General features: G+C 40.2%; 4 protein-coding genes, 1 long non-coding RNA gene and 2 other non-coding genes across 8 annotated transcripts; 4 read left to right on the top strand and 3 right to left on the bottom strand.

Moving 5' to 3' along the window:
• Nucleotides 1-3327: 3327 nt before the first annotated feature.
• Nucleotides 3328-25896, top strand: rhcgb (Rh family, C glycoprotein b). Its single transcript, XM_034176818.1, is given in 13 exon segments — nt 3328-3654; nt 13187-13379; nt 15851-15947; nt 15949-15972; nt 15974-16003; nt 18471-18618; nt 18712-18878; nt 19000-19137; nt 19906-20042; nt 20161-20285; nt 20408-20481; nt 22010-22077; nt 25200-25896. Coding segments are annotated over 13 exon segments (1458 nt in total). The 5' UTR covers nt 3328-3431; the 3' UTR covers nt 25234-25896.
• Nucleotides 25897-39964: 14068 nt separating this feature from the next.
• LOC117515979 lies at nt 39965-47554 on the bottom strand. The gene is made up of 3 exons (XR_004562272.1): nt 47355-47554; nt 45321-45656; nt 39965-40011 (listed from the first exon to the last, which is right to left on the bottom strand). It is a non-coding gene; the product is annotated as an uncharacterized LOC117515979 (long non-coding RNA).
• A 19784-nt stretch (nt 47555-67338) lies between these two features.
• Nucleotides 67339-67411, bottom strand: trnar-ucg. The gene has a single exon. It is a non-coding gene; the product is annotated as a tRNA-Arg (tRNA).
• A 145-nt stretch (nt 67412-67556) lies between these two features.
• On the top strand, nt 67557-88293 carry polg (polymerase (DNA directed), gamma). Its single transcript, XM_034176817.1, has 23 exons — nt 67557-67652; nt 68736-69327; nt 69732-69927; nt 70089-70256; nt 70730-70876; nt 71005-71084; nt 71201-71383; nt 72506-72648; nt 72789-72912; nt 74511-74735; nt 74823-74940; nt 78125-78205; nt 78462-78575; nt 78660-78820; nt 79122-79175; nt 80492-80609; nt 80734-80869; nt 80959-81205; nt 83177-83299; nt 85628-85796; nt 86239-86447; nt 86530-86690; nt 87075-88293. Exons 2-23 carry the CDS (start codon nt 68762-68764, stop codon nt 87137-87139), a joined length of 3588 nt encoding a protein of 1195 aa, XP_034032708.1. The 5' UTR covers nt 67557-67652; nt 68736-68761; the 3' UTR covers nt 87140-88293.
• fanci (FA complementation group I) lies at nt 87172-120553 on the bottom strand. Of its 2 annotated transcripts, none has more exons than XM_034176814.1 (37): nt 120280-120553; nt 120086-120158; nt 118898-119028; nt 114737-114890; nt 114560-114617; nt 114302-114343; nt 114019-114142; nt 113860-113945; nt 113630-113762; nt 111883-111960; nt 108833-108969; nt 108359-108539; nt 108180-108267; nt 107948-108078; nt 107789-107859; nt 107596-107710; nt 107391-107513; nt 103987-104055; nt 103792-103893; nt 103300-103485; nt 102263-102384; nt 102007-102168; nt 99590-99769; nt 98937-99103; nt 98751-98818; nt 96301-96417; nt 96065-96116; nt 94223-94350; nt 92857-92922; nt 92661-92754; nt 92358-92542; nt 92209-92265; nt 92054-92113; nt 89176-89247; nt 88918-89013; nt 88445-88546; nt 87172-87305 (listed from the first exon to the last, which is right to left on the bottom strand). In XM_034176814.1, the coding sequence occupies exons 1-37, from the start codon at nt 120370-120372 to the stop codon at nt 87243-87245; spliced, it is 3966 nt and encodes a 1321-aa protein (XP_034032705.1). In that variant the 5' UTR covers nt 120373-120553; the 3' UTR covers nt 87172-87242. The 2 variants fall into 2 exon arrangements, with proteins under 2 accessions (XP_034032705.1, XP_034032707.1); XM_034176816.1 differs by having other exon boundaries at nt 94223-94347.
• Nucleotides 120554-121909: 1356 nt separating this feature from the next.
• On the top strand, nt 121910-121982 carry trnar-acg. Its single transcript has one exon. It is a non-coding gene; the product is annotated as a tRNA-Arg (tRNA).
• Nucleotides 121983-124465: 2483 nt separating this feature from the next.
• Nucleotides 124466-142225, top strand: fbxo31 (F-box protein 31). Its single transcript, XM_034176813.1, is given in 12 exon segments — nt 124466-124948; nt 131311-131382; nt 132093-132169; nt 133567-133734; nt 133823-133897; nt 137075-137184; nt 137352-137509; nt 138001-138080; nt 138083-138213; nt 138254-138314; nt 138316-138358; nt 140592-142225. Coding segments are annotated over 12 exon segments (1572 nt in total). The 5' UTR covers nt 124466-124575; the 3' UTR covers nt 140816-142225.
• Nucleotides 142226-142762: the final 537 nt, after the last annotated feature.

Genomic DNA, 142762 nt, shown 5'->3' with positions numbered 1-142762 from the left:
CTGCCAGAGTTGCCTCTCCAAGGCAGCAGTGGTCAGCCAAGCGGCAAGAATCACCAGCGAGCTCCGTACTCACTAATGAAGTCAAGACCGTGTAGGGATTTATATGCTCAGCCTTCTAACCTGCTCATTTCTGAATCATGTACTGATCAAGCAAGATATTTACAGTGGTGGTGTGTTCCCTGGAGAAACCGTATTCATAGCACGGCCATTTTAACCTGTGATGCACTGAGTATGGTTGAAAATTAGCAATACGAATTCTGACAGACTTTGTTCCTGCTGGGCCAGTAGGGGAGACCGGTGTTGACCTGACCTCCTGTTAATTTTGCACAAAACACTGAGGTGTGGAGATATTTTATAATTCTTGTGGGTCAGTGTAATTTTTTTGTGGGTTTTGTGTTAAAAGCTTGCAGATTATTTGGAAATCAAACACTTTCTAAAAAGCCAATGATTCAGTCTGTTTTTAGCAGCCTGGAGTAAATATTGTTAAAAATTTCAAATATGTAGTTCTTTATGTATGATGTTAAATCTTTTTACACAGAGTTGTAAAAAGTGTGTGTGTGTGTGTGTGTTTGAAATTTGAAGTTACAAAACATTTGCATGTACAGGCTTTGTTGCCATCTGCTGATGATTGGAATTGAAATTAGTTGAAGGAAATGTTAAAACCCTTTGCTACAAAATTGTTCACAGTTTATAAAACAGTTGAACATAAGTTAACAGTGGTTTTAAAATATAGAGTTTGATCATAAAACTAGAAATTGGAACATTATTTTCTGGAGTAAAAATCACACCTTTTTTCTATATTAGCAGCTTTTTAATTTTGGATTTTTGTGCATTGTTGTAATGTACCTTATATTCATTGGCATTCATTCTTTTATTATTAGCTTATTTTGTTTAGTGCTTTGATTCCTGAGAATGTCCAGTGTAAATGGTTATTAGAATTATTATTAATAATAATAAATGTGATTTTTTTTCCACACCAGAGTACTTATAAGTTGCAGGACCTCCCAATCAGGTTAAAAAAAAACCCAAACACACAACAACAACAACAAAAAACCCTTCAGAAAATTAAGGGTAACAATTTGTGTGGACCTTTCTGAGTAGAATGGAGGTAAAATAAAGATGTCAAAATAACTAACTCAAATGAAATAATTTGGCTACCTAATGACATCAGAATCATTTAAGTTGGTTCAACTGAATTAACCTCGTAGAGAACAAAGCAAATCAAGTATAATAAATCACTTAACTAAAAGTGTTGTTAAACCTGAGTTAGTCTGAAGATAAAAGTCTTCTGATGTGCACTCAGTGGAGAGCCATGCACATTATTACCTTTAAGTTGAGCAGTGCTGTCTTTTTTTTTTTTTTTTTTTGGAGTGTATAGAACCTCCATCAGCATGTGACCCTGTTACAGCTGTAAGTCAGTCATTTAACACTTAGTGTTGTCCTTCATTCGACCACAGCCAACATGATGAGTAATACCAACAAGATGAAGAAGAGGGGTATGTCATTGTGTAGCACTGACAAAGCAGCAGACTGTGTTAGCTTGGATTGAAATACCCTGCAGATATTCTGAATATAACCTGAACAAAATTTACCCTGTAACATGTTATGTTCAAAGCATATGATCCTAGGGTTACTAACCTAGCCTGGAGTAGTCTGAGTTTACTGGTTCAGTGGGTGTGTCAAGTATAAACTTGGGCTCTCACCTCACAGAGGTCCAAACAAGGCGTTTAGACCTTAGTTTTGCTTATAGCAAGGTGGTTTCTACATACACAATCATGTAATCGTGGGACTTTGGGAAAGTTTAACATGAAACTAAACATATTTAACTGTAAAGGGAAAACTTGTTTTGTTTTTTGCATAATGTGAACAGCTGTCTGTTACCATGTTTTGTCTGCTTTTATTTAATTGTCAGAGGGGTAAAGATTAAATGATTGGATTTTTCTCTGTGTTAAGGTAGAATATGATTGTCATTGTGCAGGGAAGAGTTCATTAAACTTTTAGTGGTGATCTGGATTTGCCTCATCTATATATTAAAAGCCAAGTATGCGTGCGTGCGTGTGTATGGCTTCAATCATGGAGAAACGGGGGAGAGCTGACATTTGCTGTTTGGTGTGCTTATGTATTTTGGGTCAAGGATGAACACCGTGAAAACGAAAAGTTGATTGGACTAATAGTTTTGGGAAATTGAGGATATTATGTAACAACAGTGAACAATAGACATTGATAATCAAAATTTCTAGACTCACACTATTCTCACAGGGTGTAGTAAATTATCATCTGTATATTAAAAGCCAATTGGCCTCTGTGTACGTGTTTGTGTGCTTGTAACTTCGATCACAGAGAAACTGGGGAGAGCTGACATTTGCCGTTTGGTATGCTGATGTATTTGGGATCAAGGATGAATGCCATGAAAGCGTAAAGTTGATAGGATTAATATTTTTGGAGAAATTAGGGATAATACCTCACAACAGTGAACAATGGACATTGGTATCACCATTAATCAGTCCATGGTAACCACACAAGCTCGGAACAAAGGAAATATCTCAACCTTGCCAGTTGTAAAACATGACATCAACTTAATGTCCCAAATATTAAATCCAATTATTTGCAAAACATATTTTAATTTCCTGCACTTTCAGGTAATCATCATAGAAACTTTGCATTATTATTACCACCGTTGAAAAATGTCAGCTACCTATTTTCTAAACACTACCCAATCTAGAGCCTGTAGATCCCCATGGGCAACGCACTAGTCAGTTACATAAGAGTAAAGAGAATCTTAATTTCGATACAACGGTGCAAAACTAGACTTGAAGCAAAACTTGAACTTTGTTTTTACCTTGACCACTGTAATTGGTTGCATGAGTCAAACCACTTGCGTAGCTTTCCCATGCCTCTCGGGGCCCAGCAGCAGAGATGCACATTATTTACAGTTAGTGCATCACATGATCATCAGCCGTGCACACACAGGAGATAAGAACATACACCTTTAGACAAAAGAAAAAATTACATATTCCTCCTTATTGTAGAGGATGTGCATGACTACAGCTTTTACAAGCACACTACTGTTCAAATGTTTGGAAGAAAGAGAGTCCTTGTATTTTGATATTAAAATTCCATATTGAAAATGTGTTTTTTATTCATAATATATCAATATCTTTCCACAACTTCAATTTCAATATGAACATCTTATAGTCCTGCTCAAGGTATTCAACAATATATTTAAGTCTATTTATTCAAATATTTTTCTTCTCCCAGATAGAGAGCGTCAGAGAGGAGGAGGCGTGTCCATGTATTTAAACTCCTCTTCAGTCAGCCTCACTTTCAGATGCTCAGAGAACTTATAGAATATCAGTTTTGCAGACGATAGCTTGTTTTACTATTTATCAGGGTTCACATCTTAAAAGGCCATAAAGGAACTAGAATCTACAATGGGCTGCGTTCAAAGCTTCAGGCAATTTTGTGACCGTACAAAAAATACTAATGTTCGTTTTAGTCTTCCGGCAGTGTGTTTCGTGTGGCAAATGGCCATGATTATCTTATTTGGGATTTTTATTCGTTATAACGAAGAATCGAATACACACTGGATAGTGGTTAGAAAATCTCACAACATATCAAGTGACATTGAGAATGATTTTTACTTCAGATATCCAAGTAAGTTGTGACACTTGATTTTTTCTTATCATCTCTTACATTCTGTTATTTTCCAGACATTTAAATTTAGATGATTTTTTTACTTTATAATTCAAAAATAATGTGGGTGTCTGTGTGTATATTTGATTTTGCTTTATAATTTAGGAGTATTTGGTCATAAATTCATTATTGTCTACTTAAGTTCCTAAATTGACAAGTATATCTCAAATGTGCTGATTTGCCCATATTAATACTACATTGCTAACAAGGATCTGCCACACACAGGTGCATATTTCCCCGAGGTCTAGTTTCTCCTCAGGGTATTGTTTTCTCCCCCAGTTTAACAATACCTGGCATACCATCCCTTCTTTCTTTGGATGAGGAAAAGCACTTCTTCACTTTGTTCAGCATTTTTCCAGCATTTCCCATGTATGTAAACACTACCTACAGTATGTTTTGGGTATGGTTGAACTGTATAGCTGCAAAAAAGTCTAATGGTAAGACTTTCTGATATATGGTGGAATATCAGACCACAAATGACCTGAGACAATTCATTGTCTCTAGAAAGGTTTTACAATTTCATTTGTTGACAGTCTGACACTTTTTAAAGCCTTTGTGGTTTTAGTATATTGAAGGAGATGATGATTTATAAGGGAATCTAATGTTTAACCTTTTGTCCCCTATTGTGTGTCAGCAAGGCTCAGTGTTGTGTTGTAAATGATACCCTGGTGCACACCAGTTGTTCTCTGTCACAGATATTATCTGGCAAAAAAAAACATCTTGCTCTGCGGTCAATGCAAATTTGAATTTACACCAATCAGATTTTCTTTTTGAGGAATTACTGTGTACAGAAGTATGTGGACTTTACAAAAATTCATAACTGTTAAGTTGTTTTGTGCAGTTAATGTATATGAGTAAAGTTCAAGGAGAAGTGTTGATCTCAAATGTACTTTGTGTTATTAATGATATTTTAAAATAACTATACATGTACCTTATTGCTAATATCAGCTACATTTATTGAACACAATATTAACAACACAATATTAACAGTAATAAACAAATGTAAATTTACATTTGTAAGTAAGTTCGCTTACTTACTTTCAACTTTCCTGCCAATGAGTGTTTGTAACTCTATTTGGAATTGGAATGTGTTGGGAATCATTTTAGCTCTGCTGACCTGAATGCAGTATACAAAGAAAGCAAACAAAAATGGCAAAAACAATCAAAAGCCGATTTAAGTTTGAGTCTGTTTTTTCCAAGAGGACATCAGCCAAAGTGCATATAGACAAAACGGTGGACACAAAACATGTCAATAAAATAAGCACATGTTTTGAACATGTGTCGATTCATTAAAGATGTTTGTTATACAGGATAGTGTCTGAGTATCTCAAAGTCATCATAACCGCCCATGTTTAATTAGAAAGTGACAGTAAATATATTTTGTCCTTGAGCTGTTTTCACATGGGTTCCTCATATTCATCCCGTATGCCCTCATGTCACCATATGCTGACAATTTGTTATGATAGTACACTTGTCAACATGCTGAATCTCATCTGACACATCTGTTTACACAAAGGTAACCCTTGTGAATTCCGTATTCATTAAAAAGTTTTTACTTAATTCAGATTCCTACATTTTCAGTGAGAGGTTATGCTATAATGTAGAAATTACAAGTGTCTTTCTTTTTTGGGGGGGCGGGGGGGTGTTAGAATGTATGACCCCCTTCTGATTTCTGTCTTAACAATAAAATGAACACAATAGAAATCGTTTCACAGTTTGCTGTTTCTTTTGGCAATAGCATGTGTGTAATATTTACCTTTTCATTTAACAGTTGTACCACTAATACCTGCTCTTCTAAGAGGGGAAATGCCCAACATCCTTACACATACAGTATGTCCCCAGTCACCATTATTGTGAATAATCATTTTTAAAGATAGATTTTAACATATGTTCGGATATAAATGCCAATTGACCCAACTTTGGGTTATCGGGATATTTAAATTTTGACAGTTATAAATGAAGCTGTGACTGGTGATAAAGCAGATAAATGTTGCATGATGCCCGGTTTCTCCAGTCACAGCTACAGAAGCTTAAGTCTTCTTCACAGGTGTCATGGGTGTCTTCCCTCACTATTCTTGTTCTATAATGGTCACACAGTTTGTGAGAGCTGCCTACTTTAATCATATTTATCAATATAGTACCACACTCTTTCTATTTATTAATGACTGAGGAAAATGTACTCTAAGACATATTTAGTAACTTTGAAATGTTCTTGTGTTCATTCTCTGACTTGTCTCAAGAAAACTGGCTGTAAAAGTAAGTTACTGTCAATTTAACAAAGGGTATCAAAAATTACAAAATGAATAAATAAAATTGTGTCATACTGTAGTTTATATTTTTTACTTCATTCTATCTTCACTGCATTTTCTTCTTGTTGTTGTTCAATAATTTGACATAAACTGTCAGAAGTGCAGTCAATACTGACCAGAACTGTAACTGGCAAAATTTTGCCCTCCAAAAAAGATAATATGTTCTAAGAGCAGATGGCTGCTGTTAATAATCAGTTGTAAGTAGGTAGTAAAAAAAATATAATAAAATACATCTAATTTTAACTTATTATTGGGTTATAGCTAACTAGTGACCTAAGGCAATGTCCGGATGTCTTTGGTATTAGGTGTCTTCAAAGGATCCTTGGGTACCGCTGAAATGATTTTGTATCAAATGAATGGATATTAAGAGAGATACTAAGAAAGACTAGAATGAGGAGTATCACTTCCAGCGTCAGCTACAACATTTTGACCATGTGGCCCGTTTCTTGGTGCATAATCCAGTACACAGGTGCCTGAGTGTTGAAGACCCAAGTCGCTGAAGAAGGCCAAGGGACCACCCACGTTTCACCTGGCCTTGTTATTTTACAAATGTGGAAATGGACTAGATGTCTGCCTGGGTAATTGCCATCCAGTACCCAAGACGGTTCTGTGGAGCTGTGGATGCAGCAAACTGCAGCACCAGCGCATACTCCCTGACTTGACTTGATTAACAGCTGCGCTAGCTAACATAATCTTAAATTACTATTGTGTGAGAGCTTTATTAGCCAGTGTGACTTTTTCTGTTATTATTGTGCAAGAGCTGCGCTATCTTGCATAATACTTATGTCAATATTCTTCTTGTGGTCTACTGGCCTCTACTGGTGGTTGACTCTCACTGCGGTATTGTATCACTTCCTGTTCCGGAGCACAGCGGTGTTTTTCTGTATCTGTTTAATCTGCGCAGTTAGATTGATCTAGTTATCTAGATTACGATTTGTTTCACAGTGTAATCTTCACGTGCCTTAACTAAAGCACTCACTCTACTGAATCACCTCTAAATTATTTACACATTATTCATTTTGCGTGTTTTTAGGAATCCGCTAGCTTAGCGTAGCTACTAGCTCTTAGCCGGTTTAGCATGGCGGCTTCTCCTGTCTCTCCCGCACTTTTCTGCTCTGGGTGTGAAATGTTTAGTTATTCTTCGGCCTCCTTTAGCAGTAATGGTACTTGTAATAAGTGTAGCTTATTCGTAGCTTTGGAGGCCAGGCTGGGCGAATTGGAGACTCGGCTCCGCACCGTGGAAAATTCTACAGCTAGCCAGGCCCCTGTAGTCGGTGCGGACCAAGGTAGCTTAGCCGCCGTTAGTTTCCCTCTGGCAGATCCCGAGCAGCCGGGAAAGCAGGCCGACTGGGTGACTGTGAGGAGGAAGCGTAGTTCTAAACAGAAGCCCCGTGTACACCGCCAACCCGTTCACATCTCTAACCGTTTTTCCCCACTCGGCGACACACCCGCCGAGGATCAAACTCTGGTTATTGGCGACTCTGTTTTGAGAAATGTGAAGTTAGCGACACCAGCAACCATAGTCAATTGTCTTCCGGGGGCCAGAGCAGGCGACATTGAAGGAAATTTGAAACTGCTGGCTAAGGCTAAGCGTAAATTTGGTAAGATTGTAATTCACGTCGGCAGTAATGACACCCGGTTACGCCAATCGGAGGTCACTAAAATTAACATTAAATCGGTGTGTAACTTTGCAAAAACAATGTCGGACTCTGTAGTTTTCTCTGGGCCCCTCCCCAACCGGACCGGGAGTGACATGTTTAGCCGCATGTTCTCCTTGAATTGCTGGCTGTCGCTTCATAGATAATTGGCAAAGCTTCTGGGGAAAACCTGGTCTTGTTAGGAGAGACGGCATCCATCCCACTTTGGATGGAACAGCTCTCATTTCTAGAAATCTGGCCAATTTTCTTAAATCCTCCAAACTGTGACTATCCAGGGTTGGGACCAGGAAGCAGAGTTGTAGTCTTACACACCTCTCTGCAGCTTCTCTCCCCCTGCCATCCCCTCATTACCCCATCCCCGTAGAGACGGTGCCTGCTCCCAGACCACCAATAACCAGCAAAAATCTATTTAAGCATAAAAATTCAAAAAGAAAAAATAATATAGCACCTTCAACTGCACCACAGACTAAAACAGTTAAATGTGGTCTATTAAACATTAGGTCTCTCTCTTCTAAGTCCCTGTTGGTAAATGATATAATAATTGATCAACATATTGATTTATTCTGCCTTACAGAAACCTGGTTACAGCAGGATGAATATGTTAGTTTAAATGAGTCAACACCCCCGAGTCACACTAACTGTCAGAATGCTCGTAGCACGGGCCGGGGCGGAGGATTAGCAGCAATCTTCCATTCCAGCTTATTAATTAATCAGAAACCCAGACAGAGCTTTAATTCATTTGAAAACTTGACTCTTAGTCTTGTCCATCCAAATTGGAAGTCCCAAAAAACAGTTTTATTTGTTATTATCTATCGTCCACCTGGTCGTTACTGTGAGTTTCTCTGTGAATTTTCAGACCTTTTTGTCTGACTTAGTGCTTAGCTCAGATAAGATAATTATAGTGGGCGATTTTAACATCCACACAGATGCTGAGAATGACAGCCTCAACACTGCATTTAATCTATTATTAGACTCTATTGGCTTTGCTCAAAATGTAAATGAGTCCACCCACCACTTTAATCATATCTTAGATCTTGTTCTGACTTATGGTATGGAATAGAAGACTTAACAGTATTCCCTGAAAACTCCCTGCTGTCTGATCATTTCTTAATAACATTTACATTTACTCTGATGGACTACCCAGCAGTGGGGAATAAGTTTCATTACACTAGAAGTCTTTCAGAAAGCGCTGTAACTAGGTTTAAGGATATGATTCCTTCTTTATGTTCTCTAATTGCCATATACCAACACAGTGCAGAGTAGCTACCTAAACTCTGTAAGTGAGATAGAGTATCTCGTCAATAGTTTTACATCCTCATTGAAGACAACTTTGGATGCTGTAGCTCCTCTGAAAAAGAGAGCTTTAAATCAGAAGTGCCTGACTCCTCGGTATAACTCACAAACCTCGTAGCTTTAAAGCAGATAACCCGTAGTTGGAGAGGAAAATGGCGTCTCACTAATTTAGAAGATCTTCACTTAGCCTGGAAAAAAAGAGTCTGTTGCTCTATAAAAAAGCCCTCCGTAAAGCTAGGACATCGTTCTACTCATCACTAATTGAAGAAAATAAGAACAACCCCAGGTTTCTTTTCAGCACTGTAGCCAGGCTGACAAAGAGTCAGAGCTCTATTGAGCTGAGTATTCCATTAACTTTAACTAGTAATGACTTCATGACTTTCTTTGCTAACAAAATTTTAACTATTAGAGAAAAAAATTACTCATAACCACCCAAAGACGTATCGTTATCTTGGCTGCTTCAGTGATGCCGGTATTTGGTTAGACTCATTCTCCTCCGATTGTTCTGTCTGAGTTATTTTCATTAGTTACTTCATCCAAACCATCAACATGTTTATTAGACCCCATTCCTACCAGGCTGCTCAAGGAAAGCCCTACCATTATTTAATGCTTCGATCTTAAATATGATCAATCTATCTTTGTTAGTTGGCTATGTACCACAGGCTTTTAAGGTGGCAGTATTAAACCATTACTTAAAAAGCCATCACTTGACCCAGCTATCTTAGCTAATTATAGGCCAATCTCCAACCTTCCTTTTCTCTCAAAAATTCTTGAAAGGGTAGTTGTAAAACAGCTAACTGATCATCTGCAGAGGAATGGTCTATTTGAAGAGTTTCAGGTCAGGTTTTAGAATTCATCATAGTACAGAAACAGCATTAGTGAAGGTTACAAATGATCTTCTTATGGCCTCGGACAGTGGACTCATCTCTGTGCTTGTTCTGTTAGACCTCAGTGCTGCTTTTGATACTGTTGACCATAAAATTTTATTACAGAGATTAGAGCATGCCATAGGTATTAAAGGCACTGTGCTGCGGTGGTTTGAATCATATTTGTCTAATAGATTACAATTTGTTCATGTACATGGGGAATCTTCTTCACAGACTAGGGTTAATTATGGAGTTCCACAAGGTTCTGTGCTAGGACCAATTTTATTCACTTTATACATGCTTCCCTTAGGTAGTATTATTAGACGGTATTGCTTAAATTTTCCATTGTTACGCAGATGATACCCAGCTTTATCTATCCATGAAGCCAGAGGACACACACCAATTAGCTAAACTGCAGGATTGTCTTACAGACATAAAGACATGGATGACCTCTAATTTCCTGCTTTTAAACTCAGATAAAACTGAAGTTATTGTACTTGGCCCCACAAAACTTAGAAACATGGTGTCTAACCAGATCCTTACTCTGGATGGCATTGCCCTGGCCTCTAGTAATACTGTGAGAAATCTTGGAGTCATTTTGATCAGGATATGTCATTCAAAGCGCATATTAAACAAATATGTAGGACTGCTTTTTTGCATTTACGCAATATCTCTAAATCAGAAAGGTCTTGTCTCAGAGTGATGCTGAAAAACTAATTCATGCATTTATTTCCTCTAGGCTGGACTATTGTAATTCATTATTATCAGGTTGTCCTAAAAGTTCCCTAAAAAGCCTTCAGTTAATTCAAAATGCTGCAGCTAGAGTACTGACGGGGACTAGAAGGAGAGAGCATATCTCACCCATATTGGCCTCTCTTCATTGGCTTCCTGTTTAATTCTAGAATAGAATTTAAAATTCTTCTTCTTACTTATAAGGTTTTGAATAATCAGGTCCCATCTTATCTTAGGGACCTCGTAGTACCATATCACCCCAATAGAGCGCTTCGCTCTCAGACTGCAGGCTTACTTGTAGTTCCTAGGGTTTGTAAGAGTAGATTGGGAGGCAGAGCCTTCAGCTTTCAGGCTCCTCTCCTGTGGAACCAGTTCCCAATTCAGATCAGGGAGACAGACACCCTCTCTACTTTTAAGATTAGGCTTAAAACTTTCCTTTTTGCTAAAGCTTATAGTTAGGGCTGGATCGGGTGACCCTGAACCATCCCTTAGTTATGCTGCTATAGACGTAGACTGCTGGGGGGTTCCCATGATGCACTGTTTCTTTCTCTTTTTGGCTCTGTATGCACCACTCTGCATTTAATCATTAGTGATCGATCTCTGCTCCCCTCCACAGCATGTCTTTTTCCTGGTTCTCTCCCTCAGCCCCAACCAGTCCCAGCAGAAGACTGCCCCTCGCTGAGCCTGGTTCTGCTGGAGGTTTCTTCCTGTTAAAAGGGAGTTTTTCCTTCCCACTGTAGCCAAGTGCTTGCTCACAGGGGGTCGTTTTGACCGTTGGGGTTTTACATAATTATTGTATGGCCTTGCCTTACAATATAAAGCGCCTTGGGGCAACTGTTTGTTGTGATTTGGCGCTATATAAAAAAAAATTGATTGATTGATTGAATATTGGGTAAAAGCTGCGCTAGATAGCATATTTCCTGATAAGGTAACAGCTACGCTAGCAAGGCGGCTAGTGTGCCTAGACTGACACACTGGCAACATGACGAGTTGGAAAAAAAAAATTGTTCACGTGACTCATAATAGTGTTTGCTGTTAGTCTGTCTGCATGTAAATCCAGCTATTTTATATCTTTATTTGCTGAAAATGCCGGGTTGTTGTGCATTTGGAGGCACAAATAAACACAGCAAGGGCTTCAAGATGTACAGATTCCCTTCCGATCTGAACAGAAGAAAAATTTGGGAAAATAAAGTCAGTCGTGTGGGATGGAAGCCGACATCATCGTCAAAGCTTTGAGAGGTAAATTTATTGTTCAGTAAAACTCACCTAAACCGTCATCATGTAAACCGGATATTCACAGTCACCGGACAAAAAAAGTTCCACAGTTTTTGAATTGTTTTCCATCTAATGAATACCATATATAGCGGATTTTGTACAACGGATTTTCGCTCACATCAGATAAAATGTCCCGTATGATCGCAATGTATTTCCATTAAAAACCCAGAGCAGTCTGGACGTGCACAGTAGCAGAGAGGTACAAATTAAAGTTCAGCTCTGACACTCACCGATTTGAGGAAAGTGGGACCGGAGTCATTTCTGTGATTAAAAGTCCGACCGTTTCTTTTTTTCACACCATGCTCAGACTTGGACCCTCAGCCTGGATGTGCACCTGTTAAATCAGACGCAAAAGACTTTTCTGCTTTTACTCCTTCGTCTGCCATCATATTATAATTGTTTTTGCAGTGCGCACGCTGATTAAAATGGATCAGAAAAGCCCGCACATTTACAACACGAAGTCAGTAAAAGAGGAAATTGTTGAGATTACCTTTGACTTGGAGGTGATGACTGTAGAAAGAAAAGCTTGTTGAGGGTCAAATTAGTTCAGAATAAAGCATAATCCAGAGATGGAGAACTGCATGACACAGAGTTACAGAGCTGCAGAAGTGTAAATCAGGCTTTAAATTAATTAAATAAATCATCAAAAATGGTAAATTTATGTAAATTTGATAGCTTAACTATTTTTATATTTATTTTGATGGCACCTGTACCTGGATGTGTTGCTGTATGTGGTTAAATGATTTTTTTAAAATGTTGAAAGCATTAAAGGTTCATTCAGTAGTTCAGTGCAGTTGGAACCAAAATGGCACTATGTTTTGAGTTGACCCCACTCTCTCTCTCTAAAGACGGCCAAACTCCATTTCTGTTTCTCCATCTTCCTAACCAAATTATTTAAAGATTTTATTTTATTTTAAGGTGTATTGTGTAAGTCTTTGTAATCCAATATGAGTTGGCACTTATCAAATTAGTAGCTCAGTGTGTTTTTGCACAATTGCATCCTGTTTGAAGATGTTACAGCCACATTTATCAGTTTGCTTGTTTGATTATTTATTTGTGTGTTTAATCAAATGTGTAAAACTGTTCAGTGGTGCCACACTACAAATATTTGCAGCATAGTTGTCATAATCTAGTTTATTCATACTCATACCACTGACATTTCTAATTTAACTGTCTTGAATTATAGCAATGACCCCCCCCCTTCCCATGACCACCTGCACACATGCGCACACACACACACACACACACACAAACACACACACAAATACAAAATAATAAAATAAAATCTTTCAGTTTATTTTACTTTTGAGAGACATTGTCCCATTTCCAACAATCTCCTCTGTCTGTCTTTTCTCTGTAGGTTTTCAGGATGTTCATGTGATGATTTTTGTGGGTTTTGGGTTCCTGATGACCTTCCTCAAGCGGTATAGTTTTGGCGCTGTGGGTTTTAACTTCCTCATTGCTGCTTTTGGTATCCAGTGGGCGCTGTTAATGCAAGGCTGGTTCCACTCACTGGACTACACTGATGGAAAGATCAAAATTGGAGTTGAAAAGTAATTGTTTAGTTTTATTCATATGTTAAAACATAGCCAATCCCCCCCCCACCACCACCCTTTGTTATTTCAGTGATGTGCACACAAACTCAAAATTCTGTGTTATTGTAAATAAGGACAATGACAGTGAAGCGAAAAAAAAAAACATGATTTCTGCCTGCATAATCTTCCTTTAAAATGTCTGAGTTTAGATAGACAGAAGTGGAGAAACTTGTCTGACAGGCAGTGAGTCAACAGTGTTAGTTTTTAGTTAGTTTTTTAAACTAGCTTTCTGGGACAGAATGATAATACACATACATCTTGACCAGAACCCTCAAGAATTAATATATTTTGGGGTTTCTGAAATCAACACAGCCTCCAAATGGTACATACAGGGTGAAAAACATACACGCATCCACTTATATTATGAATTCAGTGATGCTAAAACTAACAAAATGTCAGCTTGCCGAGAACCTTTTATTGACCGTGACTGTCGACAGCTAGTAGTTTCTCTCTGCCTCAAATCAGAAAATGTTGGGATATCGAAAATGCAAAAGAAAAAAAGGGGCAGTGATTATTGATTTATATTTCATCACATACAGTATAAACCAAAAACATTTCTTACATTTTTTGTCTATTTGTTTTTTTTTTTCCAATTTAATTTCATTTCTTAAAATCCATCCATTCCTGCATTCAAAGCCTGCAGCACATTCCAAAAACAGTTGGGATGCTAAAGCATTTACCATTCTGTACAGTTTCCATTCCTTCTCACAACACTTAAAAGATGTTTTGTCATTGAAGATACCAGCAATGAAGTGTTCCAGGTGTTATTTTTGTCCCATTCTGCCTGCACACACATCATCAGGTGTAGAGTATTACAAGTTATCATTGTTGCATTTTGTTTCAAAATTCGCCACACATTCTGTATTGGGGACAAGTCAGGACTGCAGGTGGGCCAGTCCAGTACATGTCCTCTTCCTTCACAGCCATGTGTGCAAAATGTGGTTTTGCATTGTCTTGTTGAATAAAGCATGGACGTCCCTGGAAAAGATGCCATCTTGGAGGCAGCATATGTTACTCTAAAATCTCAGTCTACCTTTCTGCATTAATGTAGCCATCACAGAAGTGTAAACTGCATTTGCTAAGGGCACTGACACAACCCCATACCCTGACAGACTCTATTTCATTTATTTATTTATTTATTGTTTTGACTTGTTGCTGATAACAGTCTGGATGGTCCTTTGTCCATTTCTCCCAAAAAGATCTGGAATAATGATTTGTCTGAGCACAAGTATGTTTCCTCTGTATGATGGTCCAACCCAGATGCCTCAGAGCCAAGAGACGTCAACACCACTTCTGGACAAGGTTAACATAAGGTTTCTTTTTTGCACAGTAATTTGTTTTAGTGGTATTAGTGAATGTAACTCCATATTGTAGTGCTTTGACAAAGCTTTCCCAAAGTAATCCCTTGCCCATGTGGTTATATCAGTTATTGATGAATGACGGTTCTTGATGCAGTGTTGTCTGAGAGACAGTATTGGAATGGCTAACATACGTATAGTATAATGCGACGGTCCAAGGAGTTCAGTGCAGCCCTAAGAAAGAGGACTGTAGATTTAAACAAGGTAAGAATGTCTGTTGGAGGCATTTCTAAGCATGTGCAGATTCCAAGATGATCAGGTCAACCAACTGTATACAAGTACAGGTTATTAAGGCTGTTTTTGCTGCCAGTGGAACTGGTGCTTTCAACAAAGTGGATGGAATAATAACTACCTTGGAATTCTTCAACAAACCTCAAACCATTAAAACATTCATTCATATAACACGATGTGAGGCCAAATGCACATTAAAGCCGGCCAACCTTTAGCTTTTGGTATGGCTTCCCCAAAGTCCTAACCTCAACCACATCAAAAAACACCTGAACTTGTCTTAAAAGGCAAAATTACATTTGGGATGAATAAAGTATTTCTCTGTCTGTCTGTCTGCCTGTCTAGGAAATCAACAGACTGAAATGACAGTTGACAAATGCCAAAAGCTTGTTGATGGTATTTAGTTAAAGTTAAACTTGCTAAGGAATGTTTAGCCAAATATTAGGTGTGTTATATGTAAGTACATATGCATAGGTTTGAACTTTGTGTCTATGTTGTACAATCATTCTGCCCAGAAAATGTCAACCACAACTGTAGGCATCTTCATGGATATAGCAACTGTTTACATAATGTTTAGAAGGTAAACAGAAACTCTGAAGTGGAACAAAGTTCCCATCTGTATCAACACATCATAGATTTGTGTGACAGAAACAAGGAGAAGAACATGACTGTACATTTAGATTAGTTCTTCAAATAATTAAATGGATATTTTATGGTGCTCTTAGGCATACCTTAAGGCAAAATAAATCTAATATTTTATATTTTGCCAATACAGATGGTAAATGCACTGTAAATATTTCCCTATTTTGTATTTTAAATATTGTTTTTGTTCCATCCTCTTAGTCTGATCAATGCTGATTTCTGTGTGGCGGGCTGCTTAATTGCCTATGGGGCCGTTCTGGGTAAAGTCAGTCCAGTCCAGCTGATGGTTCTTACTCTCTCTTGGGGTGACATTGTTTGCTGTATGAATGATATATTATCCTGAGTCTCATACACGTAAGTTTGAACAAAGTCTTTATATATTTGCCTTAAATGTTTTGGTTGCAATCAACTCTACAATTGATTGCCATCTTCCATAATCCAGCTGTGGACTCATGGAAGTCATTAGGTTCTGTCCACTACCCACTGACTGTGGTCACATTTGTCCAACATGTCCACAGCCTGGAGAGGGCATGGCCAGCAGCTCCTTTCTGTTTAAGGGCGGTCTCCCATTACTCATTTGTGACCTCCAATTTCTGTCCCACTTTCAAAATGAAGGAAAGTTTTTCAATAAATATTTAATACTCTGTTTCAATTAAGCTGTTAAAATGAAAAAGAAAATTGACAAATTTTTCATGTTCTCAGCAGACAATAATTTTGGCCCACTCAAATTTATGATACTAGAAAATGAAAAAAAACAAACAAAAACCTAAAACTAAAGAGTGTCACTTAGTATTAGCTATTCTGATACATAATAAATGATGTGATACCACGAGAAGACTACATATACTTGCAAAAAAAAAAAAAAAAAAAAAAAGGATCAGAAACAAAACCAGTCAATGTGTTTTATCGACTTGGCACACAACTGGATCCCCCGAGGTGTCCTGTGGGGGGTATTACTGAGAGTATGGGGTACCGAGATTGCTGCAACACTTGATCCAGTCTCCATACAACCAAAGTGGGAGCTGTGGCCGCATTGTCGTCATCATGTCAGACCAGTGCTGGTGAAAATTTTAAGGTGCAGTCAGGGATTGGAGGGTGTTCAGTTTGTCGACCATAGAATTACATGTCTGCTCTTTGCAGATGATGTGGTTCTGTTTGCTCCATCAGACAGTAACCTCAGATGTGCACTGGACAGGTTTCAGGCTGAGTGTAAAGCAAACGGGATGAGGATCAGCACCTCCAAATCTGTCAGAAAAATGTGGATTGTCCCCAGTGGGTCAGGAGACAGTTATTGCCCCAAGTGGGGTCTGTTTATGGTCTGCTCCTTTCTCTGCCCCTGACCAAGGCAGTGTCTCTCCATCTGGAGCTGGTCCCTAGGCACCTGACTCTGGGTGCCCACTGTTCCTAGTGGTTGGATTGTGTCTAACTGTAATTAGGATGGGTTAAATGCAGAGGGCGTCCTGTCCAGGGTGTACCCCACATCACACCCTATGACTGCTGGGATAGGCTCCAGCCTCCCTGTGACCCTTCATTGGAGTAAGTGGTTGAAGAAGAGTGAGGAGTAAATACAGAAGACAAATTTCATTGTATGCATGTACAACAACAAATAAAGGAATTATCATAATTTTTAAGTGGAGGAGTTCAATTATCTCAGGGTCTTGTTCATGATGAGTGAAGGTAAGATGGAGCCTGAGATAAATAGATGGATTGATGATTTGTCTGAGGTCCTGTTAACGCTGTACTGAATCATTGTGGTGAAGAAACAGCTGAGCCAGAAGGCGAGGCTTTTGATTTACAATCTGATTTACATTCCAATCCTCAGCTATGTTCATGAACTTTGGAGAATAACTTAAAGAACAAGGTCGTGGATACAAGTGGTGGAAGTAAGGGTCCTTTGTTGGTTATCTGGGCTTACACTCAGGGACAGGATGAGAAGCTTGAATGTCAGAGAGGGAGTTGGAGTAAAGTCACTGCTCCTTCGCATGAAAAGGAGCCAGTTGAAGTATTTCAGGCATCTGGTGAGAATGGCCCCTAGTCATCTCCATAGGGATGTGGTTCAGGTATGTTCAATTGGGAAGAGGCCCCTAGGTAGACCCAAGACACGTTGAAGGGATTATATCTCCCAGCTGACTTGGCAACACTTCAGAATCCCCCAGGAAGAGAATTTGGCTGAGGGTAGGGAAGTGTGGGATGAGCTGCTTGGTCCACTGCCACCACGATCCGGACCTGGATAAGTGGCAGAAAATGAATGAATACATTAGAAATGAAATAGAAATCATGTGATTGCATGTGTAACTTTTTAATAACTATGTATCAAGCTCAAGCTAATAAGATGAACAAATAAACGTGGCACCAAAAAGAAAAATAACTGGTGCAACACAGGAATAAGTGCCAGAAAATTTAATAAGGTGCTGAAAGCAAAAAATGTTCAACGGGACTAACATTTCGATGTGAGAGTCACATCTTCCTCAGAGTCCACTTGGCACCATTTTTTAAAATATTACTTATTTTAAAAATATTATTAAATGCTATATTCTGGCAGCAATCCAGAATTATTATTATTTTTTTTTAGGTATCCATCCATTGATTTTTGCTTTATTTGAAACAGATGACACCAGAAAAAAAATGATTAGAGGGTTCCACTCCCACAGTGTATGTAACTCACAAAACACTTTTTGTGTGAAATTTTTAGAACCCCGATTTATTTATTTGGTGGGGGGGTGGATTTGGGGAAAAAAAATGGGTTGGTATGGTTGCTGAAACAACAAATTTGTTTATTTATTTGTTTGTTGGGCCCCGTGTTCATGTCCCTTTTGTGAAGGCAAGAGACGCTGGAGGCTCCATGGTGATCCACACATTTGGAGCTTATTATGGTCTTAGCGTTTCCTGGATGCTGTACCGGCCTAATCTGAACCAAAGCAGCCGTCTGCAGGGATCTGTCTACCACTCAGATGTGTTTGCTATGATTGGTGAGCCTGACTTTCATTAAGGAGTAATTAGTTTGGAGTAATTCTGAGGTACTCTGGAGGTTCACTGCTGATTCTTCTCTGTGTTCTGTGTAGGCACCCTCTTTCTGTGGATGTTCTGGCCCAGTTTCAATTCAGCCATCTGTGATCACGGAGACGGGCAGCACAGAGCGGCCATCAATACCTACCTGGCTTTGGCCGCCACTGTGCTCACCGCCGTGGCCATGTCAAGCTTCTTCCAGAAACATGGAAAACTGGAGATGGTAATGCTCACTTCTGCTGGTTTTTCGTCACGGTTATGAGGCTGTTGCATCTAATGCAGAGTGAACGCTCACACTGACACACGTGGTTTCTGTCCTGTGATTTTCTTCGCTGGTTTCCCAGGCTCACATTCAGAACGCCACACTTGCTGGTGGTGTTGCCGTGGGAACGGCGGCAGAGTTTATGCTGATGCCCTACGGGTCTCTGATTGTAGGATTCTGCTGTGGGATCATTTCCACACTGGGATATATCTACCTCACGGTAAGGGACTGTTCCTTTTTCCTCTGTGTTCTGCATGCTAAGCTTCTTTTTTTAGCTGAAACAGACAGGGGAAGTGAATTGGGCAGTGCAGTCTCTGAGGGCGGGCGCTAAAGGGGTCAGATATGACGCATATGATGTCATTTCTCTACTTCTGGGGACAAAAACACAGCATTTTCTCTGAGTTTTGGGGCAAATTACACACAAACAAAGTGCAAATGCAAAGAAAATGTGACGATGCAGTAGAAAGTGGACATGTGTTGCGGTTTGTTTGTGACCCAGAGTACAAACATGTCGAGGCAGTTTTGCAGGCGAGAGAACGTAGCTACTCTGGTTAGCTGTGTAGGCTAACACTTACCGACACAACGTCTCCCATTTGCTTTGTCTTCCCTTCTCCACTGGGAACCGAAAAAAACCACCGCTTTTCATGACTGATTCGGTGTTAACAGTCGAAAACAAAACAGTACACCATTTTTCCATGTGAAGTTATGCTGTGTATATATTGCACAACCGGAATGGCTTTCCCCATAAGTGGCCAAATCCCGCGATATCACGCATTGTTCAAATGAGACTGCACTGCTCTCTTACTTTAATTACCGGTATGTCGTTACAACGAGGACGCATAAATATCTGCGTGACGCGACATGACTGGGCCATGACCATGTGGACAGCTGACAGATGATGGATGGAGGTCAACCAAGTCAGCATAAACTAAGATCATAATACTGCTGCTTAGTAAGATCAGTTAATTCTGAACAATGTGACTCTTAGCCATTCATGGAGAAACACCTGAAGATCCAGGACACGTGTGGAATCCATAACCTCCACGGCATGCCAGGAGTCGTCGGTGGAATTGTGGGAGCCGTTACTGCTGCTGCTGCATCCGAGGCTGTTTATGGGAGTGAAGGGTGAGCACGTCTTATTCACGAAAGAAAAAGTAGATTAGCAAACATTTAAGGTAAGGAAACACATTTGTGACGTGTTGCGCTCAAACAATATTGTGCTCTCACCTTTATTTGTATTAAGGCTGATTAACACCTTCGACTTTGTGGGTGCTTTCAAAAACATGGTGCCCACTCGGCAGGGTGGGCACCAGGCTGCAGGCTTATGTGTGGCTATCTGCTTCGCCGTGGGTGGAGGCATCATCGTCGGTAAGAAATATATGAGAAAAACCACTGCTGGTTGGTTAAAGGTGCTTCTGTCACATCCAAATGAAAGTATCGGTGTGTTCATATGGACATGATACTAGACAGCTTGTTTGCAATTTACACAGGTTGTATTTTAAGATTACCTATCTGGGGAGATCCCGCTGATGACAACTGCTTTGACGATGAATCCTACTGGGAGGTAAGAGATATATGAGAATTTTTTTCTAAAGAAAAAAAAAAAGGAATATCAGTGGTACTAGTATCTTTCCTACGTATGTTTTCAGCCTCAATTTCTCACCACTGCCATTCTTTAACTGATCTAGTCATATAGTGCCCTAGCTTCAATACTGCCCATGACAAATTGCTGCTGCTGACATTTAAAGCTGCAGAGATCTACAGTATCAGTGCTGAACCTCTTCAGGTGGGTGGAGATGGTGTTTTGGCATTGTGAGGTCAGGTCAGTTATACGGCACCACGGCCATGTGGGACGCTTCCCTGAGCATGATCCAGCACACAGGCGCTTCACTGTTGAGGGCCCCAGCGACTGCAACAGGCAAAGGGGATGACCACGTATCATATGGCTGTGAAATATAGATGGCTACTCTCAGGGGGTGGGAATGGAGCAGTAGGTTGCCAATCAGGGCGCAGGGTGTTACATGTCTCACGGCAGTTTGTGGCAGCATTACGAAAAGTACATTAATCTATGGGTTTGTGACGGGCATGAAAATGGGGCGCTTTTCATAACAGGGGCACAAATTTGCATGAAATGTGGGGTGATGGGGAGGGTTATGGTTAGGGCAAGGTAGACACTTGTGCTATGGTTAGGATTATAAATAGCACAATAAAAACCGTGTCACAAGTATCGAACAATTTTCGTGACAGGGGCATGAAAAAAACCTGTGACACGGGGCTGGGTAATGTAGCACCAGTACATGCTTTGAGACCTGACCTGAGCAACACCTGAGCTGAGCAAGTTTTCTTGTATAGTGAAGATGAATTTATTTGTCTTCAGCGTTCTAGTTACTTTGGCGTGCTAGCATGATTAAAAATGGATTGCACCCCTTATCAAAGACCTCTGTCCAGACACTCAAACCTTGTGAAACTGCGAAATGGGAGAATGACAATCCAGAAAGAACAAAAGAGAACAGTGCCACCTACAGGACAGCAGCTTCTAGCCCATGTCGATTACTGTGTTATTTTGAACTGTTTTGCCTGGTTTTGCGCACATTTTTATGAGTGTCAGAAGAGCGACTGTTGTGTATTGTATAAGTAGATACTTCACATTTTCTTTCAAAAGCATATTGGCACATTTTATGTTTTACAAATTTTGTTGCCACGTTACTAAATAATCAATTCTCTATCTAGCCCCCACCAAGAATAAAAAAAATAAAAATTGGAGCCGCCACTGGACATTTCTGCTCATCTGCATGTAAAAAACACATCATAATTTGCTGAATATAATTTTTTATGCTATTATTATTTGTATTTTCTAATGTTCTGCACGACCTGACACAAGATTGACAAACACCCACGTTGTATTTTTACTGAATGACCTACCTACCTGTGTTTACACTTAAAACATTCACTCTTTCCATTTCCTGACATTCAAAAAACAAACAAACAAACAAACAAAAAAACAAATCATGCATACAGTGTTTGTTGGCTGTACACTGTTTTGGTGTTTTATAAAATCTGAGTCACAGCATTTCAATTCTGACTGTTTCCAGCTGCCTGAGGACGAGGAGAGCATCCCGCCAATCCTGCAGTACAACAACCACATGGTGCACAAAGATGTGTAGGTGTCCGAACACATGATGCAGTTGTGTGCCTTCACGGTGATGAAGGGTGGTGTGTTCGCTGCCCTCTTGGTGGCAGCAGATGCACAGTCTGTGTCGACCGCATGTGACTGCATTGCTGCCGTTTGTCGGATTGAGTTATGCACAACAGAATAGGCTGTCTTTCCCGTGTGTTTCCTGTTGCTCAGGGTCATGGCCGATGCGCATCCTGAGCCCTGAGACATACCCTGTAATGTTTGTTGATGTGGGTTTTTCCATCTGTCTGCACCAATCCCCAAAAGGGACATTTGAGTTGTGCAATAGATGTGTTTACCAGAAGCAATGACATTATAAAAACAGAATTTATTTAAGTTGTTAATTCTATGGGATTTTAAAAGATTAGAATAAATTGAAGAATATATTCAGTGCTATCTAACAAAAAGGCATTTGAAGAATTTAGCAAAGCCCACAGAAGGGTATGAATTTATCAAACCATAATGTTACACTTTTGATTTTTACCTGAGGCCATCAAATATGGCCATCGGGTATTGCGAAGGCTTTGCGTCCATCCGTCTGTGTTCAGCATACGAGAGTCCAGTCCTATTACTGCCAGAGTCTTCACATTCACAGGGAACATTCTTGGGACACAGACTTTGGACAAGCTCAAAGGCTCAAAGATGGTTAACCTTGACCTATTTCAAGAGATATTTCAAGACATTAAAATGTCACATTCTGTTTCAATCTGTTGCTTTTTTTTTTTTACATTTTTTTGAGTGGTGTGGTGACAGCCAATCAGAGCAGAGCTACTATAACGTCAGTGGCTGGTCTCTCCAAAACTGTTTCATTTTGTGTGTTTATATACATGTTTCTCATATATTATGTAAAAGCTAACGAGAAATGAACACTTCTAAAACTGAAAACACTGTTCTTTGGAACCTAATAACACCTCTGAACTTATTTACAAGGCGTTTTGTGGACGTTAGCGTGGTGACGTCACAGGCTGGTCTAGCTACCTGCAAAACTCCATTTTATTTGTGTGTAAATATAACCTTTCTCATATATTATGTAAAAGCTAGCAAGAAATAAACACTTCTAAAACTGAAAATGCTGTTTTTGGAACCTAATAACACCTCTGAACTTATTTCACAGACATTTTGCAAACATTAGCGCAGTGACATCACAAGCTGGTCTAGCTAGCTGTAAAACTCCTTTTCGTTTGTGTGTAAATATAACCTCTTTGTCATATATTATGTAAACGTTAGTGAGAAATAAGCACTTCTAAAACTGAAAATGCTGGTTTTATAACCTAATAACATCTCTGGAGTGATTTACAAGTTTCGCGGACATCAGCATGCATGCAAAATTCCGCTAACTCAAAGCTATCTTCTGCTCTTGTCAAAAGCTTATATACACGCAGACGCACACACCCCTGCAGACGCTGTTAAAACGTAAACGTTTATTATTTTGATTGATAGAGGGTCTTATTGAACATGTACAAATTTTACGTAAGACAATAGAATCTTAATAATTAAACAACTGCAAATTATAAAGAAGAGGACAATGCTCATACTGCCGGTATTTTACCAGTGCGTTATATTTAAAAATCTGAATACACTATTTCACAAATCTCGGTGGGGGTGGTGACCAAGTGGTTCGTGCTTTTGGCTTCAGTGTGGAAAGTTACCGGTTCAAACCCCTGCCACATTTCTCCATTTAATTTGGAGTTGTGTCAGGTGTAAAATTTGTGCCAAATCAACATGCAGATCAACCTTGGATCTGCTGTGGTGTCCCTGAGTGGAAAAAAACAAAAAAACAAAAAAACAAGGGAGCAGCTGAAGGGACTTGCTATTTCAAAAACCTAGGCCTGGGAAATTCAAGAAATTGACAATCAAGCTAATTTGAGGTTAAATTGTTGTACTTACAACCACACATATGTTGAAAGAGAAGTTGCTCAAATTCTTTCTTTTGAAAGGCCATAAATTAATGGAGGGCAGCAGTCCCAAACTGAATTACATTCAATTACATACACGCATTTCCAATTAAATATATTTAATTAAAAAATAACATTCTGAGTCTAACATACATCTTCAAACTAATAAATACTCCACTGTTTCTTTTTCTTAACAGTAATTGATTAATTTGCAGAGAATTTGTCATTAGTCACTATGGACCAAAATAACAGGAGTGCTGACTAAACATGGCTTGCAAGCCCTACGTTGGGCATCCCTGGTTGGACAAGAATCAAAAAGAAAATCCCTACCTCAGGGTTGTGTGGTAAAGTAACTGTTATTTGAGTTTTGTAATTGCTGTGAAATAATCTGAAAGTAACAATTTATTTCTCTGATTTAGTACATTTCTGTGCAGAAAAGATTTGACTCACACTGATAATCACGCCTGATTCTAATCGTCATTAACCCTGCATCCACTAACTATCCAGTAGGGGGCAGTCACGTCTATGGGATATTCCATAGCAAAACAATGCTGCTTTTTCGATTGACCTGGTTCGTCAAAGTTCAGATGTGAAAGAGTTTGTCCTCATATGTTTTATTCTTTACTTTGGTGACTTATAAGATGATAACTATATTAATAGTTATCATGTTAGCAAACTGAAGGGAGTTGACTCATTCATTAACCCATTTGTTCATTCGTTTTCACTCATTACATTTAAAAAGGGAGATAGCTTGGCTTTTCCAAAGCCTAAGAAGAAATATAAATAACTTGCATGACCACATTCACCTTTACAAATACACAGTTTCATAATTTAGGAGGCATGTGCAATTTAATCAGGGTTTTCCTATTTATTTCATTATTTATTGATCACTGACTACTTATCGATCACCTGTTTTTGTGTTGTCATGTAAAAACACCCACATTTATTATTATTATTTAAATGAGGCTTATAATTATTGATTAGTTGATCTCATCTAGTTGATCATTGATTAATAACTGATTATTTATTGAAATGTGAAACAAAAATGTAAAATTTGACTTTTGTTGGAACGAGAGTTTTTATTTTTATTATTTATTTCTTTTGACAGTTTATATGATATTTTCTGTGTTCCTGTTATGAAAAGGAAAGGGGAAAACAAACATTCAAAATCTGCAGTGGTTTCGGTGTTTGAATGTATTTTATTTTTTGCAGAGCGGAGTCCAACTTCAGCGTGGAACAGAGATGATACTTCTTTATGTGGAGAACACCAAGAATACCATATGGACCACGTCTTCTGCAATGGCTATGACTAATGGATGGAAATATTGTTTTCATGGTTCTCTTCCACTAGTCCAGTTATTTGTACATTTAATAAATATGCCAACAACTTGATTGAAGTCTGAACACTTTACTGCTTAAAATGTAAGTAACTGACATCGTCATTCTCTTCTGTTGGTTGTCTGTGTATTTATTTTTCAGTGTAAATCGGTAAATGTGATATTTTATTTTCAATAAACAGCTGTGTCCATACAGTTGGGGTTAATTATCTCACTTCAGTAAATTCAGCAAGCAGATTATTGCTTCAATAATCTATAACTTCAATTTGACAGACACAAATTGAGTCTCTTAAGAAAAAATGTAGTTTTAAGTTCTGAGTTTGGCATTAAAGTATTTGTTTGTGCTTGTTCTGACTTTCACTTTCAGGATTTTCAACACCTGCTTTCATATCTTAGGTTTTAAATTTTAAAATCTTGTCCATGTATTTGAAATAATTCTGTAATTGAAATATTGCATTAATTCAAATGTGTGTGTGTGTGTTTTTTTCTGTATGTTGTCATTTTAAAGCCATGCAAAGTTATTGGTTTGGGAGACGCTATGTGAAATGCAAATAAAAACAAAAATTATGCAAGGGGTGTATTTTCTTTAACTTGTACTTAATTAACACCAGTTAAATATGTGTGTGCGTGCATCCGTTCGTATGTGTGTGTATACTGATTACACAAATTTCAAAAAGATGATGGATGGCGCTTGATTTCCATTGTGTTAATTTTTTTTTTTTTAGGTCAAGTCTGAAGACATCATTAAAATCCCTAAATGCCACGCACCAATATTTATTTTATGTCATGTCTTCACATCTTTTTATGTTGCAGAGAAAAATAACAGAAAACTGATCACACTCCCACAGTTCAACCATGTACATAGTATTTTTTAAAAGCTTAAAAAAGCAGGGATGGCCAGTCATCACATGTCAAATTTTGTACTTGTTTCTTTCTTTCATTCTTTTTTAGACCACATCTAACATTTATGATATTGTGAATATCATAGATTTGTATATTTATTTTCTACTCACCCCCCCCCCCCCCCAAAAAAAAAACAACTTTAAATAGTAATTTTGAGAATGTAGTTTAAAAAGACTGGCCATGTTGACATTTTTATTCAATAAATATTGTACATGAGTTTTTTTATATATATATATATACGATTCTCTGTATGCTGGAAAACAATATGCTGCAGAGAAAAATAGATTAGAAAGACCCGCTAATAGCCCCATGAAGAGCCCCATCTCCAGAGGGATCAGCCTGAGGTGAAGGGTCACGCACTTACTGCTCTCCCGGGACACTTTGGTGTCCAAAGAAAGACACCAGCCTCATCATGTTGACCTCATCAAAGGGCAGGAAAAGACCAAGGTCAATAACAGGCCGGCGCACCGAATCGCTTCCTGTCGTGATAAACGACTGGACCATCAAAACCCTGACTCCCACAGAATATTTTCTGAGTCGGGTTTTGATGGCAGCTTTCACAGTGCAGATTTGCTTTCTGTGCTACAAACAGCCCATCTGGGCCTCATTTTCAGATGATAGCTGCAATTTACACCGAAGAAAGAGACTCATGTTGGGAGCACCGGTGATTCCCACACAAAAGTAGCGGCAAGGAATCCGCCTCCTGGTCCAGTCAGCATCCTGACAAAGGCGGGCTTAGCGCTGTTTTCTTTTGTCATCAGTGACGTGTTTGAGTAAAGGAGGTAATGGTGCCACAAGTGCTCCAATTAAAAGAAATGCAGCCGTGCTGGGAAAAAAAAAAATCCCCCCTGCCCTCAGTACCCGCTCCCCCTGACACACACACACACAGGGGCCCTTCTCGCCCTGTATACCTCCATTTTCCGCCCCCTCTTACTCATGTTTATTCATCAACCACTTCAAGGGAAAATGTAGAGGCCTGTTAATACAAAATCAGACTTTTTTTCTTTAATGATATGAGACCTTCACCTTGAAGGACGGGTGACCCGAGCCTCATGGCATCACCACACCCACATTTGTACCTTTAGTCTGACTGTGGCCTCATGTCCAGGAAAAATCCAAGGGTAAGCTGCAGAGAAGGTGTGACAGAGTGCTTGAGGATGTAAGCGGGGGCATAAAAAGGAGGAGGGACAGAGAGAGGACGAGGCCTCGCTTTCTCTGCTGATGACTGCTTGCCATCCGGGCTCAATCACTGCCTTTGATTGACAGGCTGAGCGGAAAAGAGGGTGGGAAAAGCAGGTTGAGAATGGAAGCTGCACAAAACGTACAGGGTCCAGTGATACTCATTAATGACAAAGAATGCAGTAGGATGATTTCTTTGCGTGCAGTTTTGGTGAATTGGGATTACTTTGTAATTGCAAAATTTTCAGACCTCTACTTGAGAGGTCGCGTGAGCAGCCGTAGAATTACACTTCTGCTTTTTGTGGTTTTGTTCTGTTCTTTTCATTATGTTGAATTCAGCCTGTTTGTGAGATCATTTGTTTTACATCTTTTAAAATGTTGCAAATTGGGACAAGCTCATACTACTCCCAACTCTGACCACCATTTCTGGAAGGGTGCTCTACACTTCCAGTTTTGAAACAAAGCTTCAACCCAAATGTCTCTGTTGTCCAGCAACCTTAAAAATAATTTTATATTGAAAGGTTTAAGATTAGTGTTAGATTAGGAGAACCATTAAAATTATGTTTTCATTTTGGAAATTAAAAAAAAAAATTACAGCCACTTCCAGACTGCAGCTTTGCGCTCTTCCAGAACTCTTGCTCAGTCGCAGAATTCCGATATGGTTCAAATCCACAGTATTTCTGATTTAAATACTCTGTGAAACATATCAAACCTGCACGAGCCTTAGAAGATAGCGCCAGTCAAATTCCTGCATTGCAAATCTTTTTTTCTTGACACAGTAATACTGTACAATGATCGCATATATTATTAGAGTGATTTTGGTACGACTGACCATGTTCTCTCTCTTCAATCTATATTCAGTTGAATACACCACAAAGATAGTTAATGTTCAAACTGATAAACCTTATTGTTTTTGTGCAAATATTTGCTCATTTTGAAATGGATGCCTGCAACGCGTTTCAAAAAAGCTGGGACAGTAGTATGTTTACTGCTGTGTTACATCACCTTTCCTTCTAACAATACTCAATAAGCATTTGGGAACTGAGGACACTAATTGTTGAAGCTTTGTAGGTGGAATTATTTCCCATTCTTGCTTGATATACGACTTTAGTTGTTCAACAGTCACCCATTTTCAATGGGCGACAGTTCTGGACTGCAGGCAGGCCATTCTAGAACCCGCACTCTTTTACCTCAAAGTCACGCTGTTGTAACACGTGCAGAATGTGGCTTGGCATTGTCTTTCTGAAATAAACAGGGACGTCCCTGAAAAAGACGTTGCTTGGATGGCAGCATGTGTTGCTCCAAAACCTGGATGTACCTTTCAGCATTGTTGGTGCCATCACAGATATGTAAGTTGTCCATGCCATGGCCACTAACCTAACACACCTCCATACCCTCACAGACGCTGGCTTTTGAACTTTGCGCTGGTAACAATCTGGATGGTTTTTGTCCTCTTTTGTCCAGAGGACACAATGTCCATGATTTCCAAAAACAATTTGAAATGTGGACTCATCAATCCACAGCACACTTTTCCAATTTGCGTCTGTCTATTTCAAATGAGCTCGGGCCCAGAGAAGGCGGCAGCGTTTCTGGATGTTGATGTATGGCTTTCGCTTTGCATGGTAGAGTTTTAACTTGCACTTGTAGATGTAGTGATGAACTGTGTTAACTGACAATGGTTTCTGAAGTGTTCCTGAGCCCACGCGGTAAGATCCTTTACACAATGATATTGGTTTTTAATGCAGTGCCGCCTGAGGGATCGATGGTCACGGGCATTCAATGTTGGTTTTCGGCCTTGCCACTTACGTGTACAAAGTTCTCCAGATTCTCTGTATCTTCTTCTTATATTATGGACTGTAGATGATGGAATCCCTAAATTCCTTGCAACTGAATGTTGAAAAACATTGTTCTTAAACTGGCTGGACTGTCTTTTCATGCAGTTGTTCACAAAGTGGTGATCCTCGCCCGATCTTTGCTTGTGAATGGCTGAACCTTTTGGGGATGCTCCTTTATACCCATCATGACACTCACTTGTTTCCAATTAATCTGTTCACCCGTGGAATGTTCCAAATAGGTGTTCTTTGAGCATTCATCAACTTTCCCAGTCTTTTGTTGCCCTGTCCCAACTTTTTTGAAATATGTTGCAGGCATCTATTTCAAAATGACCAATATTACACAAAAACAAGAAAGTTATCAGTCTGAACATTAAATATATTGTCTTTGTGGTGTATTCAATTGAATATAGGTTGAAGAGGATTTGCAAATCATTGTATTTTGTTTTTATTTACATTTTACACAATGTCCCAACTTTATTGGAATTGGGTTTGTATTTCCATTCCCAAAATTTGTGGAAAACAGGATTTATCTCATTTGACGTAATTCTCAAAGATGAGTGGAGCACTCAGAGGTTTGACTGCCAACAATGTTTTTACAACCGGTAACATCCAGTGCGGAAAAATGATATCCACACAAAACTGTCAAATCTTGCAGCTCCTTGAATGACAACTTGAGGCTGGTTCCAAAAGTGAGTCAGTTCCTGTAGAATTCCATGTTAAAATACCTAACTTTACAGCAGAAATAAACTAATATTTACAGCCTAGTATAAGAAATTTTTTTGGTCTTAGGTTGACAACTGTACAGGGGGTGAATTCTTACATAACTTGTTAGTTTAAGCTGTTTTACGCCAGAAATATATCAATAATTAGGAGCGTGGTCACTTTGAGTAACAGCTAGTGTGCTGGGTTGAGGGCCTAGCTTGCAGTTGTTGCTAGCAGCTGTAGACCCAATGGTGTTTGTCCTTTCTTAGCGTTTTATTACACATATCTGAGCTAGTATGGCTTGTTGTGCTATTATTTTTTATTAATGGTTCATCAGAGTTGCTGCTCCAGACTTTTTGTGGATAAATTTTAGTATTACTTCATTTGTATATTAGCACCATTAGCTAACAATATGTTGGTGACATTAGCTCCACTGTTACTCCACAGTTACTGAGGGCAATATTCCAGATTAATTTTTAACATCTGAAGCCAAGCCACCTGTTATGAAGACTAGAGCCCAGTCCGCTAAAAATATGCATTAATTAAACACCCAAACCAGGTTGTTTTCAGGTTGTTTAGTAACGATGATATCTACAGGTGATACTGACTGTTTGGGGAATGGCTGAGAAGTATATTCACAGATCTTTATTCCCTCTTACTTACAAAGAGAGCCATAAAAGCTTGTATTGAAACATCTGCAAGTCTATAAAACTGTTCATAAAATGTTCAAGCCTTTTCTCTGGTTCAGAATGAATCTGTTCACATTTTGTGCTGCTTCCCTTAAGGCTTGTATCTCAGTAGGGGTGTTTTGAAACTTTTTCCTCGCTGAGCACCACAAAGCATATTTCTCACCCTCAGTTTTTTCCTCGTCTTTTTAAACAGTGCTGACGAACTTCATAGTTCAGGCCTTCCTAGGTGCTCCCCCACACACACACCCACACCCCCCCAATTCTGGCCACGGTGACTGCTTAAGTGTCCCTGTCGGACCACAGCGGAGAGGAACAGCAGATTATCCATGATCCTATCTGCTCACCGCAAGCCCCTTCATACGCTCCGTTACACCAGCATTTAGGAGGAGGAGGGACGCCATTCAGGCCCATGATATGAATCCCAGACGTGCGGACAAGAACAGAGCTTTTACCTCGTTCACAGAAAAAGACCCTTTCTGGCACCCACTAATTCTGGTTGCTACGGGCTCCTGGGTTCAATGGTGAACTCCTGTTGTGAGGGGACAAAGCCTCTTAGTCATCTAGAGATCGTTGCTATGGGAGGCAGAATGTATGGGGAGGGACAGGCTGCCATTGACCGAGATGAAATGTCTCTCTTAAGGCGGGAGAGATGTGATGATTGACAGGTGGCTACACGCTCCGCTGCAGATCACCCTGGAGGTCTGCAGGCATTATATCGGTGACTCTGTGCATGTGTCTAGAACAGCAGTATGAGGCATGTCAATGACAGGTTATGGTGACAGGATGAGTAGAGGTCTGGTGGTACCATTTATCACCTGTAGGAGGAGCTCTTTCAGCTTCATTTTTGCATCGAAATGTGCAGAAATCTGCCGTCTTTGTTGTAAGCCAGCTGGTCTCCATCAGGACATCATTCACTGTCAATGTTTAAATAATGCAACTTGTGTGTGTTGGGGGGGAATTTCCATTTAGAAATTTTAAAGTTTCAAGGTTCTACTTCAATCAGGCCAGGGGTGGCCAAGTTCGGTCCTCAAGATCTACCTTCCTGAGACTCTTAAGTTGTCTCCCTGCAACAACACACCTGAATCCAATGAAAGATTCGTTAGCTGGCTTTTAATGAGCCTTTCATTGGATTCAGGTGTGTTGTTGCAGGGAGACAACTTAAGAGTCTCAGGAAGGTAGATCTTGAGGACTGAACTTAGCCACCCCTGAATCAGACCATCAAAGGAATTCTGAGACAATCCGGAAATTTTGGAACTCTGGAAACTGCAGTACCTTTGAAATGTATCTATTTATGTTTTTATTGTTTTATGACATAGAATGAAATTAAAATCAAATCAACATTGAATCTTTTTTTTCAATATCAAATTAACATCTTATTTTTTACATAATTACCGCAGCCAGTCTGTTCTGTCTCAGCCTGATCCCATCAGATCTCAGAAGCTAAGCAGTGTGGCATCTGGTTAGTACTGGGATGGGTGACCTCTTTGGAACACCAGTGGCTGTGTGTGTTTCTCCAGGTGAAACTGGAGTTGCGTCAGGAAGGGCATCCGGCGTAAAACTTGTGCCAACTGCCGATGCGGATCTGGCTGTATCCGCTGTGGCGACCCCAAACACAAAACGGGAGCAGCCGAATGGACAACAACATTTTAAAAAAAAAATTACCCTGAAAAATCCTACTTGTTTTTATTTAATTCCAAATTAAAATAATTTCTCCAACATGATGCGAAGTGAATAAAATCAAAAATGCTGAATTAGATTGAATACAGAAAGTACCCTTCAACCTTTTCAGCTCAGCTTTTAGATAAGTCAGGGGATTGATGTAAGTTGATACAGTACAAGTTATTTAAAGCTACAGTGTATAGGATTTAGGGGCGTTTATTAGAAGAAATTGAATATAGCATTCATAACCATCTGTTCATTAGTGTATAATTCTTACCTGCAATAACAAATTGATGTTTTCACAAATTTTGACTGAGCCCTTTATATCTACATGGGTGCGGACTTCCTCACCGAGGACATGTGCTACCGTTTTGGTACAGTAGCACATGGAAAAGCACTATATAAATGCAGTTCATTTACCATTTAATAAAATAAATGGATTTTCAAAATATTCATAGCAGGAAAGATCAGAAAAAGTTAAATTACCAACATTATATAGATGTACGTGAAAGAGGGGGATATGATTGGGGGTTTATAACATTTAAATAATATACAGTGCACCCAGAAAGTATTCACAGTGCTTCACTTTTTCCACATATTATGATACAGCCTTATTCCAAAATGGATGAAATTCTTTTTTTTTTTTTTTTTTTTTACACATGTTGCTTATTTTATACATGTTGTTTATCACAACAGAAGGTAAAGGAGCATGAATCCCCTTCTCCAAAGAAATAAAAATGTGAAGGGAAATAAAATCGGGACAGGCAACAGCATTGTGCAGTTTGCAACATTACCACTAGGTGACACTCAGTCTTACACACCGTAGCTTTAAATAATATTGAAATTATTTATTTTCTTTTTGAGGAAAAAGGAGAATAATGTTTTAAAAAGGAAGAAGACTGACTTTTCTAAAGTAAATGATAGCGTAAATACCAAAGGAGGTGAGTATTTTGTTGTACCCACTGTATGTCTGGAATTTGCTTTTAACATTGTGATATTTCAGATTTCAGAACTCCCCAGATGTTTGTAGATGCTGTTCCCCTCTGGGTCCACAGAGGTGAGTGGGGACAGACAGGGGACGACGAGGCCCCCAACCCCGTCCCCCCTCAGTGAGACGTCTGGGACTGTCTGAGTTTTGCACTCCCAGACAGGGAGCCGGTCCGCCCCCTCACATGAACCCCTAAACCCCTCCTTCATGCCCTTGACCTTGACTTTCTCTCATGGTGACCCTGTAGATAGTCTGGGGTCAAAGGTTAACACAGCCACCACACATCAGACACGGTTGGTGTCCCGTGTGTCCATGCAAAGTCTGAATACGAAATCAGCTTATAATCAGTCAGTTGGCATGTGTGTTTGAATTCCTGTAGACAGGAACCTAAAAAACAAAAAGACGTTGCTGGAAATTATTGTGAGAAGATGTGATGACTACGTTAAAAAACAACAGCAACAACAACAACAAACACTTTAAAAACGATGGCCTGTCTTGTTTTACCATCCAAGATTGTGGATTTATAATGAATTAAAAAACAATTTTATTGTCAATAATGGAGCAGTAGTTCTATTTTACCTTTCACCTTTGACTGCTGATTCACAGTGTCTTCAGCCAATCAAAGCAGAGCCACGAGCACTGTGACATCATGAGGCTGCAGCCTCACGTGGATTTTTGAAAAATACCGTCCCTCACATAGTGTGCTGCTCTGACCAGCCTCCCTCAGCCTGACTGCGAGCATGCGCACAGAGCTGACTGGGTCTCACTCATCTTTATTCTCTCATTGTCACGTGGTCTTAATCCTTTTGTCTTTGCATACATGCATTTCTGCTTCCTCACATCAGTCTTCTAAAGCTAACATTATTGAAGGGCATTTTGCTTGCAGTGTCTGCTGTGTGTCTGTGTGCACGTAAACCCAAACCTGCACTATGACGTGCAGCAACACAACTCCAGATGGATGGATGGAGCCCCGCAGCAGAGCGTTATCTCACACCGTGACTGCTGTCCATGCATGAACAGCAAGATGCAGATGTGCAAATTCAGGTACATGACAAATAAATCATGAATGATATATACGCACACATGTGCATCTGCGCGCGTGCACACACACACACACACACACACACACACACACACACACACACACACACGCACGAGCTGTCTCCAAAAGGGCCACTGTTTCATCTTATAGTGGCTGCAGACTGCAAAGTAACTTGTTTCTGCACCTGATCCACGTGTTGAATCTTTTAATCCTACATGCCAGTCTTCTTCAAGGGCTATAAGGTAGATATTGGTGTGCATAAAATGTGACATATATGATATAAATAAATAAAGTAATCTTAGTCCACTATTAGACAGAATAATTGTCAGGCACAAACCTTTTTATTCATGTGCCGATATTAGACTTTAATCTGCTGTCAGTCATTCACTCACATTTTAATGAGCCTTTTATCAGACGTGCTTTTCCCTGCATCACCTTGAAAATGTCACAGATTTTGTGGTTTGCACATCTGCATCTCATTCCAGGTTATTTTCATTTGAGCACTTTATGGAAACAAATTGAATCATTATTTTGCTTAAACCAGTGTATAACACAAATACTTTATTATACTTTAACAAACAGCTTGTCATGACACAAAGTGGCTTCATTGTCATTTGAGCATGTTCTCCCATATATTTGCTCATAGCACCATCAGTTATCTAACATTATTGTTATTTTAAAAAGTAAAATCAGCCCACATGCACACAACATTTTTGAATACTGACATTTACAATAAGACATTATTGTTGTTGCAGAGTTGAAACCTCATCTTCAAAAAATACTAACTTTACAACAGTTTAACAATTTAAATATGTCAGTGTAATTTTTCAACTCCATTTAGGAGGCACACTGCTGCATTGATATATATATATAGCTGCCCCCACAAAAAATATATATAAAATAATCTATATACATAAAATAACCTGATCACTGTATTGGATACACTGTGGTGACCCTGAACAAATGGGGCAGCCAAAGGAAAAACAACAATATTATTATTATTATTATTATTATTATTTGCGTTGTATAGCAACTTCGTATACCACTTTGTGCACACCTGATTGTGTCAGATCTCAAAAGTTAAGCAGAGGAGATTGTGGTTAGTACCTGGCTGGGAGAAACCTGCACATGTTCTTCCACATAGAACTGGAGCTGTTGTGTCAGGGAGGGCAACCACAATTAAAAAGCTTGCACCTTACTTTTTATTGTAATTTTGGTAAATCCTAGTGCAGATGTCTTGATCCACTGCGTTGACCACAAGCAACTTGCGAGAGCTGAAAGCAAATCAAAATATTATGATCACATAGAAATGACAAAATTTAACATCTGTAAAAGTTCGTCCACTGATGTAAGCTTAAGTGATGCACTGAAAAAACTGTGGAGTGAAATTAATTCAAAAGAAAGCTTGGCAACAATTTCCACACAGAAATTCTGAGTGAATTTAACAGGATGTTTTCTGTTGGTTTTGTTAATAAATGTGATAGTTGTGATTAGTAAAAACTACCTCAGACTAGTTCCAAATCTAATTTTAAATAAAGTATTTGCATGATTCTCATGTTCGAGCAGATTTTCCAGATAATGTGTAGTGATGCCTGATATTCACTTTCTAGTCCTTTTCATTGATCAAGGATGTTTCCTGTACAAAAACAGGATTTGAACCCTCATCTCTTCAGCTGGTGAGTAACTGGATCGTCCATCTCAGTTCCATTCACATTTTGTGTTCACTCCAAGAAATGTGAGTATAGCAGTAACATCAGTTTAGCCTTTTTCTAAATCCTCACTGGCTTCAGGTGTCTGTGGCTTAGACCCAGTTACCTGTGACTCGAAAGGTTGGTGGTTCAGTTCCCACTAACAAGAGACCCAAAACTCTTTGGGTGAGTGGATGTGAGGCATCACAGTGCTGTGATAAGATCGCAAACTCGGTTATTACATCTGTTTATTAGAAATGAAAAGTAGACAAGAGCATGTACCCAATTAAATTTACTGAGAATTTCTGAGTGGAAATTGTTACCAACACTTTTTTAAAGTAAATTTCACACTGTGGATTTTTATTTTTTTTTTTTTTTTTTAGTGTACAATGCTGTTCTGAGAGATTTTGAGCTTGACAGCATGCTGTAAAACCTTTAAGAATTACGCAAATAAATATGGAGGCTGTAAACTTTGATTCTGAAATCACCGTTAATACGTACAGGCACATTTTATCTTATTTTTTGTTAAACCACAAGAGAATCTTCACCTGTTCTGGGATCCATTTTGGTCAGGCGCTGTCCCTTCAGCACCACTTTTTTCTGCTGAAATCCAGTTTCAGATTTTAGCACGTCTCGTTAATTTGAGTTCATTTAAACACATTGCTGTATTTATATGTTGAATTTTCTTACATTTGAGCAACTTGCTTTTACAGTTGTTTCCAAATGCGGCAAATGATCCATTCTCCGGGACTCCTTTTGAATTAGAGTTCTGCTTTTCTTTCTTCTTTTTTTTCTTCCAAAAGAGTTTGGATTAAGCATCAGCTCCTTACAGGAGGAACCAATTGATTATAAAGAGATCCAGAGTCTTTGGAAAGACAAAGGCCCCCCTGTTGTTTTAGACCAGCTCTTCTAACTTCCCAAAGTGCAGGGGCCCACAGAAGGGCTGCGGACTGTGTGCCCGGCTGCAGACTGTGCCCTAGAAGGACGTGCAGGATACGTTAAATCAGCCTGATTAGAGGTTTCGGCGAGGCCGAGGCTCGGGTCCGACTGAAAGGCTGCCGGGCAGCTTGTGAGTGATACTATTCACATCCTGGGAGGAAGGTCAGTGTCGGAGAAGTTCACAGGCCCCATCTCCATTCTTATGCTAAAGCTCCATAGAATAATTCACCGGATAGAACGGCACAATCAGCTGTCACATCCAACTTTCCCTCCAAAAAATCTTTGTGTCCCACAACTACACTGTGAGAGGTTCTGTGTGTGTTTGTGGGAATCTTTGACTTTATTACTCTAAAAAAATACCTTTATTTATTTGTCCTGGCAAAATGTGATAATCACAGCTGACTGATGAGATTTATTTATTTGGCTTTTTCTTTTTAATTATTGTTTGTTCGTTTTTGCTGTGACAAGTCTGAATTCAGCTCTTATGTAAAACACGTTTTTCTGTCCTTCTCACAGTCCAGCACTCACTGGGGAATAAGAGGAAATAGACATTTAATTAGCGGCCCTTGACCTTTGGTTCAGGCTCAGATGGCTCCTGAACTCAGCATCACTCTGGCCCATTTATTGTCCTCTTGGGGACTGTCCAGATCATGACCTCTGACTCCTGCTGACCTGTAGCGAGTGCCGACAAGTGGCTGAGCAACAGAAAACACTGTTCAAAAACCAATATTTAACTTAATGGGTTCAGTGACAGGATGCAGAATCCATAAAGCAGGTTTAGGCAGAGAATAATATTGTGATGTGCACCCCCCCCCCCCCCCCCCATACATACACACATGCACGCATAAACATCTTTAATGATGAGAATCACACCAGCGTAACAGTTTTTAACATTTCAACCTTTGCAGAGGATGAGTTCACTAATTGGTTTCTGTTCAAGCAGACAGGGAACTAATCACTGAAATCAGCAGGTGTAGCGTTTGATTTGTGGAATTGTGGCTGAGAGATTGTCAATTTAAGAACACATGTAACCGATATTTTATTTATTTGTTTGTTTGTTTGTGGTATGATTCACAGTTGATGAATTTTTTTAATCTTTTTTTGGCAGGTTTTGTTGGCCTTACAAAAAGATTTAGATGCAAATCCTTTTAATTTTTATTTTTCTGCATGTATGGTTGTCATCCAGGACCACCTGTAGTGTGGTGGATGCAGTGACATGCAGCAACAGCATGCGCCCAGACCCAACATGACCCATTTCTTCATTTAACAAGATGAAGCAGTTTTTAAGGAAGTGGTGTGCACTTCAATGAGTGCCACTCTACTTACAATCAGTCCACACTTTCTAATGAAGCCATTTCATTTTATTTGCTTCATGTGGTAACAGTGTACTGTGACCTACATTCAATTGTCAAAAACAGTAAAATCACTTTAAACCTATTTTTGTCATGTATATATTATTGCATCTATTGATGCAATAATATATACATGTAATATATATTTACATAGATGTAGCTAAATAAGCACATTTAAGCAAAAGAAGCCACCTATTTTTTTTTAAATCGACGTGAAGACAACAAAAAACTATCTTTGCATATATAATGACTATTCCTCTACAGACACATTTTCAGTCCTTTTTACAGTCCACATTGGCATATTTTTTCTCCTAGCACAAAAGTTAAACCCTGTTTTACCATATCTGGCAAGCTACAAATTTATACTACAGTCCTTAAAAATGTGATACAAACTTAATTAGAAGGTATTATATATATATATATATATATATATATATATATATATATATATATATATATATATATATATATATATATATATATCGCCAATTTCATGGTTGTAAAAGTTATATTTCTGAAGATATTAAAGCCTAGACATTTAATAAATAAATCCATTAATGAAAAAAAAAAGGCTTATTTTTTGGTTACAAATAATAGTACAGATCTAACATTTTAACAAAGGTTTACATGGTGACTCATATTCCATTTGCCAACATTATTTTATAATATATTGTCCACCTAAAACAATTCTACTTAAAGCGAGTATTATATCTTTATTTTATCTGAGAGCTGCGCGGCAGGACTTTATTTACAGTTTCTGTCACTTTTAAAGCTTTTTTTTTTTTTTTTTTAATTGGACACAGAAATAATCTCGTGCTGGTCTCGCGCGCGCATCCATCTGTTGTTTGAGTCCGATATCTGGATCCAGGACGTCCTGTCATCCAAAAACCTGATTACAGGTCCAGAGGAGGCCTGCAGCCTAAATAGGTTAAATTATTTTCTTTCAGTCTAGACGTTGCGCAATTTACAAATTTTTCCCATATATTTAATTATACCAAAAAACGACATGAACACGTTCGAAATAAGTTTTTATATTTATTATTTAGTATTCAGCAGCTTCTGATTTACTTTCCCAATTCGGTGCAGGTTGATGCGTCTGATCTCGAATTAAAAATTAAAGGCGGGTCACTCATCGCTTTTTAAGCACGTGATTAAAAACACAACACGTTCCCGGCCCGAAATTATTTAACATTTATATATGGACCATTTGAAGATGAAAATAAACACATTTGAGAATTAATGCCTTCATCATGCTGGCGCATCCACCAGCTGACCACAAATAAATAAACAAACAAAAGTACCCCACTCAAAATATTACATTAACAACACTGAGAAAAATACAGATTTTTTTTTTATTTTTAGATTAAAAGACACCACGAGTTTTTGACAGCAGAAACAATCAGACATGATTCATTCAATGCAAACATCTTGTGAGAAATAAATAGTGCACATGAAATACATGAACATTTCAGTCAATTATATCAGCTTTTTTATGTATGAGCACAAATGACAGTATGTATAAAGCAGGTGTGATCATTCCATACATCGTACAGGTTGCATGCTTTATTTTCACAGTATTTTCATAAAAATTTTTTCTGCAGCAGTGGAGAAAAAACATCCTGATGTCTCCACAGTCTGAGCATCACTTTGGTGCATTTTGGTTCCACAGTCTGGTTCAGATTGCAGACACGCTCATAGATCTCATCACGTCCTGGGGATAAATGATGGATCATTGGAAATAAGTATGGCTCCATAAACTCTACTCATCTGCCGGAAATGAATATTTCACCTTTGAGTGTTCCAACCCATTTTGTAATACATATTTTAAGTTCCCCAGAGGAAAATACGTAGTTACATTTTTGTTGAAAACAAAAACAAAAACAAACAAAAAACAACAAAAAATAAATGAAACATTCATGATCACAATAAACATAACCTTGATTTATACAATATTTTTAAAGGAGACTGCAAAGTGCTGAGCAGCTAACAAGTGCAGAAATTAAAATATTAAAGCAAAGGCCCCACAGGGCTAAACTGTTAATAAAGTCCACCTATAACTGTCATATAAATGCAAGTCTATGGAGATATGTTTTTAGATGCAGATATAAAAAGGTGATAATGTTTCTGCAAACCTAAGCTTTTTTCATTTAAATGAACCTGATGAGTTTGTTGACAATTTGTTGCTCAGAGTTGCAAACTTTCTTTCCGTGCCATTTTAAAACGGGAACGTTTTTCTCTCTCATTTTCAGGCTGTATGCATGGAGGCATCTCAAGGCTTTTATCCCAACAGGGAAGCAACCTAAACTCTTTCTCTGTCAATTTTAACCCACTCCCCAATTCAGACAGACCCTTTCTCCCACCAAACCCCACAATGAAGGATTTGTCTTCATTTTCTTTGTCCACCACTGATATCTTTTTTTGGACTGCTCCCTCTCTGCAGACAGCATGCAGCGTATGCAAATACACTCCCTTTTATTCTGGGAAACCCCTCCCCTGAATGAATGCAGCCATAAATGAGGCCACACTTGCACGTTTTTGCAGCCCGCGTCGACATACAGTCAATCAAACATCAAACACTGGAACGTCTAATAACTGATGGGCTCCAACAGATGCTACAACTTACACTAAAATGCAACGCATCCGCGAGAGTTGCTGGCAGAAAAGACGACAGGGAAACAATGCGTGAAACAGAAAAAAACTTGTGCAGACATACCCAAGGAGGGCTGTGTATAAAATGTTAAGATGAATTAGAAATCTGAGCTTTCTTACAGTGAACAAGTTAGCTCATGCCCTGTGTGTGTTAGTGTATGTGTGCATGTAGTGGCGGCGGCGGTGGTAGTGGTGGGGGTTTGAGGTCTCCTGGACAGCTCTGACAGTTCGGCCTTTTCAGTCGTACATTACTGAGGCGTTCGGACTCTTTCCCATAGCAACCCCAGCAGAGGTCAAAGGCTACACACCCCAGCCTACCGCCACAGACGCCCGTTATTCTCCGCTTGGCTGCAGATGTGAACTTGAACTTCTGATACAATGATGAAATCCATGTATCCAGTGCAAGGTGCACCAAACCCACCATTTCTTGTTTGATTCACATTTACTTTTTGTTCTGTGCACTACTTTTGCAAACTGTGGTCATGAAAGCACCAAATTGACCAATAAGAAGAAATCATGCAGAGATAAAGAGGTCATACTGAGGATTCCCCCTAAATCTCTCTGCTCTAGAACCTCATCTCCTCCTGACATGATTACAAAGGACTGTCGTATTAAAGCCCCAGTCACCTAATTCTCCTCCATCGTAGCACACAGGACCCCTACTCAGGGACGCAACAGCCAGCAGACAATCTGAAAAGCCTGAGATGTAGAAACTTCTCTCCATCTTCCGCTAAGATACTTAATGTTGAGCTCTGTGCTAGATTAGTTTTGGACAAACTTGCATTAAAGAGGCCCAATGAGCCTTGCTTGACCCACATTGGACCTTGTCCAAGACTCTGGGCGGGCTGTGAGCTGAGACAGAAGAGCTGTTAGTGTCAACAGAGAGTGAGGAGAAACCAAAGAGGTAACCCAGGAGCTAACAATTTATCTCTGCATCACCCTGACAAGAGGGAACCAGAGTTCACGGTGCTGACACGTCATCATGTTGCACGTTGCGTACTAGACTGCGTGTATAAGTCAGATGAATACAGTGACGTCTTAGACCACTAAAGTACTTTTCCACTTGTATTTTCCTCACAGTTGTGTGACATTATACACCAGACTGACAAATAAGTGGCCTGAATGACATGAAAAAACTTCAAATATGGCGTTATTGACTGATTTATTTTGAAATTGATTAACCCTACCTGTGTGCCAGTGAAGTGTGACGATAACATCCAAGACGTTGCCGGGAAATCAAACATTACTGTTATCTTTGCCACTGTCATTTGCTCAAAACAATATGAAACATGACAGGAAAAAAACAGGACTCAAACCCGGTGTGTATTGGTAAATTAACTCTTGGGAGACTGCTATTGTGACTTCACCTCCAATGAGTACATAGTGTACATCACTTGTATTAGCCATTTAATATGAGGCAAAGCTGTCATTTACGGAAGCCCACTACACAGACAACAGTCGTTTTGCCACTTTCTCAAAATAAATATAAACAGGTAAAAAGGCATGACCATTTTGCACCTTTAAAAATACATTTGTTTTTGGAAAAAACCTACATAATTTAATAACATATGCTTGTGCAGCTGATGGTAAAACAGTTTTTTTTTACAATTAATTACTGAGTGATTGTGACACATTTCAAGTTAAATTTGGCAACGAGGTTTCCAACTTCACACCTGATCGTTTGTATTTAATGAAATATGGGGGTTAAAAATCCTGTTTGTTTTCAGTTGGAATGTTTGGTTTCACTGATGAAGGGCATAGTAGGGGAACTTTTTTTTTTAGGGGAGTTACAGTTGTAGGCTGCATTAAAACTTTTACACAGCACTGTGTCCGCACTTCCATTGCAGGTCCTGCAGCATGGAAAGGAAAATCCTCATCCTACATCCTCCTGTGTCGGTATCATCTAATCTTGCATGTTAAAAACATATTGACAGTGTGGCGTTTGTCTTCATTTTTGAGGTTACCGGCCCCAAATTTTGTAGTTAGTTAAAAAATAAATATAAAACACACTGCACTGAACCCATGAAGCAATAGTCTGCATGCGCCTGCACACGGTACTCATTTGTATCTCCACTAAACTCTACAGACTGCAGCCACAGAACGCATGATTACATTTTCCTGCTTCAGTCTCCGCCTCTTTGTCCAGGACGTGTGTGACGACGAACGCTGCAACCATGACCATATGCAAATGCACGCCAACCTTCCCTTTTCCCCTCCATACCCACCTCCTGGAGGAGGATACAGCATGCTGTCGCATGGCACTGCACAAGCTAACTCCAAACATGGCTGCCCATGTGCTTCACATGCACCTCTGCTGCTTCCACACATGCATGTTTTTCCTCCCCTGCAGCTTTACACACCCCCCCCCCTTGCAATAAGCAAATATTTCTTAGCAATTTTATTCTGCGACAGCAATGACTTCCCCTTTTTGTTCCCCTCTTTCTTTCTCCGTGAAGCTCTGTACTAGCAGAAAGCAAGCCACCTTCAAGATTAATTTCTCGCCTTCACCTTGTTTTCTCTCTTCTGTCCAATCTGCCCGAAGCGGCGTGCTGTATATCACCGACGAGCGGCACAAACACAATTACAAAGACAGCCCCTGAATCTTTGACATGAATAAAAAGATGGAGCAGTCTTCTGACACGCGAGCCACACATGCCTCCCGCGTCTTATGGAAGAGCGTGCACAGTGCGAGGCTCATTAATAATCATTATCTGCAGGTTACATCATTTAGCTCATAAGATGAGTCATTTGCAGTGATGCACCAAATGTCTTTAGATTTTTTTTTTTTTAAATGTGCAAATCGAAAAGTGCTGTTTGCACAAATGATTTCCTGAAACGAGGAAAAGATTTTAAAATGTGTGCATGGCTGACAAAACAAGTGAGATCAGACTCTCGACTTTATAAATATGTTAACACACCCAGTGTGATACTGAAAACTTGCACTTCCTACAATCTAAAGGAAAATTGTGTTCTACTGGCTGACATGGTGTGAACCTCAGTGCATGCTTGTATGTGCACATAACACCGGTGAAGCTGGAAAGACGAAGGAAAAACAGGTTTAAAAAAAAAAAAAAACATCTACATGCCTTTCAGACATGCAGAGCAGCCTGAATAGACTAATGAATAGTCAGGTGGCACTCTAGGCCCTGGACTACACCCCCTCCTCCACCCCAAACACACACATATCAAACACGCATACGCTTCTGCACGCATTAAAACTCAGTGGCTCTCCCGACCTCGGTGATCTGCACGACAGTCTAATGTCTCAGGCATCTGCTCATGTCTAGTCTGGAGGGTCTTTCCCACCCTGCCCCCCAGACCGGGGCCCGCCGCAGCACCAGCTCCCACAATGGTGGGAAAGCAGGCTTTTTTCCGGGAGGGCGGGGGAGGAGAATAAACAGCTATTGGGTGGTGGTGGTGGTGGGGAGACAGCGGGGATGAATGATAATGTGAAAACGCATGGTGCTGTTCATTAACACACAAGCACTGCAGCTGCACATGTGGCCATGGACACGCACGCTCACGTGTGTCGGTCTTCTGTAGGAAGTGGAGCTGCCATCAGGAAAGATTTGCAGCCCTGCTATTTGACATGCACGGGCAATAAGTAACATTTTAAAATTTTGTCTCAAATTAACCACACATGGAACAAATGGCGTAACCGGGAATTTAAATATGCAACGGTTAAAATGCAAAATTCAAAACATGGATCCTTTGTGTGCAATTGCAGCTTCGCATAGCTGCACATTGTAAAAAAAAAAAAAGTTAATCGTGGCAAACATATGCACTTATGCATGCATGCAATTTATGGATGGCATCCCAATATAAAAGATTCATTATTTTAATTAAAATCAAAATCAAGAGTACAGTGGTTCTACTTTTATACACACTAAATTCCAACTGCTAAATTATCCCATCGTCACACCACAAAAAACAACCTCAGGGTTCGACGAACTAAAACTTTGATGGCGCTAAACACCATAAAATTAATTTCACAGTTTTGCATGAATTAATCCTGAAATTTGTCAGGTAGCAGCGGTGATGTGCGCCACAGCAGGGTGAACCAGCGCCATGACGACAGAGGATGGCAGGTTTCCTTCAACCGGTGCCAGCTCATTAAATTTGTTTTCTACCCCCCACCCCCCATATCACCCCATAACTGCTAATTAGCAGGAGCAGGAAGTGAAAAGCGAGAGGCCATGTGTGACTACAGGAGGAAATGGAAAAACTCTTCTTTCCCTCCATCTCAACCCTCCCTCCCCCCTTTACTTCCCACTTTCTCAAACCGCTCACGCAAACAAACATGCATGTCCCAACCTCCTTGCCCACTTGCTCGCCCCCCAGTACCCGACAGAAAGACAGGACGCAACTCACATCGTGGTGCCAACCCAGCCATTTTAGATGTCGCAGCAGCGTCTCCCAAGATGGCTGCTCTGAGTGCGCCCATACTCCAGGGATCCGGCGAGGTCTTTGTCCGCTTCCTGGCATGGGCACAGCACCCCCCCACCCTCATCCTCCCCTCCTTTGGCATTACAGATGGCATTAGAGGCTCTTGAGTAAAGAAAAAAAAAATAAGGGAGAATGTGGGGCAAGATAATTCCCTCCCACCCCCCACCCCATCTCGTTTTCTTTTAATGATGATTGTACCCCCTTTGCGGGAATCCTCAATCATTTAGTGTTGTTAATCAGGAGCCCATACAACAGGAGCAGCTGCAGGAGACAAAACAGAGAACATTTTGCACTTAGTAATGTAAACCAACACAACAACGCGTGTAAACACTGGTTACAAATCAAAAAGGGTCAAACCCCTTGGTGACGTCTGTTCTGTTATAAAAACACTAAAGGTTGGTTCACATTCCAAACCCAACACGGACAAAACAGGGCCGTCCCTTCCACAAAGTCTCAAGTGTTTTTATTTCTATTCATTAAAGAGGTGCGCCATGTTCACACGCTAACGAAAGCTCTGGAAAAGACTTGGACTGCGGCCTTTTCACACATCCAGTATCTTGCTTTGAGACGAAGCAATTAGCCTGGTTTGACAGCAAAGCTCAGCTGCAATAGGTCGTTAACAGCGTGAATGAGAACTCATCTCACGTTGGTGCTCTTTAGGCTTTGGAGGCATTCAGCGAGTGTATGCACAGCACTGCACTGAAGTACCCAGTTGAAAAGTTCAGCTTCTGTCTTCACGATGGCCTCACCCTTCTCAAGTGAACCCAAACACAATGTAGCGCATGTACTCAAAGATTAAGTTTGAATACACATGCCATGTGTGCGCGTTTTTAAAATCTCAAGTCGAGTACTACAACACTCAACCTCATTATTGGCCGTCCTGGAGATAGTAAAGTTGACTACGGCAGCTTAAGTTCCATCCTCATGCCTGAGCTTTTTTTGGGGGGGGGGGTTGCACACATCCTTGGCCATGCCGTGGTGAGCTTCAATGGACAGGTCTTTCCTACTCACTTTATACACCACAAAATAAGATAGATACCCCTTTTTACTGTTGGATGTGTATCGGGTGGGGACTTGAAGTAGCACCCTCCTGTACAGAAGGTCAGTCAAAAAGCAGTTGACCGCAATTGACCATAATGAGCCCACAGACTATTTTTCTATTAACACTATCCTGTGTTTGATTATGTAGAACTTTTTGAAGTCTTACCTGGTCTTGATTTAGACTCCATCCTTGCACACCCCCCACCTCCTGGGTGACCTGCTTAACATTCAGCACCATGCGGCACAAGGTCTGAATGGACAGCTCCCAATGCGAGCAGAGTCCAAAGATAACGCTGAAAACAGGGCAAAAAACCGAATGAGCATCACCCAGCAAATACACATAATCAAGATGGTTTTATGTGTCATAAATAAACCGGGCGGGGTCTAAAATGATCTGACAACTTCTAGGTTTGACCAGCATTGGTGACGTAGTTATCAAAGAATTTGTTCAGTTTTGATATACGATGCACACTGTATGCATTTAAACCTACAATGCATTTCACAAAACAATCAATTTTCTGAAACAAAACGATGTAAACTAGCACAAGACAAAAAAAAAAAAAACAATATTCACACCATAAGAGGTAAAGAGCTAGCAATTTAATGAACAAAGCAATTAAAGGTTAATACTGTGCAGAATATTTCGAATGCAGTAAATTTTGCAAAGTAAAACAGACACTGCTGGAAATACATTCAATCATAAACCAAACAGAGTTAAACACTATTATAGTGTGAAATCTACATGGTCATAGTATAAATAACTCTTCAACAACTTTATTTAACCCTATGATAATTTAATTCTAATTGAAGTGGGACCAAATGCAGTCTTAGCAGACAGTTACTCTACAAGATTTACTGCGAACTGTGTTTAGAAGAAGAAGAAAAAAACAGAGGAAAAAACATAAATGGAATTCTTACCTTTCTGATGGGTGTGAAAGCTAAAACGCACATTGGAGCTCTTAAAACCAAAGGGATCAGTTCCACTGGATGATGTTACTGAGGTCATTTCTACTTTCGGTTATCTAGCTTTATGACAGGTATTTAACACTCATACAGCTAGATAACCAAAGACAAAAACAAACCCCCTTCTCACAGTGAAGCCCCAGAAGCTTCAGCAGACATCTAGAAAGAGGTGCAGATGCACAAGAAGATACACAAATGAAAATGCTTGTTATAAACAATTTTTTACAATTAAAATGACAGTTATATTGCTTGTCATTGACACCTAAGAAGAATACTGATCAGATTTGCACAAAAAAAAATTCAATTATAGGCAGAATTTGCATTTTATCATTTTATATATATATATATATATATATATATATATATATATATATATATATATATATATATATATATATATATATATATATATATATAATCCAAACTGAATTGAGTTCATGGGTGTCCTTTGAGTTGGGACTACATGTAGTTATTGGATGGAAATCCTGTCCAAAATGGAATTCAGCTTGCGCAATTTTTTGAGTGTACAAGAGGCAAGTCATTTCATTTTCAAAAAACAAAACAAAAAAATTTAAAAGATTTTAGATTGCTATATGTCTCCTGAAACAAATGTATGTGTGGTCTGTATGACAGGTGCCAGTCAGAGGCATCCTTACTTCTTAACATGTGCATCAATATAACCTAAAAGCTTAATTTACTACCTATATTTATGTTGAGCTATCATTAATTCCACCCCTACAAAAAAGGAAAAAAAGGCAAAGGTCACTTAAGTCCTCTAAAAAGAGTCACATTTTGGGTTGAAATCTACCCACGTGATCACATTTATCATTTTATTGTTCTTGAAATGTTCTGTATAAGACAGCAGAGCTCACTTTTACTTTTAATTTCAGGCATCACTCAAAACGCATAAAGATATTTTACATTGTGAAAAACAACGATAAAAAGACACTAGATACAAGTAAGTTTGATGAAAATATCAGTGTGTTATAAAAGCTCAGTGTGACTAATGTGTGGGGCCTGGAACCTCACAATGACCATCAACCTGTATCAGTGGTGGGTTAATAAGAATAAGAATAATACGAAACAAAAAAGATTCTCTGTAAACTTTTCAAATTCGATTCAATCTTGGTTTTAACACGCCTTAATTTTCTCTGATTTAGGCTTTTAGCTCAGCTGACCAACAGTGAAGCGCTACTTATTAATGACTTATAAACTGCCTACTTCGAAAACTGATTAAAATTAGTTTATCAAAAAAAAATAAATTTATCCTGCTGGTATAAGCGCTAATGAACTAAATAGGAGACCGAGAAAAAGGCAATTTAATTGACGCACTTGAAACAGGCGAGTTTGTCTGCTCATAAATGTGAATTTTAAGCAAATATCTATTAAACGCAATGGAAAAAGGCGTTTGTAGTTATTAAATGAGACGCTTCGTCGTTTTTAAAGTAAACTGCAATCTGAACATACATTTCGCATTTCGACACATTTTAACGCTCCCGCCGTCAACAGTGTGTATTTAACAAAAGCGTCACGCACCTGTCCTCGGATGGAGAGCTGCTTCCGGAGGAAAATCTCAGGCGATAAACTAATTTCTCCAGGTAAATTTTTCTGCGTTTACGTCGGGCCTTTTCTGCTGTTATAAGATACTGAACGCAGCCTTCTCCTCGCTCCTCCAGCTGCTCCTTCTGCCTCCTCACCAGCCTGCGCGCCGTCTGACAACTCTCTCCGCGCTGACGTCACAGCGGCGCAAAGGCGGAGGAAGGACCAATCAGAGAGCGAGACGGCAGCAGAGATCATCCGCAACGAGGAAGACCTCTCACTCCTGATTACTGTCACTTACTTCTTATTTATGAGAATAAAATAACAACTAGCGTGTTGCCCGTGAGGATCCACGGGCTCCAGATTGGGTAGTGTATATAAAATAGGTAGCTGACATTTTTCAAAGGTGGTAATAAATTATGCAAAATTTCTATAATGAGTTGGAATGGCGTGTGAGTCCAGAATATTTTGAGAACCTTAGACCTTAGACCTCAACAGTTTTTAGAGGAAGAACTCAAACGTTTTATTTCCTGTTAATGACATAATATTTTTAAATGTTAAACTGCTATCTTAATATATTTAGAAATTGTTTAGGTTCTTTTTATCATATACACACTATTACTACTGTTGTTGTTGTTGTTGTTATTATTTTATTATTGCTTTTATTTTGTCATTTGAGTTTTTAAATGGACCACAATGGAAATAAGTGTTTTCACGTTCTTGTGTCATCCATGTATTTTTAACGTATTTACAATTATTATACAGACCCCACTTTGCTTTTAATAAATAGATGATTTACCGCCCCCTGCTGGAATGGCGTGTCAGTACAGAATTTAATTATCAACATCCATTGTTCACTGTTATTAGCTAATATCCCTAATTTCTCCAAAAATATTAGCCCTGTCAACTTTCTATTTTCGCTGCATTCATCCTTGACCCAAAATACATAAGCATACCAAACGGCTCTCCCCATTTTCTCTGTGATCGAAGCCATACGCAGTACACACACATGCATGCACACAGAGGCCACTTGGCTGTTAACAGATGTGCACATCCACAAGCACAAATCAGATATAACCAGGTTTCGATTTTTTATTAATTAATTAATGTATTTATTTAGAATGATCTGTCATTTTATTTAATAACATTTCTTTTAGATTTTCATAAGATTTACAGCGTTCAGGTTCCACTTGATAGACAAAGGTTAAAAAAGATGTACTGCAGAAAATTAATTTCATATATCCACTGCTTTGCTTTGGGTTTGCTGCAGCATGGTGGCTTAGTGGTTAAAACTGTTGCTTCACAGAGAGAAAGTTCCTGGTTCCATTCCAACCTGGTGTGGAGTTTTGGTGTCCTCCTTGTATTTGCATGGGTTCCCTGTGGGTGCTCTCACTGTCAAAGAGAGTATGAATGAGTTTGTGTGGGTGTGTGAAAGAGACTGGCAGCATGTCCAGTGTGTACCTCAACAAACAGCAGTGACCCTTACATGGAACAGAAGAAGCCACATCATGGATGGGTTCTACGGTCTTTCAAATTTCACAAAAGTGCCGAAATTTAGTTTCTACAGAAATCCAAGCATTATGGTGGTGGGGGGGGGGGGGGGGGGTTGGAACGTGTTGGAAAATTACAGCTCATTTTAATGAAGAGAACATTCCATAGCAAATATTTTCTTTTCTTTTTAACGCTGTCTACATGAGGACATGTGTGTGTGCATGCATTTGGTTTTGAAATTACCTTTGACCTCACGTGATGCACGTTCCTGTTCCCGGGATGTGCACGCTAGCATCTGTAAGATGTCTTGGAAATCACTTCAGAGGTGTTAATCTGGTTTCAAAAGCAGTATTTTTAGATTTAGAAGATTGACAAAATATATGAGAAACATAGATTGTTTTTCCAGAAATAAGATGTTTCAGAGTTTTTTCACAATCTTGATTTATTTTGCCAGCTGACATCACGCTGCCTTTCTTTACTCCAGTTGGCAGTTGCTGTATCCTTCCCAGCATCCCTGTTGCAGATAGGGGGACACCCCCACATGATCTATTACATAGCTACCAAATGTAGGACATGACATCTGATGGCTTGAAATTCTCCCATTCAAGGGGAGAAATTCTAAATTGTTTCCAGATAGCGTGAATTTTTGATCAAATTGGCAAAATCATATTATGAATCCGCTATTTAAATGCCAAGGAATAAAATTATAGTGGTGCCAAAGAAAATTCTTTTTATCAGTAAATCTTAAAAACCCAGAGGCTGTACAGCTTTAAGTTACATTGATGTTAAATGTTTCTACACCTAGCATCAAAGGAGTGGAACGCTTCTTCTTATAGCTGCTCCCACTTGGGGTCACCGCAGCAGATCATCCATCTCCACCTCACCATGTCCTCTGCATCTTCCTCTGTCACAACAACCACATCCACGTCCTCCCTCACCACATTCATTAACATCCTCTTTGGCCTCCCTCTTGAGGAACTTCCTTCAGTGACACTGCTGAAAATTGTTGACCATTGCTGACCTGCATTGCATGCTTTTATTCAAAGGTCAGGTCTGGAAGCATGTGCTGGTGTGGAGCTCCATGACATCCACCATACTAGCAAACAATCCTAAGCAACAACCCAAATCCCCACTTCTCAAAAAGAAGCAGGTGAAACAGCGGTGTACCCTTGGCTTTCTCCAGCAGCTGAGGTCCTCAACACTGAGGCACCTATGTGCTCGATCATACCCACAGAAACATCATATCAAACTGATGTTGTTGGTGCTCCCTCACAATTCAAGTGATACTACTCGTCTGAGTGTCCTGAAGTAATCGTACATTTGACACAAAGTCATAGCGGCACCACAAGATTCTCCAAAAAGACCTACAGCCCCAATTCCAATGAAGTTGGGACGTTGTGTGAAATGTAAATAAAAACAGAACACAATGATTTGCAAATCCTCTTCAACCTATATTCAATTGAATACACCACAAAGACAAGATATTTAATGTTCACACTGATAAACTTTATTGTTTTTGTGCCAATATTTGCTCATTTTGAAATGGATGCCTGTAACACATTTCAAAAAAGCTGGGACAGTGGTATGTTTACCACTGTGTTACATCACCTTTCCTTCTAACAACACTCAATTAGCATTTAGGAGCTGAGGACACTAATTGTGAGTGTCATGATTGGGTATAAAAGGAGCATCCCCAAAAGGCTCAGCCGTTCGCAAGCAAAGATGGAGCGAGGATCACCACTTTGTGAACAACAGCGTGGAAAAAATAGTCTAACAGTATAAGAACAATGTTTCTCAACATTCAATTGCAAGGAATTTAGGGATTCCATCATCTACAGTCCATAATATAATCAGAAGATTCAGAGAATCTGGAGAACTTTCTACACATAAGCGGCAAGGCTGAAAACCAACATTGAATGCCCGTGACCTTCGATCCCTCAGGCGGCACTACATTAAAAACTGACATCATTGTGTAAAGGATCTTACTGCGTGGGCTCAGGAACACTTCAGAAAACCATTATCTGTTGTGTGGGCTGCCCGAAGTGGAGGTACTGGTACTTAACACACCAGACACAACCCTTAATACTGGTTGTGTCTGGAAACCACAGGGAGGAGATTGAGTTTTTTTGTAACACCTTCTACCTCCAGAATTATTTTGGGTTATCCATGGATGAGTAAGCACAATCCCCGGATCCATTGGCCGACTGGGGTTGTGGCTCAATGGAGCGAAACCTGCCACCGGGAGTGTCTAAGATTCTCGGTCCCACCCGGTGCGACTGCTAAAGAGGAGGTCCGTCGCCGCCCTCACATGGGATGTAGAAAACATCGTCAGGGAGGCCCTGACGCGTCACCCGGACCCCTGTGGTGGACCATCGAACAGATTGTACATCCCACCAGACGCAAGAGCTGCGGTCCTGGACTTCTGTCACGGTTCCAAGCTCTCCTGCCATCCAGGGGTGCGAAGAACCGTGGCAGTGGTCCGGCAGCGATTCTGGTGGGCCTCAATAGAAACCAATGTCCGGGAGTATGTCCGGGCCTGCACCACCTGCGCCAGGGGCAAGGCTGTACACCAACAAGAGAAAGGACTCCTCCAGCTGTTGCCGGTGCCTCGACGCCCCTGGTCCCATATAGGCCTGGACTTCGTCACGGGTCTCCCTGCGTCCCAGGGAATGACTGCCATCATGATGATAGTGGACCGGTTCTCCAAGGCGGCCCACTTCATGGCCCTCCCGAAGCTCCCAACGGCCCAGGAGACTGCAGACCTCCTGGTCCACCACATCGTGCATCTGCATGGTATCCCCACGAACATTGTCTCAGACCATGGTCCCCAGTTCTCCTCACAAGTCTGGAGGAGTTTCTGTAGGGAACTGAGGGCGACTGTGAGCCTCTGGTCCGGGTACCACCCACAGACAAATGGACAAGCAGAGCGGGCTAACCAAGATCTGGAGCAGGCCCTGAGATGTGTGACCTCCGCGCACCCGACGGCCTGGAATCAACATCTGGCCTAGATCGAGTACGCCCACAACAGTTAAATCTCATTGGCGACCGGCCTCTCCCCGTTCGAGGTATGTTTGGGGTACCAGCCTCCATTGTTTCCGGCTATGGAGGGAGAGGTCAAGGTCCCCTCGGTCCAGGCCCACCTGAGAAGGTGCCGTCGGGTCTGGCAAACAGCCTGCTCTGCCCTTCTGAAAGCCCAGATGAGGGCGAAGAGCCATGCAGATCGCCAACGCACCCCGGCCCCTGCTTACCAGCCCGGGCAGGAGGTTTGGCTATCTACTGAAAACATCCCTCTGCACACGGACTCACCAAAACTGACGGACAGATACACTGGACCATTTCCCATCACCAAAGTCATCAGTCCGGCCGCAGTGAAGCTGAAACTCCCAGCTTCACTGTGGATCCATCCCGTTTTCCATGTGTCTAAGATAAAGCCATGCCACACCTCAGACCTCTGCACCCCCTGACCAGCACCGCCTCCTGCCCGCATCATCGACGGCGAGCCTGCGTGGACCGTCCGCAGGCTCCTGGATGTTCGCCGGAGGGGTCGGGGCTTCCAATATCTGGTGGACTGGGAGGGTTACAGACCCGAAGAACACTCCTGGGTGAAGAGGAGCTTCATCCTGGATCCGGCCCTCCTGGCCAATTTCTACCAGCGGCATCCCGACAAGCCTGGTCAGGCGCCAGGAGGCGCCCGTTGAGGGGGGGGGGGGGGGGTCCTGTTGTGTGGGCCGCCCGAAAAGGAGGTACTGCTGGCCCAACACCAGAGGGCGCCCTGCCTGACGTCGGGCTTCAGGCACCAGAGGGCGCAGTTGCCTCACAGGAGCCCCAGGAGTCCGGAGCTGACAGCTGTCAGTAATCATCCCATCACCACCTCATCCATAAAAGCCTGGGAGAGACATCACTACTCTGCCGAGTTATCAGCTTACCCGTCAGGTAAACTTGCTCAGCCGTTTTGTGCCGTACGCACACGTGTTTGCAGCAGAGCTTTTTGCAGTCGTTAACCTTTTTGAACACTTGCAGCTTGTAGCCGAGTTTGTGGAAGTTGGAGGAGTTGGTGTCTCCACTCCTCACTTCAGACTTTGATTAAGTGATTCATAAGGCACTGCACGTACTCTGAGTTCCTGTGTTTGGAGGTGGAGGTTTTTCCCTCAGGAAGGAACTGTACTTTTGCTGACTGTTTGCTGGGTGTACACACACCCACCGTAACCTGTTGGTTTTCCCTGCCAGCAGTACCGGATCTGACAGCTGGAAGCAGTGGCCACTTGGGGACTCGGGACTTGGCGGCTCCGGTGTGTTGCAGGTCTCTGTTCGCGGTGGAACCTTGTGGGTCCCAGCTCTTCTCTGGATAGGCATCTCCTACCCTCGGGCCTGCCCACACGTCACCTTTTGTGGAACTTTAATTGACAGACTAAAGCAGTATCTTGACCTGTAGTGCACATTTGCAGTATTAAATTGTATTTATTGGCATCTCTATTGTCCGTTCATTTACGCCCCCTGGTGTGGGTCCGTGTCTTACACTTTCCCCAACATTATCAGTTAACACAGTTCGTTGCTACATCTACAAGTGCAAGTTAAAACTCTACCATACAAAGCGAAAGCCATACATCAACAACATCCAGGAACACCGCCGCTTTCTCTAGGCCTGATCTCATTTGAAATGGACAGACGCAAAGTGGAAAAGTGTGCTGTGGTCTGATGAGTCCACATTTCAAATTGTTTTTGGAAATCATGGACGTCGTGTCCTCTGGACAAAAGAGGAAAAAGATCATCCAGACTGTTACCAGCGCAAAGTTCAAAAGCCAGCATCTGTGATGGTATGGGGGGGTGTTAGTCCCCATGGTATGGGCAACTTACACATCTGTGATGGCACCATCACTGCTGAAAGGTACATCCAGGTTTTGGAGCAACACATGCTGCCATCCAAGCAACATCTTTTTCAGGGACGTCCCTGTTTATTTCAGCAAGACAATGCCAAGCCACATTCTGCACGTGTTACAACAGCGTGGCTTCATAGTAAAAGAGTGCAGGTACTAGACTGGCCTGCCTGCAGCCCAGACCTGTCGCCCATTGAAAATGTGTGGCGCATTATGAAGTGCAAAATACGACAACGGAGACCCCAGACTGTTGAACAACTGAAGTCGTACATCAAGCAAGAATGGGAAAGAATTCCACCTACAAAGCTTCAACAATTAGTGTCCTCAGTTCCCAAACGCTTATCGAGTGTTGTTAGAAGGAAAGGTGATGTAACACATACCATTGTCCCAGCTTTTTTGAAATGTGTTACAGGCATCCATTTCAAAATGAGCAAATATTTGCACAAAAACAATATGGTTTATCAGTTTGAACATTAAATATCTTGTCTTTGTGGTACATTCAATTAAATACAGGACAAAGAGGATGTGCAAATCATTGTATTCTGTTTTATTTACATTTTACACATCTCCCAACTTCATTGGAATTGGGGTTGTATTATCAGAGGTGTCTGTTGTTGCCTTAAGACACTGGTTAACATAAATGTCTCAAAACCATACAGTAAGACAGGATGAATCAAAATCTTGCAAAGATATCAGCCTCATCAAACACTAAGATCTTGTCAGGCATCTCTTGACCTCAAAGGCCAAGAAACCAGAGATATAAATGTCACTGTTGACATAAGCGAGCACCTCTACAAGTGTCTGTTTGCACTTTTGCTGCACGCAGATGCACTTTCCCATTCAATTACAGTGCAGCCAGAAAGTATTCACAACGCTTTATTTTTTCCACATTTTATGTTACAGCCTTATTCCAAAATTAATTAAATTCTTTTTTTTACCTCAAAATTCTACACACAATACCTAATAATATAACAAACCAAGCATGAAGTCAAAGTCTGTACACAAATATGAGGAAGGGTACGGAAACATTTCTGCTGCTTTCAAGGTCCCAGATGAGCACAGTGGCCTTCATCATCGGTACATGGAAGAAGTTCTGATCCACCAGAACTCTTCCTAGAGCTGGCTGCCTGTCGAAACTGAGCAATCGGGGCAGAAGGGCCTTAGTCAGGGAGGTGACCAAGAACCCGATGGTCATTGTGTCAGAGCTACAGCATTCCTCTTACGGGACAAAGGTCAAAACCAGCATTTCTGGTCATATTCAGTGATAGGGCTTAATTAGTTGGTTAAAGTTTAAGTTTAAGAGCTGCCCTCTGGCTAATGAGATTTGAGTAACAATTGGGTTTTGGTGTTATTGGGCACTGCCATGATAATGTGTCAGTTTATGACAAAGTCTTCCATTCAAGCAAACAAAAAATTGTATCTTGCAAATAACATGTGGCCATAATCAAGACTCTATAACCATCATATCATATATCTCTGACACAACGCTGGAGTCATGTTGAATTAAGGGGTGGGGGTGTGAGAGAATATTGACAATAATCTAACACGTCTTTGGAAATTAGAATAATATCTCTGAAAATTAAGATATAGCTAGAGCTTCTCAGTCTGTGGAAAACAAGCAGAATGTTGTGAAAGTGTAGGAACACGGACCCACAACAGGGGGCGTAAAAGAATGGGCAATGGATAAGCCAAACAGTCACAATTTAATGTTGTAAATTGTGCACAACGGAATACAGACAACAATCAGTTTGGGACTATAGTCAATTACACGTTGGGTGACGTGTGGGCAGGCTTGAGGATAGGAGACGCCCGTCCAGAACCGAGCCGGATCCCACACGGCCCTCACCGCCAACGGATCGGAAGATGCCGACGTCATAGTTCCTTTCAGCCGGGGTCAACCTGCGGGAAAAGTAGGCACATGGATGGAGAACCTTGTCGGACTCCCCGCTCTGGGGAGTGGATGCCTCTGACTCCTATCCCTGAGTCAGAGGCATCCACTTCAACTACAAACTGGCGATTGGGATCGGGCTGCACCAGAACCGGTGCAGTCGAGAACCAGCGTTTCAACTCCCTAAACGCGGCTTTGCACCAATTCGACCAGGTGAAGGGGACTTTTGTGGAGGTCAGGGGGCTAACTACCTGACTGTAGCCCTTGATGAACCTCCGGTAGAAATTTGCAAAACCGAGGAACTATTGCAGTTTCCTACGGTTTGTTGGTTGGGGCCAATCTCTCACCGCCTCAACCTTTGCCGGATCAGGGGCGACGGAGTTGGAGGAGATTATGAACCCCAGGAAGGACAAAGAAGTGCGGTGGAACTCGCACTTCTCGCCTTCACAAACAGCCGGTTCTCCAACAACTGCTGTAGGACCTGACGTACATGCTTGACATGGGTCTCAGGATCCGGAGAAAAGATGAGTATATCGTCTAGATATACGAAGACAAACCGATGCAGGAAGTCCCACAAGACGTCATTAACCAACGCTTGGAACGTCGCGGGCGCATTGGTGAGGCCGAACGGCATGACCAGGTACTCAAAGTGACCTAACGGGGTGTTAAATGCCGTCTTCCACTCGTCTCCCTCCCGGATCCGAACCAGGTGATAAGCATTCCTAAGATCCAATTTTGTGAAAATTTGGGCTCCATGCAAGGGCGTGAACACTGAATCCAACAGAGGTAATGGGTATCGGTTGCAAACCGTGATCTCGTTCAGCCCTCTGTAATCAATGCATGGACGGAGTCCGCCGTCCTTCTTGCCCACAAAAAAGAAACCAGCACCCATCGGGGAGGTGGAGTTCCGGATCAACCCGGCAGTTAAGGAGTCCCGGATGTAGGTCTCCATTGATTTGCGTTCCGGACGTGAGGTTGTACAGCCTGCTGGACGGGTACTCAGCACCCGGTATCAAATCAATGGCACAATCGTACGGACGGTGTGGGGGCAGCGTGAGTGCCAGATCCTTGCTGAAGACGTCAGCAAGGTCATGGTACTCGGCTGGCACCGCCGCCAGATTGGGGGGGACTAAAACCTCCTCCTTAGCTGTCACACCGGGTGGAACCGAGGATCCTAAACACTCCCGGTGGCAGGTTTCGCTCCACTGAACCACAACCCCAGACGGCCAATCAATCCGGGGATTGTGTTTTAACACCCATGGAAAACCCAAAATCACTTGGGAGGTAGAAGGTGTTACATAAAACACAATCTCCTCCCTGTGATTCCCAGATACAACTAAAGTCACAGGCTGTGTCTGGTGTGTGATTAGTGGAAGAAGGGTGCCATCTAGTGCCCGCACCGACAATGGTGACGGTAAGGCCACTAGAGGGAGCCCAACCTCCTTTGCCCATCTGCTATCCAGCAGATTCCCCTCCGACCCTGTGTCCACCAGTGCTGGGGTGTGAAGGGTTAGATCCCCACTCAGGATCGTGACTGGGATACGTGCAGATTTTCGGGGTCTCCCCGCGTGGGTATTGTGACCCACCCTTAGCCCAGTCTCTAAGGAGGAGTGCTGCTGTTTTGACCGTTTGGGGCATTCTCTCTGTGTGTGCTCGGTTGAGCTGCAGAGAAAACACTCTCCACGGATCAGTCTCCTTTGTCTCTAATCTGATCGCTTTTTGGCCCTGCTCGTTTCCATAGCAACGTCAGCAGGGGGAGCTGTCGTCACGTGGAGTGCCCTGGCTGTGGAGCGTGGGGAAGTCGGCTCCCTTTCGGACCCGGGAGGAAGAGGGACGGCTTGTGCCTGACCACGCCCTTCGTCTCGCTCCCGTCGGTGTTCTGTTAATCGGTTGTCTAACCGTATAACCAGGTCGATAAGCCCGTCTAAATCCCGCAGCTCGTCCTTCGCCACCAGGTGCTCCTTAAGGACCAGAGACAGTCCTTTTACAAAGGCGGCGCGGAGTGCAACAGCATTCCAGCCGGCTCGCGCTGCCGCGATGCGGAAGTCGACTGCATACTTCGCTGCGCTCCGACACCCCTGTCTTATCGACAGCAGCACGCTTGAAGCGGTCTCGCCTCTGTGAGGGTGGTCGAACACCTGTCGGAACTCCCTCACAAACTCAGTGTAAATCGTTAGGAGCCGTGAATTCTGCTCCCAGAGCGCCGTAGCCCAGGCGCGTGCCTCTCCTCGAAGCAAATTTATAACGTAAGCCACCCGGCTAGCGTCTGACGCATACATGACGGGACGCTGTGAAAAGACGAGCGAGCACTGCATCAAGAAGTCCGCGCACGTCTCCACACAGCCTCCGTACGGCTCCGGAGGGCTTATGTATGCTTCAGGGGAAGGTGGGGGGGGGTTCGTTGAACGACCAATGGAATGTCTGTCTCTGGCATTTGGTCAGCAGGAGGAGGTGCTGCAGCAGCGCCCTGAGCATGCGCTTCCACCTGGGCGATGAGAGCCTCCATCCTTCTATTGAGAACAATGCTCTGCTCGGTAACTAAGTCCAACCGAGCAGTAAAAGCGGTTAAGATGTGCTGCAGCTCACCTAACACGCCTCCTGCTGGCGCCTGTGCACCTCGCTCTTCCATTGGCTGTTCAAGCGATGGTTGACGCCCCTCGGGATCCATGACGCTGGCCGAGAAATCCTGTTGTGAAAGTGTAGGAACACGGACCCACAACAGGGGGCGTAAAAGAACGGGTAATGGATAAGCCAAACAGTAACAATTTAATGTTGTAAATTGTGCACAACGGAATACAGACAACAATCAGTTTGGGACTATAGTCAATTACACGTTGGGTGACGTGTGGGCAGGCTTGAGGATAGGAGACGCCCGTCCAGAACCGAGCCGGATCCCACACAGCCCTCACCGCCAACGGATCTGAAGAACACCGAAGCCGCCAAGTCCTGGGTCCCCAGGTGGTCACCGTCTCCAGCTGTCAGACCTGGTACTGCTGGCAGAGAACAGAAACAGCACAGGTGAGTGTGAGTACGCACACTCAGTAATCACACAGTCTGTGTTCTTTTGGGAGGGAGCACCTCCACCTCCCGTCACACACTCGTGCAGCTCCTGTCTAACCACTTATCTGGTTGGGGTGTGAAGCAAAGCCGTCGCTGATCACACCAAACGCCAATCCCACAGATAAGGCAACACCACAGGAAAACGGCTGCAAAGAAGTTCAGATTATTACTCAATGTTGTAAGTCAGCAGAGAAATTACCTCCAAGGTAGCTGATTTCTCAGCAAGGAGGTGGAGTTGCAGTCCGGCCTTTATGGTGATGGTGATGAGTTGACTGAGTGACAGCTGGTGCTGATGATGAGTAACAGCTGTCACTCCCAGTGGCTCTGGCGCCCTCTCGTGCTTGAAGCCCGCACTCCAAGCAGGGCGCCATCTGGTGATGGTGGGCCAGCAGTACCTCCTCTTCAGCGGCCCACACAACACAGAAAACATGACTGCTCATCACTAACACACAATCTTTACTGAAAATTATTAGAATATCAAGGGCCACAGTCATCCAGACTACGAACATGTCCATCCAAAATATTACTTTTATCACAGAAAATATTTTGAGATCATCTTGACTTGTAAAGTGAGAGATTAAAATCCTTAAATGTCTGTTCAAAAAAGTGATCTCATAATAGATTAAGAGTACGCAGAAAAGCCTTGAGATGCAGACTTCTTCATTTTTTGGCTGCTGCAATTAGGGGTCATCAATTGTTTCCATCTCACCCTGTCCTCTGTAACCCCAACCACCTGCATGTCCTCCCTCAGTACATCTATAAACCTTCTCTTTGGCATCCCTCTTCTCCTCCTGCCTGGTGGCTCCATCCTTCTCCCTATACACCCTGGGTCCCTCCTCTGCACATCTCAAACCATCTCAGTCATGTCTCTATAACGCTGTCCCCAAACTGTCCTACCTGTGCTGTCCCTTTGATATGTTCCTTCCTAATCCTGTCCATCTTCATGCCTCCCAAAGGCAATCACAGCATCTTCAGCTCTGCCTTCTGTCTTTTTGTTAGCACCACCGTCTCTAAGCCATACAACAAAGCTGGTCTCACTACTGTCTTGTAGGCTTTCTCCTTCACACTTGCAGATATTCTTTGGTCACAAATCACTCCTGCCACCTTTCTCCATCCACTCCACCCTGCCTGCACTCTCTTCTTCACCTCTCTACCACACTCTCCATTACTTTAGACAGTTAACCTCAAGTATTTGAACTCATCTACTCCTTGTAACCTCAGTGTTCCACTGGGCTCCCTCCCATTCACACACATGTACTCAGTGTTGCTCCAAGTTACTTTCATTCCCTTTATGTACAGAGCGTATCTCCATGTCTCCAGACTATTATCAGTTAGCTCTCTACTCTCACTACAGATCACAATGTCACCAGCAAACATCATCGTCCATGGAGGCTCCTGCCTGATCTTGTCCATCAACCTGTCCATCACTGTTGTAAACAACAAAGGACTCAGAACTGATCCCACCTTCTCCTTGCCATTCCCACTGCACATCTCACCCTGTTTGTATGACTTCCTCATACAATACCACAACTCTTCTCTTGGCACCCTGTCATAAGCTTTCTCGAAATCCACAAATACACAATGCAAGTCCTTCTGGCCTCCTCTATACTTAAGTATATAGAGTATTTAAGTCCTTAAGTGCTCTGAAGCTCCTGACAGACTGCTACCTTCCTGCCCTTATTGGACTATGGCGATGTCGTGTATAGGTGTGCTTCATTCAGTTGTCTACAGTCCTTGACCTTGCTGTATCATTGCGCTCTGAGATTCATCACTGGTTGTAGCCGCCTCACCCACCACTGTGAGTTGTGTGCCAAAGCGGGCATGTCTCTTTGTCTGTCAGGCATTATACACACTGGATGATTCTGTTTTACACAATTCTTATTGGACTGGTTCCGACCTATTTATCCACTTTACTTCAGAGATCTGAAAGCTGTTATGCTCTGCGCTCGAATGACATGTCATGTTTTCGTGTACTTTGTGTCTGTACTGAAGCGTGAAAAAATGCCTTCAGTTTTTCAGCTTCCTCTAATTGGAACATTCTCCAAGCTGAACTGAAACTGCCCAGACTGACTTCCTTGAACACCTTCCGGCCTATTTTATGAGATCACGAATGGGATTCTTTTGCTCAATGCCTATGTTTCTAATCCAAATCTTGTTGAGACTTTACTTCATGTGCAGTGTTATTATGACCAAACTGATTGTTTTATTTATCACCAACGTCCTCATGTTGAGGTTAACCTGTGCACTCTGACGTGTGCTGCTGGCTTTCTTGGCCAGGTCATTCTTGTAAAAGAGGTTTCAATCTCAGTGGAATTCTATCTGGTTAAATAAAGGTTATTACTTCTCCATCAGCACTCTCAAAGCAAACATTGCTTTGTTTTGGGATATCCTCCAAATAAATAGACGGACACCAATGACTGCATAAGAGCCATGGTGGAGGAGGCTTAATTTTTTAATAGAGAAATTATTTCTGAGTTTAATGAGTTTAAGTCAAAGTGTTATTGTAAAAACTAAATAAACAAATAAATAAACATAAAAGAAGACACTGTGCATGAAGATACGTTCTTGTAATTTCTCCAGTCTTCACATGAAAATAATTTATAGGAGGCAAACATTTACAGTTTTTATTGATTGCTTTGACCTGTTTGAAGAAACTAGGAACCTCTCAGCCTTCATTATCACCATCTCAGCAGAGCAAAAGACACCTCTTGCAAATGTGTTAACCCATTCTCATTGGATTGACACATTTCCCCACCCTTTTTCATATCAGTTAACATAGATGTCATTCAAGCAGTCAAAACTCCATTGTTTTAGCTATGGTATCCTAACAGAAACCATATGTTCCCAGCTATTAGAAACTATCTGATCGGTATGCAAGCACTGAAGCACCTGTCTGACACTTTTTCACACAAATCTTCAATTTGCAATCAGTCTGCAGGAGGCCTTAAAAGGTGCCATGCCTGTGTTGTTCTTTGCAAACATGGATCAAAGAGGTCTAAGGCAGATGAGACTGAGAGTAAGAGGTAGAGGAGTTCGAGGAAGAGGAGTCCGTGTGTGAGGTGGAGGTATAGTTGGAAGGGCTGAAATTCAGGCAACTATAATTGATCATGTTACAGTTTTTATTGATTGCTTTGACCTGTTTGAAGAAACTGGGAACCTCTCGGCCTTCATCATCACCATCTCAGCAGAGCAAAAGACACCTCTTGCAAATGTGTTAACCCATTCTCATTGGATTGACACATTTCCCCCACCCTTTTTCAAAACAGTTAACACAGATGTCACTCAAGCAGTCAAAACTCCATTGTTTTAGCTATGGTATCCTAACAGAAACCATATGTTTCCAGCTATTAGAAACTATCTGATAAGTATGCAGTCACTGAAGCACCTGTTTGACACTTCTTCACACAAATCTTCAATTTGCAATCAGTCTGTAGGAGGCCTTAAAAGGTGCCATGCCTGTGTTGTTCTTTGCAAGCATGGATCAAGGAGGTCTAAGGCAGATGAGAGTGAGAGTGAGAGAGTGAGTAAGAGGTAGAGGAGTCCGAGGAAGAGGAGTCTGTGTGCGAGATGGAGGTATCGTTTGAAGGGCTCAAGTTACTGATGAAATTCAGGCAACTATAATTGATCATGTCATAAATCATGGCCTTTCACTTAGAGAGGCTGGACAAAGAGTCCAACCCGTTGTAAACAGAAACACTTTTGCCTCAATTGTCAGAGTTTTTCGACAGGAGAACAGGTAATGTAGGCCCACCATAGACCACATCCTCAGGAGGAACCATATGGCAATGAAACAGCTCTACAGAGGTCATTTTCAAAGGAACTCTGATGCTGTGAAGGAGGCCAGATGCCAATATGTGGAGGTAAGGAAACATTACTATACTGTTATTGTCTGCCCTGTCATATCCTGCAGTTCCTGTAGAGGCAACTATAGTCGCTTTTACATAATTGTAATTTTGACTTTTTTTTCTTTAGAGAATAATGGACCTTGAAGCCGGGGGGGCACATCACGTCTTCATTTATGTCGATGAAGCCGGCTTCAATCTGTGTAAAGTCAGGAGACGAGGAAGGAACCTCATTGGGCACAGGGCCACTATTGCAGCTCCAGGGCAGAGGGGCGCCAACATAATTATGTGTGCTGCCATCTCCAATGATGGTGTCCTGTGCCATATCCCCACCATTTGGCCCTACAACACAGAGCGCCTCATAGCATTCCTGAATGCTCTTCATGACATACTGATCCTGCCTCAGGAGAGAGGGTTGTTGAGGCGTGGCTTGCCACTGTTCATTATCATATAGGACAATGTGGCATTGCACCACTCTCGTATTGTAAATAAGTGGTTTGCAGTCCACCCTCGGATGATGGTGCAATTCCTTCCACCGTATTCCCCTTTTTTGAATCCAGTAGAAGAATTCTTTAGTGCTTGGAGATGGAAGGCTTATGATCATCGCCCCTATGATCGGATGCCCTTGCTCAATGCAATGACTACTGCAGCCCAAGATATTGATGCAGAGGCATGCCAAGGCTGGATCAGGCATGCCAGAAGGTTTTTTCCCTCGCTGTATTGCCAGAGAGAACATTGAATGTGATGTGGATGAGGCCATGTGGCCCATTCATCAAGACAGAAGAGACTATCAATTGTACTGTACTCTTACTGTACTCTATACTCCTATAGTATAGGCCTACTAAAGATTCTTGTTCTTTACTGTAAAAGATTGTTTTTTTTTATTTTCCTAATTTCTTATAGGCCTACAGTAATGGATTGTATGTATTTTGATTTGCATACTTTCTGTAGGAATATTTCAGTTGTCAGCCACAAAAAAGCCTGAAAAAAGAATGTAATGGAATCAATAAAATTTGCAACAAAGCAAATCTGATTCTGGATCCATTTTTTGCAAGAAGGCAGCAAACAGCACTGGCCTGTAACAGTTATGGGCTACAATGTCAACCAATGGTGCACTGATTCACACTGAGTACTGTGTTTTGTATTTTGTTGTCCATTCTGTTATGATTGATTGTAAGTGCTCATATACTTGTGGGCAAGTTGTGATGTTTGAAGGCAAAATTTGCTTTTGCTCCTTATTTTAAATGTTTTGGCACAGAGCCTTTTGTAAACAAAATGTGTCATTTTGACCATTGGGGCACTGTTTAGGACTCTGTGTTAACTGTTTTGAAAATGTGGATTTTGAGTTGACTGTTGCGTCAAAGCAATCAATAAAAACTGTATAAATCATGGCCTTTCGAGGCTGGACAAAGTGTCCAACCTGTTGTAAACAGAAACACTGTTGCCTCAATTGTCACAGTTTTTCGACAGGAGAACAGGTAATGTAGGCCTACAATATATACAGAAATATCTGCAGTACAGTAATATACAGTACTTCATGTAATTTTTTCCACATTCCAATTTCATGTATTTTTTATAGAATCAAAAGGCTACCAGTCACTGGTGGTAGAATAAGAATTTACAATGCTGAGCCGGAGGCAGCCATTGTCAACATGGTTGTGGCAAATAATGCCATTAGGCTGCGAGAAATCAGGGCTGCAGTAATTGCAGATCAGGGAGTATTTAGAAATATAAATACTGTGAGCGAGACCACCATAGACTGCATCCTCAGGAGGAACCATATGGCAATGAAACAGCTCTACAGAGTTCCTTTTCAAAGAAACTCTGATGAAACATTACTATACTGTTATTGTCTGCCTTGTCATATCATACAGTTACTGTAAAGTCAACTAGAGTCACTTTTACGTAATTGTAATTTTGACTTTTTTTCTTTAGAGAATAATGGAGCTTGAAGCCGAGGGGGCACATCACGTCTTCATTTATGTAGATGAGGCTGGCTTCAATCTGTGTAAAGTCAGGAGACGAGGAAGGAACCTCATTGGGCACAGGGCCACTATTGCAGCTCCAGGGCAGAGGGGCACCAACATAACTATGTGTGCTGCCATCTCCAATGATGGTGTCCTGTGCCATATCCCCACCATTGGGCCCTACAACACCGAGCACCTCATAGCATTCCTGAATGCTCTTCACGACATGCTGATCCCACCTCAGGAGAGAGGGCTGTTGAGGCCTGGCTTGCCACTGTTCGTCATCATATGGGACAATGTGGCATTCCACCACTCTCGTATTGTAAATAAGTGGTTTGCAGTCCACCCTCGGATGATGGTGCAATTCTTTCCACCGTATTGCCCTTTTTTGAATCCGATAGAGGAATTTTTCAGTGCTTGGAGATGGAAGGTTTATGATCATTGCCCCTATGATCGGATGCCCTTGATCAATGCAATGACTGCTGCAGCCCAAAATATTGATGCAGAGGCATGCCAAGGCTGGATCAGGCATGCCAGAAGGTTTTTCCCTCGCTGCATTGCCAGAGAGAACATTGAATGCGATGTAGATGACGCCATGTGGCCCATTCATCAAGACAGAAGAGACTGAATATCAATTGTACTGTACTCTTACTGTACTCTATACTCTTATAGTATAGGCCTACTAAAGATTTTTGTTCTTTACTGTAAAAGATTGATTTTTTTATTATTTTCCTAATTTCTTATAGGCCTACAGTAATGGATTTTACGTATTTTGATTTACATACTTTCTGTAGGAATATTTCAATTGTCAGCCATGAAAAAGCCTGAAAAAATGAATGAAATGGAATCAATAAAATTTCCATCAAAGCATATCTGAGTCTGGATCCATTTTTTGCAAGAAGGCAGCAAACAGCACTGGCATGTAACAGTTATGGGCTACAATGTCAACTAATGGTGCACTGATTCACTCTGAGTGCTGTATTTTGTATTTTGTTGTCCACTGTGTTATGATTGATTGTAAGCGCTCATACACTTGTGGGCAGGTTGTGCTGTTTGAAGGCAAAATTTGCTTTTGTTCCTTATTTTAAATGTTTTGGCACAGGTAGAGCCTTTTGTAAACAAAATGTGTCATTTTGACCATTGGGGGCACTGTTTGGGCCTCTGTGTTAACTGTTTTGAAAATGTGGATTTTGAGTTGACTGTTGCGTCAAAGCAATCAATAAAACTGTAAACGTTTAGTGTCTTAATGCATCGCCAGTAAAAGTTTTTAGAAAAACTCGACCGCGGCAGGACTCGAACCTGCAATCTTCTGATCCGAAGTCAGACGCCTTATCCATTAGGCCACGCGGCCGACATACCAAGTTCTCCAACACCACCTTTTTATCTATGATTCAGTAACTTGTCCGATCAATTAACTTTCATTTTCACTTTTTGTTAATTTAGTAATTATAGCCAACGTACGCACCGTATTACTCCGCAGTATTGTTTACAAACGGTTGAGTCATCCGAGCCGCTTGGGGTCGCTAATGGTTGTAAGGCGGTGATTGTTGCTGAGCTGTGCGACGTTTGGAAGCATCGTTGGAAACATCTCTGTGAGTTTCTTTAACGTAGCTAGTTTAACTATAAATCTCTGCTTCCGAGTCTCCTCATCGTTTGTCAGTCTTTGCGTGAGGACAAACATCGCTGGGATTAGTTAATGTAGTGATTGAGGGGCAGATAGTTTTGCCAAAAATAATTTTGACTCGAAGCTAATAATGTAACTACTGTATTTTACATACATAACTGTTGTTGTTAAATACAGTGTTATGGGATAATATATTGTAAGATATATATTGTCCATATATAAAATCTTACTTTAAATGTTAAATGAGTTGTTTTTTTTTCTCATTTCAATAATTACAAAAAGGAATATCACAAATCACTTTGGATACGGCACAGTGACAATCTCCAAGTCCTTAGCTTTTCTACATAATATTGTTAGTCACAGATCTTTTTTTTTTCTCAAATTTTTATTTTGGGACATTGAGAAAATTGCAGGACATACATTGGTGTTCCCTCATGGTCACAGAATTAGAATGTGGCCGTCCCCAATGTTCATTCATTTTCTTTCTTTCTTTCTTCCTTTTTTTTTTTTGTTATTAATAAAACAAAACTATAAAACATTGGATGCGTTGTAACAAAAGACAAAAATCACTAGGAGACTTAATCTTCATGACTAACATAAATAAGCTTAACTAAACTGAGAAAACAGAAGGAGAACAAAAAACAAACAAAATAGAAGTAATAATTCTCACTTTTCTAAGTACCTTTTCTTTATATCGACATATCTTGTGCGTTCAAAGTTTCCGCATATTGATTTTGGTTAGCCTGAACATAAAATTACCATTTTGACCATAGTTCTGAAAATTTACTCATTTGTAATCGGAGTGAAAAAGTCATTCTTTCCATCTAGGATATTTCATTCACAATTTCTATCCATTTTCCAAGATTAGGTGGTTCAGGGAGGAACCAGTGCCTGGTCACAGCCTTTTTGCCAGCAGTTGTATAACTATGTAATGTTTGATTGTATTTCGGACCTACCCATAATTTAAGATGTAAATTCAAAGGGTATTGTGTTCATCACAGATCTTAGCTATCGCCTGATATTGCTGATATTTTTGTTTTGTCTCCTGCAGTTATATTACAAAGCCCTTATGAAGTGATGCTGTGTGTTTTGCGGAGTCCTGTGCAGAGGCCTCTTATCTCTCTGCAATGGATCTGCTCCCTTTATTCCACCAAACCTCATTCTCTTCAGAGCGAGGTCTCCACGGAGACGCGTCTCAACCCCCTTAACATCCAGATGCTGTCAAGGAATCTGCACGAGCAGGTCTTTCATGGACTGGAGCCAGAGTACAGAGAGGCAGATGTAGAGCGCAGCATTAAGCACCTGCAGAAGCACCAGTTGTGGGGGAAGGACACTTCGCTGTTACCTGATGTGGAGCTGAAGCTTCCCAACATGTATGGTAAAAACATTGATGAACACTACCGAATCTTGGCCCAGAAGCAGAGCCTTCCTTACCTTGAGGCTGCCACCAAGCTGAAGCAAGCCCAGCTGCCCCCCATGCCTGAGAAATGGGCCTGGGAAGTCGGCTGGACACGCTATGGCCCAGACAGGGAAGCTCAGAAGGTTGACTTTCCAGAGGAGTCAGCACTGGTGTTTGATGTGGAAGTGTGCATGCTGGAGGGGCAGTGTCCCACACTGGCTGTTGCAGTGTCTCCCACCAACTGGTGAGAAAGGTGCAAGAAGGGGGATCTGTACCCCACTGAGATCAAACTGAAAATGAATTGATTCTATGTCCTCTTTTGCTAAAAGTAGAGTGAATCATGTCAATACATTATATAACCATATAGTTGTTTTCAGAATGAATAAGTTCTATCCCTGTATTTTGATACTAAGATCTCATTACTTGAAGATTAAAATCTGAATAATAAACTATGCCTACTTTTCATATATCACAGTCATTTCATGCAAAAAATATGGCTCTGTTCTCTTTATGTTAGACATCTGACTTGACAAAATCTCCTATCCATTTTTTTTTAACCCATATATAGTGGACATAGAACCACTGCATTCTCTGCAAATGATATGTTGGAATATGTAGCCAATCAGTCAAAATTTGTTTTCTTTCTAGGTACTCTTGGTGCAGTAAGCGTTTGATTGAAGAGAGATACTCATGGTCAAGCCAGTTGACCCTAGCTGACCTCATCCCACTGGAGACACCTATCAACTCTGCCCGGCCCCCAGGGGGTCAGTGGAAGGAAAGGCTCATAGTGGGTCATAATGTCAGCTTTGACCGGGCTCATATTAAAGAGCAATACCTACTAAAGGTCAGTAGGGTGGAGGGTTCAATTCACTAGCTTGTCCTCAATTCTCATTTGTGTCTTTTACCAGATGATCTTTTTTCCCCTCATTGGGTGACAATTCACATGAGTATTTCTGACAAATGGCATGGACAATTCATTTCAGGAAAATCATCTGTTTTCTTAAGGGTTCTAAGATGCGCTTCATGGACACGATGAGTCTACATATGGCCATCTCTGGACTGACCGGGTTCCAGCGCTCATTGTGGATGGCCAGCAAGCTGGGAAAAAGGAAAGGTCTTCAGGAAGTAAAGGAACACATTAAAAAAACCACACAGAAGAAAGAGGGTTCAAAGGTTTGTTTATTTTTCTCTTGTTTATTTCATTGGCTCATTGTTTGTGTTACGCTTTTATCTGTCTTGCCAAAAACAGAGCAGGTCTAAGAATTGCTTGACTCCATCTGTCCATCTGTTTATCCATCTATGTAGTCAGTGTGCATGAGATATGTTGAAAAAGACTAAATGTATCAAGTTGAAACTTGGTGCACAAGGTCACCTCTCTAAGACCTCTGAAGAGTTCTAATGGTTGTCACCAAGAGGCTAATTTTTTGTAACCTAATGTATGTAACAGTGCCAAAAGGCCTCATGGATCATGATGACACATGCTACTCCAGATTATACCTTGCTAAGACCTTCTACAAGTACTAGGTTGAGCTCTGTGACACTGGTTAGTTTCAGTATTGCCCTTGTTGTTATAGTTTATTTTTGAAGTTAGGTTTTTTCCTGGTGTTTGGTATAAACTCAGCATGATGTGGTGTTTTTGTGCATAGATTGGCTCCTGGGACTGGGTGAATATTAGCAGCATTAACAACCTGGGTGATGTCCATGCTCTGTATGTGGGAGGGCAGCCATTACAGAAAGAGGCACGAGAGACATTTGTGAAGGGCACCATGATGGATGTCAGGAACAACTTCCAGGTCAGAAGCTGAATAACTCTTACTTCAGATTGTCAGTATTGATAAGTCAGGTTAATTTCTTTGAAGTGGTTATGACTTAGTTTGTGTTCATTTTAATTTGACCATTAATTGTTTGCTGACCCCTGCAGGAGTTAATGCAGTACTGCGCTTTAGATGTTCAGGCCACCCATGAAGTATTCACAGAACAGCTACCCCTCTTCATGGAGAGGTTCTTTTCTCATCTCTAAATTTGACATGTAACAAGCCAATAGCAAGTATATAATTTCTGAGCTCCCAGTGCAGGATAATGATGGCACCTCATATTTTTTCTATGGCTTTAATAAGGTGCCCTCATCCAGTGACACTTGCTGGAATGTTGGAGATGGGTGTGAGCTACCTTCCTGTCAATCAGAACTGGAGGCGGTACCTGGAGGATTCAGAAGACACATACGAAGAGCTCCAGAGAGAGCTGAAAAAGTCTCTGATGAATCTCGCAGATGATGCCTGCCAGCTCCTACAGGATGACAAGTGAGAAGAGCAATGATTTTATTTCAGTTGTGTCCTGGAGAGTGTGATGATGAAGGCCAGAGTGGCATAATGTAACTTTATTTGGCTTCAAATATCACAAATCAGAATTTCACTTCAGATATCACAAATCAGAATTAAGTTGATCAGCTATATGACAATGATCATTTGAATTTACGGGTAAGTGGATGAGTTTCTCAACCTGGAGTCCTGCATGAAAAAAATCTTGCAAGGAACAACAGTCAGTATTTTATTAAGTCAGGCGATAACGTGATTATTCTTGCTGAGAAGGCATTTCCAGTTAACAGGACCTGGAGCACCTGCACACTTGCCAGAAGCTAGACATCCTTATATTAAGTCCGGTCCCATGAGATGACATTTGTAAAAGGTTGACAGTCTTACTGGGGGGAAATTTCCTACTTATTAGGTCAAATTGATCAGTGTCTTCTTTCAGTTAAAGTGAAACAGCAAAATTTTTATATTGTCCACCTCTGCCATGGAAGAGCGCAGCACAGAATGCCTCCACTGCTATTATTGTCCTCGTGCAACATGCCATCTACCCCAATCACAAAGGTGTTGTGTGTGTGTGTGTGTTTTAATAGTGGTTAAATGTATCTTGTTAGATTAATTGCATTAATGGTTAAAATGATGCTGGCATCACCATGGCTTAGTGGTTAGCACTGTTGCCTCACAGCAAGAAGTTTGTGAGATTGATTCCCACCTGAGGCCTTTCTGTGTGGAGTTTGCATGTTCTCCCTGTGTTTGTGTGGGTTTCCTCTGGGTACTCCGGCTCTCTCCCACATCCAGAGACATGCAGGTTAGGTGAAATGGAAACTTTAACTATAGGCGTGAATGTGTTTGTCTTTATGTGGCCCTGCGACCAGTAAGCTGGTATAGGAAATGCATGAATGGATGTTACTTTATTACAAATGTAAAATTGCATTTGCTTGTTTTGGATGTTGTGCAGGATAATAAAATCAGAACTGTGTGAGATGATCACAGAATTTGTCACGTATGGACACAAATCTGATCGGGTCTGAGGAGTTTCGTGTCAAGACTTGTGTAACTGTAGCCAGAAATACATTTATTTATTTTCTGTGTTGCATGTTTACTTTTTAACCAAAGATATAAAGAGGATCCTTGGCTTTGGGATCTTGAGTGGGATGTGCAGGAGTTCAAACTAAAGAAAGAGACAAAGAGTAAGAAGAAGCCCTCCAAAAAAGAAGCTGAGTCACAAGTTGTTACTCCATTTCCAGACTGGGATGAAGGTAAATGATAAACTGGACCAGATTTATGAAAACAGCCTGATTGAATTTTATGGAAGATATCTTTTCCAGATTCTTGATAACATCTGGATAAAACAATGTTAAATAGCACATGAGACAACTCAGTGGAGTTGTGATCTTAGATGTAGGTCCACCAGCTGAAGAGGAGGTTGAAGGTCCATGCCCCAGCAGGTTGGCTGTGGAGAAGCTGAAGAAAATGGTAGACCGACTTCCCAAGAGAAGGCAACATCTTCCCAGTCATCCAGGGTGAGATCACTCCCATGCACCTTAGAGTCTACTTAAAAATATTTAATTAATTTAAGCTGTGACTCAATGTTGTCATTTACTTGAGTTTTTTCAACACTAATAATTTCCTTTTTGTGGCCCAGTTCAACAAACTTGGTGGGGGGGGCATTATAGTGTATTCACCCTGTCCTGGTGTCAGACTGAAAACTTTTCTTTTTTGCAGAAAAAAATAAAAACGCCTCTTCTGACTGGATAAGGCTAAGGGAGGTTCCTTTCAAAAATGGCTGTCTTCCATTATCCAGTATAGCCACTGCAGGCACCATGTTGTTTTTTGTTTCCCTGTAATAACTAAAGAATGCCTTGTCTCATTGAAACCATTTCTTGCTGGTGTATTGGGCAAGAGTACAGGTAGTATCCTTTCGAAAATATCAATACACCACATACCAATTGTTAAGTGCCAATCTTGTGCTGTAATAATAATAATAATGGCTTTATTCCAGACTCAAGCGTACATTGATAAAGGGTATGTCCATAGGTCCATATCTGGGTAGTTACAAACTTATACAGAGAAGTTCATATGTAACATCTGTAACCAGCAGGTCCTAATCCTGGACCTATATTTTAAGATGGTGTCAAGAATTGCACATATTATGGGATTCATAGACTTGTCGAGCGTTTCGACAAGTCTATGAATCCCATAATATGAACCGATATACCTAATTCATGATCACAGCCTGACAAAACACTGTATGTCAAAGACTGTGCAGCATGTTCTTGTACTCTCATATTTGGAAAATCCAATGAATAATTTAAAAAGGTTATGATAGGACACATACATTTGTGTGGGGGTGGTGGCCATGTGGTTAATGCGCTTGGTTTCAGTTCAGAAGGTTCCAGGTTCAAATCCCACCCCTGCCACATTTCTCCATGTAATGTGGTCTTGCGTCAGGAAGGGCATCCGGTGTAAAACCTGTGCCAATTCAACATGCAGATCCACCATGGATTTGCTGTGGCGACCCTGAGTGCAAACAAGGGAGCAGCCGAAGGGACTTACAATGATAGGACACATACAGTTTGTTTATAAATGATTTCTTGTAGTTGCACCAAAGCTGAGCTGTAGGCGAGCAGTATGAACGAAACAGGTTTAACTTAACATCATGATTACATATATGAAATTTGCATAGGCTCATATTTCCCTTGAGCTTATAGCTGTCTGCTTTGTCTGACTATATCAAGGTCATCACTTAGGTCATTACTGATTATGTGAGACAGCTTCTTTTAGTACTTCACCGTTCAGTTTAAACACTGGCAAATCTACCCCTTTATGGTATATGATATGGTAGAAATGGTATATGGTGATACAATGCGATACACTTTAGTGTCCCTTCTGGGAAATTTGTCTTGGACTCCAAGAGCTGCACAAATAAAGCTGCCATGGCATAATTACAAACATAGCATTTTTTAAAGCACCAGTCTTTCACAACAGAAAGAATTTCCAGGCTTTTTTATTGCCTCTGCTATAAACTAATACACCATCGTAACATATGAGCAGTTGCCACGCAGCACGCTTTGCGTAGCTCTTGTTTGTTAATGATGTCCCGTCCTTACTGTGTCAACAGGTGGTATCGTAAGTTGTGTGAGAAAATGAGTGAAGACAGCAACTGGTCACCTGGAGCCAGCCTGATCACTGTGCAGATGAGAGTCACTCCAAAGCTGATGGGTCTGACGTGGGATGGTTTCCCCTTGCATTACACAGACACACACGGGTGGGGCTACCTGGTGCCTGGACACAGGGATAATGTGGAATATTCGGAGGAGAATACAGGACCTGTGTGCCCACACAGGTATTAAATGGCCAACTTGCTTAAAGGCAGAAGCGTCCTTTATGACCAAGACATGAGTGTGATTATAAGCATTCTTGTGTCCCACAGAGCTATTGAGAGTGTTTACAGAGAGTTTTGTGAGCAGAAGAGTAAGGAGGAGTCTCAGTCTTTGGACAGCAACCCCTCAGATGACCTCATGTGGACAGACAGCACAGTGTGGACACAGGTACTGTTGTAACAGCCCTCAAATTTGAAGTGATGAGAAAAAGATTGCGATTTGTTTTTCCCCCTTAACACTCTAATTATGAGGTAATTGTGAAGCAGACCATATCCACAGTTCTGGTTTTAATTCATGTGCTTAGTAAAACATCATGGTTTAAAATACCAAAGTTGTCTTGTTGAACCATCCTGTCACAAGTAATAAAGCATCCATGCGATTGTGGTGCCTCACCAACATCAGCTAATTTTTCACCTTCGCTTGACATCGTCACGTGATGTCAATGAAAAAGAAGTCCTCAGAAGACGAGAAGTCTGCAGAAAATCCTGTTTCAATATCTCATTGCAGTTCCTGAGATATGGTTAGTGTATTTACCGGGACTTGACCTTGACCTGACCTGTGTTTCCAGATGACAGTCCACAGGGTTTATTCACCAAGTGTGATTGAAATTGCTCTTTGCGTTTTGAAGATGCAGACATAAATTGACAGATGACCAATTCAGTAGTTTCTTTTTATTTTGCGGTCAGGTTAATGAGTATTACTTTATAACCTCTGCCAACAATGTTGGGTGGTTATGTTTTCAATCCTTTTTGTTTGTGAACAGCCTGGAACCCACAATTTTTTCATATATATATATATATATATATATATATCATTATGAAATTTTTACAGAGGATTAATATCTTGATAGGCAAGAACTGATTCAAATTTCAAAGTTATAAAGGTCAAAGTCAGGAAAAATATTGGAAAAATCCCTAACCTTTAACATTGAATGAATTTTCAAAAACTCATAACTGTCAAAAAAGATCAAAATTATTTCATATTTGAGAGCGATATGTAGGATGGTATCTGCTCACTATCGCCTGACAAAATTTGATCCGGATCTGGATTTTGTGGACATTTGAATTTAATAATGAAAAGCCCATTTGGTGAACATTTTGTATTGTATCTCAATCAAAAGTGGCTCAGTCACTCTCATTTGTGACAGTCAGGTGTAAACTAACACTCTCAATGAATGGACTGTTTGGTCTGATCCGTATTGGAGATTTAGTGGATATTTGATTGTAAAGGACATGTCGCACGTTTTTTCACGTCCCAGTTAGCAACACAGCTTAAAAGTACTCATGATTGTAAGTCTCTCCGCACACATTTGATAGTAATTAGTGATCTCTGATGTATTTTATTCCTGTCAGTCTGAGTGTTAGCAGGTGCATTTCCGGAAAACGTCTCACTTGACAATTCTTGCCGTTTTTCAGCGTGTGCCGCACATTTTAGAATGAGCAGAAACATCCTGATGACTGACAGACAGAGGGAAACGAACCTGCTCCGTCCGAAAACGAAGCTTCTGAGCTGCCATTTGAAAGTGATGGATCGGATTAACAGATGGGAGACGGCACACTTCACCCCGAAATTCTTTAACTTTTTCAGTGTCGGATTTGGGAACCTAAAGTGTGGTGACGTGCTGTTTGTGTGGATGCTGGTTTACTGAAGCTGATGTGTACATGGTCGTGGAGACATCTCCATGACGCTGTTTTTAATAGACTGCCTGGACACAGAGATGGATTTGTTACATTGGAAAAAGTCAGAATGCATTATTTCCAGGAGTTAATGGACTTTACATGTCACAATCGAGAGGGTAGAGCAGCAGCCGATGATCAAACGTGCACGTGTGTGGGCTTTGATTGTGTGGAGTTTGTATTTGGAAATAAATCTACACCTGGGTGAGTCTTGCATGTTCAGGATTTTATCCCTTTTGTGTTTTGTGGCAAGCTTTTTTTTTTTTTTGTTTGTTTTTTACATTAAGTATGAATTTGGAGCTGAAGTATGTCCGTGTGCTGTGCAGCTCATGAGAGGCTCCTGCTGTTGTGAATATGAACACATCTCAACAATGTTTGTTGTTTTTTTTGTTTTTTATTGATAACAACACTCATAATTACTTGTGCTCAAAGCTGATCCTGCAGCAAAGATTCTTACTGACAGGCTGCGTTTATGACTCATGGGGGCAGGTGCACTGAATCTTCTTAGGGCTGCTGCTTTTACCGTGACTGCATCAACATCACACTTACATCAACTGTGGAATTAATCTTTGCCTCATTTCATAACGTTAACAGCTACATTCCATTGAAGCACACGCTGAGACACTTCTAATAGCTACGTCACCTGTCAGAAACACACAAGTACTTTGTTTTTGGAAGTCTCATAGCTCTTTGCTGCAAATGCCGTATACTTTGAAAGCAGTCACGAAAGTGCACAAAGTAATCCCAATAGGTCATTGGATGGTTACTAATAGTCTAAATCTAAATTGCCATGCTTTCAGTGCGACGTGCTTTAACATTGAAAAGCCCTTTTGATCTATATTTGTAATTATATTTTAGCTTATGAAAAGCCGCTTCTAAAAATTTTTTCCAAGGTAAAAATTTGTGGAATTAGAAACTGTTTGTGGAGGTTTGCGCTCTACGAGCACAGTGCTCTAGTTTTAAATGTTTTGGAATTAAAGGTGGCCTTGGAGATGCATTATCAGCTTTTATCTGTAGAAGAGTTCTTTTAAAGAAAACAGGGGAAAAAAGCAGACAAATGACCCAACTGTAACTCAAAATTTCATGTGTGCCCTAATTTCCACGTACATCTGGAGTTGCTTCAGGAAGGGCATCTGGTGTAAAACACATGACAGATCAACATGTAGGATCAGCTTTGGTCACCCCGAGAAAAATGAGAAGAGCCAACAGAAAAACATGCATCGAGCCTCAAAAAGGGGAGCAGTTATCAGCTACATTGTAGATGCAGTTGATCACATGCAAATAGTAGTTATTGTGATAGAGATTTGCATGTGGGTCTGTACATTTGGAGGACTTTTAAACCGGTAAATATTTGTTTCTCTTACTGTATTTTCAGGGATAAAATATCGAAGTTCATGCATATAAAAATGTAGCTCTAATGCATATTGACTGCAGGTTGAACAAATGTTAAAAAGTACAAGAGCTTTTATTCAGTCTTATGTCGACACCTGTACATTTCTAAGCTCCTGCTTTTTTTGCCAGTAGGTGGCACAGATAGACTAGTCTGGTTGTTATTGTGCAGGCCTGGCTTGTAAATGCTGTCAATAAGACTGTATCCTTGTTAGTTTTGCACACTGGAGATACCAGAGTCTATTGAAGGAAGTAATTCTGCATGTGTCATGTATGTATATCATAAGGTGGAGGAGTTAAGTTGCACTGAGAATCAGACTGAGGAAAATGGTTCCAAAATAACAAGTATAACAAAAGAATCAAACAAGGTGAGTTCTTTCTTTTTTTTTTATTTTGCTCAGTAGCACTTCTATTCCTACTCAGGGTTGTGGTGTCTTCTTAGGAATTGTAGATTATTATTATTATATCTGATTATTATATCTGATTGTTAACCTTTAGTGTTTTGCTGAAATTGTATCCGTAACTTTATCATCTTAACTATCTTTTAAACACATTGTAGTTCACTTTATTTTGAAGTTGTTTTTGTTTGTTTTATTAAATATTATGTATTTTTTTGTCAAACAGCTCCAAGATTCAGATTTGATCCCAGAGGAGAGTTGTTGTCACCATCACAGTGGAAACGGACCTTACAATGACATAGATATCCCAGGGTGTTGGTTTTTTAAATTACCTCACAAGGTGAATTCATGTTCTGTTCTTTAATGGTACATTGTAGCACCACTCGGTGACTTTTCAGCATCTACCTGAATGTTTGTGTTGCAGGATGGAAATCAGAACAATGTTGGAAATCCGTTTTCAAAGGACTTCCTGTCCAAAATGGAGGATGGCACTTTGAGGGCAGGAAGGGGTGGAACCAATGCTGCACATGCTTTGGAGATCAACAAAATGATGTCTTTCTGGAGGAACGCCCATAAACGTATCAGGTGACCATAAAGCTGCTGTCAGTCAAGTTGGGTTCAGTGTCTCTGTGGCAAGACCTGTTGGTGAAAAATCTAACATTTGTTTAACTGGAGTACGTTAAACCTTAAAATTAAAGTGCTGTTGATAAGGTAAAGGAAAACCCATCTTGAGCTCTAGTGGTCATTTAAACATTAGGGGCAATGTAGGACAGGTTTTGTTTTTATGCTTCCATATGATTGAGGTCCATTGATGTAGATGCTCACACTTAGCTTTGTTGATGCAATTAGATGTTGACTCTACACATTTTATGATGTTGCTTCAAAGCTCTCAGATGGTGCTGTGGCTGCGAAAGGGAGAACTTCCTCGCACTGTCACCAGGTTCGTCTGGAACAGTTTCCACTCAATTATCAGTTAAATACAATCTTTTACAAATACAATTTTCAACCCTATTTCTCATGCATTGCAGTAAAATCTTAAGAATGCTTCTGTGTATACAAATTATTTCTCTTAAATTTTGATCATAAATGTGTTAAATCTGTGTGAGTACTTCGCCTTTATCTAGATGATCCATCCACTTGCCTGGGGTGGCATATCGAGATGCTGATTAAACAGCACGATTTTTGCACGTCATTTTATCACACAAAACTATGCCACAACTTTTAAGGTAGCATGCAGCTGGGATGCTGACTGACTGCAGAAATGTCTACCAAAGCTGTTGGCTGTGACCTGAATGTTAATTTCACTAAAATAATGCACCTCCAGTGTTTCTGAGAATTTGGCAATACATCCAACTGACGTCACAACTGTAAAACCATGTGTAACGATCACATCTGGCGTCGTCATCGAACAAAGATCTTTTTTGCTTTTTTTTCCAGGATCAGCTGGACATTTTAGAGTGCCATTTTATTGTTGCCAGTCCAAGCCACACGTGCAATAATCATGCTATAAAATCACATCTTGATTTATATAAGAGCTGAGTGAATCCTTATCATTTGATTGGTGCTTTGTATGTCATGTGAAATGAATTATTCATCCTATTTGTGTTGTGTTGCATTTACCATGTAAATTTGGTTCCATCCGTTTTGTACCATTGCACACTGCGACTGCCGCATATGCACACACTAGTGGAGGCAGCATTTAGCTTAACATGGCGGAATTTGTTTTACTGATGGATGATGATTTGAATGACCAAATTCATGGTGCTAATTCTTCTAAAGCAAAAAAAATTCACCACACCATAAAAGCCTTCTGGAGACATGAAGAGCTGTTAAGATGAAAAGGATATAAAGCTGGACAAATTTCTGATGTGATTTTTCACAGGAGTGAGGAAAGCAGACGGCAGTCTACGCGAAGTCCGTGCACGGCATCACAAACTGCATTGTCAGAATTGTTTTTGAACTATCTGACTGTTTTTGGACTCCCTCCCCTTGTTGAATGGAATATTTCATCTTTCACTAAATGAAATATTTGTACCATTGAACTCATAAACATTATTTGTATAATGTGACACACACCAGGTGGATGGATTATCATGGCAAAGGTGAATACAAGTTATAGCAAACTTGTAAACACAGTTTGATGAAAGTAATCCTTTTGCATGCATAGGAATCATAGATTTTCTTATTTTTAATGCCCTGAAGTAAAACAAAGACCGAAAACAAACGTGTTACAGTTATATTTTTGTTGTTGCACAGACACAAAGACTATGATGAAGAGGAGCAGTATGGTGCCATATTACCTCAGGTCATCACTGCTGGAACAGTAACACGAAGGGCAGTGGAGCCAACATGGCTGACCGCTAGTAATGCACGGGTAAGAGGAATTCTTAACAAAAGAAAAATGAGACTAGAGTTGAACAAAGCAGTGCCTGTGAGAGTAAGTGTTTAGAAGGCAGGAAGGCCCTTTCATGTGTATGAACTGTTCTTTGTGTCTGCAGCGGGATCGAGTGGGCAGTGAGTTGAAGGCCATGGTGCAGGTTCCGCCGGGGTACCACCTGGTAGGAGCCGATGTGGACTCTCAGGAGTTGTGGATTGCTGCTGTGCTTGGAGAGGCTCACTTTGCTGGTATTCACGGTGGGACTGTTTTCAGTCTTGTTTCTTTGTTACTTCAAATGGAAGCGTTCTGTGGCAGCTGACAGCTTAATGTTCTGTGCTGGCTTCAGGCTGTACCGCCTTTGGTTGGATGACTCTTCAAGGGAAGAAGAGTGATGGCACCGACCTGCATAGTCATACGGCTGACTCTGTGGGCATCAGCCGAGAGCACGCTAAGGTTTTTAATTACGGACGCATCTACGGTGCAGGGCAGCCGTTCGCTGAAAGGTTGCTGATGCAGTTCAACCATCGCCTCACCCAGGCAGAAGCGGCTAGTAAGGCCAAACAGATGTATGCTTTAACAAAGGGGATACGCAGGTATATATATATATATACACACACACGAATAATTGTGATATAAAGGGTGCTCAAAAATAGTGACACGATACAGCCAGTTTGGTTTGATAATTTCTTTCAAATCTATCTGTAGCAGACACGGGAAATCGTTGGCTTAGGTAAAACAAAAATTCAAGCGATCCCGAATTCCTTTACAGAATGATTTTGCCCAAATATAGGGAAAGTGGCACAAAGGAAGTCATTTTCAGTGGTGGGCACAGCTAACCAAAAAGTTAGCTTCGATAACTGCTAATTCATTAACTGAAAAGTTAACTTTTATAGCGATAAACTGATAAACTAATAAAAAAATTTAGCAGAAGCTACAGAATATATTTTACTTAACTTAGGAAGGAGGTACAGGGTTCCTCTTTGTAAATATAATCGATATAAACATTAATTTATTCCATTGTCAGTGAAGCTCATAAATCAGCAGATAGCTCAGGGAAGATAGCATAAGGTTATGTATTGCGGAATTTGCACAATGATATTAATCTTGTGTATTTATATTTTAACTTTGATTTATTATGTTGTTTTTGATGTATGGGTGCTATGTACCGGATGTGTCCAAGGCAAATTTCTCCTTAGGGACACAAAGACATTTTGACTTTGAGATGCCCAAAGGTATTATGGGAAATTGAGCCTCCTGATCACTGGTTGGTTGGTTGTAAAAAATAAATAAATAAAAATAAAAACACACAAGTTACTGTAACATGCGTGTTTGTTTTTACAAATAAATCTGTATTTGTAAATATGTAATTTTTTTATTTGTAAAAAAAAAAAGGCATTTGCAAAACTGAAAATTCTGTTTAAGTGTGATACAGGAGTGCACCGAATGGCGACTGTATGACAGTTGGATGCTATTTACACTCCCATCCAGTAGATGCTAGTGTTCTATGCATTTTGACCCAAAAGGCATAGAACTTTTAAGTTAACCCTCTCAGGCTCAAATTAATTTTTAGTAACAGAAAAAAATCAGATATTTAGCCGTTGCAAATCTGCAGCGCCTGCCTTGAGAGGGTTAATATTGTTGGGGGGGGGGGCAAGGGAATCAGTTGGAAAGTCCAACTTCTGGCCAGATAGTCACAGGAGTGTCTTTACAAAATTCAATGAATAGTTTTTAAGAAAATTTCCAGATGGTGATTTTTTTGTTATTCCTTTTTAAAGCCTTTCTGAGGAGCCATTAGTATGATTCAGGGTAATTGAAAATCTTTGTGTATCAGTTGGTAGATTCAAAGAATCTGTGTGCAGAATTACAGAAACCAGACATTCCCCCAAGGATTGTTTGAACCAAATTTCAGAAAAATTAAATTTTTCAGAAAATCATTGGATGGTGCATTGTGCGTGAACCTTGGTGGCATTAGTCCTTTGGAGGTTAGCCCAAAGGACATAAAAATAAAAATCTGATCATATGGGGATCAAGATTCAACACATGGATGTGTATCAGCTCCATGACAACAGTCTGCTTTCACAGTGCAGTGGTCTGGGTCATCCATTTTGATAAATGGATTGCATTTATAAAGCACCATTTATTCTAGGTGCTTTGCAATGACAGATCACACCATGGTCAGGATGCTGACATGCAATATGGTGATTAAGAATTTTACTCAAAGGCACATGTCCTGTCCTGACAGGTCAATGAACCCATGAGCCTCTAGTCACAGGGTTGCTTCTTGTACCTTGGCTCCATCACTCCCCCAAGATAGTTATTCCTGGGAGGTCCTTATACAAGATTTTGGTTGTCTGTTTGTTTTGAAGGCTCTGGCAGGGCATCGCCATGTTCTGTCTCACAATTACAGCATAAGTCAAACCGATTAAATTTATTTCATGTCACTATAATTTTTCATCTTTAATCATTCTTCGTGTTGCTTCATGGCACCCTAAGTTGAAAATTCTGCCTATACTGGAGTTTTGAGTTGGTAAAGTAGTACTGCCAATTGTTGTATGTTTGTTCAGATATCATCTGTCAGAAGAAGGCGAGTGGCTGGTCAATGAAATGGGTGTTGATGTGCAGCGAGATGAAGATGCAAGTGTATCTCTGCAGGACTTAAGGCAGATCACCAGAGTAGCCTCACAGAGGTACACAAACTAAAAACTCAGATTTGTACCATGTAAACATACATATACATTTGTGGATATACGGTGACATACAAATTGTCTAAAAATGTTATTACCCCCCCCCCCCCAAAAAAAAATACAACACACAATATTACATGTTATCAAAAGTATGTGTTAAATCAGTTATAATGCCTACATTATAGCCACGCAGGTTTATATACATATATATATACATATATATATATATATATATACAGTAGTGTTCAGAATAATAGTAGTGCTATGTGACTAAAAAGATTAATCCAGGTTTTGAGTATATTTCTTATTGTTACATGGGAAACAAGGTACCAGTAGATTATCACAAATCCAACAAGACCAAGCATTCATGATATGCACACTCTTAAGGATATGAATTGGGCTATTAGTAAAAAAAAAGTAGAAAAGGGGGTGTTCACAATAATAGTAGCATCTGCTATTGACGCTACAAACTCAAAACTATTATGTTCAAACTGCTTTTTTAGCAATCCTGTGAATCACTAAACTAGCATTTAGTTGTATAACCACAGTTTTTCATGATTTATTCACATCTGTGAGGCATTAATTTTGTTGGTTTGGAACCAAGATTTTGCTGGTTTACTAGTGTGCTTGGGGTCATTGTCTTGTTGAAACACCCATTTCAAGGGCATGTCCTCTTCAGCATAAGGCAACATGACCTCTTCCAAGTATTTTGACATATCCAAACTGATCCATGATACCTGGTATGCAATATATAGGCCCAACACCATAGTAGGAGAAACATGCCCATATCATGATGCTTGCACCACCATGCTTCACTGTCTTCACTGAACTGTGGCTTGAATTCAGAGTTTGGGGGTCGTCTCACAAACTGTCTGCAGCCCTTGGACCCAAAAACAATTTTACTCTCATCAGTCCACAAAATATTCCGCTATTTCTCTTTAGGCCAGTTGATGTGTTCTTTGGCAAATTGTAACCTCTTCTGCACATGTCTTTTATTTAACAGAGGGACTTTGCGGGGGATTCTTGCAAATAAATTAGCTTTACACAGGCGTCTTCTAACTGTCACAGCACTTACAGGTAACTCCAGAGTGTCTTTGATCATCCTGGAGCTGATCAATGGGTGAGCCTTTGCCATTCTGGTTATTCTTCTATCCATTTTGATGGTTGTTTTCCATTTTCTTCCACACGTCTCTGGTTTTTTTTTTTGTCCATTTTAAAGCATTGGAGATCATTGTAGATGAACAGCCTATAATTTTTTGCACCTGTGTATAAGTTTCCCCCTCTCCAGTCAACTTTTTAATCAAACTACGCTATTCTTCTGAACAATGTCTTGAACATCCCATTTTCCTCAGGCTTTCAAAGAGAAAAGCATGTTCAACAGGTGCTGACTTCATCCTTAAATAGGGGACACCTGATTCACACCTGTTTGTTCCACAAAATTGACAAACTCACTGACAGAATACCACACTACTATTATTGTGAACACCCCCTTTTCTACTTTTTTTTTTTTTTTTTTTACTAATAGCCCAGTTTCATAGCCTTAAGAGTGTGCATATCATGAATGCTTGGTCTTGTTGGATTTGTGAGAATCTACTGGTACCTTGTTTCCCATGTAACAATAAGAAATATACTCAAAACCTGAATTAATCTTTTTAGTCACATAGCATTATTATTATTCTGAACACTACTGTATATGAATACTTTTGTTTTTATTCACTTTTATTTTCTGTGGGTCAAACATTTACCTAGACTGAGATGAATGAATGCCTCTTTACACAGCATTGAAGATTCCAGAATGCTTCTGAATGACTATTCGGAATTTACTCTGGGTTTCCTCTACACTGTACAGCCTTTTACGTCAAAGTGATGGAGTGAAGTCACATTTCTGTCCGATGCCTCCAACATCATCAGTTCCTTAGTTATAATCCTGAGGTTTTGGTGGACCATTGCAAAAAAAAAAAAAAAAAAAAAAGTTTAAGTACTGGGTGCTATTTTGGGCCTTCTTCTTCACTGATGACAGCTAATTTGAAGCTTGTAAAAGTAATTAAACCAATTTCTAGAATTTCCATACTGTTCATCTCAGTAACCCTACGACCCACTGAAAATTGTCTAATAAATCTTATTTTGTATGTATTAATTTCAAATGAATTTATATCAAATTGAAGTTGACATTCTACTTGACTTAACATGTGTTGACTGGTGACACTAAATGTGTGGAATTGGAGAAAATTGAGTTTGAAGTCTTTACCCAAGGCATATCTGTGTGAAGGCCTTAGCTCATCAGTACCTTTTCGGGGGGGGGGGGTCATTCATCATTTCTTTCACTTTTAGATCCCGGCGAAAGACGTGGGATGTGGTCAAAAAACGTGTGTGGTCTGGAGGCACAGAGTCGGACATGTTCAATAAGCTCGAGAGTATCGCTCAATCTGCCCATCCAGCGACCCCTGTTCTAGGCAGCAGAATTAGCAGAGCTCTGGAGCCCAAGACCGTGAAAGACGAGGTGAGGCATTGCAGACAAGTCCAACAGAAAAACATCAAAGTTCAACTAGTTTATAAGTCTGTTTCCTGTGAGTATCACATTCATATCATATGTAACTACTACTTATTATTGTACTAATCATAGCTGAAAGTCTGCTTTATAATTGTAAGCTTGGGCCAAATTTTATATTTTTTTAAAAACAAATTTCAGTGAAATGTTTTTGAGGTTATAAAATGAAAAATAACTGAAAAGTTACAGCAGTCATTGAGCTCTCCAACAAACCCAACACCATTATCATTAGTAGGTGATTTGCAGGTTAGTTGGCAGTAATTAAGATGCATTTCTGATATAGGCTCAACTCTTAAAAAAAAAAAAAGAAAATTAGAAATCTGTGAACACTGTATTAGTAATATATTATTTTTGGAATATTCCTAGTTCTGGAATGATGCTGTGTTCTCTTCAGTTTATGACCAGCAGAGTAAACTGGGTGGTCCAGAGCTCAGCTGTGGACTACCTACATCTGATGCTGGTTACCATGAAGTGGCTGTTCGAGGAGTATGACATTGATGGCCGTTTTTGCATCAGCATCCATGATGAGGTGCGCTACCTCGTCTGCAGTGAAGACCGTTTCAGAGCAGCACTCGCACTTCAGATCACCAACCTGCTGACGAGGTCTCTTCAGAGCTTTTTCATTACTTGCTGCCAAAGTGTTGAAAAGTTACACTTTTGTACTTAAGTGGTCTGTTTTCGGCAGGAGTATGTTCGCCCATGCTTTAAGCATGCAGGACCTTCCCCAGTCGGTAGCTTTCTTCAGTGCAGTTGACATTGATCAGTGTCTAAGGAAAGAAGTCACCATGGACTGCGTGACCCCGTCTAACCCCACAGGTGTCAAACTAAGATACGGCCTCCAAGCAGGTGAGTCCTGTACACAGTGACACTCTGACTGTTGGTCTATTTTGTCTTTATTAGTCAAACAGAGTACAGACAGAACTGGATCACGAGGCATAGTCTACTGATGCCGTCACACTGCCCTGTAAAAATTTCAAATAAAGTGCATAAAAATGAAACTGGGACTGTATGGATCCAGGAAGGTAGAAGATAATAGAGGAATGTGATTAAAGAGCCAGCACTGAAAGTATATCCACATGTCTTATGACAAAATGCAAGTTAAAATTAATTTAGATGACAAATTTATAGATACTGCTGCAACATATCTACACTGTTAGAAATACACACTACTTCTGAATAACATATACCATGGGAACCATTTTTTTTTTTTTTGTCCAATCTTAACTACAGGTGAAGCTTTGGACATTTACCAGATCATCAACATCACTGAAGGTTCCTTGAATAAAGTAAGATAACTGTGATTTAATGACTGGCACTCAAAACAGCTGGCCAAACAGATCCAGGAGTCGCTCAAATCAGTGAGTGATGTAGGCGACAAGAGGAACACCGAGTGCCAGGTCACTGTTTTCGCCTCTTCTGTTTGGGTTCCTGTGTGTCCTCTGCTTCCTGTGACACTGTGGCCTGAAAGGTGGAATAAAAGGACACTGAGACTTCACCCAGAAAGCCGTTTACTGGGACAGAACTAGTGTGGGAGATGAGCTTCCTCACATATTCCAAGAGGGGAAAAAAGTGATTGTGGATCCTTGTTTTATTTCTATGTGTGGACATAAGAAGGTAAACTACTACTAGAAATGACAGGTACACCAGCATCACAGTCATCACTGGTGTGATAGTGCCATTGCGCCATGAGAAATCAGGCCAATGAGATCCTCTGCCAGGCCAGATCCCCCCCCCCCCCCCCCCCCCCCAAATGAGGCAATGAAAATAACACCATTAATTTGGAAACCAATAATCATTTCTGGCTTTCCCACAACTCTGAGGCTATGAATATCAATGGTTTGTACATTTCCTGTTCTGCTGAGCTCCACATGAGTCAATCTGTTAAATACTTTTCTTATAGCTGTAACAGGCTACAAAGTCACATTCACATGAAGACTCATGTAAATGCTGTTAAACTGATTGTGTTGTGTGAACCAGTAGGCTTTTGTGCTGCCAACTTGTTTAAACTTTAATGGTCATTAATTAAACACAGCTACAGATTTGTTGAATGTAAAACTGTTACTAAAAGGGTTGTATCTTGCACAACCAGTAATACCATATTATACCATCCAAAAAGTGAAAAATACTGTGAAATGTAACTATTTTAGGCCTTATTGCCCACTGTTAACTATTGGTTTGAGATGTCTGGATACAGCAGTGTGATAAGAATAAAGAGCAGTAAAGGGCTATTGCTACACGTTTGAAGGATAAAGACCGTTGTCCTATTCAGATTAGCAGTGTCTAATTGACCACTACTGTTCATCTTTGGTGATCACATTTACTTGAGATGGAACTTACTTTACAGCTATCACTAGACTCCCTTGAAGCCAGATAAACTAGTCAGTACTTTAAAGAGTAACAACTGTGGCAATAATAGTAAAATACAATAATATACAATTTATGTATGAAATTACAGCTGTCAAAGACTTTCACAATACTATACACTGCAGGTCTTACTGATGGTGACAGTCATCTCATGTAAATGATCCCAACATGGACGTTCAGCAGATCCACATCGCACGTTTCAAGTACTAAAACGATATCTTGAAGAAGGATCTTACTTTCTGACTGTCGCCTTGCTCCTGCAACGCTGCATCTAGAGTGGCAGCATTGATGCGGAAATCTCTTGAAGTGCTCAGCTTCATGTACTGCATCAATTTGACCTGGATAGATGGACACTGGTTACTGGCAGTGTGAGAAAATATCACAATACACAAGTATTAGACCAGAAGATGAATGGAAGTGCACTCGGTCCATGTACACACACCACTTTTTCTTGTGCCCATGAAAAATGGAACAAAATTTCTGATTTCACTGAATTTGAACTGATTTTAAGAAAAGAGGAAAAAAAAGCAACATATCACCTTCCTTAAAGTCTTGCAATATAGTCAATTGTAACCTTGTATCATGATAACGTTGCTAGATTCTTACCAATACACAACCCCAAGGGTTACCGTTGAAAAGGTGACCAAACTGTCATGATGCACTGAGGTCTATATTCTTTACCAGCCTCATGTAATCAGCCCACACATACCTTTGACTTCTTTGACAGTGCGATGAGATATTTCTCATATTGTTCAATGCTGAAGATCAGGTTCGGGATGGTTTTTGTCTCACGGAGAACTTTGGCCTTCCATGTGGTGAGAAAAGCAAAAACACCAGATTTTGTAGGAGGTACAAAAATGTTTTAAATGGCACGCATCATCTGCAGGTTTACTGATAATAAAAACATGACTATGAACACAGGTAATCACTCCATTAACTTAAAATATGTGAGGTTAAAGGTTCTTACAGAGGCAGCTGTGCTCACTTCATTCAGTTTCTTTTTCTTGTTTTCTGCACCACCATTACTTAGTTCTCCGCTCTGATGGAGAAACATTTTGTAAACTTCAACTCCCTTTCATGACCAAACATGCAAATGTCACATGCAGCAATCAGTTAAAAACACCCTGCAATGTTTTAAAACAACTAGTTCATAAAGGCCTTCAATCAATCAAACTTTATTTGTATAGCACTTTACAACAGTGACCACTGAACCAAAGTGCTTCATATAAATACATAAAATCAACAACAATAGAACCACACAAAAACCGTCATAAAAAGACTACGTACTAAAAGCAATTCTGAACAAATAAGTTTTTAACTTAATTTTGAACACAGACAAAGTACTAATTGAACGCAACTCCACGGGCAGTGAATTCCACAGTCTAGACCCAGCCACAGCAAAAGAGCGATAACCCCAGTGCCTGCTTTTGGTCCTAGGTATCACCAATTGATTCTGATCAGCAGACCTCAAAGTTCTGGTAGGTGTATATACAGTTAACAGTACACAAAGATACGAGGGTGCAAGTCCATGTATAGCTTTAAAAACAAATATCAAAAGTTTAAAATCAATCCTAAAATGGACTGGAAGCCAGTGAAGAGTGAACAAAACCGGAGTAATATGACTATGTTTGCGAGTGTTTGTCAGAAGGCAGGCTGCAGCGTTTTGAACCCTCTGCAGACGTTGAAGAATGCACTGGTTGACGCCCACATACAGTGCATTACAATAGTCAATCCGGGAGCTAATAAAGGCATGCAGAGCCTTTTTAAGGTCTGTCTGTGAAAGAAAAGGTAACTTTAGACAGAAGATGAAGCTGAAAAAAAGCTGGCTTTCACTACACAGCCAATTTGCTTGTCAAATTTTAAAAACTCATCAAAGTTGACACCCAGGTTCCTTACAGTCGACTGACAATAATGAGCAAGATCACCTAAATCAGGTAACACATCACCGGTCTTGCTCTGATTGAGATGTAAAAAGTTCTGTGATAGCCAGTGTTTAATGTCTGACAGTGCACTTTGTATTGACAGCAGTGCAGAGGACCCATTTTGTGTAACCGGTAAATAAATTTGCAGATCGTCTGCATAAAAATGAAAAGACAGATTATGTTTGGATATCACAGAACTCAATGGCAACATGTATAAGGAGAACAGTAATGGACCAAGAATAGAACCCTGAGGCACACCTGTTGTTAAAGGAACAGTGGCAGATGAAAGATCATTTATCATGACCCTAAAACTCCTGTCAGTCAAATAAGACTGACACCACTGAAGCACAGTGCCCCGAAGACCAACCTGTTGCTCCAAATGCCTAAGGAGAAGAGAGTGGTCCACAGTATCAGAGCAGTATCAGAGCAATAAATAGGTGTGATGCATTGTGTTTTTGGCTGACATTTAATAATCAAATGTGTTCTTGCTTTCAACTGCAGTGGAAAATTACAGAAGTTCCAAAAAATAAATAAAAACTTAATGTCATTATGGTGTGTTGTGAGTAGAATTTTGAGGGGAAAAAAAATTACTCCATTTTCAAACAAGGCTGTAACATAAAATGTGAAAAAGTGAAGCAGTGTGAATACTTTCTGGATGCACCATAGATAATTTACTTGTTTTTGTCTTACTCCAGTAAAGAAATGCCACAGCAAATGCAATTTCTCATAAGATTTGTTTGATCACAAATACAGTAAAAACAGTATTTAATGAAGTCAATTGATTTTTCATAGCTAAAAATATGTCATGATATTTATCTTAATATTGCACTTTATCGGTAATATAGTATTCATTAATGTCCACATCAAAATTTTATAACAAAATCAAGACTATCTGGAGAGAACTCGGGTTAAAGATTGATTTTACATGATTCATGGGATTCAAGAAAAGTTTCTGGAGATCATCTCCAGCTTATATACAGATACTGTGAGTGCTGTACAGAGCAGGGGCAGAAACCTTTCCAGAACGGTGTTCATCAGGGATATGTTCTGGCTCCTACACTGTTCTATAGTTGGGTATTCGGTTGTGGAAAGCTGTGATATAGCTGCTTTCGGTGGCTAGGAAAGGTTTATGGACTTTGACATCGCATCTGATCCTGTGATCTTTGTGGAATCAATGCATACTCTGTTTGCAGCATTTGAAAAGCCCAGTGAGGAATCTGTGTCCAGGCTTGCAATTGTCTTCTATCAAGAGTAAGATCCAGGCTTTCAATGACTTCCTGGACTCAGCCGTTACAAGTGTGTGAATGCAGTTCGTAATGAACTTGAAGAGACATTCACTTATCTTGGCAGCTTGGGAAGAGCTTAAGGAATCATGAGCTCACTGGACAGAGGTTTGACGATACCGGTGTCTTTGCAGGAAAAATAAGTTCCAAGTCTTTATGGTACTTCCTGTATGTTTGTGATACTTGGATGCCAATTACTGACCTAAGAACGACTGAATGTCTTTGGTACAAATCTTTTGAAGATCCTTGATCCTTGGGTACTGCTGGAACAATTGTGTCAAAGGAGAAGTTACTTAGTGAGACTCATGAGAATTATCACTTGAATTGTGAGGGAGCGCTAGCTTCAGGTTTGTCGAGAGTTTCTTTATGATCCAGCATGTAGGTGGCCTCAGTGTTGAGGACCTCAGGAGCTGGAGAAGGTCAAGTAGATGCCCGTGCTTCACTTTGCTGCAGCAGATCAATGGCTACCTTTGAGAGGTGGGATGGACTGGGTGTCTGCCTCGGTGGCTGTCATCCAGAACCCAAGGTGGTACTGCTCCCAGACTTGACTTGGATTAAAATCTTACAGGCACACATGCAACTCTGGCCTTTGAAAACTCAGAATATGAAGTGTGTAAATTCAAAATAAACAGATTTGTACCTGTGCGTATGTGATGAAGGAGTAGCACTGTGGTGTTAGGTGGGAGCCTGACAGTTTGACCTGCAGAGACGGCGCACAACACATTATACCAGCATGAGCACTGAAACAGTGAGACACATGAGACATCATATCATATCATCATATCTCAGACTCACCAGCTTCTCAAAGCGTGCCGGGAGTGTTCCATGCTGGTTGGGACAGAGCTGGATGTACTATATATAAAAATGAAGAAATAAAATGAGGTGTTACACCAGGGAGCCATGAAACAACCGCATGATTCAGAGTTAGAATTAAATATGCGCACATATTTGACGAGGGTGGTGAGGATGGTGTATGTGCGACTCAGTTCGCGTAGTAGTGTGTCTGTGCAGGGGCCGGGCAGCAGTGCCGTCTGGACCAGCTCGTTCAGTGCTGTCACCAGGGATCCCAGCTGCAGTGTCACCGCTTTCTCCAGTGGGTCCTGTTGTCCCCGAGACTGCGTGGAATCAGCTACACACCAGCAAGAGGGAAGCATTTTATTTATTTAGTTTTTACTTTTCACTCATATCGTACCACAAATTCTATTCATTCAAATTAACACTGGACTTAAAAAAAATTAAAATCTTACCTGTTACTAATTTCTCACACATCTGGTTTTTCTTTCTGGCAATCAGCCAGTCCACTTCATCGAGCACTCTACCCATCTGAGCCAGGACCAGCAGCTGCAACAAAGGTTAAAAAGTGTTCAGTATAGTGAGTATGAAGATAGAGAGAAGAAGCTAGGATACTTCACGTTGGAAAAAATAAAATCAGTCAACACTCACTGCAGCTGCTGTGGCTGTCTTCATGGTGATGATTGGGAAGTGAGACTGTTTTTCCACCTCCACATCCTTGAAATGAAATAAACATTTTGTATTCATTCAAATACCACTACGCTAATACAGGTAGACATGTTTATCATCTCTCCAAGCCACTCCAACAGGCACATGGCAGCCTATCTGGAGTTTGCCAAAAGGCACCTGAAGGACTCTCAGACTATGAGTCTGATCTGATGAGACAAAGATTGAATTATTTGGCGTGAATGCCAGGAGTCATGTTTGGAGGAAACCAGGCACCATCCCTACAGTGAAGCATGGTGGTGGCAGCATCATGCTGGGATTTTTTTCAGTGGCAGGAACTGGGAGACTAGTCAGGATTGAGGGAAAGATGAATGCAGCAATGTACAGAGACATCCTCGATGAAAACCTGCTCCAGAACGCTCTTGACCTCAGACTGGGCGACAGTTCATCTTTCAGCAGGACAATGACCCTGAGCACACAGCCAAGATATCAAAGGAGTGTCTTCAGGACAACTGTGAATGTCCTTAAGTGGTCCAGCCAGAGCTCAGACCTGAATCCGATTTGACACCTCTGGAGAGATCTGAAAATAGCTGTGCACCGATGCTCCCCATCCAAGCTGAGGGCGCTTGAGAGGTGCTGCAAAGGGTGTGATTTCTTAGTTTTTTTATTATTATTATTTTTAATAAATTTACAAAATAAAAAATAAAATAAAAATGTTTTTTCATGTCATTATGGGGTGTTGTGAGTAGAACTTTCAGGGGGAAAAATTTTTATCCATTTTGGAATAAGGCTGTAACATAAAATGAAGCGCTGTGAATACTTTCTGGATGCACCGTACGTGCCTTCTCATCCCTGCGGTCTTAGGATGTGGGCTTTTGTTTCTCCAAAATGAAGAAGAATTCAGCAAGCTTTAGGGCCTTTTCTCATTGTGCACAGATTCTGTGGAACAGTTTGCCTGCAGACATCAGATGTTCCACTAGTGTTTCATCTTTTAAGATTGATCTGAAAACATATTTCTTTGCTGTTGCCTGTGATTAGAGCATGATTTTATTTCATGCTGTTTAGATTTGTTTGGTTAGATGATACATTTTGAATTTAGTATTTGTATACATTGTTGTGTTCATAATGTAACTCTTTGCAATGCAAAACTGCTCAACTTCCAAATTCAGTAAATTGGTGTTCTGAAATCATGTGCAGCCAAAGGTCAACAATCTGTAACAATCACTGAAACTGAAAACGACACTAGTTAATATCAGTTTAAGTAGTGCTGGTAATAATTCTGTGACATCACATAAAACCTGCGGACTGGCACGTAGTTCAAGAACGGCATGTAAACCATGAGTGCACATACCTGATCGACATCTCCAAGTTGGCTGTGGATGTCCTGGCAGAGTTCAAGCAAAAGGCCAACAGGACTCTTATAGAGCATGTGCAAGTTGAAGAGAAGAGAGAGCAGACCCTTTGTGAAAGCAGTGTCTTCTGAGAGAGAAGAGTGACATGCCAAAACATGGTAAATCCCCTAAAATGCTCATCAAATTCCACTGAACCATCCCAGTGAGCACAGGACTTAATTTCATCATTGATTTTTGAAAACTGGGTGATATCCATCTGGACGTCTTTTCACCTACTTTTAAACCAGCGAAAATATGACTATGTATCAACGTGTCACAAAGCTCAAATTTCTTTCATTAAATGGTGATTTGTTCAGTTGAAGCTTTAAACAGAGGTGATACGGATTATTGTAGTGAAATTTCTCCAAATTCATTTCTCACTGGTTGGTGAAATCTGGTCTACAAAAGATGTCTTTTCAACACATTAAATGTTTGACATAAAATGCCACAAAAACAGAAAGCCGTGTGGGCTGCACTCTGTCAAAAAGAAGCCTCCAAAACACTGTAATGTGAAGAGATTTAGGGATCATTTTCAAATAAGAAGTTACATTTATTGCATGCATGGACACTAGAGGTTTTTCAGGAGTTTGTGTATTAGCTTGGTGGCTGTAGGATCATACTCAGGAACACTGTTGGGGAGGTGATGGTCTAGTGGTTAAGCGTTGGGCTTGAGACCAGAGGATCCTTGGTTCAAATCCCAGCCTGATCGGAAAATCACTAAGGGCCCTAATCCCCTAGTTGCTCCCGATGTGTAGTGAGCGCTTTGTATGGCAGCATCCTGACAGTGTAACAAAGAGACCTGTAACGTGAACGAGCTGAAGAAATTTGAGGCTTTATAATGACACAATTGGAAAGTACTTTTACTACAGTCTCTCAACAAGCTAAACCACAAATAAGCACTGTTGCTTTTTTATGCCAGTCATGATGTGAATGAGGCTTTAGGCCTGCTAAGCTAAAACCAGATTGCTAATGCTATTTGAGCGTAAACTATTTATCAAAAATATCCCCCAAACTATTTTCACCAAAAGTTTGTGTGTGATGTTTGGTCATTAGTGAAACCAGCTTCATGACTGGCTGTTGGTGAAGCCTGTAATATTTCATTTTTAGGCAGTACTGGAAGCTAACTGATGTGCTAACATTGTCACAACCCAGAAAACTGTAATTAAATGTGCTATATATTTACCCGAGGCCAAAATATGGCCATCGAGTACTGCGAAGGCTTAGCGTCTCTCTGTCTTTGCTCAGCATAAATCAAGTCCTATAATTGCCAGGGTTTTCAAATTCACAGGGAACACATTCTTGGGGCACAGACCTTGAACAAGTTCAAAGATGGCTAACCTTGACCTATTTTAAGAGGTCAAAAAGTCACATTCTGTTTCCTATTGTTATGCTCATATGGCCATGTTTTTTTGTTTTTTTTTTAGCAGTGCATTAGATGTTGTGTCTTTTTACCTGTTGTATTTTCTTCTGTTTCTGAAAAAAGTAATTAATACATGCAAATGTATTTACTTTACAAATGTCTGAAAAGAGTTTTCATCGCCAACTTATAAATGATAAACGTGGAAGTGCCTTGCTAGCTCAGCTTCAAAATTATAATTTACTCAATGTACGGGTTGAAAAATACCACTATTCAAAATCGGTTAAAAACTGTCTAAACCCTAATGTTAATTAAATGTCTACAAATCGACTTTGAAAAAAAAAAAAGGGAACTTCTGAACTATTTTTGAACATCTTTGCAGCGGTGGGCGTAGATGTTTTTTAAATGTCTTTTCAACGTAAAAATGCTCACTGGGATTACTCACCAAAACTGGTCTCCTTGCAGATTTTGACCGTCCAGGTAATCATCTGAACAAACTGTAAAAGAGATTTATAAGCATGTCACCTATCAACTATCTGACTGACTTGCCTGGTCACGATCTATGAAGCTTTTGATTTATTTTAACAATAAATAAATATGTATCTAGAAGCAAATAGTTAACACAGATACAATTAAATATTCCTCCTGACTTGTTCATGTTTAATGCAGGAGTAAATGTACCTGCTGGGACGAGGGCTTCAGCTGGCGGGAGAGCACACTCAAAATGCTGACCAAAAGTTGAGCCTCTTTACTGTTAAATTCGTCTTCTCCTCCACTTAACTGTGTAAACAGCGCCCTCTGTGGACAAGATTACTCATTGCTCTTAAAACACCATTGTACAATATCCAAGAGACCACAGCACTTCCAATTTTAGACAACACAAATACAAAAAAACATGCATCAGTTCAGCAACAGGCAGCTACACCAGTTTTGTTTTGTTTTTTTGCAAATTTAAGACACAAACAAAGAACACAAATATAACCTACTACAGCAGATGCAACAAGTCTGTTGCAAATACAGACGCAATGAAAAGCTTAACAACACTGCACTAAAATAGATTTCTGCCTGGAGGACTTTAACAGGTTTCTGCTCAATAAATTGCAAATAAATAATGTGAAAATTCATTCATTCATCTTCTTAGTTCATCATCTGCTTAGTCCAATTAAGGGTCGCGGGGAGCCTATCCCAGCAGTCATAGGGCGTGAGGTGGGGTACACCCAGGACAGAGCGCCAGTCTGTCGCAGGGCCACAAATAGACAAACAAACACAGACACACGCACACCTACAGACAATTTAAAGATTCCAATCCACCTAACCCGCATGTCTTTGGATGTGGGAGGAAACCGGAGCACCCGTGGGAAACCCACGCAAACACGGGGAGAACATGCAAACTCCACACAGAAAGGCCACGGGAATTGAACCCATGACCTTCTCACTGTGAGGCAACAGTGCTAACCACTAATCCACCGTGCCGCCCCTAATGTGAAAATACAGGTATCTATTTCACAATAATCAATAAAGTAAATAAACCAAATTACTCGGCTCTGTGTAGCTCAGTCGACAAGGAGCTGGACTACCAACATGTAGCACGGCATTCGATTTGTGGTCACCCTACCTATCTCTGTCTTTGGACAAGACATTTCATCCACATTATCTCAGTTCACCCATTTGTAAATGAGTATGGGGGAAGGAACCTGAATTGGACTTGCATCCCATCCAGGCAGTCATAGACTCTCATCTGCTTCATATTGTGGAATCCGGAGAAAAGCGCCAATGGGACTTGGGAGCCAATACAGGTCTTACTTCTTATTCAGCTCTGCTGACCAGACAGAAATAAGATAATAGAGACCTGTGATGCACTAAAGGGTCCATCAGTTATAGTACTCTGTGCAGAAATCTCTTGTTGCAAACAATTCTACAGTGGAGCTTTTTAGGCATGTAGTGTGAATTTGCAGCTGAGACAAATTAAATTGCTGCATGTGTTCAAGGTTATATTTGCTTTTGTTCCCTTTATTTTTGAGCATTTTCTTCTATTTGCAAGACATTTTTGAAAGAACTACCTGCTGCTGAATTGATGCAGGTGTAAGTGTTATACTTATATATACTGTATATATTTTTTCTGTATTTGCTTGTGTTAGTTAGCTGACCTAATTAAACCTTACGTACTGGGTACAGGTACAGGACTACTTTGTGTCCCTAGAGTGAATAAAAAGTCTGCGGGTCACAGAGCTTTCTCTTATCATGCCCCTGTTCTGTGGAATGATCTCCCTGCATCAATAAAACAATCTGATTCTGTGGAGTCTTTCAAGTCCAGAGTTAAGACGCACTTATTTTCCCTTTCGTATGCCTAGCATACTGGCATAGTATGTTACTATGCTTTTTACTCTTTTAAATTAATTTTATTAGTAAACGGAGCAGGCCGCGGCCTCAACTTTATCTAAAGTCTGGGTCTTTTAGTGAAGTTTAAGGCTAGTGGCCGGCGATCACCTTAGCATTTCTTGTTGCTTATTGTTGACAAATTATACTGTATTTGTTGTCTTTCTGATGTCTGATTCTGTTTTTTTCCTCTCTGAGGTGCGGCTCCATCTAAAGATGGGTGTGGTGTCTGTCTCTGTGGCCCTCCTGTCCTGTGCACCGACAACATTACCTGTATATTCATTTTGTGAATTGTGTCAGTAGCATGGCCCAAGCAGTGGGTCACTGCTTTGAGTCTTGTCTGCTTGAGGTTTCATCCTCAAGTCATCGGAGGGACTTTTTTCATACCACTGTCCCGTGTGCTTACTCTGGGGGTTGGTATGGTTAGACCTTACTTGTGTGAAGCGCCTTGAGGCAACTTTGTTGTGATTTGGTGCTATATAAATGAAATAAATTGAAATGAAAAAATAAATTGTGTTATTTTAATTTGGTGTTTTTGCCTGTCTGCCACCATACTTATGTCTTATATATTTTAGCTGCACACTGTTCCACAAATCAGATTACCTCTATGCTGTAAACCCATGAAACAATAATTTTGAAACACATGCAAAGGTCTTCACATGCGTTGAGAGAATGAACTATTTAATTGAAAAAATAAATAAATAAACAAAATAAATAAATCCTGCAGCAAATAAATTTGCATATAGCAGATGCACCTGAAACTGTCGGATGTAAAAGAAGTTGATCTCTGTATTGTTGTTGTCCTCTGATTCAGCATCATCCTCTGAAATGTCAGTGAAACATAAAAAAATAATAATTATTATATTTCTGCAAAACAATAAGGTGGAAAATGTTAGATCCACCGCTTTGATGAGTTTGCAGTGCATCAGCACTTGTCTAACCCATTGCAGAGAGGAGCTGGCCCATCCTGTCTGGGTACCGCTGCAGGCAGGTTGTGAAGATTCTGAGCAGACCCTCCAGACACAGGTGGGACAAACTGCACCGCTTCTCCTTCCGCCCTGCATCTTCCAGCGCACTGGGAATGTTAGTGTAACGCCACATCAGCACACTGGTGGAGCGTAACAAAGACGGATCAGTCACAAGAAAAGTCAGAAGGTTTTTGGTTTTGTTTTTATGAATAATGAAACGAGTGTCCTTAGTAATAATGCAACTGTTTGTTACTTCGGAAGCACATGTGACACTATTTGTATCATAGTATGAAGGAAAGAGCTGAAATGTTTGTCTTTTGGCTGCCCCCATTTTTAACAAGGGTCGCCACAGCTGAACCAACAGAGATACGCAGGATTTAGTACAGGTTTTTTTTTTTAAACACCAGATGCTTTTCCTGGCACAACTCCTGTTTACCTGAACACACACACACACACACACACACACACATATATATATACAAGTTTTGCACAGAGGTCTCTCATCCATGTACTAATCAGGACCCACACTGCTTAGCTTTTCCGATCTGTCAGGATCAGATGTACACAAAGCGCAGGTACAATAATGAAACAAAAAAACTAAAGTTCCACTACAGCGGACTTCCAACCTTGTCATATCACAGAGGAAGTGGAAGGTTCTATCCATGTTCTGTCCATCAGGCCCGTCTGTGCGTCCAGTGTCCTCCAGCTGCTGGATCTTCTGCACAGCCACGCTAACAGAATAACGCACAAAGTCTGCACTGGAACGCAGCACAGAGAGTGCTTCCTCTCTGCTCTGAGTGCTGTCTCTGAAAAACAAACAGAAAGCTCTTCGTGTCACATGTTTCTGACCTCAAAGAATTCCAGCAAACAATCAATTCATGTTTATTACAACAATTGCTTTTTAAATGTTTTGATTTATTCAATGTTCCAGTACTTCTGTGGCTACATTAGCAATATTATAATGGTGTAAGTGCAATAACAAAGGCAAGTTTCACCAAATGCAGAGATATTTCTCTTGGAGAAAAAAAAAATGTTTGGATGGTGCAGAAAGTCAATCCATGAAAACACAGCAACCATAGAAGGCAGTTAAATGTAACATATTGGCATCTATGTTGTCTGCTACAATAAAAATTTAAATTTATGTGTAAAATAATCAATGTATAGATGAGAATCTAATGATTTGGGTATTTCATTGCAGCTTTTTAAACATGTCTCCTTCTGTAATTGTTGCTTATTTTCAGTAGTTTGCCATTTGCTGATGAATCCTGATAGAGATGTGTGTTTCAAAGAGCTTTGTGTTAAGTAAATCATCAAAACCCAACAACTTTTGTCTTGCCTCATGTAATCAAAACTCTCCCCCTATCATTGCTGGACAGAATAGACAGTACATGGCAGGACACAAATATGCCAAATAGACTTTAAGGAGGGAAATGCAGGCTAATAGCAAATTTTCATTGTGATGAAATGACCAGTGCAGCGGTTTATCAATACAAACTGCATCAGGCTACAACCAATTTGTGAAGAGGTCATCTACATGAGGGTCAGCTAATTACTGCAGATGTGGCAGCTCTTTCAAGCTCGACACGTCTCTTGGCAGATATTTTTAATGGCATCAACCAGAAGAAAGTTTTAAATGTGAATCCCTCCCACAAAAAAAAAAAAAAAAAGTATCCTTCAAATTCCTGTCCGAGCTAGGTTATAGTCTCAGCAACATTCCCTCAAAATTTTGCTGCTGACACTCAGGCAGCCTCTGAGCTATAGGCAAATAAATACATTATGTACCCTCATGCTCACTCAAAAATCACTTTCACTTCAATTTCTTTTGACCCCAAGTTGAAAATGAAAGTAGCCAATGAGCAAGTGCTAGCAGAAGTAGATAAGGTGAGGTAAATGGACTGCATTCACATGGGCAAAGCGATGCCTCACATTCACCCATTCACAGACTCACACACCAATACGAGGGTGCTGCCATGCAATCAGAATCGAATACTTTATTAATCCCAGGGGAAATCCAAGGCACTCAGCTGCACACCAAGAGCAATTTGGGGATTAAGGACCTTGCTCAAGGGCCCTTACTGATTGTGTGGCCTGATGGGGATTTGAACAGAGGATCCTCTGGTCGCAAGCCCACCGCGTAACCACTCTCCATGTCACTAATCGTGATTTCTGACAGACCTGCAGAGCTTTAAAACAGCTTAAAAATGACCGTGGCTCTCTAGCTTCTATAGCGTCTGAGATATAAGCAAAGTTATAAGGATGCACTAATAGGGCACCAGAGTCTCGTTTCAACCCTGCATGATATCACGGGTTTGACCACTTATGGGAACCTCCGCTCCTGTTGTGTAATATATACACAGCATAACTTCACACAGACAAATGGTGTACTGTTTTGTTTTCGGCTGCAATCACCAAAGCAGTCACGAAAAGTGGGGTTTGTTTTGGTTCCCAGTGAAGGGAAGATGATGCGAATGGGAGACGTTGTGTCGGTAAATGTTAGCCTACACAGCTAAACAGAGCAGCTGCGTTCTCTCGCCTGCAAAACCGCCTCCACACATTTGTGCTCTGGGTCACAAGCAAACCGCAACACATGTCCACTTTCCCATTGCATCGTCACTTTTTCTTTACATTTTCACTTTGAGTGCAATTTGCCCAAAAACTCCAAGGAAATGCCATGTTTTTCCTTACCACTGCCATCTGTGTGCTTAGGGGTTGGTAAGGTTAGAATTTTGTGAAGCACCTTGAGGCAGCTTTGTTGTGATGTGCCGCTATATAAATGAAATAAACTGAAATTGAATTAGCTTGACACCAGTGCTATAACCGATATCATTTCCAGTGTAGACAAGGCAATCTAGTGCACACAAGCAATGTTGGGAGAAAGACCTAAATTACACATGTCCAAAATAAAGGTGCATATTAACCAGCTATGTGTAAAATCAATTTTCAGGTACAGACACTGCGAAATAATGTCATAAAATTGCATTGTTTTTAATCACAAAGTGTTGAAGATCTACATAAACATTAGCACAAGTAAGAAACCATTTACCTGAAAAGTGCAGTGAGGAGAGTTGATATGAAGCCCATGGAGAGCAAACTGCGAGGGGTTTTGTGTGAGGGCACTCGACTCTTTCCAGACTTCTCCTTCAGGATCTCAGACAGTTTGTGGTAATGGTTAAACAGTTCTATGAGCTCCTCAAAGTGGGTTTTGCTGCAATTCCATCATGTAAGAATGCAGAAGCAGTCACAGCCTTATGACTATGTATGCCACACAACACCAGATTAACACAAAGATTGGTGGTTACCTGTAGTTGGCTTTCACAAAATTATACTCAATGAGGACTTCATAGACTCCCAGAACCAGAACAGCATAGATATTATTTTTCACTCCAACACTGGATCCCATGGAGAACTCTGCTGACTTATCCTAATCAAAATAAATAAGGTGTATGGCTTAAGAAGATGCTGTGTGAAGTGATGCACACTGGCAGTGAAGTACAACCGATATACAGCTCCTAATGAAAATGTGAACCAATTTTTTTTTTGCATGCTTGCTTGCTTGTAAATCTCTGAAAGAACCCAGTATTTTCCTCATCACAAACTACCTGTTCCAAAGAGGACTTTCTTATAAGAAAACAGATGAAAGCTCTTGAGACTCCCATGTGCTTTCTGGCAAACTGTAGCTTGAAACTTCACATTATTTTAAGAAAATTCTTCTCTATTCCAATCCATCATGAAGCTGCAACTGGTGATGAAACAGACAGAAGCTGCAAAATGGCCAATTTGAGCAATTACAGACACAGAAACCTATAACTCCTTCAGAGTTGTCATGTGGCTTCCCTCATTTGTCTTTTCCTCAGTTTCTGAGGACTGCCCGCTCCAGACAGATTTAAAGTACAGTAGTGTTTGTATTTCTTAATGATAAAGTCCAAGTCAATATTCGATGACTTGGAAATATTCATGTATCATCCCTTGAATTGTCTAAAGAAAACGGACTGGAGAAGTGATGATTTGCATTAACAAGCTTTATATTTAGTTTGTCCGTTTAGCTATGTCCTCTGATAACGGAGGATCTGTACATACAAATGGATATAATTCCTAAAAGGTTAATGCTATACTTTTGTTAAACTGTTAAAATTAAAACTGAAAATCTACAATACAAGCACATCTTGGTACTTCTGCTTCAACTCCACTGTACTGATGATGCACAGGGACAAAACAAAATTTCACCAGTGCAAAGAAGCTGCTCATGCTGACCACATGGTAAGCAGGTAAATGTCATACTGCTGACAAAGCACATTTTTAAAAAATTTTACAATGTGTGTTCTTATAAGTGATATACCAGCTCAAAATCCTCCAATTCGCTCTTGATCATGCGTCTTGTCAAGCTCTCTAGAACAGTCTGAAGCTCTGATTCATATCCTTCCTCCGCTTCATCGTTGTCACTGTCATCAGCGTTAGGACTGACTGATCGGCGGATGCTCTGAAGCCACAGAAGGCAGTGAACAATACAGCTCACCAGATGAGCCTGAAACAGAACACACATTACCTGTTGCAGACAACATGATTGTTTTCCAATATTAATATCTATCATAATATATCAAGAGCAAATAAATAAATACCCCCTAAAAACCTAACCAAAAACTCAAAATCATGCAGTATGTGCAGAAGAAACATTTCAGAAACTAATTTTCCTATTTGATTTTGAGCTGCTCGGGATCATGTTATTATGAGTGTAATATGTAGAATGATAACATAATCATAGTATGGTTTTTACCAAAAGCTGACAAATTACTGTACTTATTCCCAAAATGATATGCTTTAGACAATGTACCAGTGGCTCCTGGAGGTAGACTTGGTCTCCCTGAGCAGTGATGCATGGCTCCAGTTTCACCGGGGGAAGCAGGTCTTGTTCAGGCTCATAGTACCTCGTGATCTGAGGTTTACAAACACAACAAACAGCTCTCCATGCACGTCAGTGACAGGGTAACAGTAAATACATAATGTAACAATGTGCAAGTCAAAATACCTGAGAAAGGAGAGTCTGCATGACAGAGCTTGCCAGCTGGGAGTTGCGGCGGAGAACATCATAGAAGCCCTAAAACAGAAAACATGTTTGCACAGTAGAAACTGGATCATTCAAGATGCAAAGTGATTGTAGTGTTACAAAATACTACAGAGCACTGCACTACAAACAAGCAATGGTAGCTTTAGTGGCCACAAGACTGAGGCTTTGGATATGAAAGGAGCTGACAAGCTTGTTTCAAGCTTTGTGCAACTTCAAACCCCCATCACACGAGGGGCCGAATGAGGCCAAATGCCATCTGAAAGTTCAGCACACATTCCGGAAGTGTCGAGGCGCATTTGAGCATGACAAGACAGCATTCTGCGAGCAGTCTAAACAGTCAGGCAAATAAGTATTTGACCCACTGCCAATTTTGCAAGTTTTCCCACCTACAAAGAATGGAGAGGTCTGTAATTTTTATCGCAGGTACACTTTAACTGTGAGAGAAATAATCTAAAAAAAAAAATCAGAAAAATCACACTGTATGATTTTAAAATGATTAATTTGCATTTTATTATACAAAATAAGTATTTGTACTTTTTGTGTTGCTTATTTACACGTTAGTCATTGCTGAGCATGTCAATAACACTTGTGCAGAAGTGTTAAATTGTTACTATTTTACCTGTTATTTTTGTTCCAAATTTTCATGAATTTGTTAAGTTGGAACAGACTTTGCATGCACTTACTAATTTAAGTTATTTTACTTACATTTAAGTGCTGTGAATGAATTTTTAAGTTGGAACTGACCTTTTTCCTAGCTGTTGTCAGGGTTTGGGTGGTTGTAATTTCATAATATTAGCATTTCATTAACTCAAAGCGCTGTGTTCTCTTTGCGTCTTCGTTTCCTGCAGCTTTCCATGCTGAGAATTTAAAGATGCTCACGAAGATTGATGAAGATCTGTAACAGAAAAGGCTGAATGCACGCTACGCTTCTTCTTCTTCTTCTTTCGAGTTTATTGGCAGTTTGCAAACCAACACAGTGCATTACCACCAACAACTCTGGGTGTGGAGCATTAATGGACTCTTACGTATACTATATTAACAAGAACAATCAGAGATTTCTGACATCCGCCAATCTGGATCCAGATCACCTCTTCCATGCCTTAATATCTGTGGTGCAAATTTGGTGAGAAACTGTGACATAGCTTTGATGTAATCCTTGAAAGCCTATATAAAGAGAAATCTTGATCCAGAAGCCAGATCACCTCCAAAATTTAATGGAGTCTTCCATAACTTAATATCTACCTGTGGTGCAAATTTGGTGAGAATCCGTGAAGTAGTTTTGAAGTAATCCTTCAAAACATATAAAGGGAAATCTTGATCCAGAATGTGGATTTGGATCCAGATCACCTCCAAAATTCAGTGGAGTCTTCCATGGCCTAATATCTATCTATGGTGCAAATTTGGTGAGAATCTGTGAAGTAGTTTTGACGTAATCCTTCAAAGTGTATATAAAGTGAAATCTTGATCCAGAATCCACAATCAGATCCGGATCACCTCCAAAATTACTGAGTTCTTCCATGGCCTAATGTGTATCTGTGGTGAAAATTTCATCAAAATCTGTGCAGTAGTTTTGACGTAATCCTGCTAACAGACAAATAAATGCAGGTGATTTTATTATGTCCTTGGCAGATGTAATAAGGAATTGTGCAGATGAGGGAGGAGAAAAAAAAAGTGGGGGAAATTACACTGAACTATATTCTCTTGAATAACCCTGTTCAATGCACACTCCACACATGGAAACATACATTTCTTTGACCTTTGGCCTCGTTTCCTCAGTGGAGCGTGTGCAAGAGTCTGTGGGAGCGTGGTGCAAGACAAAAAACAAACAAACATGGCGGACTCGCTGAAGTTTGATGACACGGTGAAGTGAAGAAATTCGACTTTGCCACTAGAAAAAAATGGCCAAATAAATGGAATTTTGCAGTGGCCCGAGTAGGCCATCATTTTATAAATTGTACTAGCCTGAAAGTGGGTCAAATCGCCACCGGGCCAATGATGGCAATGTCGAGCCCTGCATTAACATGGGTAAATTAGCATGATTTTACCTGCCTCTGATAAACACTCAGAAACCTCAAGCTGTGAGGAATATGAATTTTGGTGACATCATCTCAGGTTCTGCATTTAGAGTTGTTCAATTAAAATGAATGGGGAAAACTGAATTTTTTTACAGTGTGAAGTCTGTTTTTTGTGGACTTTGATAGTAGATAGTTAAGTCAAAATGGTTAAAATTTGTGTTTTATGAGAACTCACTAAAACAACTACTGTTGCTTATTCGTTGGACAGATTTTCCAAAGATAATATTTTGAGGAGGAAAGTGAGAGGATGCACGAACGCCAGACCAAATCAAGCACCGGTGGAAGACGTGACTCGCTGTTTAGATGGGGATATTCCAAATGATACCAATGACCATGTATACAGGAGTAACTCTGTCTGCTTAAGCATGTAAACAGGTTATTCCTAATGATTCAGAAATCAGAATATTGACCGTATCCCGAATATTAATGGCATGTAAACGTAGCCACTGGTATATGTCATGCCCTTAAATGTAATGTTCACATCAGCAATAAGAAGACAGACTGTTTCAACCAGGCACAAACTGTTAAAGTGTCAGAGATGTTATTTTCCGCTGAATACATGTCTCCAAGAAAAAGGCAGCGCATCGTAAAAAGGGGGAGGCCCACCCGACCAGGGCAGTGGGCAGAGGTTAGGCAGAGAGAGACAGAGTCTGTATTTTTGATCAGTATAAGTTTTCAGTAAATTTTCTTGATTGATAAAGAACATGGCTGTCATCCATGATTAATGAACACGACAAACACAGCAGGAGTGAAATCAGAGACTTTCGGATATGTAATTATCATTATTTAATCTTACTGAGACATATGCAATGTGTGTTTTGTTTAGTTTTTTTTTTCCTGAATAAACCACAGGTTACAAAGAGGTGAGACAGACTTAGGTTGATCACAAAATACAAGAATTTGATTTGAAAGCCAAATTGAAGCTATATTAAAACCATTTTACATTTGGAGACAAAAACAGCCCAGATTGACTGTATGTCCTGGAATAAGTCACGAAGTGGACACAGGAGGAGTGACCTTCAGGCAGCCAATAGTCAGCACCTGAGGTTACGTCACTGTTATGGTTTAAAATACCTCTGAATCTGTGTGCATTTTTCAGACACTGTATGGCTAATTTTATTTTTATCAGCTACATCAGGACTCACACAAGTTAAAGAGTTGGAAGTAATGAGTCATAACCTGGTACACAATTTTTTAAACGATAGTGTTGATTTGAGTGCGATATGCCCTTTGAATTATTTCAAATGTGAGGCAACAGTCACTCCTTGAGGAATAATAGTAACCTCTGACCTCGTACAGCATGAGGCGTATGTCAGCCTGCTGGCCCAGGCAGCGCCGCAGACTGCTGAGAATCTCCAGGCAGAATGCTTCATTGGCAGCAGCGTTGTAACGAGAATGAACATCCACTTGTACCTATTGGAGGATTCAGAAAAACAGTCAGTGTACAAGACTACTTTTTCTAACTGCATAAATATTCACATGGGTTTTATTGTACCTGGCTGGAGGAGATTGCCTGGCTACATTGACTCGAGGTCAAGCTTCCCAATACTTTGAAATTCTTCAGAAGCAGCAAGAAGCCAGTCACTGCTGACTTTCGTCCATCCAGTTGGCTAGTTGACAAGATTTTATTGTTACTGCAACATCAAACTGTACTGACAGGCACATTCGTATTAAGCCATAGCACTGACCTGGAAAACATGGCCTTGCGAAGAACTAGAATCAGAGCATCTTTCAACAACATGCTGACTTTGAGCAGGGGCTGATGATTAAATAAAAGCAGGACAATGAATTAACAGAGAAAAAGAATGTCTATACTGTGAGCATGTGCTGTTTTGCTTTTTAAGTACCTGAACAGCTTTTAGCAGACCCTGAACAGTGGCCAAAGGCAGGTATGACAGGTGGTCAAATGTCTCAGTCACCTTCGCAGATGATTCCAGGAGGATCATGGGAGCAGAGACCACCATGTCTGAGAAAAGCTCTAGTGGTGCCAAAAAAAGCCCAAAACAAAACAACTAATAATAAATAAAAGTATTAAAATCATCTTGAAAAACTGTGGCCCACATTTAATGTGTATATTACCTATATAATGGTAAACAGGTGAGGCAGTCTTTGTGACCAAGCGATTGAGGACTTGCTCCAGTATCTCTCCTCTGATAGGCTCATGCATCTGTGGTCGACAAAACGAGAAAACATAATCTATACCCGTGGTCACTATATTCCATTTTTGATTACGACCTTTCTACATAAATAAAAACTACCTTAAAGCCCTGCAGGAGGACCTGACCTCCCAACCTGCATGCCTGCTGAGTGGGGGTCCTGGCTATAGAAGCAGAACCTTCTGTGGACTTGCCAAATGGTCCAGGTTTGGGTCCAAATGTATCCATGAGGAAGAAGCCCAGCTCAACCAGCCCCTGAGTTACATGATCCCACCCAAACACACTGAAGAGATCAAAGCATATAAATTAACACAGTATGCAGAAGGATTAATACAGAAATGTGAAAAATATTGCCTATACATCAGTTGTTTGCTTTGCTCTAATGTATAAATATTAGTGGCAGCTCTGTTGCATTAAGGTTTATCAGTGAGGTGCGGCAATCACAGGACTATGGAGGGCAGGAATAACAGCCAAACCTTTTCTATTTAAATTATAATTGCTAAGAAGTTTATCTTATTCATGGTTTCTATTTAAACACTTGATATGAACCAAACACTGTGTCACTGTCATTCTGACCTGTTCTTAACTGTGTCCAATATCATCTGAGCCACATTACAATGTGGAAGCAGGAGGTCTTGCAGGAACTTTGAACCCTGCTGCAGTTGCTCATCCTTGAAACTCTTAATGACAGCCCCTTTCAGAAGTTCAAACACCTGCCCAAACCACAGAACAAAGAAGAAAATAAAATAAATAATAATAAACACAAGTGTTTCCGCATGAGACATGATTCAAAGTTTGGACACAGGTGTCCAAAACAATGGATAGATGAAACAAACAACCTATATTTACAAATGCTATAAAAATAAGAAATAAAAAGAACCAAGATCATCTGCTTGTGTTCTTGATTGTTTCACCAATGCAACATTTTTGAGTAACAATTATCTATAACAAAACATGGTTTTGGCATGTCATTACAAAGCTAATTAAAAATATGTCTGTATAAAATTATAACTGGTGTAGTTTAGAAAGAAAGAAACAAATGATTGCCATAATAACCAGAAAAACACACTGGTTAAAAATAATGCCAGTGAGAGAATCTCAGAGATAAAAGCAGATACTCTGTCTTGTTTACACCTTATCCCATCAAATCTCAGAAGCTAAGCAGGGTAGGTCCTGATTAGTACATGGATGGAAGACCAGGGGCTGTGTTTGTTCCTCCAGGTAAAAAATAGAGCTACGTGTAAAACATCTGGCAAATAGATGCAGATAATACAAGCTCCACTGTGGTGACCCTGAACAAATAAATAAGGGTAGTCAAAAGATGAACAACAGAATAAAAGATAAAAAAAAAAAAAAAAAAAAAAAAAAATCAACAGACACCATCATTCACTGAAGCAGTCAATGAGTAGCTCGAACAGCCTTCTTGGGAGAGGGATTGAATGACATTTCACAACGCAACATGCTTGTTGCAAAAAAAAAAAAAAAAAAAAAAAAAGTTCTCCCACTTAGAAATCATGGAGGGGTCTGAAATTTTCATCTGAGGTGCATGACCACTGTGAGAGACATAATCAAAAAAAAAAAAAAAAAAAAATCCAGAAATCACAATGTATGATTTTTTTTAATAATTTATTTGTATGTTACTGCTGCAAATAAGTATTTGAACACCTGTGAAAATCAATGCTAATATTTGGTATAGTAGCCTTTGTTTGCAATTACAGAGGTCAAACGTTTCCTGTAGTTTTTCACCAGGTTTGCACACACTGCAGCAGAGATTTTGGGCCACTCTTCCATACAGATCTTCTCTAGATCTTTCAGGTTTGGAGTTTCAGCTCCCTCCAAAGATTTTCTATTGAGTTCAGGTCTGGAGACTGGCCAGGCCACTCCAGGACCTTGAAATGCTTCTTACGGAGCCCCTCCTTAGTTGCCCTGGCTGTGTTTGGGGTCATTGTCATGCTGGAAGACCCAGCCATGAGCCATCTTCAATGCTCTTACTGAGGGAAGGAGGTTGTTTGCCAAAATCTCGCAATACATGACTCCATCCATCCTCCCTTCAATACGATGCAGTCGTCCTGTCCCCTTTGCAGAAGAGCACACCCAGAGTATGATGTTTCCATCCCCATACTTCACGGTTGGGATGGTTTTCTTGGGGTTGTTCTCATCCTCTAAACATGATAAGTTTAGTTGATTCCAAAAAGCTCTATTCTGGTCTCATCTGACCACATGACCTTCTCCCATGCCTCCTCTGGATCATCCAGATGGTCACTGGTGAACTTCAAACGGGCCTGGACATGTGCTGGCTTGAGCAGGGGGACCTTGTTGCCCTGCAGGATTTTAAACCATGACAGCATCATGTGTTACTAATGTAATCTTTGTGACTCTGGTCGCAGCTCTCTTCAGGTCATTGACCAAGTCCTCCTGTGTAGTTCTGAGCTTTCTCAGAATCATGCTTACCCCACAAAGTGAGATCTTGCCAGACCGAGGGAGATTGACAGTCTTCTTGTGCTTCTTCCACTTTCTAATAAATAATCATAACAGTTGTTGTCTTCTACCAAGCTGCTTGCCTGTTGTCCTGTAGTCGATCCCATCCTTGTGCAGGTCTACAGTTTTGTCCCTGGTGTCCTTAGACAGCTCTTTGGTCTTGGCTATGGTAGACAGGTTGGAGTGTGTTTGAGTGTGTGACCAGGTGTCTTTTATACAGGTAACAAGTTCAAACAGGTGCAATTAATACAGGTAAAGAGTGCAGAATAAGAGGGCTTCTTAAAGAAAAACTAACAGGTCTGTGAGAGCCAGAATTCTTGCTGTTTGGTAGGTGTTCAAATACTTATTTGCAGCAGTAACACACAAATAAATTATTTAAAAATCATACAATGTGTTTTCCGGATTTTTTTTATTTTTAGATTATGTCTCTCACAGTGGACATGCACCTAAGATGAAAATTTCAGACCCCTCCATGATTTCTAAGTGGGAGAACTTGTAAAAGCGCAGGGTGTTCAAATACTTATTTTCCTCACTATATATATAACAAAACAAACTTTATTAGAGGCCAACAGGAGCTGGCACAAAATTAATCTGGTGTCAGTTCTGTCAGTCACATTGTTAGGGTTAATGTTTACAAATTTATTTCAAAATACAAGCACATGCGATACTTTCTTTAGAGAATGAGATTGAGAACAGTTTATAAAAATCCCAGTTATTGTTCCAAAAATTACACCTCAAATAGCCAAGTTCCTGAAACCTTCTTTGTATGCTTAAATGCCACCTCACTTGTATTATGTTTGTTCTTTAATTGGGATTAAACATCTTGGTGTAACCTGGAGTTGAGATTTTTGCAGTATTTGCCATAGCAGCCAGATGGCGGGTTTATTACTCTGTTCATGTTTGAGCAAGTGGACATGCCACTTCACTGTCTTTTCTCTTTTTGTTTGCACACCACAGTATACATACAGCTGATTTTCCCTCTGTCCTTGACAGCTCACTGGTTTTTCAGAACATAGTTGAGTATAATCACCTGTCTACAGTAACTCCCACTCTATTATCAAACCTACTACTGAATGCTACAGAATACTTTCACTATACATAGATCTGATACTAAAATATATAAATGAAAATTAATTAAATTATCTCACCTGCTCCTCATACCGCTGGATCCTTGCCACTGAGAGCAACAGAGCAACACTGAAAGGACACAACTCCCCATAACATGTCTGCAGAAGTAAAATCAGACTTTATTTTACACATTTATTCAGAATTTCAAATATCTACAACAAAATAAATGTGCAACCCCAAATCCAATGAAGTTGGGATGTTGTGTAAAATGTAAATAAAAACAGAATACAACGATTTGAAAATCCTCTTCAACCTATATTCAATTGAATACACCACAAAGACAAGATATTTAATGTTCAAACTGAGAAACTTTATTGCTTTTGTGCAAATATTTGCTCATTTTGAAATGGATGCCTGCAACATGTTTCAAAAAAGTTGGGACAGTGGTATGTTTACCACTGTGTTACATCACCTTTCCTTCTAACAACACTCAATAAGTTACACTTGTTGAAACTTTGTAGGTGGAATTCTTTCCCATTCTTGCTTGATGTACGACTTTGTTCAACACTCCGGTGTCTCCATTGTTGTATTTTGCGCTTCATAATGCGCCACACATTTTTAATGGGCGACAGGTCTGGACTGCAGGCAGGCCAGTCTAGTACCCGTACTCTTTTACTACGAAGTCATGCTGTTGTAACACGTGCAGAATGTGGCTTAGCATTGTCTTGTTGAAATAAACAGGGATGTCCCTGAAAAAGCCGTTGCTTGGATGGCAGCATGTGTTGCTCCAAAACCTGGATGTAACGTTCAGCATTGATGGTGCCATCAAAGATGTGTAAGTTGCCCATGTCATGGACACTAACACACCCCCATACCATCACAGATGCTGGCTTTTGAAATTTGCGCTGGTAACAATCTGGATGGTCTTTTTCCTCTTTTGTCCGGAGGACATGATGTCCATGATTTCCAAAAACAATTTGAAATGTGGACTCATCAGACCACAGCACTCTTTCTCACTTTGCATCTGTCCATTTCAAATGAGCTCGGGCTCAGCGAAGGCGGCGTTTCTGGATGTTGTTGATGTATGGCTTTCGCTTTGCATGGTAGAGTTTTAACTTGCACTTGTAGATGCAGCGATGAACTGTGTTAACTGACAATGGTTTTCTGAAGTGTTCCTGAGCCCACACGGTAAGATACTTTACACAATGATGTCGGTTTTTAATGCGGTGCTGCCTGAGGGATCAAAGGTCACACGCATTCAATGTTGGTTTTCGGCCTTGCCACTTATGTGTAGAAAGATCTCCAGATTCTCTGAATCTTCTGATTATATTCTGGACTGTAGATGATGGAATACCTAAATTCCTTGCAATTGAACGTTGAGAAACATTGTTCTTAAACTGTTGGACTATTTTTTCCACGCAGGTCACAAAGTGGTGATCCTCACCCCATCTTTGTTTGTGAACGGCTGAGCCTTTTGGGGATGCTGCTTTAATACCCAATCATGACACTCATCTGTTTCCAATTCACTTGTTCACCTGTGGAATGATCCAAACAGGTGTTCTTTGAGCATTCTTCAACTTTCCCAGTCTTTTGTTGCCACTGTCCCAGCTTTTTTGAAACGTGTTGCAGGCATCCATTTCAAAATTAGCAAGTATTTGCACAAAAACAAAAACGTTTATCAGTTTGAACATTAAATATCTTGTCTTTGTGGTGTATTCAACTGAATATAGGTTGAAGAGGATTTGCAACTCATTGTATTCCGTTTTTATTTACATTTCAAACAACATCCCAACTTCATTGGAACTGGGGTTGTATTTCGGTCTTAACCTTCAAGGTTTTAAGGAACTCCCTTCCAAGTTCATGGTCCAGTCGTATGGCAAATACAATGTGGAGAATAGCAGTGCCCTCCACGTGCCTCAACTGGTCCTGTGGAATGGACTGAACCTCCAGATCAAGGCTCCTATGAGTGAAGCAGTGAAAAATAATGAATAAATAAGCTACAGTTGCACAGGATGCAATGAGCTATAATGTAAATATTTGTCACAGGGGTCACTTGCTCTCCATGATTCTGCTCTTCTTCCTGGTGAACATCTTGCTCCTTAAAATAGCTGATGATTCCATCCAAGACCTGTTTCTTACAACCCTGGCAGACCCGGTGAAGACAGTTAATAAGCAGGTAAGACAACACACTTTATGACAAATCAAACACACACTACCTTTGCAGATAACAGCAACAGCTGGTAAACCAGTGGGGGAATCTCCTGTAAATCCAACTTCATGAACATTCTCAGCACTTTCTCCACTACAAACTGCAGCTCCTCTGATGACAAGGGCACGTCCCTAAAACGAGGTAGACAGAATTTATTTAGTGTGGGCAAATACTAGCGACACCATTCTGAAAATAAGCAAAAGCAGAAGAAAAGAAAGGACAACTACATTAATAAACCCTGATTATTCTTTATATATTCTTTATTTGTAACAAAGAGCAGAAGGCGTTACCTGAACATGGTTGTCAGATGAATAACACATTGTGGGTCCCATCTGTATGAACGTAAACAACAAGCACAACTGTTGTTACTTAATGTTTCTGCAGTGCATTATTACATACCCTAAAATTCACTTTATGAGCACATTTATATATATAGTTTGATGCCACAAACTTGACTGTGTTGCAGTTTTTAAGACAAACAAATACAGTGGGGTTTTCCCCATTATGTACACTCCCACTTTCACAGAATATCTGATATACATCCTCACCTGCTGGAGCAGAGGCTGTTGATCAACTGCTTTTTGTATTCCTCACCACGGAGTTCTCCTAAATAACACAAAATCAAGGTGCATGCTCATAATCTATTAAAATATGTGCTTTTTAATTAACACAACAAGACAAAATAACTATATTTTATGTGACAATACAATACGAAACAAAGTTACCTTTGCCATAAGACAAGGATTCACATGCTGCAAGGGCAGTGAGCACAGTGGGAAAAAGTTCGAGGGATTTTCCGCTGCCCATTTTTCCCACCTTAATGGTGTCGACAAAGAGAGATGCCAATTGTGCAAGAGAAGGTCCAGGCAAAGTGTGAGTCTGTATATAACATTGAAAAGGACAAAATAGCAATGAAAATTTTTTTTTAATAAAAACTAAATCAGTAACTGTAAATACTGGACTAAAAACAGAGACTGTGATTGTTTGCCTAATACTGGCAGGTAAACATTGATGCAGAAATGAAGCCCAATAACTGCTGGTAATCTCATTCACATAAAATCTTTAGAAGATTGCCTTGCATCAGTGAGAAGTTGGATGTCTGGTAACTTCCTACTTTTAAACTCTGATAAGACTGAAATGATGGTTCTTGGTCCAGCAAGGCATCGGCATCAATTTGACCAGCTGGCGCTTAGCTTAGGTTCGTGTGTTATACAACATATGGACAAAGTGAGGAATCTTGGGGTAATCCTGCGTTGTCTTTTTTTTTTTTAAACTTTATTTTTATTTTTAACTATTGAACAATTTTCCTGTATATGTAACAAATGAAAATGGAACAATGGTATTAACAAGCAGACATCTTGAGGAGAGAAAAAAAAAAAAAAAAAAAAAAAAAAAAAAAAAAGGGGAAAATAAAGTTGAGCATCAACTATATGAACATATGGTAATAATGTATAACACACTATACAATACGTCATCTTTTAAAGGTTCAGTGATCGAGTGAATCGTTCCCATTTCTCCCAATATCTGTTATATTTTTCGACAGACAATCTCAGTGAAAAAGTCATCCTCTCCATATCTTGAATTTCATTAATCACATTAACCCAATCATGAAGTGAAGGTACATCTTTACTCAACCATTTCCTAGTAATCGCTTTTTTTGCTCCAGCTAGCAAGATAGACAAAAGATATTTTTGTGATTTCGGCAATTCACAAGAGATATATCCCAAAAACATTTCAATAAATCCATTTGACACAGTTAATCCAATAATGTTTTGAATTGTTGTTATCACCGTTGTCCAATATGGTACGATCTTCACACAGTCCCAGAATATGTGAAAATGTCCTGCTTTAGTATGTCCACATTCTCTCCAACAATAGGCTTTTACGGGATCGTTACACTGCTTACTTTTGATATGTGGTGTGACAAAAAAACGTGTTACAGTCTTCCATGCAAATTCCCTCCAAAAACCAGAACAGGTAGTAATCGTAACAGTTTTACATATACCAAGCCACTCTTTCTCTGTTATTGTGATATTGGCTTCATTTTCCCATGCTTCTTTAATATACATAGTAGAATTATTCTTAAGTACTTGTACACCTTTATACACTATTGTTATTTGTTTCTTTGGTGCGTTACCTTTACAAGCCGCAAGGAAATGCTTTACCAAGTCCTCGTCTTCTCCTTCATATTTAATTTTCTTATTAAAGTAATGTCTTAGTTGAAAATATCTAAAAAGGTCATGTCTATTCAGATTATGTTTATCTAAAAGCTCCGAGAATCCTTTCAGTGTTCCTTTTGTTGTTATGACCCAATAGCTCGTTATACCCTCCTGTGGCCATTGTTGAAACCTGCTATCAATTTTGGCTGGCAGAAATTCGGAATCATAAGCTGGCCAACGTAATATCTTAGCTTTGAGTTCAACGTTCTTGTTTTTAAGTATTTTAATCCATTCGTTCATTGGAGATTTTGTCCAAGGAGGGATCAAACAAGATTCTGAGTATGTTTTCAATAGTGGTTTGTCACCAACCATAGCTTGTAGTGGTATATCAAAATATGTTTGGTCTATCTTTTTCCATTTAGCTTCATATCTAAGGTCACACCAATTCAACAATATTCGTATTTGTGCAGCTTTATTGTAACTTTCTAAACATGGTAAGGCTAAGCCACCCTGTTCTTTCTGTAATTGTAAAGTCTGAAGTCGTATTCTTGATTTTTTGTTTCCCCATATGAAGTTTGATAACATTTTGTTCCACTCCTTAAATTGTGTGGAAGTTATTTCAATTGGCAACGCTTGAAATAAGTAAAGGAATCTTGGTAATAAATTCATTTTAATTGTCTCAATCCTATCATGCATATTCATTGGTTTTGATGCCCATCGTTGTAGGTCTACTTTAATATTGGCTGTGTGTTTTCTATAATTTTCATCATAAAGTGAAGATATATCCTTTGGTATCGATATTCCAAGGTACTTAATGATGTTGCCTTTCCAATTGATATTTATCTCTTTAGAAATTTCTATGGGTGGTTGATAATTAAAGGTAATAATTTGTGTTTTCTGTAAATTTAATTTATACCCTGAGTATGAACCGTATTCAGACATTAGTGTCAACAGATTGGATAAACTGGTCGTCGGATTGGCTAATGTTAAGAGGATGTCATCTGCATATAAACAAATTTTGTATGTAGTGTCTCAGCCTTGACGACAGCCCCTTTCCAAATATACAGTGTCTGAAAGATCCCCATTTATCTTAATTCTGGCCGAAGGTAGTTCATATAATGATTTCAAACAGTTAATTATATTTGTGTTGAAACCAAATCTATTAAGGGTTAGGTAAAGATATTCCCAACTGACAGAGTCAAATGCTTTTTCAGCATCGAAACTAACTGCAACAGATTCTAATCCTTTCATGTTATAGATGAGGTGAAGAGCACGTCTAATATTATCGTGTGTTTGTCTGCCATGTACAAAACCACATTGATCAGCGTCCGTCAGTTCTGGAATCAGAACTTCGAGTCTTTTAGCCAATATTGTCGCAAATATGCGGTAATCAATGTTTAAAACGGATATTGGTCGATAAGAACCGCATTGTGTTTTGTCTTTACCAGGTTTGTGAATCACAGATATAACTGCTCTTCTCCAAGATGGTGGAATCTTTCCACCTTTTAGAATATAATTAAAACATTTTTTGAGACAAGGAGTTATTTGATCTCTGAAGTATTTATACCATTCTGCTGGGTAACCATCTTCTCCAGCCATTTTATTTCCTTTTAATTTAGAAATAACTTTATTGATTTCTTCCTCTGTTATTTCACTATTTCCTGCGTTGTCTTTTGATCTCCACATTAGAGATATTACGAGGATTGCTTTCTTCCATTTGCAAAATATAGCAAAGATTCATCCCATCCTGTCTATGGCTGATGCTGAGACTTTGATACATGCATTTGTTTCTTCTAGCTTGGACTATTGTAATGCTCTATTTTCTGGTTTGCCGCAGTCCAACATTAGGGGCCTTCAACTGGTTCAAAATGCTGCTGCCAGACTTTTGACACGAAGCAGAACGTTTGACCATATTACGCCCATTTTGGTGTCTCTTCACTGGCTTCCTGTCGCTGCAAGATCTGCTTTTAAGGTACTGTTATTGGCCTATAAAATTGTTCATGGACTTGCACCTCCCTATCTGGCTGACCTGGTGAAGCCCTACATACCGTCTTGGGCCCTGCGTTCACAGGGTGCAGGACTTTTATGTGTCCCTAGGGTAAATAAAAAGTAAGCCGGTCACAGAGCTTTCTCTTTCCGTGCCCCAGCTCTGTAGAATGATCTCCCGGCACACATACGACAGTCGGATACTGTGGAGACCTTTTAAATTTAGTCTAAAGACCCATTTGTTTTCCTTATTTTATCATTAGATTTATTGTATTATGTGTTTTTATTCTTGTGTTCTTTTATGGTTTTGTCTTTTTATTGTGTTCTTAACTTTTTTAATTCATTTTTTTCCTCTGTTTTTCAGCGTTGTGTTGTGTGAAGCACCTTGAGGCGATCTCATGAATTGGCGCTATGGAAATTAATAAATTTGAATTTTAAAGCCCAGTAGGTAAAAGTTCTACAACCTGCTGACTTCTTCACTCAGCAGGCCAGTCTCCTGAAACGATGATTTTTCACCAAATTTTGAGAAAACGTCTTGCAGAAAAATCAGGAAACATAAGCAAAAATATTTGGCAGAAGTAATAAAAACCTAATTATAACCACAGTGTATACACTTACATGGACAGGCCACTCATGTGAATTGGCCCACTTAAGCCAATCCTCATTTCTACCATCATATCCACAAACACTATTAAGTAAGTGAGAATGCCAACAATAAGACATAAAGAAATATATACATACCTCCAGCATCAGCAACCCAATGATATCAGCTGCAACCTCAGGCTGAAGGTCCCCAGACTGGCAGAGAGGGATACAGTGCTGGTACAGGAGAAGTCTGCGGTTTGATCCTTCAGTGGAACTGGGTGGTGACCCTGAAACAGTGTACACACATAAAAACATAATATACAGAAACAATATAGAGGAGTGGGGGACAAAAAAAAACAGTACTGTGCAAGTGTTTTAGGCACATTTAATACATCATAAAAGTATTAAAAATTATGAAAACCCAATAAACAGTCATAGATAAATGAAATGTGCAATGAATTTCAACTTTAATGCAATCAATATGAAAATTGGGTTCTATTTATGTGCGATTTTTGGGGGGGATGTAACTTGCACCAGAGTACATGTCGCAGGACCTCAAAAACTATTTCAAGAAATGTGATTTAAAGTATAAGTAATTGTGGTTTGCAATAATTTTAATATTGCATAATCAAAATGATAAAAATCAGATTATACGTATGTCTGACCATCTGAAGAGGAAATGTGGACTATGAACTCTGTCTTCGTCTTGATGAGATATACAGGTCTGACCGCTCCTTGCTCATGTCCAATGGTTGGGTGATATATGGATTTATTCTTCTCTGACAAACCTTCTTCTTTTGTCATATTTTATTTTTATATTACTGATATTACATTTACCTATAACTGCAACAGTACTTACAGTCAAGCCATTAAGTATTTAGACAGTGACTTTTTTTTTTTTTAATTTTGCCTCTGGACACCATAAGTGACTCTCGGTTTTCATTCAAAGGAGTTTACCAAAAACATAGCATCAATTTACAATTCAAGACTTAAAGATTTACTAATTACAAGCATTCTAGTGCAAGAAGCCACCGACACACATGACAACTCAAATAGTTAATGGCTTCTGTAGCTATGAGGAAAAACTACGAGAAAAAAGCTAGGAAAAACTGTGTATATTATGTAACATTGAACTATTGCATCAGGAGTCAGCTGTGGAGTGGATTTTCATACCACCAACAACAAAAAAACATCAAATCTCGGCTTGTGTTTCCATGTGCCCTCTGGCAAAATTTATGTTAACTTTAATCCTTCTCTGTGCCACTCCACCATGAAACTACATAACTGGTGATGCAACAGACAAAATAACTATAAGAGAGGTGTTCGTGTAATAAATAATGTCACCTTTAAATATGGCTTTAATCGTGGCACCGACATTCTTGGCCTTTAGTGCGCTGCTGGTAACCATGGTGATCAGCTAGAAGTAGAAAACGGGGAAATAAATATTTTATAATCCACTATAAAGGATTTTCAGACAATGAACAATAAAAAACTTTGCACACAAGAAGCAGAAATGTATTTTATAAAAAAGACCATACCTCGTCACTTGTTATAGAAGACAACTTTTTCTGAAGCTCTGCCGTTTTATCTCCATCTGACAGACAGACGATTTTCTTAAGTTCAGCGCTCATCTGGTTCTCAGTTTAGCTAGACTGTAAAATTGACTCGAAAAAAATCTGTATTTATTGTATGTATTAGGCAAACTGGGGCGAATTTCTGGAAAAAGCAAAAACTAGATCTTCAATCGCTCTGATAGAGGAAAAAAAAAATCACATTCAAGTTCCCGCCAGCGAACACTTCCGGCCTCTCCTCTTCTTCGTCGTCGTTTCTTCTTCTTCTCCCCGCCTTTAATTGGCGGGTGGCAACCATCAACTTAGGTCCATACCGCCGCCTACTGTACCGGGTGTGTCAGTGGATGTATAGACACTTCAGGTTACATTCTGGTTTGTGTTAAGTGCACATACATAATAATAATAATGATAATAAAACAAAAATAATAATGACAACAAGAAAAGGAGACCCAAAGTTGGAACTATCTAGCCAGATGAATAAGTGTTGCATTACCGCCTCCTGCTGGCAATAAACTTCCACGAGAGAGAGAGAGAGAGCGCGCGAGCCACCCTGCTCAGAGAACCGCTCTCGTTGGACCGACATCTCTGCTATTTTGGAATTGTGGGATAGCTCGCGCCCACAGATTGAGCTCGCCGGACTACTTTCGTCATTCTGCTCAGCGTGCCGCTCTCATTGGAGTGGCAACACACAGAATGTGTCTCTTCCCAGATATATCTCTTTCAGTGCAGCTTCTTGTTCAGACTTTAACACGAAGTTAACACCCAAGTCTTTCATCGCCAACTGTAAATAGTAATCAAACCATTCCAGTCGTATCTTTCTGAACTCTTCCGCATCAAACTCCATCGTGTCAATGTTTACAATGTGCTTGAGCAATAACAGGTGAAGATGCTCGGCCACTCTTAAAACTTCAGTTATCTTTATAATTTTATTACTGGTATATTTTAGAATTTATTTAGATCAGATATACTCATCTCACAGGAATATATCACAATTATCTGGGAACTACTTTTTGCGCAGGAATTCATCAAGCACATCGGCCGCGGGCGCGTACTAACACAGAATCCCCAGAAACTGTGGAAAGTTGTTCGGCTATAACGAGAGCGTTCATAAGCTGTCATAAGCTATAAACTAGTGGCGCTCGTGAGTGTGTGACCGCGAGCGCCTTTGCAACAGCTTGAATCGTGATTGGTTGTTGCTACCAGGAACGCTGTTTGTGTTGCACAGTGCTCGATACTGACATCTGCTGAATAAAACGTTGAACAAAAGCTGTGAAAGCTTCAACGCGCTTTTCCTTTCAAATTTACATTTTATGCTGGTGTGACACTTTAATTTTCCCTGGTGCGAGTAATAAGATGTAACTTTTTTAAACATGTTGAGATTTTTTTGAAGTATTTGACTTTATCCATGACGCCAGCATGACTAAGTTTCACCTTCGTAACATGGCGGAGTAGTAGGTGCCAAAGTATTTTTCGTAAGGTTAGTCAGATTTCTTTTCCTATTTGTGGTCTAAGACACATGTAAAAAAAAAATAAATATACAAGTATGCCTTGTCAATATGTCTTTGAAAAGATTCATTAAAGTTCATGTTTTTATATCGGGCCAGTGGCGCAATGGATAACGCGTCTGACTACGGATCAGAAGATTCTAGGTTCGACTCCTGGCTGGCTCGTAATATTTTGTTTTTCACGAAGTGAAATTTTTTTTTGGCTGACTTTATCTTTATGTCTATGTAACGCCATTATAGCTTGCGTGATTTTATGTAACCACACATTTCAACATTTGAGGCTCGTGTTTAGTTTAGTTATGGTCTTACCAGAACTACCTTTTTCTACCTTATAAACAACCACTTTTGCTCCGTATGGATTTATTGCCTTCTTGTTTTTAAGCCAGTTATAGTTGTTTGTTGTCCTTCAAATATTAAAGTCTATGAAGGAAAAAAAATCTTGAAACAAAGCTGTTTTGTTTTCTGATTTTTTTTTTCCAATTTTATTTTTTCCAATTTTTTCCAATTTTATTTTAAGGATACACTATTTTCCTGGCTGTCAATAGAAGTGATTTTAAAACAAATCACATTTTGATGTATTTTGTATTTTTCAAAATAAGACTTGAAAAGGTTTTAATTGCACAGGTTTTTTGAATATTCTTAACAAAAACTTTCCCTCTCAACTCTGAACATCCTTGTGTGAAAACTTTCAAAAAACAAATATGCAATTTCTTCACCAAAAGCTTCGGAGAGCTGCACACTCTACACACCAACATATAAATGTTATAGTAAATATGTGTCTGTAATGGTGTGTTTGACTATGCATGACTTCATCATGTGACTTAAGTCATTCATACCCATCAATCACAAATATATTTGCTGATCAATATGATTTAGATCATTCATCTAGGCTTTTTGGTTATTGAGATTAAAAAAAGGTATTTGTTTTGACCAGGTTTTCCTAATTTTCTGTTCTAAGATCTAACCACTTCTACAAATCCTACACACGAACACCCACACACACAAGTTGAATCATATTAATGCTGCACACACAACCCAAATGCAGATTGCCAATGAAATACACAAAATTTATGACAGAAAACAGTACGTGGCACTAGATAGTAGTAAATATAATAATAATAAACATGAACATATTACAAAATACTGCTAATAAAAAGTCTGATAAACATACAGTACAGTATCACCGGTGTAAAAATACTACATGCGTTAGTATATGTACAGTGCTGCTTGACGTGTTAAAATGTCATTGACTCATCCTAGATGTATTTTTATACTACACGTAACACTGATACACATTTTCATGTGAACGGGGCAGAATTAGGACCTACTCTGCTTCATTTCTGACATCTGACAGGATCAGGTGTTCTCAAAGCAAAATAGTTGCAGCTAGCAAAAATAAAATAAATAAATCAATCAATAAAAATAAAATAAATAAAATAACAACAATAATAAAATAATAATAAAATTAAATAAATAAATGTGACATTACCAAAGGTCTTACTTTCTAAACTTATATTTAACAATAAGTTAATATATTGTCATAGCTTTTGCTGTAAACACCAGATACAGCCTCATTATAACATTCAAAGTAATTAATATGACAGAAAATAAACAGTTGTGCTTCTAAACAAACATCTTTGTTTTTTATGAGCAAAATTTGTGATAAAAAAATAGTGCAGCAGATAACTGTAAAAATACTTCAAATGGTGATGCAAGCACTAAATTTGGCACACATACTCCTTAGACATTACTCTTTTAAAAATGCCAAGTGGCCACATGAATTTTCAATAGGCGGCCAAGAAGGTGTCAATCGAAGAATTACACAGGGGTCAAAATTTAAAAATGCTCCAATCATATTGAAAGGTATTCCATATTATTTGTCTGATCATAAAGATTCCAAAAAGGTATAGTTTGGACTCTTTGTGAATGAATGTTCTGGAGTTATGGGGTAAAAACAGCAAGAATGGTGACAAAGGTCAATTTCAGTTTGTACAGGGGTCAAAAGTTAAAGTTGGTCCAATTTTGGTAAAAGTGATGCTAATTATTAGTTGAGTGAATATGGTTTTAAAAAGGAATAGTTTGCATCATGTATCATGCTTAGTTATCATGTTACAGGGTAGCATATCTCACATGTCATAGAATCCAATGGATGCTGACATTGTTTAACCTTTACATTGCAAACCAAGCACGCAACGCAGTCAAACTATTCCATTTATTAATTCTATTAGCTCATTCAGTAATTTGCACCACTTTTTTTTTTTTACCAAAATTGGAGCAACTTTAACTTTTGACCCCTGTACAAACTGAAATTGACCTTTCTCTGTGTTTTTGCTGTTTTTACCCCATAACTCCATAACATGCATTCACAGATAGTCCAAACTATACCTTTTTGGAATCTTTATGATCAGACAAATAATATGGAATACCTTTCAATATGATTGGAGCATTTTTAAATTTTGACCCCTGTGTAATTCTTCACTTGACCCCTTCTTGGCCTCCTATTGAAAGTTTATGTGGCCACTTGGCATTTTTTAAAAGAGTAATGTCATGTGTGCCAAATTTGGTGCTTGCCTCAACATTTGAAGGATCCCTCAGTAAATACTCACTTATCTGCTGCACCAGAAACACTGGCGCTGTTTACGCGTCGGCACGTGACGTGGGTGGAGCTGTCCCCGCCCACAGAGCCGGGCATAATCCACACTGCACCTGACGCTGCCGCTGCTGTCGTGATGTAATGTTGCCTTTTTGGTGACTACGGATGGCTGTTTGTGCCAGGCTCTGTGGAGTGGGCCAGTCGCGAAGGTGCCGGAGGCGGCAGAGGCATAATCAGCTGGACCAGGGCAGCGATTCCGACATGGACGAGGAGGAAGAGGAGCGGATCGTCGGACAGAGGCAGAGCCGAGGCCTGGACGGCGCCTCTGCAGGGCCGAGTGACGCTGTCAGCACGGGTGGAATCCAGGATCGCGCTGGGACTCCGCACCCGCAGTGTTTGCTGGATCTCCCGCCGGAGCTGCTGGTCGAGATCTTCTCCTTGTTGCCCGGAACAGCGCTGCCGAACGTCACCGTCGTCTGCAAGAAATTCAAACAACTGGTGAACACTGAAACTATATGGAGGAGGAGGTGCATGGAAGGTAATGTAGACCATCTGGACCAGATTATTCATATGGAATTAATAAACTCGCTTGTTTGACTTCCACTTTTCTTTTCTTTTTAAATTGTACCTGCTGGCTATAGGTCCTTTTCTTTTTTTTGGCACGGGTTTTTCATTGGCTCAGTGTTATATTCCTAAAAGCATTTTCATTGATCTTTATGAAAACCAAGAAGAAAACTGAACATGAAGCAATCTGTGGCTTAAAGGGAGCAGGGCCTCCTCACACAGACCAGTGTCAACAGTTCTGTATGTTTAGTGACAGATTTAACGGTTTTCAGGGTGTTCCACTTATACCCAATAAAAGCATTGTAGCCTTTTCCATGCAGAAATCTACAAAATACTTGATGGTAGTGCGGCTTCATAGCACGCAGAACTTGGGGAGCCTTATGTGCCGTCCTGTGCTCTGCATCCCCAACCTGCAGGTGCATACAATGCTGTATGCTGGCACATCTTGACAAATATCAGCTAACCACGGTGGAAGGTTTAACCAATCAGCTTCTTTTCCCATCCACTGTGGCAGTACGGTACACACACACACACACACACACTCATAGAATAGAATAGAATAATTCTTTATTGTCCACCGATGTGGAAAATTGTCTTTGGCTCACCAGCACAAAAAAGACAACACTAAAATAAATACATAGTCATACAAACACACGAATAAAACAAAGATACATAAAATACATAGAAATAAAGGAAGAAGTAGAATAGGACCAAGTAAAATAAATAAAACGTAAAATAAATAAAACAGAAGTAAAGCAGTTCAGGTTTTATCTGTGGATTGGTCACTTTGTTGAGTTCATCATCAACTGCTTATCCAAGATCAGGTCACGGGGGCCTGGCGCCTATGCCAGCAGTCAGAAGGCGTGAGGCGGGGTACACCCTGGACAGGACACTGATTGTTGACCCCCTGTTCTTTTCCCAGCATTAGCCAAAAATAACACTATACAGCGTTGCTGTGTTCCCCACAGTGTGTGAAATGGGTTAAAGTTGGATTTTCTTTCTTTCATTCATTTTTTTAACTCTTGAATCTGACCCTCATTTCTGGAAGGTTGCTGAGCTCTTCCAGTCTTGGGAACAAAGTTCTAAACTTCTCTCAGCTACCCATCAACAGTGCACATTATTCTAATTGTTTAATCAATTAGCGTTAAGGTTTAACTTTTGAAAAATACATAAAAAGCTTGGAAATTTGAACAGTACTTATGCTTCTGGAGCCACAGATTTGCACACAAGAGTGTGGTGTAGCTGCACAATTCTGATACAGTCCAGGTTCATTTCGGGTTTAGTTCATATTCACAAACTGAGACAAACGCTTTTATGTACTCAGGGTTTTATTCCATGTCCAAAGGTGAAAAAGAAGTCAGCAGGCTATAAGGCTTTCACATTTCTGGGTAATTTTCTTTGGAATAATTTGTTTGTTGTCATCAGACAATCATCTTAACACATCTTTAGTCAACTTTCAGCACAAAGTAACATGAGGCTTTAGAATGTGTTTACAGCCTGACATCCAAATTCCTGAGGCGTTTGTAGTTCTAGTTTTCTTATGTGCATGCATCCATCTGTGAGGGTGACCATGAGTATCCCCGCACAATTACTCAACACAAAACTTTTAAGAACCACAGCATTTGTGATATAAGTTCATCTCAGAGCTACCTCATGTGAGTTCAAATGGTACCGACCTTGACTTACTTTTTCTAGGTCAAAGGAAGAATGACTCAAATGTCAGTTTGTTCCCAAATACCTGTCACTCTACAGTACCATTTTGATAGAAACTAGTACTGGTCCTAAAGAACACATATCTCTTTTTAAAATTCTATTTATTTTTTACTAATAATGTGCAACATTACTATTATTGTTGTTGTCATTACTAGTATTATTATTACTTCTACTACAAGAAAATTTAAACAGGTAAATTCTCTTGTTTTTTCAGTAAAAGTTCCTTATTACGAGCAAATTGTATTTTGATATTACACCAAATTTAATAGTATTTTGAAAGTTTTTGAAGCTATTTATTTAGCTCCATGTTGTCTTAGAAGTGCAACTCAAACCTTCATTCTAATACATTTAGACACACAAGGGAATTGTACCATTAACCCTTGAGTTAATGGACAACTACTCTGAGCAGTTGACACTCCAGTTTTGTTAATTTTTAAAAGTTTTCCTCCAGGGCTGGTAAAAACAAAAATACTTTTTTCCCTAAAAAGTGATGATTTTTTATTTCTTCAATTTAAATAGTCTTTTATTGATTTAAATCTCTTTGTTTTTCATTTTTATTTATTTCACTGTTCTAAATGAGACTGTACAAATAATATCAATAGTTCTAATCTTTATTGACATGTTCAAACATAAAGATACACATACAACATGTATGAGTACCATTAATTGTTACTGATTTCATATTTCATTCATGTTTGAAGTACTGATTTTTTTATTATTATTATTTTTTTTTTTATAGTGATTTAAATCATACCAGGTCTGTTTTCCTCATCTGCAGTTGACTGCGGCCCAGAAGCCAGTAGTTAGTGAACTGAAAGGTCGCTGGTTCGCTTTCCATTTGAGTGTCCATGTGTCTTTGAGAACGGAGGTGAGGGAAGTTCCCGACATGAGCACACGAGTGAATGTGAGGCCTGTATAGCACTTTGGGGATCAGTTCTAAGATGACACAGTGCAATATAAACATTTTCAAAATCTTTTTTGATTTGGCACAGTATGGAATTAGATGTTACTGTGGACGAGTGAGTAACATTTACTAAACAAAATCAAACGAGAATATACCCACTTCAATATAATGGGAATTTCTAAATGGAAAAGTTTGGGAGCTTTATTTTCCAAATAAATTTCACTTCAGGTTGTTTTCAGTGTGAATATCGGTTCAGTAGGACACCCAGTATGATAATTGACTGCGTGAACATACAGAAATGTACATATGTTGATTTTTTTTGTTGTTTTTGTTTTTAAGCAAAGCGACTGACAGCAGCTCACCATTAGATCTACCAATCGAAGGTAAAACCATCAGTCGTTCTGGAAGACGAGCCAGTGATACAACTAGGTCGGGTGTCGCCGACCGAACTGTCCCCCTGATGACACGGTTCACGGATTAACACCTAGTTTCTGCTTAAAACTGCACTCCAGTCATCATCTATCTCAGTGACAGATATCTGAAGCTTTTGTACAATAATCATTTCCACATAAATTCAGCATTATTTCATCATAAAAGGCGGCGGAAGCAATTGGAGCGCCACGGCTGCTCTGATTGCCAGCTGCTAGCTGATGCGTTCACTGCGGGTCGGTCATTTCAAAGCATCACCCAATTCTGCTTAAAACTGACTTTTGAATGATTTAAGAGGTTTTACCTTTATTATCTGATGGTTAATAATCCCATGTATCCATTTGATTGCTTTGGGTGAAGAGACTCCGTCTGAGACGTTGCTGTTGTGGTCCGAAATGACGCATCCGCAGATGCAAAAGGTGGACTGTTTTTTTTTGTTTTTTTTAAGGGGCGGACCGTCCAGTCTGCAACACCAGCTCTATAGTGACATTCTAAATCTTTATTTAAAGTACTCTTGGCTCAGTCCTGGAGGTTTCGGACCTGTCTGCTATGCATAATTACTGTTTAACCTTCCTCTCACATCAGTTCACTGATTTCTTTGACAACCTGTGTTACCTCGAGCTCATCCGACGTGTGCCAGGTTTTATCGTGTTTACAGTCAGGCCCGTAATTATTTGTACAGTGGCACAGTTTTTGAAATTTTGCTGTACACTTTCATGGTGAAGTGCCACAAAGAAGGTTTTTCTGAAAAAGATGACATGAACTTTCACCTCCAGTTTGCCAGAAAGAGCCTGGGAGACTCGAGTCTACGTTGGACCTGCTTTTATTTATATTAAAGTCCTTCACTCCACTCCACCATGAAGCTGTGACTAGTTATGCAACAGACAAAACGTGCACTTTGCATAGCTTCACCAGTCACAGCCACAGAAGCTGTCACTCTTTCAGAGTTGTCTGGGTGTCCTAGTGGCTTCCCTCGTGTGTCTCCTTCTTACACAGTCATTCAGTTTTTGAGAGCCCTCTACTCCAGACAACTTTTCCATACAATATTTGTATTTCTTACAGTGTTCCATACAGTTTGTATTTCTTAATGATTACTGTGACTGAAGTACATGAGAGACACACACACACACACACACACACACACACACAGTGGTTTGGAAATGTTAATATATCCACTCCCTGACTTATGTAAAGAAATCTTGGCGTGAACGTGATGATTTACAGTAAATTCATCAAAGGATGCCAATAGCCGTGTCCAGCATGCAGTGGTGGGCACAGTTCCGCTAACTGCTAATTATCAAAGCTAATGTTTTCATTATCGGATTAGCTTTTCAGATAATTTTGAAAACCATGAGCGGACTAATTATCTTCCAATAAATTTTGGTGTGATAATTTTTAGACCGCTAACATTTATGGATGGATGGATGGATGAGATTTATTGTCATTGTCGTTACATGAGTGCAACAACAACACGATTACGTTCTTATGAAGTCTGACATCAAAGATTTGAGTGTAGTAGATATACAGTTCCATCCTCTGCAAACAGAGGAAAGTTAGTTTCAGGAGAAACTGCTTTATCCGGTTGTTAAGCTTTGACATAATGCATCACGTGATAAATCTGTGTCCGGGTCCAAAGACTTGCAAGTTTACAATTAAAATTATGTCTGTATGATCCTTTTAATACAATGGCGTATTAGGACCATTCAAAGACAGGGTAAAAAAAAATTAAAAAAAATGGAGATTACATTTTCGAGTTTAAAGTCATAAATATACGAGATTTAAACATGCAAATTTGTGAGATTATAAACGTGCACATGCAAATGCAGCCTATTGGTGCCTTAGCGATGGAATGAGACAGAACAATGGCTTCATCATGTACATTTTTACAGTCAAAAAGAATTAATACATGCCGGGCAGCGGTTTCAATATTTAATGTCTGAGAGATAAGAGATATCTATTTTGACCCCAGTTATATCAGACAGTTGTCTAATCACAACTTGACTTTTGGCTTTTGCAAATGCCTTTTTTACTAATAAAAAATGGCATACTTTACAAAAGCACATTTATATGTAAACACCAACACACGTTACACCTCACATTAACATGTTGGTTTTTACATAGAATGAATTAGTCAACCAGTCAGTGTTAGCAGAGGCACATTTTACCCATAAACCCTTTGGCATCTGTCTGTTTGTTGCAAAACTTCAGAATTAGTGCATTATTTAAAATTTAAAGATATGATATATTTTAACTTTGTACAAATGACAGAATTGACATTAATGGAATTATTATAAATCAAAACCATAAGTCAAAACTGCTTTATTTTCCAAGACCTCTGCCGCACGGTGACATTGCTGTATTCTGTTAAGGAATAATGATGTATTTTTTGTGTGTGTGTAAAGTTGAGCTTCACTGCTCCTCTCAGCTGCTTCACTGCTGCAAGCTATGTAGTAAACAGGAGCTTCCAGCAGTGGGCAGGGCATACAAAGAAAGAAGTGCTGACTCATTGTTTGGGTTTATGGTCACCTTTGATACTACCAGAGGCGATCATGGTGTTAAAACTCAAAATCAGCTTGTTAGTAGTTGCAAGTGTACCGGAGACAATACTGAAAGTTATTGGTTAGCTGTAGCTTCCAATATTTTTTGGGGGGGTGGTTTATCGGCTTAGCTTCATAAAAAATAACTTTTCAGTTAGCTGATTAGCTGTTATCAAAGCTAACTTTTTGGTTAGCTGTGCCCACCACTGCCAGTACGCATATATATGTTTTTATTTCATAGTGTAAAAGAATCTTGTTTTGTTCTGTTCATAAATTTGGAATTTTTAAATGAGTTTTTCATGATCCAAAATAGTTTTTTTTTGTTGTTGTTGTTGTATTTATTTCTGAACATATTTTTTTTTAAAAAGTGTATTTAAAATATAAGGTTGTCAGTAATTCATAGCTGTTTATATATATTTTATGTTAAACTAGGTCAGATGAATGAAGACCATGACTTGTTTATTTAGATTTTTAAAATAATTGTGTAATTTTAAACTTTATTACAAAATTAGCAATCAAGGACATTTTAATTTACTTATTTTAATGACCTCTCACAGCCCTGCAGTACATTCATGGGCCACCAAGGGCCCACACCTTTGGAATCATTGGTCTGTACTGCCAGCACAGAGGCACAATTACAAAAAATTGCATCACTGTCCAGATACTTCTAGACCTGATTGTAGATCAATGCTATTTGTCATTATCATCCCATGATTTGATATTATTTGTCCCATGTCTTTGCGTGATTTGCAGAGTTTGACATGGAGGAGGATCTACGGAAAATGGAAGTGGGCGGAGTATCCAGTCGCGACCTCTATGTTAAACGTGAGCTGAAGTACCAATTAAACACTCTTTATTTCACCCGTAATTAATTGGAGTGAAGAATTTAGTGATATTTCTCATCATTCCGTGTTAACTGCGTTGTTATGAGTGGGTGCAGGTTGACCGTCTTGTATTTCCTCAACGTTGACTTTGAATTGCAGCTAATAGGATATATATATATATATATATATATGTATGTATGTGTGTGTATACTTTTTGATGTATCTTCTCGCTTCACCTCAGACTGTTGTTGGCACACCGTTGTGTGCTTCGTATTTTGCCACTGCTCAAAGCATTTGAAATAGCCGCTGGCACACAAAGCGCCAAGCAGCGTAAAGACAACTGTTGCATCTTTGAAGAGATCATTTTGGCACATTACTGCTGCTTTGTGCCTGTCCAGGTGTCAACCCTCGGGTGAAGTCTGGGCGCTTTATGAAGCTCCTGCCGGACTACGAGCACATGGACTATAGAGACGTGTACACACACCGTATGTACATGTGGTTACGGGCAGCTGCAGCATGTGTGTGGGGCTCAGTGATCTGTTTAGTTTGTCAGGCTGCATTAACACGTCACAGAATCAGCCGGAATCAGTGTGTGGTATCTAACATCTCTGTGTTGGCGGTGTAACCCAGCACATTGTTCTGTAGCTGATAGCGTGAGTGTGACACTTTGGAAATCGCTGAGTGCTGCTGTGATGTGCTGTTGTGTTGCAGTGCTTCACCCGTACAGACATATTTTGGGCCTGTGGCAGCCAGACATTGGTCCTTATGGAGGTCTGCTCAATGTGGTGGTAAGTGGAAGAACTTTCTGCTCGTTTGAAAGGTCTGAAAATTAACGGGGTGTTATTTTTATTTTTTTTTTCTCTTAAGTAACACCTATCTGTTTGGTTATGTTTTTTTTTTTTTTTTAGCTTTTGTTTGTTTGTAGGATTCTGAGGGGAAAAACAAAACAATGAACAAACATTATTGAAGCATTGTGTATCCAGTATTCCAACCACCCCACCACCCATTTTTGATAAAATTGTGAGATGATGGTTCTTAGGGCGGTGGGGGAGTCAGTGGACAACAATGATGATCAGAGGTCACTAATTAGGATCAAAGGACAACTGTCGGGATCTGAGGTGAAGAATCAGGATCAAAGGTCAGCATCAAAGGTCATAGATCAAGATCAGAGTTCAGCGATCAGGATTAAAGATGATGTTCAAAGTTCAGTGAACAGGATCAGATGTCAAAACATGATCACAGGTGACCAATCTGGATCAAAGATTAATGGTCAGGATCCAATATCAGAATCCTAAACAAAGGACAGTAATGTGGAGAGAAAACAGTGACCAGGATTGGAGGTCAGTGATCAGAATCTAAACCCTAGTGATCAAGATCGACAGTCAACAGTCAGGATGATCAGAGATGAGTGATTAGGATCAGACTCACAAGTTAGCCATCAAAAACAACAGCAAGTGTTCAGAATTTGATGATTGTTTTGCCATCTGTGTACTTTGATTTACATCCAGATAATGATCCATATCTGGTGGACATTGTGTATGTTTAGACAGGAGAGTGGATTAAGGACTGGAATTTGCTTTGTAGCATAAAGGTGACTTGTGGGGGGGGGGCTTGTAAGTGAAATGCACTATCCTAAGTTTCCTTCTAGTTAATTTTTTAATAGGTGAGTATTGATTGCAGTTTGGTATTTATTGACTATTTCACAAAGGACAATTATAAATACTTAAGCTACACTTTAGTACTGATGATGTCTGATCCAATCACTGAGGGCTGGTGGATAAATTCTCAGCTGCTTATCAGTCTGTGTCAAAGGACATTTTCACACCTGCAATTTCATACCAAGGGTTTTTTTTTTGTTGTTTTTTTACTGAACCTTTTAATTATGCAAGTACACCAAAGATGTTTACACACATATATATATATATATATATATATATACACACACACACATCTATTGCTACAAATACTTGCATTTGATTGGTCTGGAGATGCCATACATCTGATGTCAGCATGATGTCAACTGCAGCTAGTTGAGCAGTGAGAATCAGTAGAGGGATGTGTGAGTAGCCACGCCTTGTTTTTGATGTGGCAGTAAGCAGCTGCAGATGCTTTGGAGAGAAGATAATGGTCATATTTCGGATAAAAGGTCACAGCTGGTGGTGTGATGAAAGTATTTTTAATTCAGGTGGACGGGCTGTTTATTATTGGCTGGATGTATTTGCCGCCTCATGACCCCCGTGTGGAGGATCCCATGAGAAGACGGCCGCTTTTCCGTATCCACATGTGGGAGAACAAAAAGGCGACTGTGGAGTGCATGTACGGACATAAGGGGCCCCACAAAGGAGACATACAGGTGATTATTCATATATATGTATATATATAATTTCAAGATTATCTTATAAAAATGTGTTTTTAATATCATTCATACTCCTACATTTTAGACCGTGAAGAAGGACGAATTTTCAACAAAGTGTAACCAGACCGATCACCACCGCATGCCAGGCGGACGGCAGGAGGTCAAACCTGCTCACGATTATTATTATTATTTTGAATAATTCAGTTTTTTGCCTGTCTCTCTATATATACTCAACAAAAATATAAACGCAACACTTTTGGTTTTGCTCCCATTTTGTATGAGATGAACTCAAAGATCTAAAACTTTTTCCGCATACACAATATCACCATTTCCCTCAAATATTGTTCACAAACCAGTCTAAATCTGTGATAGTGAGCACTTCTCCTTTGCTGAGATAATCCATCCCACCTCACAAGTGTGCCATATCAAGATGCTGATTAGACACCATGATTAGTGCACAGGTGTGCCTTAGACTGTCCACAATAAAAGGCCACTCTGAAAGGTGCAGTTTTGTTTTATTGGGGGGGGATACCAGTCAGTATCTGGTGTGACCACCATTTGCCTCATGCAGTGCAACACATCTCCTTCGCATAGAGTTGATCAGGTTGTCAATTGTGGCCTGTGGAATGTTGGTCCACTCCTCTTCAATGGCTGTGCGAAGTTGCTGGATATTGGCAGGAACTGGTACACGCTGTCATATACGCCGGTCCAGAGCATCCCAAACATGCTCAATGGGTGACATGTCCGGTGAGTATGCCGGCCATGCAAGAACTGGGACATTTTCAGCTTCCAAGAATTGTGTACAGATCCTTGCAACATGGGGCCGTGCATTATCCTGCTGCAACATGAGGTGATGTTCTTGGATGTATGGCACAACAATGGGCCTCAGGATCTTGTCACGGTATCTCTGTGCATTAAAAATGCCATCAATAAAATGCACCTGTGTTCTTCGTCCATAACAGACACCTGCCCATACCATAACCCCACCGCCACCATGGGCCACTCGATCCACAACATTGACATCAGAAAACCGCTCACCCACACGACGCCACACACGCTGTCTGCCATCTGCCCTGGACAGTGTGAACCGGGATTCATCCATGAAGAGAACACCTCTCCAACGTGCCAAATGCCAGCGAATGTGAGCATTTGCCCACTCAAGTCGGTTACGACGACGAACTGGAGTCAGGTCGAGACCCCGATGAGGATGACGAGCATGCAGATGAGCTTCCCTGAGACGGTTTCTGACAGTTTGTGAAGAAATTCTTTGGTTATGCAAACCGATTGTTTCAGCAGCTGTCCGAGTGGCTGGTCTCAGACGATCTTGGAGGTGAACATGCTGGATGTGGAGGTCCTGGGCTGGTGTGGTTACACGTGGTCTGCGGTTGTGAGGCTGGTTGGATGTACTGCCAAATTCTCTGAAATGCCTTTGGAGACGGCTTATGGTAAAGAAATGAACATTCAATACACGAGCAACAGCTCTGGTTGACATTCCTGCTGTCAGCATGCCAATTGCACGCTCCCTCAAATCTTGCGACATCTGTGGCATTGTACTGTGTGATAAAACTGCACCTTTCAGAGTGGCCTTTTATTGTGGGCAGTCTAAGGCACACCTGTGCACTAATCATGGTGTCTAATCAGCATCTTGATATGACACACCTGTGAGGTGGGATGGATTATCTCAGCAAAGGAGAAGTGCCTCACTATCACAGATTTAGACTGGTTTGTGAACAATATTTGAGGGAAATGGTGATATTGTGTATGTGGAAAAAGTTTTAGATCTTTGAGTTCATCTCATACAAAATGGGAGCAAAACCAAAAGTGTTGCGTTTATATTTTTGTTGAGTGTATATGTATATGTATGTATATGTGTATGTATGTGTGTATGTATGTATATATATACGAGGTCTGTCCGTAAAGTATAGGTCCTTTTTATTTTTCAAAAACTATATGGATTTCATTCATATGTTTTTACGTCAGACATGCTTGAACCCTCGTGCGCATGCGTGAGTTTTTCCACGCCTGTCGATGACGTCATTCGCCTGTGAGCACTCCTTGTGGAGGATGTCGTCCAGCACCCTCGTCGGAATTCCTTTGTCTGAGAAGTTGCTGAGAGACTGGCGCTTTGTTTGATCAAAATTTTTTCTAAACCTGTGAGACACATCGAAGTGGACACGGTTCGAAAATAAGCTGGTTTTCGGTGAAAACGGCTGATGAGAGATTTTGAGGTGATTCTGTCGCTTTAAGGACTTCCCACGGTGCCGTCATCAGCCTTTTTCAAGCTGAAAACCTCCACATTTCAGGCTCTATTGATCCAGGATGTCGTGAGAGAACAGAGAAGTTTCAGAATAAGTCGGTTTCAGCATTTTATCCGGATATTCCACTGTTAAAGGAGATTTTTTTTAATGAAAGACGTGCGGACGGGTCCGCGCGTCGGGACGCAGCCGGCGCTGTGCGGCGGCACAGGAAAAACACCTCCGTGTTGATAACCATTTGTAAAATCCAGGCGGCTTTTGATGGCTTTCAGTGGAGTGAGTATATGAGAAATTGTTTAACAGCTGGACATGTTCCAACTTGTCCTTAAGGCTTCCAACGGAGGGTGTTTTTTCCTGTGGCGGAGCGTCGCAGCGGCTGCTGCAATCCGTCCGCACGTCTTTCATTAAAAAAATCTCCTTTAACAGTGGAATATCCGGATAAAATGCTGAAACCGACTTCTTCTGAACTTCTCTGTTCTCTCACGACGTCCTGGATCAATAGAAGCCTGAAATGTGGAGGTTTTCAGCTTGAAACAGGCTGACGACGGCGCCTGGGAGCGCTGTGCGACGTCTCGCACCGTGGGAAGTCCTTAAAGCAACAGTATCACCTCAAATCTCTCATCAGCCGTTTCACCGAAAACCAGCTTAATTTTTCGAACCGTGTCCACTTCGATGTGTCTCACAGGTTTAGAAAAAATTTTGATCAACAAAGCGCCAGTCTCTCAGCAACTTCTCAAAGGAATTCCGACGAGGGGCTGGACGACTCCTCACAAGGAGTGCTCACAGGCGAATGACGTCACCGACAGGCGTGGAAAAACTCACGCATGCGCACGAGGGTTCAAGCATGTCTGACGTAAAAACATATGAATGAAATCCCATATAGTTTTTGAAAAAATAAAAGGACCTATACCTTATTGACAGACCTCGTATGTATATGTTGTTTTGTGTTTTTTTGTAATGTCCCTTTAGCCATCCTTTGATTATATAAATCTGCAGTGAGGTAAGGGTGCTGTGTCACGTGTGTGTGTGTGTGTGTGTGTGTGTGTGTGTGTGTGTGTGTGTGTGTGTGTGTGTGCGTGCAGGAATTTCGGACCTGGTTAGAGGAAGAATGGGGCAGAACTCTGGAGGACATCTTTCATGAGCACATGCAGGAGCTCATCCTCATGAAGTTTATTTACACGAGTCAATATGAGTATGTCACACAGTACATATGTTACTACCATGCATATACTTTCTGTACCAGCAGTATAGTTTTGTTTTGTGTCGTCAGTATCGTTACAGTGACCCTAAAGTTTTGTTGGATTAATTGGCAACAATTACAGAGTCTCATATATAGCTGTAGCTTTTTTTTTTTTTAAGCAATTGTTTGACATACCGCCGGATCTACCTGCCTCCTGCAATGCCCGCTGACCTGCTGCACCCAGGCCTCTTCAAAGGCACCTATGGTAGTCACGGCTTGGAGATTGTCATGCTTAGTTTCCACGGAACAGCTGCGAGAGCCACAAAGCTCACTGTAAGTTCCAAATTTGCTTTCTCTCTCTCGCTCTCTTTCTCTCTCTCTCTCTCCTCCCCCAGCATTGCTAAGAAAATGTTGGGTCATGCCATATCAAATCAGTGGGGGTCTTCTGACTCTCCATCTTAGATTTGCGTTATGTAAATAATGTGATTGTACCCATCAGCAGGTGGGCAAACCTTTGGCTTGTATCCTCTTAAATTCCGAGATGCAGAGGCTTGAAAAAAAGGGTTGGGCCATTAAAAAGAAGTGGTGTGAAAAAGTGCATAATTCTGAGTCATTATTTTTGAGCTATACATAATAGATCCCTGAAATGTGCAGGGATTTTTCTACACTGTTTGATGGTTGTAATGTCTGAAATGATTGGCCCAGAGGTACATATTTTTCAAATTATGGGTTGCTGAAAAGTGCTAATAGAAATCATGGCACTAAATATCCACCCAGTTTAGTAAATACCACAATTTTACACCTTTATTCATTGACCCTGCAGGTGAGACCCCAACGTTCCTGCAGGGCAACTCACTTGGATGTAAGATCTGAGCCGGCCTATGGTTCTGCCAGACTTGGAGTGCCAGTGCAGCATAGAAAAGAGCTCTCCCGGCTTGTTTTCGAGGTCCACGAAGCAGTACAGAAGGAGGCGCAAGAAGAGGATGTTGCTCAGACGAGTGCAGAAGAAGCAGCCTGTGGTGACGTTGTAGGGCAGAAGGGGTGGATGCAAGCCTTGGGAGCCAGTTCAGGTAGCCCTGAGCCAGGCCCCAGCAACAACAGCACTCCCTCCGGAGACTCAGCCCTTTGTCCTGCCCCGAGGTTGTTACTGCTCGGAATGAGGTCTATCCTCGGACCTGCAGAAAATTGGTAAGGACCCAGAAGAAGGATATGGGAAATGCAAAGAATGCACAGGTGACATTCTAGCTCCTTTTAGAAAGTGCAATTTAGCTTGCGTTATGTTAAAAAAAATATATATAGACATAGATACACTAACATGTTGCCCATGGGGATCCACGGGCTCTAAATTGGGTAGTGTTTATAAAATACGTAGCTGACATTTTTAAGGGTGGTAATAAATTATGCAAAGTTTCTATAATGAGTTGGAATGGAATGGCGTGTAAGTCATTCCAACTCTTCTCCTTGCACAGTCACTTACTTTTTGAGAACTGTCTACTCCACACAGATTTACCATAGAGTGCCATACTGTTTGTATTTCTTCGTAACTCATGTAAATAACGTTCAAGACATATTTAGTGAATTGGAACTGTTCATGTATCCATCCCCTGTCTTGTCTGAAGAAAACTGGCAATAAAGATCATTATTTACAGGTGTTATACTGACTTACTTTTTGTATTTGAAATGCCATAAAAAACTAAAATTAAATGCCAAGGGGCTGAATACTTTTGCAAGCCATTTTAGGTAGGGCTTTCCCAGGAATCAAAGCGCTAAACAAAGTAAACTAAAATAAAGAAAAGAATAAATGCCCATAAAAGTAAGTACACTACAGAAATGTACAAAATCCCAAATTAAAGGTCTGATATACAAAAAATCAAATGGACCACATTTTTATTGTCATATTCCCAATGGTGTGAGCCAGCAATTCATGTCCATGTGACGATTCCTTTTGTCAAACTGCATCAAAGAACGTCCAGCATATGTTGTCCAATACAAGTTTGTCTATCCTGCTTATTTTTTTTTTTATTTAACAGTCCTTATGTTACAAACCCCTAGCTGAGTTTTTACTGCATAAATCCACTCTGTTCACTTTTCCATCTTGCTGTGCGCCAGCAATCCATGTCTGATTATTTCTTTTGTCCAAACTGCATCTGCTAATACCCCAACATTTCGTCCAGTACAAATTATTTGTCCACCTTTCTTATTTTTGGAATTTAAATATCCTTATCTTAAGAAGCAGCACTTCTTGTGGTGTGCACATGTGCTACAATGAGTTCGTCTGGTGTTAAACTCACCCACACAGAAATGCTGTGTTATACAGACAGATAAAGGTGCGACTTATACTCAGGTGCAAAATATGTACAGTTTATATGGGTTTTTTTCCTCATCACATTGCATTTTTTGACAGATACAACTTCACTCACTCATCACTCACCTTCAACCGCTTATCCAAGATGGGGTCGCGGGGGCAATAGCTCTAGCAGGGGACCCCAGACTCCCCTCTCCCATGCCACATTGACCACCTCTGAGTGGGGGATCCCGAGGCGTTCCCAGGCCAGTGTGGAGATAGTCTCTCACCTTGTCCTGGGTCTTCACCGGGGTCTTCTCCCAGGTGGATGTTCCTGGAACACTCGCGTTGAAGGAGCAGTGGCTCTACTCCGAGCTCCCCACGAGATGACTGAATTTCTCACCCTATCTCTAAAGGGAGACACCAGCCACCCTCCTAAGGAAGCACATTTCGGCCGCTTGACCCAACCCTCATGACCTAGGTGAAAGTAGGAATGAATATTGACCAGTAGATCGAGAGCTTTGCGTTTTGGCTCAGCTCCATTTTCATCACAACAGTACGGTAGAGCAAATGCAATACTGCCCTGCTGCACTGATTCTCTGGCCAATCTCACACTCCAATGTCCCCTCACTCAAGGACTTGAACTCCTTCACTTGGATAAGGATACATGCTATCTCTGAGAAAATATGGTAATCTGTGCTGTAGTTGTTAAGCATCATGATTTACTTATTTACGTAAAAGCAAGGGCAATACGGTATCCCAGAGATTATCACTGAGCCCAACCTGAAACTTATGCAAGGTCTTAGCAAGGTATAATCTAAAGCAGGTTTCTGAGACTCTTGACCCTGGTGAATACAATACAGAAATGCAGTGACCCTGTATACAAAGTATCACCTCAAGACAAGAAGTCTTTGTCAAGATAACATGTACACAAGTTTGCTCTTGACCTCATGGTGGCCACAGTTAAAATTGAAATGCGCCCAATATTAAAATTATCAGGTTTTCGTGAGATGATTGTGTGTATCAAGATATCACATACAGTCGACTGCACCGACAGGCGTGCGCACACACACAGTCAAGTACTTCGTAGAGTCAGTAAAATACTGCCTGACTGTTGTTTCTGCTCTACTTTTCAGCTTCTATGGGACAGGTCTCATCGCTGGGCATGGATTTACAAGCCCAGAGCGAACCCCAGGGTTGTTTGTGTTGTTTGATGAGGACCGTTTTGGTTTCATCTGGCTGGAGTTGAAGTCTTTCAGCCTGTACAGCCGCCTGACGGACCACCTGCCGCATGCTCATGCCCCAAACATGGAGCGTTTTGAGGCCATGCTGCACAACATGCAATCCTGGACATCCTGATGCACCCAGCTTTAAGTCTCCACTGAAGATGCAGCGCCTAATATGTAATCTTCAGATCACCTCTGTCCTTGTTTTAGCTCTTGATTTTAATTTCTGGTTCTATTCTCTACAGATTTTATAAATATGGGGTTTTACACTTGAGTTAAGATAGCTCTATCACCTTTTCTCATCACCTTTTGTTCTCATAACAGCGAGATCAGTGTATCGCAGCAACTGAAAATGACCTCTATCTTCTGGTTTAACAGACAAAGCTTATTTATTTATTTATTCCCAGCAAAAGAAAAAAAAATCGCTAGCATTTGATCAAACTATATGTGCCTCTGATTCCAAAATGTACACTAAGTTTGCACTTGGGTAGTGCTTGAAGAGAGAAGGGGGGGAAGAGCTGTTCTGCACATTCTATACTACTGCAATGAATTCAGTAATCCATGATTAACTGCATGCTGCATTTTATTTCTATTAAATTGTATCTCACACATAACTCTTATCTGAACATAATGAGAAATTTATCTTTTGTGAAGCAGCATGCCATGTTTTTGAGTTCACATCTTGAGAATCATCAGAAATCTTTTTCCCCTCTGTACTTAAAGAGGGAGGGAAACTACCAACAAAATTGACTTATGTATGAAGTTAATCACTAATTTATCAAATTAAATAGCATTTGAGCCAGGTTTTTTGCAGACCGAATCAGATTTTTAGGCTTTTCTGTGTTGTCTCATGATCCATTCATTTAATAACAATATTAAGATGGAAGGTTGTAATGCAATAGAGTACTAACCTACTGTATACATAAGCTAGTTTTTATTGCAGTAAAATGACAGTTTGTGTTTCTATAATTATGGAGTGCTTTTGAAAATTTTATTTTACCTTCATAAATATTGCATTTGTGGCTTTGCCAAGCAGTTGCCTCCAGTTTTCTCAGTTTATTTCAAACTTTAAAACCAGACAAGCTGAACTTTTAACTTGCAGCTCCAACGCATATCTCAGCTTACCACATCAAGTGTCTACATATGTCATCACGGCCTGATGGTGGTGCCCAGTAGCTTTCCTACTCCAAGTGCACTTTTCTGGGCAGAATAGTGAATCATTGAAAAACCACTGGCCAGTACTTTTCTATCAGACTGCAGCTTTACGAACATTTGCAAAGAAAAGTATCTTCAACATAATGTTATCACATGGCATTAATTTCTGATCAACTTTATGGATTGTTTTTTATTGGCTCTTTCTTTGTTCTTGTGAAAGTCGTGTATTCTGACTAATTTGTTTTGAATGTGTTGCTTTGTATCTTCAATGCTGTGGGCCAGATTTACCAGATTTAACTAAACTTTGACCTGTTGAACTGCTCACATTGGACTTCAGGGAGCTTTTCAGCTTAAGCGCTCTTCTCAATAATTTAAAAAAAAAAAAAAACTTTCTTTCAGTGTCTTCAATGGTTGTGCACTTTTGTTTCATCCATGAACTTAACTGGTAAGATGAAGAAAGTCTACGTTTGTCATATTCAGTGTTGCCACAGTAACTTTGAAAAGTTACTTTACTTCATTAGAAGCTATGGACAACTTGTAGGTAGCTGTTGAATGTAACTAATAACGTAACTAGTAATCTAACTTGGTTATTTTTAATTAGTAATCAGAAAAGTAACTATTGGTTACTTTGCTGAGTACTTAATCTTAACTGTATAAAGTATTGAAAAAAGGAACTAAAGTAAATTTTCTACATACACACACACACACACACATATATATATATATATATATAGTTTGGGAGGTCCTGGGGAGATGAGTCTAGTGGTTAAGCGGTGGGCTTGAGACCAGAGGATCCACGGTTCAATTCCCTGTCAGCCCAGAAACTCATGAAGGGTCCTTGGGCAATGTCCTTAATCCCCCCCAATTGCTCCCATTGTGCAGATGAGCACGTTGCCTGGTAGGAAGCTGATATCTGTGTGTACAG

This window comes from Thalassophryne amazonica, chromosome 8 (assembly GCF_902500255.1).
Source record: "Thalassophryne amazonica chromosome 8, fThaAma1.1, whole genome shotgun sequence".
In the NCBI taxonomy this organism is placed as follows: Eukaryota; Metazoa; Chordata; class Actinopteri; order Batrachoidiformes; family Batrachoididae; genus Thalassophryne; species Thalassophryne amazonica.
Note: the sequence above shows the minus strand (reverse complement) of the source record. Positions and strands in the feature narration are given on the sequence as shown.

Bases quoted from the DNA above. Each gene is read 5' to 3' on its own strand.
- polg (XM_034176817.1), top strand. From the start codon at position 68,762: ATGCTGTGTGTTTTGCGGAGTCCTGTGCAGAGGCCTCTTATCTCTCTG. The intron at 70,877-71,004 runs GTCAGAAGCTGA...TGACCCCTGCAG, and splicing joins ATGTCAGGAACAACTTCCAG to GAGTTAATGCAGTACTGCGC. The intron at 71,085-71,200 runs GTTCTTTTCTCA...GGCTTTAATAAG, and splicing joins CTACCCCTCTTCATGGAGAG to GTGCCCTCATCCAGTGACAC.
- fanci (XM_034176814.1), bottom strand. From the start codon at position 120,372: ATGAGCGCTGAACTTAAGAAAATCGTCTGTCTGTCAGATGGAGATAAA. The intron at 89,248-92,053 runs GTACAAATCTGT...TTTCTCCATCAG, and splicing joins CCTTCATCACATACGCACAG to AGCGGAGAACTAAGTAATGG. The intron at 89,014-89,175 runs GTAAGAACCTTT...ACCACATGGAAG, and splicing joins AAGTGAGCACAGCTGCCTCT to GCCAAAGTTCTCCGTGAGAC.